At 39.4% G+C, this 144,179-nt stretch overlaps 1 protein-coding gene across 5 annotated transcripts; it reads right to left on the reverse strand.

Annotated features, from left to right (window-relative positions):
* Window positions 1-19,585: 19,585 nt before the first annotated feature.
* LOC133798513 (uncharacterized) lies at window positions 19,586-77,153 on the reverse strand. Of its 5 annotated transcripts, XR_009875913.1 has the most exons (6): window positions 76,810-77,153; window positions 76,633-76,709; window positions 72,836-72,945; window positions 72,373-72,496; window positions 53,279-53,709; window positions 52,433-53,167 (listed from the first exon to the last, which is right to left on the reverse strand). XR_009875913.1 is itself a non-coding variant. In XM_062236831.1 (5 exons), exons 1-5 carry the CDS (start codon window positions 77,009-77,011, stop codon window positions 19,601-19,603), a joined length of 585 nt encoding a protein of 194 aa, XP_062092815.1. In that variant the 5' UTR covers window positions 77,012-77,153; the 3' UTR covers window positions 19,586-19,600. The 5 variants fall into 5 exon arrangements, 3 of the variants coding, with proteins under 3 accessions (XP_062092815.1, XP_062092817.1, XP_062092816.1); XM_062236831.1 differs by lacking the exons at window positions 52,433-53,167; window positions 53,279-53,709 and adding an exon at window positions 19,586-19,672; XM_062236833.1 differs by lacking the exons at window positions 52,433-53,167; window positions 53,279-53,709 and adding an exon at window positions 71,720-71,830.
* Window positions 77,154-144,179: the final 67,026 nt, after the last annotated feature.

Raw genomic sequence — 144,179 nt, forward strand, 5'->3', positions numbered from 1 at the left:
TTTAAGCTCCTGCTCAAATTGAGCTTTTCACTGTTCAAGGAGCTCAAAGGCTGTCTTGTTTTCATCTTCAAGTTGTGAGCACTTCTTGGTAAGGTCGACCTTGGGGTGACAACATCCTTCAGAGTGGTCTCGAGATTGGCAACCTTTTCTTGGTTATCTTACAACTCCTTCTTGATTGTGTCTAGTGCCAACTCATATTTGAGCTGAGCCTCCTTAGCATCTGTCATATTTTTTAGTCACAACTATATGAGCAGTAATCTACTCGGAGTATCAGAGAAACCCAAGCATAGACTGCAAAGGAAAATGAGACATATAAGAGAATGCAAGTAGAACTGAAAGTGAATATATAAAGAGATACTTACATGAACAAGAAATCCAATGTTTTACCTTAAATTGCAGAAGAACTCTCATTTCTAAGAAAGTTCCAATCTCCTAAAGTCAATTCTCTCATGGATTGGCCAACTCGAGATAATAGCTTCGAGTCTCGCCCAGCTTTGAAGGATCCAAATAAATGGTTAAGGATAAACTCTTACTCGTGTGGAGTTGTTGTAAACTTCTAAGGAACCATAGCACTCGAGCCTTTAAGGACCAGAGTTGAGGATGGGCGTGTCTCTGGACCCTTATCCTTACCCAAGTTGGGTATATCCTTGTAACGACCCAAAATCACTAATAAGGCTTAAGGGTCTTGAGTAGGGTGCCGCGAGGGCATAATTGGTATATGTGTGATTTAATGGTTTAAATGCATGATTATGTGGCATGCATGATTAATATGATTATATGACTATGTGACATGCATGTTTGTGAGTATTAGATATGCATGTGAGCCCTTTATAACTTATAAGGGAATATTTTTAATTTTGGCCCATAGAGGGCATAAATGTGGTTATATGTGATAAACTGTTGAGACCACATTATCATGTGGATATATTTGCAGCGTATGGCTCGAGACGGTCCTAGTGAGTGGATTGGCGAAATAGTCATAACGGGGATTAATACCCAGTTCAGGAGGGGCCTAGGGGTATTTTTGGGAGTTTAGAGAATATATCAAGGATTATTAGGTATTGATTAAATAATTGGTAATTAACTGGATGACAGGATTAATTGGTAAATATTAGGAACATTTGAGGAATTAGCGGGAGCTGGGGGTAATGACTATTTTACCTTTCAATACCCTTAGATGATTTGTAGACTTGAGGGGCATAATGGTCATTTGGTTAGGCAGGGGACAAGTATAGTAATCCTTAGGATTGACTCAAAAAGTGGTAGAAACATCTCAATTTCCCTCATTTCTCTCTTGGTTTGCTCTCTCTCACTCTCTCTCAATTTGAACATTGAAGATAAGGAAACAAAGGGGCATAAGCTTAGGCTTGGGCTGAAGTTCTTTGAAGGAAAACATAAGAAAAGCTAGGGGGGATTCAAGCTGTGAATTTGGGCTGGAAAACAGAGAAGAATTCAGCCATAGTTGAGGTAAGTTTTGGTTTCTTAATTTGCTGAAAAATTTAGCGTAATTGGGTAGAGTTGAGCTGAGTAGTCTTGAAGTTTAGATTTTGTACAATACTGGGTTCTTGGGTATGTATTGAGTGATGAATTTTGGTTAAATTGGGATAGTGATTGAGGTATGATTGCTTAGGTTTTGGTGTCTAAAATGTATGATTTAACCTTGAATTCGTTGCTAGTTTGATGTTGAATTAAGGAGGTTTGTTTGGGTAAAATTTTGGGTTTAAGTCTGGAGGTACTTGGCTGGGAGAAGCATGTGAAAAACCCAGAATTTTCAAGGCTTAAAGGAGGCGCGCCGCGACCCAGCCCTGGGGCACTGCGGCTCATGTGGCCTGTTTGGCTTGGGTTGCTCTTTGACTTGGGGGCACGCTGCAACTCACTAGGCCAAGTCACGGCCGACCTCCCCCTTTGGCTTGGGTACTTGCTCTCTGACTTGGGGACAAGTCGCGACCCACTAAGCCAAGTTGTGACCCGCCTTGGGATAGCCATAGAGTTGTTTCTAGAATTGTTAAGGCTCGGGGGTTCGAACCTAGGTGCTCGGGACAATTTCTTCTACCCGGTTTAGTAGAAATTGAGGTCTGGAGGCTAGTTTCTGTCTCCTAAGTATTTGTTTGAGTTGGAAGTTAGAAATTACCCATTGGACACTATGACTAGGTTTATCACCAAGGCTCGAGGCTGAGGATCGTGATAGGAACCATTTCACTTTCTCCATTCAGAAATAAAGGTAAGAAAACTGCACCCCTGTGTGGCTGTGTTGGGACTGAGTTTCCCTATATTTGAATACATATGTTGTATGATTGTGATATGCCATGTGAGCATGAAATAAATGGCCTAAGAGAGCCGGGGCTAATAATTTGCGCACCTCACGCAACTCAGCCACTGAGAGATAGGGTTAGCTAGATAAACACTGGACTCGGCCTAAGCGAGCCAAAGTCAGTGGGTTAAACAGAGGGTGCGGCCTAAGGGCGTTGACCTTGAGTATTGTATGATGAGTGTGATAAACTGTTGAATATAAATATATTTTTTGTTGTTAAAATATGTTTATGACTTGTTGAATATCTGGGTGATCGTCTTGTGAATTATTTGACTATTATCATTGATTATGTTATGCTGTTATGGTTTTCTTACTAGGCCTTGGCTCACGGGTGCCATGTGGTGCAGGTAAAGGCAAAGGTAAGATGGATCAATCATGAGTTAGAGAGCTCTTAGGGGTAGGTGTACATTGTCAGCTGCTCGTCCGCCATGGTCGAGGGATTGTACAGGGACAAAAACATAAAATGTGTATTTTGCCGTTAGAATGGTCTTGATTGTATGTAACTTTTGGAAGTTTGTAAATTTTTCCTTTAAACCCTGCTTTTGGGATCCCACGTACTAAACATTTATTTTAATGAAAATTATCCGTTTATGACCAAAATCTTTTAACCCTAACTAGATTATGACTTTAGGATCACATCTTTTTTTAAATGACTTGATTAGCAATCCTGCACTATTTTACTTGCTTGTCAAGGGCGTTACAATCCTTATTTGCAAGAGGGACTTCAAAGGAACCCAAGCATAGACTCACAACTAAATGGTTAAGGATAAACTCTTACTCTTACCATACTAGCTAAATGGTAAATATCATAACAACTAAATTGTTTAGGTTAAACTCTTACTCGTGTGGAGCTGTGATGAGTGCATATTTATACACTAATTCTTATATTTTAAACTATGAATTATTGTATTTTTCTTATGTTTTATTTTAGTTTTGATGTATTCTCTTGAGTGTGCAGGAATAAGATTAATTGATGATTTTGTGGCCAACTTGGAACTTGTAGAACACACATTATTTTGATATAATATAGCCAATAATGACATGATTTCAATGCATTACATTACATATCATAAAATATGTATAATTTGATCATATGCATATTCTTATAAGTGTTTCCATGTATAAGTATAAAAGTTGTGTATATGATATCTATGTGTATGTTCAATATTATTAACCTTGTGGCGTTTGAGTTGTCTTTTATGGGTTTTTTATGTGCTCAAGATATAAGAAATTATGAAAAATATGGACAAGGCATGAAATCAAGTGAGAAAAGAGAGATATAGAGGGCAAAAGATGTTAAGCGGTGAAAAATAGAACAATGCCGATTACTAGTATTTCGGTGTAAAATTGAGTATTAGTAGATTTGCCAAATATAATTAAAGTATGATTAAGGTCTCATTTATGAAGTAAAAATAGTTTTAGAACCATTAGATCAAGTCTTGATGGGAGGTATACATAATCAGTGGTGTTGACGCAAAGTCAAAATGAGCTTAGCATAAGTTCGCTACGCTCAATCGGGTAAGCATAACTATTGGGTATGAACTCTTATGGACCTAAGGTTTGGTGTGAGTATTTCACACATAAGAGGAATAGTACTAGAAGATGATTAAGTCAAAATTATTAATGTGATAAGGATTTCATAAGTCAAAAAGTGAAATGATAAGGTGAAAGGTGTCAAATTTTTATACAATAAGGCCAAATCATTGGAAAAAAGGATTTTCATCAACCTTATCACTTTCCACGACCAAGACTCTGAAAAAAAGAGAGAAAAGAAAACTAAAAATATTTCTTGTCTGGCTTGAAGAGATTCTAAGGAGATCCAAGCTAAATCAAAGCCAAAGAAGTGGATTAAGCTTAGTTTTGGCCTTTTTATGGTAAGTTCTTGTACTTGGAAGTTAAACCACGTTTTTCAATTGTGATGAGAGATTATATATGTTGTTTTATTTTTTTTAAGATATTTCTTGGTGGTTTCCAAGTGGTATGAGGTTTAGAAAAGCTAGGAGATATTGTTTTCACCGAAAAGTTGCTCGGTAAGTGAAATTTTATGTTTTATGAGGTTTTTGTGGTTCTTGGAGTACAAATTGATTTTTGGTTATTTTATTGAGTTTATAAGAGTGTAGATATGTTTATAAATATTTGAATAGACATGGAGACTCATTGAATTTGGGTGATAATTTTGGAAATTAGAATTTTATCAAAATCGGTATATGATAACTTTGTGATGAATTATGTTGGTATTTGGGATATGTGATTATGGCAGGTTATTTGATGTTGATTACTCATTGATTTTGATAATTGAGGATAGCTAAAATTAAGGAGAAGCTCTGTCAAAATTTCTCCAAGTGTCTAAGATAAATCTAACGCTCGATCTAAGTGGTTTAAGACATTTTAGGCATGATTTGGATATGATGTTTTATGGATATTTTTAAATGATGATTGTAGAATCCCAGAATATTTACTTAGCTAGATAGATGGTAGTAATAGCAGTAGTTAGTAGTATGTTAGTTACCGTGGATTTTGGTTCAAACTAGGACTTAGTTGGAAACTCATAACAACAGTTATGGATTTTATAAGTTTAAGCATATTAATTATAACATAAGGTTTGATTAATATTGCTGGTCATAGATATATATTTATGATAACCTATGGTTTAGATAGAGCTAATAAGAGTGTGACACTTGTCATAATTATGATTATTAAGGAATTGAGTATTTTGATTGATAATTTTAATAAAAGAAAGATCTAGAAGCTCTAGAATCTTCCAGCAACTGTTAGGATCGTATTATGACTTAGTCAAAGATGTTTATCCAATTCAAATTATGCTGAAAAAATACAAATACATGTTTAATATTTCAACGTATGCCGATATATCGCAGCATAGGGGCCGATATATCGCCTACGGAAGATACTAAAAACACGTCGACTTTGCACGAGCAATCGAACAAGGCTCAGGAATATAGGGGGAGGTGATATATCACCAATAGGGGCGATATATCAGAACCATGAATGTATTTTTGAAAGTTTTATTTTTGAATTTTAAAAATACCCTTAACCACTTAGACCTTCCTTTGAACGATTTTGACCGAGTTTTGGGCGTCTGTTGAACAAAAATTCAAATCCTTTTCATTTTATAATCATTTATTTATTCAAATTAAAAGGGGTTGGTTTCACTCCTTGAACTCTATAAATAGGACCTAGTGCTCAACCATTTTCTTCATTCTACAAGCATTTGATCAGAGCCTCCAAGGTGCTAGTATTACTATAGAGAGATACACTTGGGTTTTGGGTTAAAGCTTTATCATTCTAAGGTTTTATAAACACTTGGGAAAGTGAGAAATAGTATGATTTCGGTATTGAGGTTTAGACCAAGCCATAAGATCATTCAAGGTATTTCTATTCCTTAAGTCCAGTTCTATAAGGTTCTTTAGTTTTCTTTATTCATATCCTAACTCTTGTTTATGATTCTTGATTGTGTATTTAAGTTCTTGAAACTTAAGGTTCTTCTTGGTAAGTTTCTTCTTGATGGTTTAGTTCTCATTTCATCTTTATTCTTTAGAGATTCTCACCATTTTACTGTTGGTTTATAGGAGTGTTCTAATCCCATTCTTGTTCCCAAATATCCTAAATTTTGGTAAGGAAAATAGGATAGATTTTATGTGCTTATATGTGATGTTATGATATGTTATGATATATTTTATGATATGTATATGTATAGTATGTTTTACAGTCTTTTGGCATATGACTTGTTTAGTTAGCAAGCCCTAATAATTTATGGGCATATGACTTGCTTAGATAGCAAGCCCCATAAATTTATGGGCATATGACTTGCTTAGCTAACAAGCCCCAAGAAGTATGATGGCCATTGTAGTCCTATATGATATAAGTTTTATAGTATATTTTTATGTTATAGTCTTATGATGTATGTTTTAATGGATTTTCCTTGCTGGGCATTAGGTTCATTCCTTTAGTTTTAGTGTGATGCAAGAAAATGATTATGGAGGCAGAAGGATTCTTGGCAGCTTGACTTGTGTGTTAAGGTTGAATGGATTCAATGGACTGCGTGTTGATCGAGGACAACGTTATTTATTTTATGTCTTTAAAATTATGTTTTGATGTAATTCCGCTATTAGTATTTAAAGTTATGTTTTATGTTTTAAAAACAATGGGTACCCATACCATATTTTATATCTTATTTTTTAATTTGCACAAATTTATTTTTGAGTTTTAATAAAGTTATGATTATTTCTTATGTATGTTTTCTCCAAAAGTAGTAGCTATGTCTAGTAGTTTTAATGGTCCAAGTTCTTAGAAATAGTTAGGTCATTACAGTTGGTATCAGAGAAATGGTTCATTTACATGAAGTTCTCCTTGATACACACGCTCAAGCTCCGAATCTAACCACCAGTGTAAGTGTTTATGTTATAGTTATTATGTTTATGTGTTTAGCTAACATTTTTAGCCTTATGTCTTCAGTTAAGAATGGATGGAGCCTTGACCTATGAGGATATCCGAGCCATTAAGGCCTTGAAAAGAATTAGAGAGCCAAGAAATACAGTAGGAGTGCTAGAAAGAATCACTCGGAGATTACTCTTATCCCATAGGGAGATAGTTCACCTCCAAACAACTAAGCAAATCATGATGAGAGCTATGGAGCAATATGTTTTAGTAATTAGACTTTTTAAAGATTATCCCACTGTAATTGCAGCTTTAGAAGAAATATGGGAGACTATAGATGATGAAGATGAATTACCGGTAGCTATGAGATGTTATTTTCTCATACTTAGGTTCACCTCTAAGATGGAATTCCAATTCACAAATGAGCAAAAACATAGAATCTTTACTAATCTTCCTAGAGGAAATTTTGAGGCTCAAGATAATGATGATATGTTAGATGAATGGTCAGATATAGAAGATCCTCCTTTTTAGATTAGTTTATTTTTTTATTTTATTATTATTATTTTTTGCATTTATGATTGTACATAGTGAAAGACTTTTTCCAAATAAATATCATTGTTATTTTTGTTGACATGTATGAGTTTGATTTTTTTTACAATCATAATAAATAATGACCAAGTTCAGTGAGGGTGGATACAAATCAATGAACCGGGTTCTATATTGAGAGTTAGGGGGCCCTAGTAGTGGGAACGATTTTACTGATCCCAGCCCTCCCTCAATATGGTTAACTTTGGAACAACGATGAGTTTCGAGCCTGAGAATTAAGTCATATAGGATGATTAGAAACAGACTTATAAAATAATAAAGATGGCTTATTTTTCTAAGTATAGAAACACACCCTAATTATAAAGAAGGTTTATATAATTCTTTTCATAAGAAGTCATAATTAATAGGTCCGAGTTATGTTTGCTTAGATTAAGTTTTGCCTTAGAGCCTATTAGGGTAAGTTCTAACATGTTTTTCTCGACTGTTAGAACTCTGCTGAAGATGTCGCTTAGAAGGTCTGCACACACCAATGCCAATTCCTCCAACGTCGCTCCTGAGACTAATGAAGCCCCTCCAGTTCACAGAAGGGTAGCGCGTGCACTGCTACTAGCCACTACTGCTACTAGCCAAAGTGCACTGCCGCCGCCAGTTGACAACACTGCAAAAATTGTTTGACTTTGACAACAAGTGGAGGAATTGCTGCAGCAACAACGACAACAGGCTCAGCCACAGACTCAGACTCAGCCTCCGCAAATGGCACCCCAACAAGTAGGTCCTTATGGGGGATGGAAAATGGCGAACTATGCACCCTACCCAGCTCAGTACGTGGAGCCATTCTCCAAGAGGTTTCGTAAGCAACACACTCCAAACTTTGAAGGGACAACAGACCCCTTCGAGGTGGAGGAATGGCTTAGAAATGTAGAGTTGATCCTAGCACACATGGATCTCGGCAATGCGGACCGCATATCCTGCATTTCGTCTCTGCTAAAGAAGGATGCTAGAATATGGTGGGGCTTAGTTCAGGAGACTCACGACATCGCCACCATGACATGGACCAGATTTATGGAGCTGTTCCACAAAAAGTACTACAACTCGGCGGTCATTGCCACAAAGGTCGAGGAGTTCACTAGTCTGAAGCAGGGCAACTTGACGGTAGCAGAGTATGCTCGGCAGTTCGACCGATTAGCCAAGTTTGCACAAAGTTGGTTCCATCTGACTTTCTGAGGGTTACCAAGTTCGTTAAAGGACTTAGACCAAAGATTGAGCTAGGGGTTAAACTAGCAAACCTTGGAAATACTACTTATGCCAATGTTCTAGAAACGGCTGTAGAAGTAGAAAGGCTTTAGGAAAATGCTAGTAAGAAGGAAGCCAGTAAGCCTGAGCCTAAACAATAGAGTCAACCTCAGAATAGTCGGAACAACCACCACAACAACCATCAGTCCAGCAAAAATAATGGTCAGAAGAGAAGGCATCCTGACAATAAGCAATCCGACAATGATAAAAGAGCACGGACAAACAATGGAGGCAATAAGTCGGGTTATGTAGAATACCCACAATGCTCTAAGTTCCAAAAGAAACATCCGGGTAAGTGTCAAGTAAACACCAAGGGATGCTACGATTGTGGTCAGGAAGGTCACCGGAAGAGAGAATGTCCCCAGCTCAAGCTAGAAGAGAAAAGGGACAGTAAAATGGTTCCTGCCAGAGTCTTTGCCTTGACCCAGGGAGAAGCTGAAGCTAGTAATAAAGTGGTCACAAGTCAGATTCCTATCCTCAATAATGTATGTTCAGTATTATTTGATTCGGGAGCCACTCACTCGCATATCTTGTTAGGAATGATAGAGAAATTAGACAAACCTTGTGAAAGATTTAGAACTAGGTTTTTTATAGAATTTCCTTCGGGTGAAATAGTTTTATCATCACGGATAGTACGAGGCGTATCAATCAAAATTGAGGATGCAAAAATAGAAGGAGACCTGGTAGAATTAGAGATCAAAGACTTCGACGTAATCTTGGGAATGGATTGGCTAGCAAGACATGGCACAACCATCGACTGCAGACGTAAGCAAGTAACGTTCGAGACTCCTGACAGTTAGAGACTATGCTATATGGGAAAAGTTTCAGGGCTACGTACACTGTTTATTTCATCTCTCAAAGCTCAGAGGATGATAGAAAAAGGATGTCACGCATTCTTAGCCAGCGTCACGGATGTGGTCAAGGAAACACCACTAAAGGTTGGAGACGTCCGCATTATAAATGAATTCCCAGAGGTATTTCCTGATGACTTACCAGGGTTGCCGCCAACTCAGGAAATTGACTTCACAATCAAACTAGTACTGGGCACCGAGCCGATCTCAAAGGCACCATATTGGATGGCACCTACCGAACTCAAGGAGTTAAAGACGCAGTTACAAGAACTCTTAGACTTGGGTTTCATTAGGCTGAGCCATTCGCCATGGGGAGCACTAGTTTTATTTGTGAAGAAGAAGGACAAAAGTATGTGGATGTGTATAGATTACCACGAGCTGAATAAGGTAACAATTAAGAATAAGTACCCGCTACCCCGGATTGACGACATGTTTGATTAACTCCGAGGAGCAACCATGTTTTCAAAGATTGATTTACGGTCCGAGTATCACCAGCTCAAGGTACGGGAAGAGGATATTCCCAAGACAACTTTCAGAACTCATTATGGGCATTACGAGTTTCTAGTTATGTCTTTCAGTCTTACCAACCCTCCAGCCGCATTTATGGATTTAATGAATATGGTCTTCAAGGATTATTTGGACAAATTCATCGTAGTGTTCATTGACGATATTGTGGTGTACTCAAAGGACGAATTCGAGCACGAGGAACATTTAAGGTTGACATTGTTACGACTGAAAGAGCATCAACTTTATGCCAAGTTCAAGAAGTGAAAATTTTGGCTTCCGCAAGTAGCGTTCCTCAGCCACATAGTATCCAAGGAAGGAGTTGTTGTAGACCCATCTAAGGTAGAGGCGGTGAATGATTGGCCAAGACCTAAGAACGCATCAGAGGTAAGAAGTTTTCTGGGACTAGCAGGTTATTATAGGAGGTTTGTAGAAGGCTTTTCTAAGATAGATACTCCATTTGCCAACCTGACCCAGAAACAACAAAGGTTCAACTGGATAGATAAGTATGAAGGAAGCTTCCAGTTGTTTAAGGATAAGCTATGCTCAGCACCCGTACTTTGTGTGCCGACACCCAACGACAAGTTTGTAGTCTACTGTGATGCGTCGAAGTAAGGGTTGGGTTGTGTGCTAATGCAGAATGACAAGGTGATAGCCTATGCCTCAAGGTAGCTAAAGGAGTACGAGCAGCACTATCCAACGCATGATATGGAGTTGGCAGCGGTGGTCTTTGCATTGAAAATCTGGCGCCATTATCTTTATGGAGAAAGGTGTGATATTTATACAGACCACAAAAGTTTAAAGTATTTATTCACACAAAAGGAGCTCAATATGAGGCAGCGCAGGTGGTTAGAATTAGTGAAGGATTATGACTGCGAAATCCTATACCACCCGGGAAAGGTAAACGTAGTTGCTGATGCGCTAAGTAGGAAGAGTTATGGAAGTCTAGCAGCGTTAGCTGGAATAGAAAAGCCGCTATAGCAGGAGGTGATCAATGTCGGAATGGAAGTAGTCATTGGTAAACTGGCTAACTTGTCCATCTAGTCAAGTCTGTTAGAAGATATACAGATCAGGCACGGGCATGATGACACATTAGTAGCACATATGGATGCAGTTAAAGAAGGAAAGGCCACAGAAGTCTCGATCTCATGATAGAGGTTTTTGAGGTACAAGGATCGGGTATGAGTGCCGAATGATCAAGAGATTAAGATAAATATTTTAGAAGAAGCTCACAATACCCCATACTCAGTTCACCCAAGGTCGACCAAGATGACTCACGACCTTAAAGCGTTATATTGGTGGTCAGGAATGAAGAAAGATGTAGCGGAGTACGTGTCTAAATGCTTAATATGCCAGCAAGTGAAAGCAGAACATCAGCGGCCTGCATGCTTATTGCAACCGCTTAGTATTCCAGAATGGAAATTGGAAGACATAGCCATGGATTTCGTGACAGGATTGCCACGAAGAAATAAGCAGCACAACTCGACTTGCGTAGTAATAGATAGACTAACCAAGTCAGCTCATTTCCTGCCTATTAATACTACGTACGCAGTAGATCAGTACGCAGACGTTTATGTCTGAGAAATAGTAAGACTGGATGGAATCCCTAAGACCATAGTGTCCGATAGAGGATCGATGTTTACATTGAGATTTTTGGGAATTCTCCTACAGCAATAGCTACCAGTCAACAATCAGGATGGCAACCTACGAGTTACTTTACGGAAGAAGGTGTCGATCGCCGTTACATTGGGACAAGGTAGGAGAAAGGAAACTTCTTGGACCCGAAGTTGTTAGAGAAGCTCAGGATGCAGTAGCGCTGATTAGAAAGCGTATGCTCGCTTCTCAGAGCTAGCAGAAAAGTTATGCGGATGCCAAGCGGTGTGATGTGGAATTCAAAGTCAGAGATAAAGTCTTCTTAAAGATATCTCCTATGAAAGGTGTGAAGAATATTGGGAAGAAAGGCAATCTTAGTCCCAGTATTATAGGTCCTTTCGAGATATTGGACAAAGTGGGAGCAATTGCATATAGATTAGCCCTACCGCCAGCTCTAGCAGATAGCCACAATGTGTTCCACATCTCGATGCTGCGTAGATATGTGTCTGACCCATCTCACGTCCTCAAGTATGATACAATAGAACTCCAGAAAGACTTGAGTTACGAGGAACAACCGGTTAGCATCCTAGATAGAGGGATGAAGGAATTACGGTCTAAGAGTATTTTGATAGTGAAGATTCTATGGAGTAATAGTTCTGAACGGGAGGCAACATGGGAGTTGGAGGAAGACATGTTAGCCTGGTTTTCGGAATTGTTTGGTAAGTAAATTTCGGGGACACAATTCTTTTAAGTAGGGGAGAATTGTAGAATCCCAAAATATTTACTTAGCTAGCTAGATAGTAGTAATAGCAGTAGTTAATATTAGTTAGTAGTATGTTAGTTACCGTGGATTTTGGTTCAAACCGGCACTTAGTTGGAAACTCATAACAACAGTTATGGATTTTATAAGTTTAAGAATATTAATTATAACATAAGGTTTGATTAATATTGCTGGTCATAGATATATATTTATTATAACGTATGGTTTAGATAGATCTAATAAGAGTGTGACACTTGTCATAATTATGATTATTATGGAATTAAGTATTTTGATGGATAGTTTTAATAAAAGAAAGATCTAGAAGCTCTAGAATCTTCCAGCAGTTGTTAGGATCGTTTTATGACTCAGTCAAAGATGTTTATCCAATTCAAATTATGCTGAAAAAATGCAAATATGTGTTTAATATTTCAACGTATGCCGATATATCGCAACATATGGGCCAATATATCGCCTACGGAAGATACGGAAAACACGTCGACTTTGCACGAGCGATTGAACGAGGCTCAGGAATACAGGAGGAGGCGATATATCGGATCCATGAATTTAGTTTTGAAAGTTTAATTTTTGAATTTTAAAAATACCCTTAACCACTGAAACCTGCCTTTGAACGATTTTGACCAAGTTCTGGGCGTCAGTTGAACAAAAATTCAAATCCTTTTCATTTTATAATCATTTATTTATTGAAATTTAAAGGGGTTAGTTTCACTCATTAAACTCTATAAATAGGACCTAGTGCTCAGCCATTTTCTTCATTCTACAAGCATTTGATCAGAGCCTCCAAGGTGCTAGTATTACTCTAGAGAGATACACTTGGGTTTTGGGTTAAAGCTTTATCATTCTAAGCTTTTATAAACACCTGGGAAAGTGAGAAATAGTGTGATTTTGGTATTGAGGTTTAGACCAAGCCATAAGATCATTCAAGGTATTTCTATTCCTTAAGTCTAGTTCTATATGGTTCTTTAGTTTTCTTTATTTAGATCCTAACTCTTGTTTACGATTCTTGATCAGGTATTTAAGTTCTTGAAACTTAAGGTTCTTCTTGGTAAGTTTCTTCTTGATGGTTTAGTTCTCATTTCATCTTTATTCTTTAGAGATTCTCACCATTTTACTGTTGGTTTATAGGAGTGTTCTAATTCCATTCTTGTTCCCAAATATCCTAGCTTTTGGTAAGGAAAATAGGATAGATTTTATGTGCTTATATGTGATGTTATGATATGTTTTATGATATGTATATGTATAGTATGTTTTATAGTCTTTGGGCATATGACTTGTTTTGTTAGCAAGCCCCAATAATTTATGGGCATATGACTTTCTTAGATAGCAAGCCCCACAAATTTATGGGCATATGACTTGCTTAGCTAACAAGCCCCAAGAAGTATGATGGCCATTGTAGTCCTATATGATATATGTTTTATAGTATATGTTTATGTTATAGTCTTATGATGTATGTTAGGGTTGAATGGATTCAATGGACTGCGTGTTGATCGAGGACGGCGTTATTTATTTTATGTCTTTAAAATTATGTTTTAATGTAATTCTGCTATTAGTATTTAAAGTTATGTTTTATGTTTTATAAACAATGAGTACCCATACCATATTTTATATCTTATTTTGTAATTTGCACAATATTTATTTTGGAGTTTTAATAAAGTTGTAATTATTTCTTATGTATGTTTTCTCCAAAAGTAGTAGCTATGTCTAGTAGTTTTAATGGTCCAAGGTCTTAGAAATAGTTGAGTCATTACAATAGTTCAATGCCTTACTGCCATCATTATGATGTGAAATTCATGCCATTGTAAGGATAAGCACATCAACACCTAAGATACCACTTGTTACACGGTGAAATATATTTTGGACACAAGGTAAGTAAAGTACTCAACAACAACACAAAAATTACTTGTTATGTGAAAGTATGCATTATTTGAATATGTTGTGAATAAGTGGTATTAACATACATTGGCACTTCATCATAAATTTGTATGCATGACATAATAGTGATATGGTGAATTATTGTATGATATAAGACCATGCATGATATTATGATGATTAATTAAGTGATGCCTTAGCAAGTTTTATGCAACATAAAAGTAAGTTGTAATAAGAAGTTTAAGTTCAGTGCCACTGTTTTGAAAAGGCAAATGAAAATATAAGTAAGTGTTAACGAAGGTCTATAGTTAGGCTCATAGTGGCAGCCCAATAATTTGGGCTAGGTTTTAGTGAACCAATTATATTGATTGCCATGTTCCCATTTTTATTTCTCCTCCATATGAGTTATTGTTATATGTATTGACACCACAGTGTGTGGCCACCTTAACTCGTGAGCCCGACGGGGCAACGATGGAATAAGGTTTTTAATGCGCCTTACTGTGGTGATGGCTAGCCGGAGGAAAACCCATGAGATTTTTTATTATATGTGTAACAAGCCGTGCAGGCATTGGCCTAATCAAACAACGTGGACAATATTAAGGGCAAAATTTTTTAAAAGTAGTTGTGTATGTCCATAGACATTCAGTAATCATTAGCATTATATGCATTACTTTGCATACTGAGCTTTAGGCTCACAATTGTCTTGTGTTGCAAGTAGAGAAAGAAATGAGTGAATGACAAAGGTAACTGAAGCATGGTCCTGACCCTGATTTGTACATATGAACATATCGACCTTTTGTGGGTTATTTCAGTTTATCAGTGTGTATGTTTGTAATAAAGTGTGAAGTTATGTTTTGAAAACAAATTGGGTTATTTAATACTTATGTATAATATGTTTGAGACACACTTTATGTTTAATGTAAATAATGTGAAATAAGTTTTCTTTTAAAAAAAATACAGACTTCTGCTGAAAGTAATTATGATATAGTTTTAAAACGTAACACCTCAGATATGGTTTTAACTAAAATAACTAAGGATGTTACAAGTTGGTAATAGATATATGGTTAAAATGTTCTTGTAGACCGTTCATATGTACACATTGAGGAAAGGATAATGGCCAGGTCACCTATAAGTTTTATGTGTGCATTTATTATGTGCTGGTTGCATGCCTCGTGTGCATTATTTTCTAAAGGACATAAGTTATGGGAATTTCATATTAAGATATATATAATAACACAGATGGATCGTGAACATGAAATGGGGATAACTGAAGGCTCTTGCAGTAATAAATATTAACAAGAAATGGCTGAACTTCGAGTGAGTGAATAGACAAGCTGAACAAATTGAGAAATTGTTAGCAGAACACGACAAAGACAAGAACCATCACAACCTACTGAAACTCCAACACCACCACCTCCACCTCCACAAGCCCCACCTGCAGTGCACCCCATGGAACCACTATATGAACGTTTCCAAAAACAACACCCACTAGTATTTGAAGGTAGCGCTAACCCACTTAACGCACAAGATTAGAAGAGTTCCATAGAAGACATCTTTGAGTTTATGCAAGTAAGTGATAGGGAAAAGGTTTCTTGTGCTGCACATACACTAAAAAAGGATGCTAAGATTTGGTGGAAATTGGTGAAGCAGACTAGATAAGTGAATCATATGACTTGGGCAGACTTTGAACTGGTCTTCAATGAAAAGTTTTATAATGAAGCTGTGTTGACTACTAAAGTAAGCGAGTTCACTAGATTACAACAAGGGAATCTTTCAGTGGTTGAGTACGCCAGAACATTTGATCGGTTAGGCAAGTTTGCACCTGACATGGTTAACACTGAAACTAGTAGAGTGAATCGCTTCCTAGAGGGTCTACAACTAGAATTGGCTAGAGATGTGGATATGGGACGTACAAGACCTATTTCTTATGCTCAGGCTGTGGAGAAAGCTTTAAGAGCTGAACACAGAGAAGAAAAGATAACAAAAGCTAAAGCTGCTACTAGCATGCCTCGTAGAGACACTCCATTCAATAAAGAACAAAGCCACTTTCCCAATGACAACAAAAGAGGGGCCCAAAATTTCCAATTTAGACAAGGACAGAATAAGAAGTTTAAAGGAGGTCAAAAAAATAGGCAATCAGGATTCCAACATCAGCCACGATGTCAAACTTGTGGAAAGAATCATTTCGGGGAGTGCAAGATTCTAAGTAAGAGTTGCTTCAAATGTGGCAAGGTCGATCATTTTATCAAAGATTGTCCATTGATGAAGAATCAACATAAGAAGGATGAACCTCAAAAGACTAATGCTAGGGTGTTTACGATTACTCAGGCTGATGCTGAAACCAACAACTCTGTGGTATCAGGTGATATTTTTGTATCTTTTATTCTCACTCATGCATTAATTGATTCAGGTGCCATGCATTCATTTTCATCCTTGACATATGTAAAAAGGTTGGGTAGTTTGTGTGAGAAATTATCAAATTTTTTTAATACAATGTTACCATCTGAAGAGATTTTGTATTCTACTCATTGGTTGAGGGGGGTTCCTATTTGCATTGATGGTAGGGAATTATATGTTGATCTAATAATGTTAGAGATGCATGATTATGAGGTGATTTTAGGTATGGATTGGCTTTCAAAGTATAATTCCACTATTGATTGTAGAAAGAAAACAATGATATTTAAGCCTTCGAAGGAAGATGAGTTTATGTTTGTTGGAGCGACATCAAAAAGTTGCATTCCTTTAATTTCTGTTATGAAGGCCATGCGATTGTTGGAAAGTGGATGTATGGGTTATCTCGATAGTGTGGTTGACACTTATAAGGAGCAAAAGTTAAAACCGAAAGATGTACCGTTAGTTAGAGATTTCTCAGAAGTGTTTCCAGAAGATTTACTGGGATTGCCTATAGACAAAGAAATTAAATTTGTGATCGAGCTACTTCCTGGTACAGCCCCTGTGTCCAAGGCACCTTATAGAATGGCACCAGCAGAACTAAAGGAATTAAAGATACAGTTGCAAGAATTCCTGCATAAAAAGTTTATCAGGCCTAGTTTTTTACCATGGGGAGCTTCGGTGCTATTTTTGAAGAAAAAGGATGGGACAATACGAATGTGTATTGATTATAGAGAACTGAACCAATTGATAGTCAAGAATAAGTATCCATTTCCTAGATTTGATGATCTTTTAGATCAATTACAAGGAGGAGGAGTATTTTCAAAGATTGATTTGAGATATGGGTATCACCAATTAAATATTAGAGAAGAAGATGTACCAAAAACCGCATTTCGAACTCAGTATGGCCATTATGAGTTCCTTGTGATACCATTTGGATTAACTAATGCTCCAGTTGCATTCATGGACTTAATGAATAGGGTGTTTAAGGACTACCTTGATAAGTTCGTAATAGTGTTTATTGATGATATTTTGGTGTATTCTCGATCCAAAGAAGAACATGAGGAACATTTGAGGTTGACGTTGGAGAAATTAAAAGAAAAATAACTCTATGCCAAATTTAAGAAATGTGAATTTTTCCTAGAGAAGGTGGCATTTTTGGGCCATATAGTCTCAAAAGATGGTATTTCGGTGGATCCATCAAAGATTGAAGCTGATAGTAAATGGAATAGACCAACAAATGTTTCAGAAGTAAGGAGTTTTCTGGGATTAACAAGCTATCACCAAAGATTTGTTGAAGGATTTTCCAAGATAACAATGCCATTGACACAACTGACGAGGAAGAATCATAATTTTGACTGGACTGAAGCTTGTGAGAAAAGTTTTCAAGAGTTGAAGCAAAGATTGGTTTCTGCTCCAAATACTTACTATTCAGTCTGGATCAGGAGGACTTGTGATTTATAGTGATGCTTCAAAGCAAGGATTAGGGTGTGTTGATGCAGAATGGCAAAGTCATAGCTTATGATTCTAGACAATTGAAGGACTATGAACAGAAGTATCCAACACATGATCTGGAGTTGGCAGCTGTTATTTTTGCACTAAAGATTTGGAGACATTATATGTATGGTGAGAAGTGTGATATATGTACCGATCATGAAAGTATCAAGTATTTCTTTACTCAGAAAGAACTAAATATGAGATAAAGGAGATCGTTGGAGCTAGTGAAAGATTATGATTGTCAAATACTTTATCATCCGGGAAAAGCAAATGTAGTTGCAGATGTATTGAGTAGAAAGTCTCATGGTAATGTGTCATTTTTGAGGAAATTGACAAGACCACTTTAGGAGGACATGTGTAGAGAGGAGAATGAGGTAATCACAGGAAGATTATCAGTAATGACTATTCACTCTACCTTGTTAGAAAGAATCACACAAGGTCAATGTGAGGATCCTTACTTGGTGGAACAAAAAGGTGAATTGGAAAATGGGAAGGTCAATGATTTTAGTGTCATGTAACAGGATGCTAAAGTTTAAGGAAAGAATTTGTGTCCCTAATGATGAGGAGTTGAAGAGAGAAATCCTTACAGAAGTTCACAATACTTTGTATTCAGTACATCCGGGGACGAAAAAAATGTATAATGTAGCATCCCAAATTTTCTAATAAGGCTTAGGGCCTTGATTAGTGTGCTTGGAGGGAAATAAGTGGTTTATTATATTAATGTGTGAATTTGATGAGTATGTGATTAGAAATTCATGTTTAGGTGAATTAAATATGCATGAGGGCCCCATTTGGTTATTAGGGGCATGTTTGTAATTTTAGCCCATTGAGGGCATAAATGCAATATTTGTGATTATTGTGATAGACACCACGTGTGAGTGGTGATATAATTGAGATGCACGATCCGAGATAGTCCTAGGGAGCGAGTTAGCTAGAAAGTCACAATGGGGTCAAATACCCGCCTCGGGAGGAGCTTAGGGGTATTTTGGGAATATTATAATGTGTTCGAGAATTATTGAGTAGCGGGTAGTAATTTAGTAATAGTTGGGATATGTTGGGATTAAACGGAGATTTATAGGAACACTCGAGGACTTAACATGATTTGGTAAATGACTAAATTTCCCTTGGGGTTACTTAAGGGTTAAGGATAGGTTTAAGGGGAAAATGGGTAATTTGGCTTTAAGGATGGAGAGACTTGGCTAAGGAGAAGTCATTCACGTTTTCTTCACATAGGCATATATCTGATTTTCTGTTGGAAATCTAGAGAAAACTAGAAGCTAGGAAAGGAAGGAGAATGTAATGACCCAACTAATTCTAAGACTTTTGACCATTAAAACTACTATACATAGACACTATTCTTAAGAAATCATACATACGAAACACTCATAACTTTATTAAAAACTATAAGGTAAATGTTGAAATTCATAAATTCGGGGTATGGGATCCCATTGTTTGAAAAATAAAACATATCTTAACTTAATTGAAATTGTTTACAAAACCAAGTGCGGAAAATACATAGAAACATAATAAAAAAAACTTAAAATAACTTCGTCCTCGAATCGTTCACGCAGTCTATCGCATCCATTCTTCCTCATTACACAACCCCAAGCTGCCATGAATCCTTCCACCGCCATAACTATTTTCCTGCATACATAAAAATAAAGGAATGAGCCTAATGCCCAGCAAGGAAAATCTACTAAAACATAAAACATACACATAAACTATATCATCAACATATACTATAAACATATATCATATACTACTACAATGGCCATTATACTACTTGGGGCTTGTAAACTAAACAAGTCATATGCCCAATAGATTGGTGGGGCTTGCTAGCTAAGCAAGTCGTATGCCCATAATTTATTGGGGCTTGTTAGCTATACAAGTCATATGCCTAAGGTCTATAAACATACTATACATAATGTAACATAAGATAACATGACATAACATAAAATAGCATAACATATCAAATAAACATATAAATTCTATCCTATTTTCCTTACCAATATCGGGATTTGAGAACAAGGACGAGATTTAGAACACTCCTAAAACCAATAATAAGAAGGTGAGTATTTCTAAAAGAAAGAGATGATCAAGAAATGAACTAAACCACCCAGATGAAACTTACTGAAAGAAACCTTAAGTTCAAAGAACTTAAATACCTAACCAAGAGTGGAAAACAACGAGTTAGGATTTGAGTAAAGAAAACTAATGGAAACTAAAGAGTCATACAGAAATGAACATAAGATTAGGAATACTTTTGAATGTACTAGAACCGAACTACACCTCGATATAGAAAAACACACTATTTATCTTACTTCCCAAGTGTTTATAAAGCTTAAATTGAGAAAGCTTATAACCCAACCCAAGTGTTTATCACTCAATAGTAAACCTAGCAGCTTGAAGGCTCTGAACACAGCTTGAAGAATGAGAGAAATGGCTGGGTACTAGGTCCTATTTATAGAGTTCAAGGAGTGTAAAGATCTTCTTTTAGCTTGAATAAAAATAATGAATATTAATTGAAAAACATTTGAATATTCGTTCAGCAGAGGCTTAAGACTCGGTCAAAACGTTCAGAGGCTTGCTAAGAGGTTAAGGAATAAAATGAACTTGGTTTTAAAACATTTGAAAAACTTGCCCAAGGGCCGATATATCGCCCATTGTAGGCGATATATCGCCTGGGATTATGCCCCGAGTGTTCATCGATGCGTTTGTGCAAAGTTCATGTGTTTTTGTATTCCCCGTGTGGCGATATATCGCCCCTATAGCTGCGATATATTGGCATACGCTGAAATATTATACATGTAATTGCACTTTTTCATCTTAATTTGAATTGGGTAAACAGCTTTGACTGAGTCATATAACGTTTTGAAAGCTGCTGGCAGGTTCTTGGGTTTTTAAATATTTCTTTTATAAAACTATTCATAAAAAATTTCTTAATGTCTCAATAAACATGCACACGACAAGTGTCATGATCTTATTAGTTCTATCTAAACCTTGTAGTATAATAAATGACATCTTTATAATCAGCTATATTACTCGAACCTTATGTTATAATTAATATTCTTAAACTATAGGCTAAACTTATAAAATCTATAAGTGTTGCTACGAGTGTTCAACTAAGTCCCGACTTGAACCAAAATCCACAGTAATAAACATACTATAACTACTACTAGCTATTACTACTATTACTATAATTTAACTAGCTAAGTAAAGTTCTGGAACTCCACAGAGAAGAAAGCTGATCTTCTTTGGGATCAAGGAAGGAATTCAAAGATGGAACTTTGGGGGCTAGAAGCTTGGAACTTAGGGGATTACTTCAGAGACTTATTCAGGTTCAAGGTAAGCTTTTGAACCTGTTGATCAACTGAAATCTGCTGGTTTTGATTACTAGAACTTAGGCATGCATGAATTGGTTTCCAAGAATGGTTTTGAATGTTTGATGGGTGTAAAAATTAGTTTATGAGCTTGTTGGGATGTTTAGGTTGTATGAGTATGAATTCTGGGCTTAATTTTGAGGTTGGGTGAAGTTTGGTGTGTGAAATATGGGTTTAAGCTCGAGGAAAAACTTGAGGAAAAGGTTGGTTTTCTGGGTGTGGGGGTCGAGCCACGGCTCGAGAAGGGGCATGCCGTGGCCCGTGTGTGCATGAGGCCTGGGGAGGCCTCTGTTCTTGAGACGTGGCGCGGTGTTGGGCTAAGCATGCCGCGGCCCGTGTCTCCTTCCAGGGAGGCATTTTGCCTCTGTTTTGAGGCATGTGGCGGCCCTTAAGGGGTTGGGCTGCGACCTTAGTTCGAAGATTTGGTTGTTTTTTAGGTTTTTGGCTTGGGAACCCAATTGTTAAGGCTCGGGATGGATTTTATCACCCAGATTGATAAAATCCAAGGTTCCGGAAACTAGAGCTGTGACCCAAAGTTTATTTAATGGTTTAGAACTTGATGGATGGATGTTGTTGATATGTTGTGACTAGGTTTTCAGCGAGGCTCGGACTAGGGGACTGTGCTCAGGACATCGGTGCTTGGAAAGCTCGGGACACAGGTAAGAAAACGGTTGTACCCATAGAGTAGGGCGAGGCCCTATAGTTTGTGCTGCAGGGCATGACCCTATATGATTGTGTTGCAGGGCGTATCCCCCCATTGATTATGTGTGTATGTGTTTAATTATTTGTTTAATTATGCTATGTGTGCATATATGTGAATGAACGGAAAGAGCTAGGAACGGCGAAGGTCGAGAATGGCGAAGGCTGAGAACGACAAGGCTGAATACGGGAAGGGGCTGGGAGCAGCGTTAAGCACACGGAGTGTGAGTTGCTAGGGTGAGACCCCTATAGGATACCTGAGATATCCTCACGGTGCAGACCACGAACCCATGGCCTGGTAAAGCGCCTGGGACGGCATGGCCGTTATGTGTTTAGCTTGTTGGCGGGTTTTGTTATGTGTTAATTGATGCTTATACATATGTTATTTGCTTGTGTGGAGTTTTTTTGCTGGGCTTCGGCTCACGAGTGCTCTATGGTGCAGGTAAGGACAAGGGGAAAGTCGACCAACCATTAGTACGGAGAGCATGAAGCAATGCGCGTACATGTTTGGCCTGCCTGGCTGCCACGACCAAGGGTATTTTTGGGAGATGTTTGTACTAAACTTGATTTTGTCGTTTAGTCGACTTTAATTATATTTTTGAGTTGTAAATATTTCTAAATAGTATTTTGGGATCCCAAATGTATATCGCTTTATAATTTTTAATGAATGATGATATTTTCAAATTGTTTGACTTATATTATGAATTAGCTACACTTTTAACCTAAAACCTTGATTAGCGAGTTGATTGCACATTTATAACTCACTTAGTAACGACTCTAAGGAAGTAGGGTTTACATATAATGACTTGAAAAGACACCACTGGTGGGCCAACATGAAAATGGATGTGGTCGAGTTTGTAGCCAAGTGTTTAACCTGTTAACAAGTGAAAGCTGAACATCTGAAACTTGCTGGTTTACTACAATCAATACAGGTACCAGAGTGGAAATGGGAAGAGATTACTATGGATTTTGTAGTTGGATTGCCAAAGAATTCTAAACAACATGATGCTATTTGGGTTATAGTAGACCGATATACCAAATCAACACACTTTCTTCCAATACGCATGACTTATACTATGGATCAGTGGGCTGAATTATATGTTCAGAATATTGTTAAATTACATGGAGTGCCAGTATCTATAATTTTAGATCAGGATGCTTGATTTACTTCATTGTTTTGGGAAAGTTTGCAAAGAGCATTGGGCACAAGATTGAAGTTTACTACGACATATCACCCCCAATCTAATGGACAATCTGAAAGGACCATTCAAACTCTTAAAGATATGCTTCGAGCTTGTGTCTTAGATTTTCAAGGATCATGGGAGAAGTATTTGTGTCTAATAGAGTTTTCTTATAACAATAGCTTTCGTGAAATGATTGGTGTAGCACCATATGAAATGTTATATGGTAGAAAATGAGGTCACCAATTCATTGGGATGAAATGGGAGAAAGAAAGTATCTTGGTCTAGATCTTGTCAGAAGGAGAACTGAAGCAGTAGAGAAAATAAGAAAGAGAATGTTAACTGCTCAGAGTAGACAAAAGAGTTATGTTGATCAAAAGCGAAGAGATGTGGAGTTCAATATTGGGGACAAGGTATTTCTGAAAATTGCCCCTTTGAAAGGAGGAATGAGGTTTGGAAAGAAAGGGAAGTTAAGCCCGAGATTTATTGGACCTTTTGACATATTAGAATAGGTGGGAAAGGTAGCCTATAAATTGATATTACCACCATCATTGTTGAATGTCCACGATGTTTTTCATGTATCATTTTAGAGAAAATACGTTCTAGATCCTTCACATGTGCTAAACTATGAGCCAATAGAAGTTGAACAAGACCTAACATATGAAGAAAAACTAGTGAAAATTCTTGACATAGAAGAGAAAGAGTTGAGAAATAAGAAAATTTCACTAGTTAAGGTCTTGTGGAGAAGTTCAAATATTGAGGAAATGACATGGGGATGAGAAGATGAAATGAGATCCAAATACCCAGAGTTATTTGGGTAAGAGAATTTCAAGGACGAAATTTTTATATGGTGTGAAAGATTGTGGCACCAACATTATTTTGATATAATATAGGCAATAATCACATGATTTCCTTGCATCACATTACATATCATACAATATGTATAATTTGAGCATATGCATATTCTTGTAAGTGTTTCCATGTATAAGTATAAAAGTTGTATATATGATGTCTATGTGTATGTTTAATATTATTAACCTTTTGGCATTTTAGTTGTCTTTTATGGGTGTATTATGTGCTCAAGATATAAGAAAGTATAAAAAATATGAACAAGGCAAGAAATCAAGTGAGAAAAGTGAGATATAGAAGGCAAAAGATGTTAAGCGGTGAAAAATAGTACAATGCCGATTACTAGTATTTCAGTGTAAAATTGAGCATTAGTGGATATACCAAATATAATTGATGTATGATTAAGGTCTCGTTGATGAATTAAAAATGGTTTTAGAACCATTAGATCAAGTCTTGATGGGAGGTATACATAATCAGTGGTGTTGACGCAAAGTCAAAACGAGCTTAGCATAAGTACGCTACACTCAATCGGGTAAGCATAACTATTGGGTATGGACTTAAGGTTTGGTGTGAGTATTTCACACATAAGGAAAATAGGCCTAGCAGATGATTAAGTCGAAATTATTGAAGTGATAAGGTTTTCATAAGTCAAAAAGTGAAATGATAAGGTGAAAGGTGTCAAATTTTGATACAATAAGGCCAAATCATTGAAAATAAAGGATTGTCATCAACCTTATCACTTTCTACGACCAAGCCTCTGAAAAACATAGAGAAAAGAAAATCAAAAACATTTCTTGGCTGGCTTAAAGAGATTATAAGGAGATCCAAGTTAAATCAAAGCCAAAGAAGTGGATTAAGCTTAGTTTTGGCCTTTTTATGGTAAGTTCTTGTACTTGGAAGTTAAACCATGTTTTTCAATTTTTCTGAGAGCTTATCTATAGTGTTTTAATTTTTTAAGACATTTCTTGGTGGTTTCCAAGTGGTTTGAGGTTTAGAAAAACTAGAAGAGATTGTTTTTGCCGAAAAGTTACTTCGTAAGTGAAATTTTGTGTTTTATGAGGTTTTTGTGGTTATTGGAGTACAAACTGATTTTTGGATATTTGATTGAGTTTATAAGAGGGTAGATATGTTTATAAATGTTTGAATAGACGTGGAGACTCATATAATTTGGGTGATGATCTTTGAAATTATAATTTTATCAAAATCGGTATATGATAACTTTGTGATGAATTATATTGGTATTTGGGATATGTGGTTATGGAAGATTATTTGGTGTTTATTACTGATTGATTTTGATATTTGGGGATAGCTAAAATTAAGGGGAAGCTCTGTTTAAATTTCTCCAAGTGTCTAAGATAAATCTAATGCTCGATCTAAGTGGTTTAAGGCATTTTAGGCATGATTTCGATATGAAATTTGATATGATGTTTTGTGGATATTTTTAAATGATAGTTCGATGCCTTACTGCCATCATTATACTGTGAAATTCATACCACTGCTAGGATAAGCACATCAACACCTAAGTCACCACTTGTTACACGGTGAAATATATTTTGAACACAAGGTAAGTGAAGTACTCAACTGCAACACAAGAATTACATGTTATGTGAAAGTATGCATTATATATAAGACCATGCATGATATTATGATGTTTAATTAAGTGATGGCTTATCAAGTTTTATGCAACATAAAAGTAAGTTGTAATAAGTAGTTTAAGTTCAGTGCCATTGTTTTGAAAAGGCAAATGAAAGTGTAAGTAAGTGTTAACGAAGGCCTATAGTTAGGCTCATAGTGGCAGCCCAATAATTTGGGCTAGGTTTTAGTGAACCAATTATATTGATTTCCATGTTCTCGTTTTTATTTCTCCTCCATATGAGTTATTGTTATATGTATTGACACCACAGTGTGTGGCCGCCTTAACTCTTGAGCCCGATGGGGCAATGATGGAATAAGGTTTTTAATGCGCCCTACTGTGGTGATGGTTAGCCGGAGGAGAACCCATGGGATTTTATATTATATGTGTAACAAGCCCTGCATGCATTGGCCTAATCAAACAATGTGCACAATATTAAGGGCCAATTTTTTTAAAAAGTAGTTGTGTATGTCCATTGACATTGGGTAGTCATTAGCATTGCATGCATTACTTTGCATACTGAGCTTTAGGCTCACAGTTGTCTTGTCATGCAGGTAGAGAAAGAAATGGGTGAATGACAAAGGACAACTGAAGCATGGTCCTGACCCTGATTAGTACATATGAACATATCGACCTTTTGTGGGTTATTTCAGTTTATCAGTGTGTATGTTTGTAATAAAGTGTGAAGTTATGTTTTGAAAATAAATTGGGTTATTTAATACATATGTATAAAATGTTTAAGACACACTTTATGTTTAATGTAAATAATGTGAAATAAGTTTTCTTTTTAAAAAAAAAATCCAAACTTCCATTGAAAGTAATTATGATATAGTTTTAAAATGTAACACCTCAGATATTGGTTTAACTAAAATAACTGAGGATGTTATAGAACTTCAAGCCAAATTTTGACCATTATTCATATATATTCTAGAACAACACCGATTAATAAAAGATGTAGATATTTTTCTTAGCTTTCCATAGCTTTTTGAATCGTTGCATTTGGAGTTTAGATGAAAAATTATGCAGTGTCAAAACCGAGAAATGAAACAAACTGAAATAATCAAGGCTACTAGAAATTGATCCGAGAGGCACCACTGCACCTGGACTGCTGCCAGAATTGAAATTTCATCTTGAGTCAGAGCTTCAGGAGCCATTGTGCCTGGACTTATGCGCAATTGCGCCTTTCGAGTAGATTTTCATTTTTTAATGAATTTTAATTGGAGTTTTTAGGGTAATTTCTTGTGAGCTATATATATATAAGCTTATGGTTTCATTAAAAGAACTTCTGGAACGTCTTGGAGGCACTTTTATAATGTCTTAGAGGTAGAGAATACATTGGAGAACAAGGAGAAGAAGGATTGAAGCCAAGTTAAATGTTACTGGTTTAATGTTTGTGATCAAGAACTAATCATATTTTCTAGAGTACTGATTGAACTATTTTAAGTTATTGAATTAAAGTTTTGATATTATTCCCATGAAGTTTCTCTAATATGTTCATGCATTCTTTTGTTTAAAGTTTTGATATGTTCATGCATTCTTTTGATATTAAAATGCTTGATCACCATTGAATTGAATTGAAATTTATGATTTTACACTTGCGAGAGGTAATCTTAAATTGGACCTAGAATTGCATGACATAGGAAAAGTGTGAGATTAAGAAATTCCATGATTTCAATGAGTTTCATTAAGAGAACCATATTTCTTAATGAATTCTTGTTTAATTAATATTGAATAGAGATATCTTGTTGATTAATCAAGAATAATTTCACTTACACTTGAGAAATGTAGATGGTTTAAATTAGGGTTCTTGAAATTAAAAATTAGGGGAATAGATTGTGATAATTGATAAACTAAGATTCATAATTTAAAATAGGAAAATCAATATTCTAGGTTTACATTCTCTAATTTTCAATTCGTTCATCGTTCTTATTTTATTCTTTTATTTATTTGATTCAAAATCCTTATTTTCAATTTCTCTAATTAAAATTAAAGACTTAAGATATTAGTAGTTGGCAAACTAATAAATCAATCCATGCGGGTTCAACATCCTTTTCAATTAAAACTATACTATAATAACATCGTACGCTTGCGGTAATAAAATGTGTTAAGTTTTTGGCGTCGTTGCTGGGGATTGAAATTTTTTATTTATTGCTAATATTATTTCTGTAAGTCTTTGTTTTACATTATACTTAATTTTTATTTTTTACTAACTTTATTGTTGCTCTTGAATTGTGCACAGTTCATGTGAAGAGTTAGAAGCTCTACTCCAATTGAAGCTTTTGATCCTAAAATTGAAGGTACACTCAGAAAGATAAGGGCAAGACAAAGGTTATTTTCAAATGGAGAATAACAATCAAGAAGACAAAAATGCAGGTGCTAATGTTGGTGGAGCTAACATCCAAGAAAATTCACCACCACAACCACAACAACAATGGACTGTTCTTGATTTCTATATGCCCGTTGTTAGGGAGAACCTCACTGGAATTGCTAATCCTGTCGTTGCTGCTAATAATTTTGAGTTGAAGACGACATTAGTAAATATGGTGCAACAAAATCAGTTTTGGGGTATGGCTACTGAAGATACTAATATTCATCTAGAAGTTTTCCTAGAGGTTTGTGCTACACTAAAGATGAATGGTGTTTTTGATGACGCCATTAGACTGTGTCTCTTTCCTTTCTCTATATGGGATAGAGCACGGAATTGGTTGTAATCTCCACCACCAGGCTCCATTACTACATGGGATGAAATGGCAAGAAAATTTCTAGTGATGTTTTGCCTTCCATCAAAATATACTCAATTAATAAGTGATATAGGTCAGTTCAAACAGCTTGAATCTCAACCATTCTATGAGTCTTGGGAGAGGTTCAAGGATTTACAATGTCGCTGCCCCCAACATGGTTTTGAAAAATAGATTCAAGTGCATTTCTTCTACAATGGGTTGAATGGTTCAACCAGGACTGTAATAGATGCTGCTGCTGGAGGTGCATTAATTGGAAAGACTGCTGACGAAGCGTTTAATTTTATGGAAGAGAAGACTATTAATAGTTGTCAATGGCACAATGAGCATTCAATGCCTCAAAAGGTTGCTGGGTTGTATGAAGTGGATCCAATGACATCTATAGCAGCTCAGTCGCTGCCTTATTCAATCAAGTGCTTGCCTTAGCAACCAAAAGTAGCTCATCTATCATTGAGAGTGTTGCAATTGCATCTCCATCACAAGGGACAGACTTAAATCTGGAGCAAGCACAATATGTGTCTAATGGAAATTACAACTAATGGAGTAATAATATGCCAAATTATTATCATCCAGGGTTGAGGAATCATGAGAACTTCTCTTATGCCAATAACAAGAATGTTTTGCAACCACTTCCTGGTTTTAATGCTCAAGTAGAGAAGAAGCAATCTTTGGAGGACATATTGGGTACTTTTATGATGGAGACCCGCAAGAGATGTAATAAGAATGAAGAAATGTTGGATAATATTGAAACTCATATGTCCAACATGGGCGCTACAATGAAGTCCATGGAGGTCCAAGTGGGAAAATTGGTGACTACTATTGGTTCTCTAAAGAAAGGGAGTTCTCCTAGTGACATAGAAGTGAATCCCAAGGAGAAATGTAAAGCCATATATCTGAGAACTGGTAAGGAGAAAAAGATTCTTCCAATGGTGGATAATAAGATAAAAAGTGAACCAGTAGTATGAGAAATTGAAAAAGAGGAAAAAGTAGTAAAGAACAATATTAATGAGACGTCAACTACAAAGAAAGACACCTTCCTAAGTATCAACCTCCATTACCATATCCTCAAAGATTCCTAAAGAAGAACCTTGATAAGCAATTTGTAATTTTTTTAGAGATATTCAAGAAGATGAACATCAATATTTCATTTGTTGATGCTCTTGAGCAAATTCCTAATTATGCACGTTTATGAAGGAGGTTATGTCAAAGAAAAGAAAGTTTAAGGATTATGAAACTGTGAAGCTTATAGAGGAATGTAGTGCCATATTTTAGAAAAAGCTGCCACAAAAGCTAAAGGATCTAGGGAACTTTACTATTCCTTGTAAGATTGGAGGACTGTCATTTGATAAGGCTTTGTATAACCTTGGTGCTAGTATTAATTTGATGCTGTTACCAATTTTTAAGAAGTTGGTTCTTAGGGAGGTAAAGCCTACAACCATTACTTTGCAACTTGTTGATCGTTCTTTTACATATCCATGTGGAGTTATAGAATATGTCTTAGTTAAAGTGGATAAGTTTGAATTTCTTGCGTATTTTGTGGTGTTGGATATGGAGGAGGACCATGAGATTCCATTGATTCTTGGTCACCCTTTCTTAGTAATTGGTGGAGCACTTATTACAAGCATGTCATTTAACCCTGCGAGTTAATGAAGAAGAGATTCGATTTGATATTTACAATGGTGCGAAGTGGCCAGTAATTGTAACGACCCTAATTCACTAATTAGGCTTAAGGGCCTTGATTAGTGTGCCTGGAGAGCATAATGGAGACTATGTGTGATTTTAATGATTAAGATGCATGATTATGATTTTAAGCATGTTGTATGTCTATGTGTATTATGTTATGTGATAATTATGCTATGTGATTTGTACCATGTGGGTGTGGTGATATCAATGTGATGCACGTGCCGAGACGGTCCTAGAAAGCTAGATAATGGTAACTGGTGATTTGGTAACCTGCGTAACTGTTAGTAACCATAGAGAGTAACAGGTTTTATTGGAAAAGTGGTAGAATTGTAATGTTAGTAAAAGGACAAGTGCGCCCTTGAGGTTTAGTTAGAAAGGGATATTTGAGGAGGGTTAAAGTGGTCTTTTGGCAGTGAATAGATGAGCTTCAGCTGAGAGGAAAAGTTAGTCACGTATAACATTTTGGAGATTGGTTTATGCTGAAATTAGAGGAAAGTCTAGAAGAAAAGAGAAGAAGAGGAAAGCTGGAGTTAGGAGACCTAAGAAGAGAGAGAGCTTTGATGGTTTAAGGTAACTAAGCTGAGCATAAGCCAAGAATACTTAGAGGTAAGAATTTGTCTATGATTTGCTTAAGTTTCAAGCCTGGTTTTTTTTAGAAGATAAGCATGAATTGAAACAAGTTATTAGCTGGTTTTGCATGAATTTAGAGTTGGGATAATCAAAAGGGAAGGTGATTTAAAGCTTGGATTGGAGGAGCTCAAGTTGAATTTCTGATTGAGGTAAGGGTATTAAACATGTTAGCAATCTCGTAGCTGTTATGGTTTAGGAATCTAGAGGTCTGGTTTGTACTTTTCTCAAGTTTTGGTTTAAATGTTTGAGTCTGAAATTTGAGTATGAAATCTGAGAGTGATTGTATAACTGAGCTAGATTATGATGTTTGTAGGTTGTTGAAAGGTTTTTTTGGGGTTTTGAGTTGGTTTTGGGGCTTAGGTATGAGTTTGGGGTGATTTGAAGTGATTTGGCTTCGGGAAAAATGTAAGGGAAAACACAGAAATCTGGGTTCGCGAAGGAGCGCCGCGGCCCTGTTCTTGGGCGCTGCGGCGCGAGGCTGTCTCTGGGCAGAGCAAGCTCTCTGACTTGCTGGGCGCTGCAGCCCTATAGGGCAGCGCCGCGGCGCTAGGCCAATTTCAGGACATGGAAATTTGTAATTTTGAGCCTTTGCTTCGGGGGTTCGGGGGATGTCTTCGATGCGTTGTTTTAGGGATTTGGGGTTCCGAGAGTGTGGGATTGGTTCCGGGGAGGTAGCTTTGGATTGATTAGTGACAAAGGATGTTTCATTTGTGTTGTGATTAGGTCTTTGGAGAGGCTCGGGGTAGAGGACCGTGCTCGCGGCTTTGAGGCATCGGAAACTAGTGAATTGAAAGGTAAGAAAACTGCACCCGATTGTATGATTGAGATGGGACTAATTGCTCCCGAGAATTGTGTCGTGTCAATGTTGGTATCACGCCAAGGGACATGTAAAAGCGGCCTAAGAGTGCCGTACTTGATATTAGTGCATAGGGCGCGAATTGGCCACTGGTAGCCAAGAACAACGGGATAACGGAGGGAGCAGTCTGAGGGCGCTAGCCCTAGTTATCGTTTGTGAACTGTGTATATTATGAATGGATATGCCTAGTATGTGGAGTACCTGAATATACTGACTGATGATATGTCTGAGTTTATGTGATGCAATGTGAGATATTGACTTGTCTGCTAATTGTTCATGCTCTGTTGTTGTTGTGTTTCTTGCTGGGCCTTGGCTCACAGGTGCTACGTGGTGCAGGTAAAGGCAAGGGCAAGCTGGACCAAGCCTGAGGTGGAGAGCTCCGAGGTGGAATGTACATAGCCAGCGGTTCGACCGCCACGGTCGAGGAGTGGACCAGGAAAGGGATCACCTAACTGCTTGTTTTTGCCTTAGTATGGCCGGTTGTTGTAGATAAACCTTGTGTCTTTTGTAAACGGTCTTTGGACTTAATATTTTTGAGATCCCATGTAACAGATGATACTTTTTAATGAGAATGTGGCTTTTGAGACCAAAACGCTTTTAACCCTAGTTCTTTTATAGTTTCAATGACACGATTTTATTTAAATATACTTGATTAGCAAGTCTGGAACTTTATAAACACACAGTGTAACGGTCTTGGCTATCCAGGGCATTACAGTAATTGTGAATACTTGTAAGAGAATAAAATCAATCTCTCCATTAGTGAATGAAGATAAAAAAGAGGAGATGTGTGTAGATCCTTTACAACATGGTAGCGAGAAAATTTCCTAAGAAGAGCATTTACCAACTGTCATGGTTCATTCCACTGTTTACAAGGAGAAGACTAAAAAATGTTTGATAAGAAGATGCCACAGAAAGAATATGTATCGGGACAACAAGTCTTGTGTGTCCACTCAAGTTTTCAGTCTTTAATAAGAAAGCTTAAATCAAGGTGGATGGAGCCTTTTACCATTACAAAAGTTTTTCCTTGTGGTCTCAGCACTTTAAAAGGAGAGAAATGGTCTATCTTCTGAGTTCAAAAGCATAAACTCAAGCATTATCATGAAGATGATGAAGACCATGTGAAAGCAACGCTGCATGGAAATCCAAGTTAAAGGAGAACGACAACATCTAGCTAAAGATGATAAAATGAGCACTTCTTGGGAGGCAACTCATGTTTTTTATCTAGTTTCTATTTTTATTTATTTTAAGGTTGAAGCACATGAACATAAAGCCAATTTGTCACAATACGCATCAATTCCTTCTGCCACATCTAATCAAGGAAGTCATCTATACTTTATTTATTTTTCATTTGTGTTACATTGAGGACATTGTTCAGTTTAAGTTGGGAGGGGGGGATAATATTTTTATGATTTTTGCTTTATGTTTTTTTTTTTTTGGGTAGTTAGATTATTAGATGACTGTATTAACTAAGATATTATTTGAGACCTATGAGCATTGATGATGATGATGCTAATGCTGATGCTAATACTTTGATAGTACTCAATATGTGCAAAAAATGTGTGGATTGTTTGCTTGATTTATCATGTTTACTTTTATATTGTCATCTTATATGTTTTGAATGCACACTATTTTACTTGTTCTATGCATAATGTTGTTCTGTGGGTATGAGGAGACTTGGATTGTTTGGTTGATATTGAGATAAATAGAACTTGCTTGATTTATGTGTTGAGGCAAAGTTCTAAATATTTGTTGTGTAGATATGAGGAAGGCATATCTTTGGAATGTTTGAGCCAAAAAGCTAACCTTTTATACACATTATCATTTGCTGTCCTCTTTTGAGCCTAATATTTCCTATTTTATTCTTTGATATTTGAAATAAACTTAAGCTTTTGACTTTGAGCCATGAACTTGAAAATTTTACCTTCATCCTATTTTCCACCATAAACGTAGGTTGAGTTGAATTGATTGGATAGATGATGTAAAGTGGGAATTTTGGGTATATTATGGAAAGGTTATTTTGGAAAAGTTTTGGCGTTTGTAAAAAATATTTATTGAGTTTTGATCCATTTGTGTTTTCTTGAAAAGTTCTCTTGTAAAAAAAGAAAAAAAAACAAAATAAAAAATATATTACCAAGAGACAAATGCTAGATGGATTATAACTCATTTAAGCAAAAAAAATTGAAGCATGAAATGTAAAATGTTGAAAGAGAGGAATGTAAAGGGGATTAGAGTATTATTTGAGTTTGTTGATTTGTAAGTTTATGGTGTGAAATTGACCTTACATGTCATTCTTATCCACCATTTACCTAAGCCTAACATTGTAAGCCTAATAAAGTCCTTACGACCTACATGATTTTTTATTTACATTAGTGGAGATGCATTGATTGAGCAAGCTTATGGTTATTTTCACTGTTTTGTGGTTTGATGGAGTCTTAATGCACATGAATCATATAATGTTTAGATTTTGTAAAATTGATATGTATGCACTTAAATGAGATGACAATGTTTAAGTTTAAATTTTGATGGATTGAAATTCCGATATCATGTTTGTTGCACATTTGAGTAGTTGAAAAAGTTTGAGCATAATGAGACAATACGCCATTGATCTAATTCTTGGTTATGTTCATTTGATAATTTTATTTTATTTTCTTTAGTATTACATTTTATTTACTTAAGTATTGAATTTTATTGCTTGAGGACAAGGAGTCGTTCAAGTTTGGGGGTGTGATGAGTGCGTTTTTATACACTCATTCTTATATTTTAAACTATGAATTGTTGTATTTTCCTTAAGATTTTGTTTAGTTTTGATGTATTCTCTTGAGTGTGTTGGAATAAGTTTAATTGATGATTTTGTGGCCAACGTGTAATTTCAAGCTGCATTTTGACCATTATTCCTTTATATTTTGGAAAAACTCTTACAAATAGAAGTTGTAGATCTTTTTCTCAGCTTTCCATAAATTTTTTAATCATGGCATTTGGAGTTTAGATGAAAAAGTTATGTATGTTTTACTGAGAAATGTCAAAAGCGAGAAGTGAAACGAGCTGAAAAAATTTAGGCTACTAGAAACTGTCCCGAGAGGCGCCATTGCGCCTAGACTACTGCCGGAACTTAAAATTTCATCTCGAGTCAGAGCTTTAGGCGCCATTGCACCTTGCACATAGATTTCAATTTTTAATTGGAATTTTTATGGTAATTTCTTGTGGGCTATAAATATATGCTTAGGGTTTCATTAAAGGGACTTTTGGAATGTCTTGGAGGCACTTTTGGAACGTCTTAGAGGCAGCGAATACATTGGAGTATAAGGAGAATAAGGATTGAAGCCAAATTGAACATCTAAACTAGTTTTTCTTCTCTTACTTTTCTTTTTAGTTCAATTAGTCATGAACATGAATGTTATTGGTTTAATATTTGTGATCATGAACTAAATATATTTTCTACAGTATTGATGAAACTATTTTATGTTATTGAATTAAAGTTTTGATATTATTCCCATGAAGTTTCTCTAACTTGTTCATGTATTCTTTTGTTTAATGTTATCTTTTTAATGCTTGATCATCATTGAATTTAATTGAGATTTATAATTTTACGCTTGAGAGAGATAATCTTAAATTGGACCTATAATTACATGACATAGGAAAAGTGTGAGAATGAGAGATTTCATAATTTCTATGAGTTTTAAAGCTCACCTTCCTTTTGTATTATGTTTCCACATTTGTGACAGACTCAATGTAGGCCATTGTCGCCTAAAATTGTCTTGAAAACAATGATGCAAAATTGTTCTACCATGACATTATAAATGCGGGCTGTAACTTCTTAAACCATATTTGAGCATTTTTTGTCAATGTAATAGCTAATCATCTACACTTCAGTGGTGTTGGTACCTGATCCATCTCCATCAGATTATTGAATTGAACGAGATATTTAAATGAAAAGGGCATACAAAAACCCTTTGGTAATTTTGTCTCACATATTTTTTTCAAAAAGGGCAATGGAGCATTCCATTTAAAGATTCCATTTTTCTATTCTTCTATAATTTTGAGAACTCTTCGAACATCTTCATAATTTATTTCCTACAAGTAGTTATTTAGTTACAAATTGAGCCCCTTGGCTATTGTTCTCACTCTTCTCTGGGCCTTTGTACTTGAATTTTTGAGGTAACTAAACTTTTTGGCAATCTCTTCCTTCTATTTAATTATTCCCTCATATCTCCCATTATTTTTAGCTCACCTCTCCCTGAGTCGAATAAACACAATGCTAGGATATCAAACACAAGCATCGAATTATTAATCCCTACGCGTTGAGGCAATTTTTTGTCAACCAAAAATAAAAGAGAATTAAACGATTATAAAAGAATAACACAAGAGTTTTTACGCGGTATAGTAGTTAAAATCTGTAATAACCCGATTTAATTTTTTTATATTTTAAATAATTGTGTTTAAATATTTAAAATATGTGGTTGAATGAAATTAAAATAATAATTGATATATATATTATTTTAATTTATGAGAATTATGGGTGGATCACTTTAGAATAAAGTTTGGGACTTAAGTGTAAAATAAATATATAAGAGAAATATTTATTTTACTAGATAGTTAAGGGTTAAATAAATTCTATAAAGAACCTAGAACAAGTTTATTAAATTATTGGGACACTTGGAAATTTATTTGAGAAGCCTGGAACATGAATGTGTTTGGACTCACACAAAATCATAGAATTATTTTTAGACCATAGTTTGGTTTTTAATCATTTTTATTATATAGTTTGTTATTTAATGGAAATGATTAGCATATAGTTTGGTCATGGAAAGTTTAGCATTGAATTACATTCCCTAGATTTGTGCAAGAGGTTGCATAAGATAATTTCAACACATTTTCTTTATGCTTGAGCACTATAGTTTCGCCAAGACTAAGTGAGAGTTAACCAAGGCTATTTCAAATTTCAAAAGTTAATGGGTGGTTATGGGAGGTTAAGGGCTGATGAGAACCTTCCTACTCATTTTTGCACAACCAATTTCAAAATCCACTAAGAGAGGAAAAGAGGAAAGTTGAGAGAAGGAAAGGAGAAGAAGAAAGCCTTGGCTCTCTAAGGTTTCGACCAAGTAGTGATTAACACAAGGTGAGTGCTGAATCCAATTCTGTAACACCCCAAGTTGATAATAAGGTTTAGGACCTTGATTAGCGTGCCTGGAGGGCAATAAGTGAATTAACATGATAATATACGAATTTAAATGAGTATGTGATTAGAATGCATGTGTTAGGTGGTATAAATATGCATGTGGACCTCGTTTGCATGATAGGGGTAAATTGGTAATTTTAGGCCGTTGAGGGCATAAATGTGATAATTGTATTATGTGATTTGTACCACGTAAGTGTGGTGATATTAATGTGATGCATGTGCCGAGAGAGTCCTAGAGAGCTAGTTAACTTAAAAGTCACAACGAGATTTTATAACCGGCTCGGGAGGAGCCTAGTGGTACTTTGGGGAATTTCGTAAATTGAGTTGAGAATTAGTGGTTAATGGTTATTGGTGATTGAGTAACCTGGGTAACCATTAGTAACTACTGAGAGTAACAAGGTTAGATGGAAAAAAATGGTAGAATTGTAAAATAGGAGAAAGGACAAGAGTGCCCTTGAGGTTTAGTTAGGAAGGAATTCTAATGGATGGGTAAAGTGGTCATTAGGCAAGGGTTAGATAAAGTTCAGCTGAGGGAAAAAGGAATCACGTTTTATACTTAGTCACAATTGGGTTTATGCTGGAATTTGAGGAAAAAGCTAGAAGAAGAAAGGAAGAAGAGGAAAGCTGAATTTGGGAACCTAGGAGGAAATTCAAGAGGGTTGAAGGCAACCAAAATCAAAGTTAAGCTAGGATTGTTCAAAGGTAAGAGTTATGCTCTATTTTTGCTTGAGTTTAAGGTTGATTTTCAGAGATTGAGTGTGGAAATTTAAAGATAGGATGGCTGGTTTTATTTGAAAATTCAGTTTGGGTAATCAAAAGGAAGGTGGCTTGAAGCTGGAGTTAAGGAGAATTCAAGCTGAGTTTTGATTGAGGTATGAATCTTTAACATGTTTAAACTTTGTATCTGGTGTGGTTTAAAGATTTTAGAAGCTATGGGTTAAGTTTATGAAATATTGAAACTCAAGAATGGATTTTGAGTGTGATTGTGTAATTGAGCTGGTTTTTGATGTTTATAGGTTGTTAAATGGTTCATTTGGGGTTTTAAATTGATTTTGGGGCTTAGGTACTTGTTTGGGTTGAATTGGAGTTGTTTTGGCTCGGGAAAAATGCAGGGGAAAAACCAAAAATCTGGGTTCGCGTAGGGGCGCCGCGGCCCTGTTCTTTGGTGCCGGGGCGCAGGCTTGCATCAGGATCAGGAAAAGTTTCTGGGCGCCTAGGCCCTTGATGGGAGTGCCGCGACCCTAGGCTATTTTTGACAGCCAAATATTGCATTTTTAGGGCTTTTGCCCGGGGGCTCGGGGGATGGTTCCAATACATTGTTTTAGGGAATTAGAGGTCTCGAGAGTACGGGATTGGTCCCGGGAAGTTGTTTTGGGATTGATTAGTATTAAAAGTGTTTTATATGTGTTGTGACTAGGATTTTGGAGAGGCTCGTGATAGAGGACCGTGCTTGTGACCTTGGTGCATCGCAAAGCTCGGGATACAGGTAAGAAAACTGTAACACCCGTAGAGCAGGGCATGGGCCCATAGTGTTGTTGCAGGGCACGACCCTAGATTGTATTATTGCTAGGATATAGCTTTAAATGAATTATTATATGTTTGATTGTTGTTTGAGAATGCTATATGTGGTTATAGCAGAATGAACGGCAAAGGAGCCGGGAACGGCGAAGGGTCGAGAACGGCGAAGGCCGAGAACGGCAGTGGGGCCGGGAATATCACTTAGCACATGGGGTTCTTGTGGTTAGGGTGAGACCTCAGTGGATACATGGGATATCCTTACGGTGTAGACCGAGATCCCAGGCTTTGGTAACGCTTCTGGGACGGCATGGCCGTATATGTGTTTAAATCTTATGGGTTGTCTGATTAACTATGAATTATCTGCTATAGTGATTGTATGATATGCATATGTTATGTGCTGTATGAGTTTTCTTGCTGGGCTTTGGCTCACGGGTGCTTTGTGTTGTAGGTAAAGGCAAGGAGAAAGTCAACCATCCATGAGTATGGAGAGCGTGGGGGCGGCACGTACATGTTTGGCCTGCTCGACTGCTTTGGTTGGGGGCATTTGAGAAATCGCTGTATTAAACTATGTTTTTGATAATTAGTCATCTGTAAACCTATTTTGAATTGTAAATATTTTACAAACCTCATTTTGGGATCCCGAATGTTAAACTCTTGAATTTTAATGAAATTGAGTACTTTTAAAGATTACAGCCTTGACTTCCTGTTTAATCACACTTTTGTTCTAAAAACCTCGCTTAGCGAGTTAATTGCACTTTATAAACTCACTTAGTAACGACTCTAAGGTAGTAGGGCGTTACAAATTCTTTGTCTTCTCTTTGAATATTTGGGTCATGATGATGATTCTAGAGACCTTTGTGTTGTTGTATAATTATGTGCTAGCAAGAAGAGGAGAACACACAAAGTTTCGGACTAGGCTACTATAGAATCAAGGGTGAGTTTTGTTTTGTCCTCCTCTTGGATTTCCAAGTTTTGGTATGTTCTTGAAGTTTTGTGCATGTTTATAGAGCCTTAGAAACTCTAGAAAAGGAGTAGAAAACTCTCTAAGGATTCGGCCAACAAAGGTAAGAATTCTACCATTTTTCTTGGTCATTTTCGAAATGGTTGAATATTTGGATTTGTATAAAAATTCTGGGCTGTTTTGGTTAGGTTTAGATCTGAGATTGAGGTTTAATATGAAGGAATATTGATATTCTGTTGGTTTATCAAGGTCCTAGAGGTGTAGATCTAAGTTTTGGTGAGATCTAAGGAGTGGTTATAAATTTTGAGGTGGTTTCCACTTAAATTTGAACACCACCACCACCAACTTCGGTGGGTGGCCGGCGGTGTGGTGCAAGGGAAAATGGCATAGGGTGGTTAGCACCCCAAAATGCTTGAGAATATGATAGTGGGGCAGCTAGAAAGGGAAGCACCAACCCTTGGGCTTTGGTGCTATGGCCGAGTGGTGTAACCATCCTTGAGTGGCGGTTATGGAAGATAACCACCACCAAGGGTGGTGGTAATGATGATGATGATGATGATGATGATGATGATGATGATGATGATAATGATGATGAGGTTTGGGAAGTTTATCATGAGGTTGTTGATGTGAAATGGACTTATGTGAGTCTAATGGGTGTAGGCCGAAAATCACTTAAGCCAACTTAGTGCTCGGGACATGTTGCATGAGCCATGAATTGCTATGTATGTGTTCCCAAGGGACCAAAATTGTAATTTGGTCCCAAGACTATGAAAGTTTGACTTAGGGTTTGAGTTTGTTAACCCCAAGGCCCCTGAGATTTTTTTTGGGAATTTAAATAATTTTTAAGAAGTCAAGTTATTGATTTAACGAGCACAAGGTTCGGGAAATTATTACTTGAGATTCGAGTTAAGGTTTAGACTTGGGATTTTATTTTTAAGTTCAAGTTTGTCAATTTAAGGTTCGGAAAAATATTTTCATGGAGTAGAAAATATTTTAAGTTTACAAAATTACCCTTTTGAGCGTAGGGCTCGGGAATTAGAATTTCGAGATATACTTGGAGTTAGAACAAGAAATTTCAAACATAGATTAAGATTAAATTATTATTGGGAATAATAATTTTCTAAGTTGAGTTTGGGTTTCCAAGAGGGGTATTTTGGTCATTTTACCCTGAGGGCTCGGGTTAGGGCCTATAAAAAGTATTCTCCAGGTCGCGGAGGCCGCATGGCTCATGACCTCTATGTTAAACCCGATGGCCAAGAAATTGTTTATGGTGAATGATTGTTATTTATGATGCAATACTTGACTTGTAAATGTCTGAGATGTATTCCTAGTTAATTTAAAGTTTACTTTGCGTTATGCTATGCTATGAATTGAGTCTTGTGTTCTCTAGTTTGAACTTAGCTTCCTTACTGTGCGTTATAGCTCATCATTAACTCTGTGTGTAGGTAAGGGAAAGGCTTAAGAAACCATGCTGGCAGCTGAAAGGGATTCTGTCTGAAGTATGCATATTGTGAATCAACCAACCTGCATGGTTGATAGGGTTTCATCAAGTCTTCTGCTAATTTTAAAGTTCATGTCTTTTATGTTTTATTTACAAGTTTGAATCAAGAAGGCCCTATGGCAAATACTCTCTTTTAAGATCATTTTCAACTGTGTTTTGTTTTAAACTACTGAGATCTCATACTCGTTTATATTTTCAAACTTGTTTTGTGATGTAAATGCTTATTGCAATTTATCAAAGTTATTTAAGACCTCTAACATCATCTTTTACAAAAGTTGACCGCAAAGGTCGGGTTGATCACTAGGATCTTGTTGTCGTTTTCTAGTGAGTCTAGTCTTAGAAAATTGGGTCATTACAAAATCTACCTACGTCGAGCGACTCTTATTAATGAATTATGTGTTAAAGCCAAGAAGCAATTTCACAGAGTTTCTCAGTAAATATTTTTTGCGTGAAAATATAAGAAAACAACCAGTCCATTTATAAGACTGAGATCTAATTCTCCTCCCACGATTTTTGGGGGAAACTACAAAATATCTCCTTTCAAATTTAAATTACAAAATTTCTTTCATCAACATAAATATCTAGTCAATTTCCTATAAAAATGGAACCATTTATTAAAATGTTTATATTCTTGTTATTTACAAACTTTTTAACGTGCTTTCAAGCTCACTCTCTTGACATTCAAGCTGAGTTTATCATTTTTTTTCCGAGTTGATTATATCATTCTGTGAGCATGCTCGAATCAATAAGAAGCAATGCTTATGTTTTTGCTGTCGTTTCTTATTGATTCTTGATCGTTGGATCATGTATTGTTCTAATCCTACAACTCAAATTAAATCCTTCTTTTCCTTATAAATACCCCCATTTTTTCTTTCCTTTCTTACTTTCCATTCTCTTCTTCATCCTCTTTCTATGTTCATCTGCTTTCTCAAGCACTAGAGTTAAAAAAAAATCTTCAATCATTTCCATAACTTGATTATTCTCGAAAATTTCTAGATTTCCAACCATCTTAATCTTCATCAGCACATTTTCGATCCCCAGCCACACCATTTTAGTGTAAGTTTACAATATCTAAACTTTTCGTATATATATATATATTTATCTATTCTTGATGTTTTTGATAAAAATATGTATTTGATTTGTTTTAGAGTAGAAGAAACACCCAAAAATTAGTTTATAGGTATTGTTTTTCTGTGTTTTTTCCTTACCATGAGGTTTTGTAATGAAGAAGTAATAGAGTAGGATACTTATGGGGAGTGTAACAGGCCACTTTTGGTAACCATATCCTTTTTTTTAGGAAAACACGCTACAATTAAAAAATAGGCTTAATAACTTTTCTCTTGGGTTATGATTAGAATGAGCCCATCCACCAAGCCCATCATTCTCCTCGACTTTCTCGATTACCTTTTCGAGCCATACTTATAATTTTCAAGCTATTGTTCCTACCTGAGAGGGTCATCATCTTTATCTTTCTCTCTTGGTAGATGTCGCAACAAGATCACGAGAAGGACCGGTGGGGGTTCTCAATTTTGGATTTTATGCCCTTAATAAAACCTTATTTCTCATGTAATATGTTTTTATTATCAATAATAGAAGTAAAAATCATTTTGTTTATTCAATCGCATTATTCACCCATTTTATTACATGTTTATTCAATTAATACAAACATTCATAAAATTCAGAACATATGGATGATTACAATTATAGTGACTAGGTCACATTGAATTATAGTTGTAATTATATGTTCAAAAGAACGGGTCCTAATATTAAATTAGAGCATCGATTTTGGTAATCTTCAATATAATCTACTTACAAATTTGGGGTGTGATGTCTTGTCCAAGGCATTTAGCAAGTATATAAGATCAGATGTATTTGGTTACATCGGCCTATGACCGATATTGATTATTGATAGATAAATAAGTCTCATTGTTATCGAATCTAATCAATGTCACAACGTTGACCATAGGTCAAGTCGATCTTAATTCTGAGTTATAATATTATGCTAATTATATTATTTAAATATTTTAACTTGTTCGTTACCAGCTTACCCTACGGTCTTGCCCATAGTTAGTGTTGGTATTGAATATGACAATCAGATTTCGCAGCAGAATGTGTTCTTTAAAAATTTACTAATACTAGCCAGAATCATACATATATAGATATATTAAATCAAACACAAATAGATTAGAGATTACCTCTTGTATCCTATCGAGAGTCCACAAATCTTTTTGTATAAATCAACAATCTTCCTATCCTTATTTTGAGAGCTCACACCTTGATCTTCTAGACCAATCCTCAAGCACACAAGGACGTGTGTGGGCACGTAGGATTCAAAATGTTGATTTAGAAATCAGTAGATGTACTCAACACATGATATCTAGTGAGGTTTGATAGAGAAAGGATGTTGTGAATAGACTTTTAGACATTGAAAAATTTAATGCATACTTTTCTAAGAGAGACACTGACAGTCAAAACTTTTTGGTAAAAAAATCTTATATGACAAGTATCGCTTCTTTTCAGGTTTATAAAGATAAGTAACTAATTTAATTAATCTTTATTTTATTTAAAATAAAACTTATCAATTATAACCTATTTAATTATTTAATCTAAATCTTATTTAAAAAGATAATTAAATAAAAAATTATTTGAAATTGAAAATTCAAATCTCAGGGATATGAAATATCCCTATGTGGCGCCACATTAGGGTTTTCCATAATTTTCTTATTTGTTTGTTTAATTAATATTTAAGAAAATATCATTTAATTCAAAATTAATTTATCTTAAAATATCAGTTTTAAATAAATAAATAAATATCTTATTATAAATAAGATAATTATTAATCTCTCTTTATATTAATCCAAACATGATTAATAGTTATTTTAACATATAGTTTTTCAAAATAAAAACTATATAGTTAAATAATTAATTAATTCATAATTAATCAATTGCCTATAACTATCACATAATTATTTTCTTGCCATGGAAAATTAATTCCTTTGCAATAAAGTCATTCTCTCTACAAATCTTTCTTTTGACATCCTTATCTGTTTACAAAAAAAAACGGCTACTGATGACGTGGCAAGGATTTTTCACACGTGGTCTACATTTGGCGGAAGTGTTGTTCGACTATCGACCAGAGGCACATCACTTCATCAAGCTTAACTATTAGATACGACCAGGTTGGTCGTATAATTTGATTTATTTACTTCTAAGATTGTAATCCTATAATAATTGCATTGAATATTTCTTCTTTATTACCTTGATATGCGGTTATTAAGGAAAGTTAAGGCCCATTGGCCCATGTAACCCTCATTGAGCCTATAAATATGCATGAAATAGCTCAAGGAAAGGACTTTTGATCGCTGAATCTTTTTTCTGAGTATTGTGAGAGAAAGCTATAGTGTGATTATCCATCGTTTTATTGTAATTATCCCAAGGTTTGTGAAACTCAAGAACCCTCGTTCTTTGATCATGGCTTTGAGATTCAATATTAATAATAGCACTAAGTGGACGTAGGTCATTACCATTCTTTGGGGCCGAACCACTATAAATCTTTGGTGTTTTCTTCTTTACCATTAGGTTAAACTCTTAATTGTCGTCTCATCTTCTATCGTATATTTGACTTCGTGTCATTGGCCAAATCGAGGGTCAACATTCTGGTGCTCTCGTTGAGAGCTTGATAAAAAACTGTAAGAAAATCTAATGGCGAAAACATCCAAGAAGATTGGACAAACCGTTGGCACTGCACCATCCCAACCTCCTCCCCCAAATGTGGCTGAGAATGAACCACATTTGGAGTTTGAAGAGGAGGAGTTAGATTCTGAAACACTGAGGGTGTTGCAGGATGAGTTGGCTAATCTGAGGGCCAATCAGGAGAATGTTGTGGAGACAATGGGGTTGCAACAAAGAGAAATGGAACGCCAGCACTAGGAGCTGAGTGAGCGGCAGGAGGACATGGATCGTCAGCAGAGGGATGCCATGGACGCTCTTGAAGCAACCATCCAATTGGCTCGGAGTCAGGCTGCACCAGCCTCCCATCCAGATCAGTCGCCGAATGCGCCACCTCAAAGAGGTCCCAATCCTAGCCCTCCGCTCCAGCCAACAAGCCCTCAAAGGCCGGAGCAGCCGCCTGTGGCTCAGGGTGATGTCCCACCTAGGGATCCTGAGCAACAACCTCCATCTCAGGCTGGTCGAGGCAATCCCTCGCGCCCAAGGCAGAATAGGGCCAGACAAATGCCCCGCACCCCTAGACACCTAGGGGATGAAGAGTCGAATCTATCGAGCAGGGGGCAACGTCCTTCTGCTAACAGAAGGAACATCGAGTCAGGCTCTGCGGTCAGGGGGCCCCCACGACATAGCAATGCACGGGGACCCAATGACCAGTGTAGGCCTCCCCCTAACGCTCGGGAGATGCCAGCCCGAGGAGGAAATAGCGTGAACAGCCGGTCACGCCGTAGTCAGCCACAATTTAGAGATGGCCATGACTATAATGAAGCTGATTCCGGTAGAGGAAATGCTGGTCGGAGAAATGAGGATAGAGGTGGAGGCAGAAGCCCCTCACCTAGAGAGAATAGGCCAGCTAGCCATAACGCTGGAGGGCAACCAAGGCAGCAGAACGTCTTTAATCGGCTAGGAGTTAGAGAGCAGAGACGATGATTTAAGGGACGTACTTAACGACCGCCATGAGAAGCACGACAAGTATGCTCCCCCGGCACCGGTTGCCCCAGCAGTCCCAGAAGCTGTTCAGGCTCAGATTGATGCTCTGAACCAGGCTGGTCGGGGGAAGAACGTCCCATATGGAGTACGATAGGAGGAGGGGCACTCCCTTTGTATAGAGGATTGCTACGGCTGAAACCCCCAGTAAGTTCAAGATGCCAACATTGCCAAACTTTGATGGGTACGGAGACCTAGTATCTCACGTTAATAAGTTTGAGATACAAATGGATATACAGAAAGTGTCAGAAGATGCCCGCTGCCGGATCTTCCAAGCGACACTGTCTGACACCGCCTAGAAGTGGTTCTTTAAGTTCCCTCCTGCTAGTATAGTATCTTGCGAGATGTTCGTAAAGGAATTTTACAGACAATTCTACGCGGTTTGCGTACACCCCACAGAGGCCAACCAACTAGTCGTGATATGCCAGAAGGAGGGAGAGCCCTTAAAAGAATATGTCCAACACTTCATGCGAGCAGCAGTTGGAGCCAAGACAGTGGGCGATGAAGGTAAGATGATGGCTCTAACTGCTGGGGTTAGGCGCCATTCACCCCTCTGGAGTAGCCTTAGAAAGAATGGGGTAAGAAGTACCCAGGAGTTTTTGGATCGGGCTGATCGATATATCAAGCTCAAGGACGCGATTTCCAATGAAGGGAAATCGCCAACAAAAGACAAGGGGTCGAAGGAAGAACCCACCAAAGCTGCCAACAGGTCAGAAAAACCCAATGGCAACGGCAAGGGAAACATGAATGGCAATGGTAGGAACGGTGGAAAACAGGCGAACAATGAACCCTCAACTTCTGAGAATAAATGCCCCAAAGGTAGTCGATAGGAGTCAAGATTCACCAACTACACGACCCTTGCCGAAAGCCGAGCGGAAGTCTACCAAGCTACCAGCTCCAGCGTGCCTTACAAACGGCCCGCACCTATAAGGAAAGATATCTCCAAGAGAGATATGATGAAGTTCTGTCATTTTCACAACGACTACGGGCACGACACCAATGAATGTAACCAGTTGAAAGACGAGATTGAGTTCCTGATTAGACAGAGACATCTAAGGAGATATGTACAAGACACAGGAGGATCCCAGTGAGAGGCTCAAAGTGGCAACGGTAGGCGCCTGCACGCCAACGCTCACCACCCCTACAGCCAGCTCCTATGGCAGGCACTTTACTCACCATCTGTGGAGGCCCACACCTTGCAGGGGACAGTGGGAAGGCAAGGGAACGATACGCTCGGACCCTATGCCATGACCAGGACATCGAGATGATGAGTGTGGAGGATCGAGCACCAAAGAAAGCTCGAACAAAGGAGGAATTAATAACCTTCTCTGAAGACGATGCCCAACACGTACGATTCCCGAACTCCGATCCGTTGGTCATGGATGTGCAAATTGCCAACATGATGGTGAAGAGGGTGTTAGTTAACACAGGATGCTCAGTCAACATCCTATACAAGTCTTCACTGGAGAGAATGAAGCTTTCCGTCAAGGACCTGGAGCCATGCAACCAAACAATCTATGTTTTTTCCAGCGAAGGGCTCGCCCCAACTGGGTCAATTAGGCTTCTAGTTATAGCAGGTACTGCACCTGCTAACAAGACATTACTCAATACTTTCATAGTAGTTGATTGTCCTTTGGCATACAATGCAGTAACTGGGAGGCCAATTCTGGTCGACCTACGAGCTGTCACTTCAATATTGCACCTTGCCATGAAATTCCCAACGGACGCAAGGGTAGGATGTGTATTGGGAAATCAGTGGGAGGCAAGGGAGTGATACAATGCCTCGATAACCAAGGCAAAGAAAGGTGCTTCGAGAGATTTTCCTGGAAAAGTGTTGCAAATGGAAATTGATGCTCAGGCCCAGTTAGGTGATAATGTCACCAAATAGGGCATTGCCCAAATTCAGGATAGAGACTTGGATCCTCGCTTTGGGGATTTTGAGGAAGAAATAGGGCCCATCGAGGACCTTGAAGAGGTCCAACTCGATGAAGAAAATTTGACCAGGGTTGTGAAAGTCGGTAAAAACTTAGAGATAACAACAAAACAAGCACTGGTGAAGTTTTTCAGGAGGAACCAGGAAGTCTTCACCTGGTCGCACAAAGATATGGTCGGAATAGACCCTGCAGTCATCAGCCATGTCCTGAACATCGACAAGAGTTATCCACCGGTGCAACAGAAAAGAAGGCTATTCGACAAAGATAGATCAAAGGCCTTAAAAGAAGAAGTCAAAAAGCTGAAGGAGAATGGGTTCATCAGGGTGGCGTTTTATCCATCGTGGGTCTCTAATCCCGTGCTAGTTCCCAAGCCGAATGGAAAATGGTGAACATGCATGGATTTCACAGACCTCAATAAAGCCTGCCCCAAGGATTGTTTCCCTCTCCCTAGGATCGACCAACTGGTCGATGCCACTGTAGGGCATGAGATGTTAGGAAAATTTGTTTTGCCTCAATGGAAATGATAATAATATGTTACAACTCTATGCAAAATATTACAATAGACAAGGATTGATTAAATTAAGTGTTACAACTCTATAACTGAAAATACAAATAAAAAAGGAAAAGAAGAAGATGATGAAGAAGAAGAGAATAGTAAAATACAACTCTAAGCAAAATGTTACAAATAAAGTAAGGTGTTTGAAACAAAAGTAAAGAAAAGATTACAACTCTTGAACAAGAAATACAAGTAAAAGAACAAGATAATAAGAAGAAAACAATACAATAGAAAGAAGAACATAAATGCAAGAAACTCTCACTTACACAACCTAAGTGAAGAGGGTTGGGGATCACCAACTTGAACAAGGTTTAAAACCTTTGTCCAAAAGCTTATTTTCCCCTAACTCAAGCACTAAGGGATCTCTCTCAGATATTGGAAAAGCTTTATGGAATTATCAAGCCTCAAGGTGTTTCTAGCCAAATGCTCTAATGGATAGAAATGTTGTTGTGTCTTTCAAGTGAGCTATAGGCTCCTATTTATAGAGTTTAGAGACACCCTTTGAATTTCAAATTCCACCAACCCCCATGGTTGTTACCAATGTTTAATTGGATTAATATGGAATTAAAAATGAGATTTGGGAGTTATTTGGGTTTTTTTAGCCGTTCAACAAAGATTGAAAAAACTGAAAAATTGGTCAGTTTTGGCCTGTGGCCGCGGCCAGAGACATTAGTGACCGTGGCCACTGGTCTCTGACCCACAGGGCACGGCCACTGAATGTTGGTGGCCGTGGCCACCGACCAATTTCAGCACAAAAAATGTGTTATTTTTCCAAACGGTTCCAAACCCTCCCAAATGATTTTGTAACTCCCAAAACACATTATTGGGGTTAAAATCATATCTCTAACAGCCATATCACATATGGCTTTATGAAATTCATCTCAATATTGTGTAACAATAAATTTACACAATAAAGGGTAATATTTGGAAGTTACAAATTTGTAACACCAAATATGTTACAATATTTGGATATATCTCATATATCTAAATATTGTAACTCTCTATTTTATGTTACAATATGTGACACACTTTGTCACATTTATTTAATCTAAAACATTATATTATAATATAATATAATATTACATTATATTATAAAATAATATAACATGAGATTCTCTCTTTTATGGATGCATACTTCGGATATAATCAGATTAGTATGCATCCACCTGATGAGGATCACACTAGCTTTCGAACTGATACTGGGCTTTACGGGTACAAAGTAATGCCCTTCGGTTTGAAAAACGCTGGTGCGACTTACCAGCGACTAGTCAACCACATGTTAAAGGTGCTAATTGGGACAAAAATGGAGGTCTATGTCGACGATATGCTGGTAAAGTAAAAGAAGGCAGAAGGGCATATAGAGGATTTGCAGGAGTGCTTCAACGTCTTGAACAAATATCAGATGAAGCTTAATCCCCTTAAATGCTCCTACGGAGTAGGATCAGGGAAGTTCTTGGGATTTATAGTTAACTCGAGAGGAATTGAAGCAAATCCCGAGAAAATCAACGCCCTGATCAATATGAAATCGCCAGTAAAGATTAAGGATGTTCAAAGTTTGACCGGAAGAGTTGCCACTCTCAGTAGATTTATTTCAAAATCAACGCACAAGTGCGTTCCATTTTTTAACCTACTTAGAGGCAACAAGAAATTTGAGTGGATGAAGGAGTGCGAGCAGGCATTCCAAGCATTGAAGACTCACATGGTGCCACCACCCATCTTATCAAAGCCAGTCAATGAGGAAACCTTGTTTGTCAACTTGGCGATTACAGAATATGCCGCTAGTGCTGTCTTAGTAAGGGAATAAGAAGGCATGCAAAAGGCCATTTATTATGTAAGAAAAAGGCTAATTGGAGCAGAGCTGCGATATCCACCAATTGAAAAGTTAGCCTATTGCTTAATTTTAGCCTCAAGGAAGTTGCGGCCTTACTTTCAAGCCCACTCGATCATAGTTTTGACCGACCAGCCTCTACGGCAAGTGCTGCAAAAGCCAGAGGCTGTGGGAAGATTGTTGAAATGGGCAGTCAAACTTGGGCAATTCGATATCTCTTATTTACCACGAGCAGCGGTGAAAGGACAAGCCCTGGCTGACTTCATTATAGAGTTCACTGAACTTACAGATAGTGAGCAGACCGAAAATCCTGATGAGCCTGAATCTCAAAACCAACCTCCCTCATGGAAGTTATTTACAGACGGCTCTTTTAATGAGAATCATGCAGGCGCGGGGGTGATCCTGATTACGCCTGAAGGGTTTCAATTTCACTGTGCAATCAGGTTCAACTTCATTGCTTCCACAACGAGGCTGAGTATGAAGCGTTGTTCGTTGGGTTACGATTAGCTAGGGACATGGATATAAAGATACTTGACATCTACAGTGACTCTTAGCTGGTAGTAAATCAAGTCATGGGAGAGTACCAAGCGTGAGGTTTAAAGATGGTTGCCTACTTAAACAAAACAAAGGATCTATTAGCACAGTTTGACAGATACACCCTTCAGCAATTACCTCGCGTCCAGAATTCAAACACTGATGCTTTGGCCAAGCTCACAAGTGCAAAAGATGTTGATACTCTGAACATAGTACCAGTTGAATGACTATCTGTACCAAGCATCAAAGCAGAGGAGACCACTCTGGTGATCCAGGTGGCGGATACATGGATGACACCATACGTAGAGTATCTGATGCAAGGCGTGTTACCAACGGACAGAAACAAAGCTAGGACCCTTCAGCGACAGGCTACTAGGTACATCCTAGTCGATGGAATCTTGTACCAAAGGGGATACTCAATGCCACTCCTCAGATGTGTTTCAAAAGAGAAAGCCAAAGGATTGATGAAAGAGGTACACGAAGGCTTTTGTGGGGACCACGCTAGGGGGCAAAGTTTGTCAAAGAAGATCTTGGGGCAAGGATATTTCTGGCCAACAATGAATGAATACTCGATGGAATTCATACGGAGGTGTGACAAGTGCCAGAGATTCTCAAAAATCCCGCGAGCAGCCCCTAATGAACTGAAACAGATGCAAAGTCCGTGGCTGTTTGCAGTATGGGGGATAAACTTAATCAGATCTTTACGCACAGGAAAGGGCGGCGTCAAATATGTTGTGGTTGCCATCGATTACTTCACTAAATGGGCTGAAGCTGAGCCACTCGCAACCATAATGATCAAGATGGTGCTGGATTTTGTGGTCAAAAACATCGTTTGCTGCTATGGATTGCCGAGGAAAATTGTCTCAGATAACGGCACACAGTTTGATAGTGATTTATTCACGGACTTTTGCGAAAGGCATAGGATTATCAATAACTTTTCTTCAGTCGCTCATCCCCAAGCAAATGGACAAGTCGAAGCAGTCAATAAAATGCTAAAGGATACCCTGAAGAAAAGACTGGAAGAAGCTAAGGGTGCATGGCCAGAGCAATTGCCTGAAGTCCTTTGGTCGTACAAAACTTCCCACCGAATAGCAACAGGCCATACTCCGTTCTCTTTGGCTTATGGGTATGAGGCTATGTTGCCTGTTGAGTTAGATCCATCCTCGCATCGCAGGATAACGTACGATCAAGGCTTTAACAGCCAACTATTCATGAAATCCCTGGACTTGATCGATGAGAAACGTGAACAAGCCCAACTCCGAGTAGCTATGTACCAGCAAAAAGTCGCCCGGTATTTCAACTCTAAAGTACGTGAAAGAAAGTTCAACGTAAGATATTTAGTACTTCGAAGAGTTTTCCTAAATACCTGTGACCAGGCTACTGGAGTACTCAGACCTAATTGGGAAGGACCATACCATATTGAAGAAGTCCTCCATCCAGGCACCTACAAACTTGCTCGCTTAAATGGAGATCTCATTCCTCGCTATTGGAATGGAGAACACATGCGCAAGTACTATCAATAAACAATTCTTATTAAAGATTTGGCTTGTATTAATTTTACTTTTTACAAGTTATGAAAAAGGGTTGGTCATTTTATGTGACTAATCGCTTATAAGTGTAAGATCTTATTGATCACTCGTACAGACACATTTTGTCCATTTATTACGAGAAATATAAGGGATTGTGCGCAACCAGTCATTCTTGCCAATTATTTTATTTATTACAAGTATTTGCTCATTACGTGTGTTGTTTTTCTGTATTATCGTTTTAATTATTTGCTTCGAGCAGTAATGTTCGAACAGGTTGTGGTCAAGGCAAGTGACTAAGGACCTAAAGCTCCTCAATCACTTAGGGGGCATATAAGGCATCTAGTAAGCAAGGTATATCGAAAGGTATGTAAACACATGAGCAAAATAAGGGTACCTAGGGTCTTTTTCAAAATTTTGTATTTTGTTAAATCAAACCAAAGTACTATGCTAAGTTCGGTAATGCGAACAGATGTTATAATAAAATGAAAATATTATAATATCTTAAGGAACCTTTTACACCACGAGCAGTTACTGCTCGGATGTAATTGTTTGATAAAAGGAAAAAGTAGCTGCCCACGCAGCAATCAAAAAATATATTGTCTCTACATTACGACCCGTAGGTTGGGTATTTAAAAGAATAAAAGAAAAATATCAAACTACGAGGCAGGAGGATCTTGAGGGGTGTCCTGGTCGACCACCATTGTAGCTTCATTGTCCGTCCCTTCCACGCCAGTGGCCAAAGAGATTTCAGGTGAGGCAGGTATCCTTGCTCTCTCTTCTTTTGCCAGGTGAGCAGCGCAGCGGGCTATCTCAGCATGCTTCGTGCGCTCGGGAAGATAGCAGAAGTTGGCCTCCTGGTTGTGTTTTCAGAAGTCATAGAAACACTTAACCATGGCATTCTTGTACCTCTCCAAATTGCTGGCGTTGGCTTTTTCAAGTTCCTCGATCCGGCCTTCCAGCTTTGTAGTCTCTTATCTACTCGCAATCAGGTCCTCCTCAAGTTTTTTAGCCTCGCGGTAGTTGATGCGGTTAGACTCCTGGAACTAGTCTCTTTGCTCGACGGCCTTGTCCAGAGTAGTCTGCTTCTCCCTTAACTACTCCGCCAGCTTGTTCTTCTCCTCGAGTAGTGCTGCATTTTTCTTCTGAGCCACCTCAAGTTGTTCCGCATATTTTGCTTCGGCAGCTTTGAGTTCTTCCGCGTGCCGTTGCTCGAAAGTCCATGACTATTCGATGATGGCTCCTGAGCAGAGACGACCGACAATCACAGTTAGCATTGCCTGCGATTAGCATGAAAGTGAAATTGACTATAATAAATAAAAGGATTTAGTCTCCATAGAAAAAGACAACTTACACTTGTGAGCTCGTTTAGAGCGCGGGTTAAGATCTGTTCGACGTCCATCGTCTCTGTCCCAACCATCACTTCTCGGCAACGTTCATGCTTCAAAAAAATTTCTATCCTGTCCTTGGCTGATCTTAGGGCACGGCTCAATATGTCACCCCCTGTGGAAGCTGGGGCAGCCTGCTGAGTCTGGTCAGCTGGAGCTGGTGGGGAAGGTGTTGACCCGACTGGAGCAGGCGGAGTTTGCCGCTTGAGGGGAGAACGAGGTGGTGTAACATTTGTTGAAGGTACGTCTGCTGGAGGGTTTGCAGTACGGGTTTTCTTGGCCTGAGGCGCTTTACTGCTTTCCCCATGATGTCGCCTGCTCACTTTCTTCTTGCTTGCAGGAGCCTCAGGAGCCTCGGGAGCACATTATATATCGAACACGTTTTCAGATTCCATGTCTACAAGAAAGAAAATGCACGAACAATGAGATAGCACAAATGACTGAGTATGTTATGTCAGGAAAAGAAATAAATAAAATCGTAAGTAAAATACCCAAGCTATCATTACTGGTCGCTACATTATATACTTTACTAGTGTTACACTCACTCACTGGCATGAAGAAGTCTGAATCTAAATTGGGAGCGTACTTAAAATTGCCGTCCCCGTCAAACAAGTGACAGGGAATTGGCAAACTATCTAAGAGCAAGAGATCAGTACCATTCTCATTCGTAGATTCGTCGAGAGGCTCGAGAGGTTCGGTAGCTTTCTTTTTTCCCTTTCCCAGTGGGGCGGGGGGAGCAGCAGCTCGCGGGGTGCTGGAAGGTTCCCTGATTGTCACTCCAGTTGTCCTCCTCCTTTGAGGTTGTGACACGTCTGGGTGTTGCTCGAGAATCTTCTCGCCAGTGGCACTTCCCGCTGTTGACTCCCTCACATCCTAGTGAGGGGCCAAAAGCCCGACCATCCTAAGGTTGGCCTCTGTAACCAGATGCTTGACGCTCTTTTCCATGTCAATCAGGCTGGCCAAGAGGGTTGGTCGGACCTCCATGTCTGGAGTAGGGTCTGGTCGCAACCATGGGCCTGAAAGGTGCTAAAAATCTAAGGGAAATGCAGTAAAAATTTATGAAAAATAAACGACCAGAGGTGCAAAGACTTTACCTCCTTGTGTGAAGGCCAAGTTGTTCGCGACCATGTCAGTAGTCAGAAAGTACTCCAGATGGTACTTCCCCACGTTCGAGATAAAAGTAGCGTCAGTTAGGAAAGTGCGACCTGTTTCCTAGTGACAGAAGTGGAAAAACCCCGTGTTTTCCTGGTTGGGGTTGGATTTTAGGTCGAACAGGTAGTTGACCTCATGTGGCATGGGGACAGGCCATTTCTTATGGCTATAGAGGATATAGAGTGCAGAAAACATTCTATATATGTTGGGGGTTATTTGAAAAGGAGCGACTCCGAAATAATTGGCCACTCCCTGGAAAAAAGGATGAAGAGGCAGGATCACTCTTGCCTCGATGTGGTACCTCGACCAGGCGCTGTACGCACCTCCAGGCAGATTCACCCTTTGGTCTCTGGTGGGTTGGACTAGGGTCACCCTAGGAAGTCCGTATTTTTTAATGCAATTGGCAATCATCCTAATCGTTATTCGTCTATGAGGAGCGACGTACCATTCAACATCTGGTTGAATAGCGTTTCGAGGATGCGTGCGAGTTTGAATGCTGGGGTCGGGGATATTTCTTTCTCGACCACTGGTCGAGGGAATTTCGGCCTGAGGACCAGGCTGATTTGAAGGGTTGGAAGGTTTCTTTTTCTGGGCTTTAGACTTAACTCGAACCATATTTTGGTACGGGGACGATGAAATGTTTTGGGTAGCTCGAGAAAAAGGAATTTCTGGTATCAACAGTGACTATTGCTCCTCGTCCTCGAGCAATTGAGCTAGCAAGTCATCATCGATGGGTCTCGCACCTCCCCACGGATCTTGCATGAAAAGCTGCGAACAGAGAAAGGGGGAGATGAGAACGTAAAGCCTAAAAATCTGTGTTGAGAGTTAGAATAACGTTTCTCGCGTATAAAAGTTAAGCTTTTATACGGCCAGTAGCATTCTAGCAAAAACACTATGTTTTATATGAGCATTTTGAGAAATAGATTGAAAGACGAAAGTAAAAAGTTTTTCAGAGAAAACTTTTTCAACTCCGAGAGGGTGGGAAAAACCCAGTTTTTCAACTAGCTTAAAAATCAAACTTTTGCTTCGATTTTACGCCCTAAATCTACGGTCTCAACTATCAAACTGTCTCCTAACTCCTATACAACACTATTTCACTTCCCTATCAAGCATCGATCAACATGCCCATTACCCCAAAACAGTTTCGGTCAAGAACAGTCAAGAACACAGATTTGAATACATAAAAAACAGTTTTGCATGGCATCTCAAACGTCCAAGGGGTTTGTAAAACTTACTTGGATAAAAAGAGGGGTCTGAAACACAAGCATTGAGCATCCGAATGGAGGATCCTTAGAACAACGATGGAGGCTCCTCAAAATTTTCTTTTGGGCTCTGAAAGTCAAGGTTCTTAGGAGTTGTTGACAAGAAAATGGCGAGTGAAAAGTAAAAAGTAAAAATATGAATTTGGGGTATTGTATATAGTGACAGCGACACGATAAAAGAGGTAATCATGAATTACTTTTTTCTGATATGGGGAAGTGTAATAGCCATCAGACAAGTTTTTGGGAAATAAAAAAGGCTTGATTAGACATGATTGATTGCTTTTTCCTAGAAGGCATGGGCGGTTCTAACAGGTTTGGTGGAGTAAGCGAAGGGTAAGTTTCCTAAGTTTACTTATTGCTGGTTGCAATAAATAAACTTGGGGGGCAAATGTTTACCCAAAAAACGGCTGCTGATGACATGGCAAGGATTTTTCTTACGTGGTCTACACATGGCGGAAATGTTGTACGACTATCTACCAGAGGCACATCACTTCGTCAAGCTTAACTATTAGATACGACCAGGCTAGTCGTATAATTTGATTTATTTACTTCTAAGATTGTAATCCTATAATAATTGCATTGAATATTTCCTTTTTATTACCTTGATACGCAGTTATTAAGGAAAGTTAAGGCCCATTGGCCCATGTAACCCTCCTTGAGCCTATAAATATGCATGAAATATCTCAAGGAAAGGACTTTTGATCGCTGAATCTTTTTCCTGAGTATTGTGAGAGAAAGCTATAGTGTGATTATCCATCATTTTATTGTAATTATCCCAAGGTTTGTGAAACTCAAGAACCCTCGTTCTTTGATCACGGCTTTGAGATTCAATATTAATAATAGCACTAAGTGGATGTAGGTCATTACCATTCTTTGGGGCCGAACCACTATAAATCTTTGGTGTTTTCTTCTTTACCATTAGGTTAAACTCTTAATTTTCGTCTCATCTTCTGTCCTATATTTGACTTCGTGTCGTTGGCCAAATCGAGGGTCAACATTATCCTTGACAGTGTAGGACAGAGGTGATCTGGGGACCATGAACCTATAATATGAAGCTTCAATAAACCATATTATTAATTAAACTATTTAATCTAGTAATCTTATTTATTAATTCTATGATAACACATTAGCTTACCATAGCTCATACTTTTCATAACACAATATCTCTTGCAACATATTAGCTCATAATTTTCAGAACATAATTCAAAGAAAATTCTAGCTAACTTCCTTACCTCAAGTCCAGGCAAAAATAAAGTGCAGGGTACTTCACAATGAGCCTAGAATCACAATCAAATGTTTTTCTTCAAATCATGTAAGATTACACATGCCCAACATACATACCCCACATGTGCATGGGTCATGCACACGTGGCACATGTTGCACCACACTATAAACATTCGACAATTTCACATAAAATTATAAAATAATAATCTTAACTCCACTAGTAAATTCTTAATGTTTGCAAAACAAGAATCATCCACTTAATCAAATGTCTTATAATTCAATGTAAAACTTGGCTTGCATGTAACATGCATACGTGAGACGATTCTTAAAACTTGATTTGAAGTTAGTAATATTTATTCATTTATTTTCTTTTCAATTTCACAAAAATTCAGCAAGCATAAAATAAATAGCCAATTGATTATTACAACTTTTATTACTAAAAAAATTTCTAGCTCAATAATCTCATTTATTATTTAATAACAATTAAAATGTGACAAAATTGTATAGTTGTTTAAAATAATTAATTTGGCGTAATTAGTTAATTTCATAAAAGTTCTCCTTTAATTTGGCAAATAAAATAAATAATACCAATAAAATGTGACATATTTAATTTCCTTTAGAAAAATAACATTTCTAGATCACAAAATTTGTATTAGTTTGTGATTATCTAAAATTGGTACAAGGATTAATATTACTCAAATTTCATTGATTAAATTCTTTTGTCATCTCAAAAATAATGTTCCTTAATTATTTGTCAATAAAAACTGCAAAAATATGTATGAAAAAAGTACCCATTAAAGATTGGAAAAATTACATTTATCATATAAAAAAATTAAGGCATAAATTACTAAGACATATATTTGATATCCTTTAATTAAAAGAGATGTTCATGAAACTAAATAAAAATCAGCTAGCACGTTATCACATTAATTTTAAGGCATGAGTTTTCAAACAATATTTCTATTATCCATGTAAAAAAAAAAAACAATTTTTCATAATACTAAACAAAATTTCAGCAAGCAATATATATTCATATCTCACAATTTTTCTATTAAACCATTTTAACAAATCAATCTAGTATGCTTGTATACCTTCATGGATTTAACAACACCATTAGCATGCAATACTAACGACACCAACATTAAGCTATTCTAAACCATATAAAACAACCAATGCTGAATTTCTATATTGCATAATACATAAACAATTACAAATTCGACATGCTCAATATCAATATTTTAAAAGAAAGAATAAAGAAACCAAAACACAATTTCACAACATTTGAATATACCCTAGGCCAAAACCCAATTACCATACTTCTAATGTCCAATTTACATTTTATTAACAAGACATCAAAACTTATTAAAACAATAATAACCCAATATAAATCTTTCAAGAATAAAAATCAAAACTCTTAAAGATTTTCATGAAACCCTAACATGCTCCTATTTCCAATAATAATGTTTCCACAACTCTTTCATGCCTTTAATTCAATATATCATATCAACATAGTAATATAAGAAAAAAAAACTAAAACTAGGCCTATATACATGTTGGGTGAAACCTATAAGCATCAACATCCAGGTTTTATCTTTAAAACAACAAAGACTCATAACAAACTTCCAGATAGAATCATAGTCCTCACAAGGATTTTCAAAAACAAATAAACAACATCGAAACCTAAATGGTCATGTCTATAACATCAAGATAAAATCAATAAACAAAATATTTAAACACAACATTTCTTGCCAAACACCAACCCATATTTCGAAACTACAACAAAATCAAGCATCCAAACAAACATAGATTGAGGGAGGGATCCATTACCTTCCTTGATTATGATCACAACACAAAAGCAAGAACACACTTTTGGCACCTACAATTTTTGAACCCCAACAAGACAAGAGAGAAGAAAGAAAATTAACACTTAGATTTGAGAAGAAGAACTACTCTTAGACAATCAAAACCAAAATAAATCAAAGAATTACCTAAGATTCTTGAACCCTAGCCTTCTTCTTCTCCTTCTTTTCTTCTCTTTCATTCTTTCTTTCTCCCTATATTTTTCGTGCTCTCTCTCTCTCTTTCCAAGCTGTAGGCGACCAGCTCTAGCAAATGAGTCTTCATGGATCTTTTCTTTTTATTTAACCTAAGAGGTCTAAACCTAGCCTAACGTGAATGGGAAAGTTTCCCTTGATTTCCTCTCCAAAATCAAGCCATTGACAACTATGAAAGGATTTGAATCCTCACCAAAAAGGAAACTCCCCTCCACTCTCAATCTATACCCTTGACCGACTCTGTAATATCCGCTTCTACTAGTAAGGATATTATGGTAATTTGGCTTGGGTCGGGTATTATGGTAAATTGTATGATATCATATTTTTAACTATATGAACTATGATATGCATGATTTTTGGTGTATGTTTAATTTATGTTTTCCGTTAGGCAATCCACGTACATTAGTTTCTTTAAGTATTAGGGGCCAAATTGCGATAGAAGTTGAATTATGGGGGTCAAAGTAGAATTATGGGTTTTGTTTTAGAAAATCTAATTATGAAAAGTTAAAACTATTAGTTTTGAATGGAAATTACCACAAAGGGCTTAAATAATTATTAAGGAAAAGTTAGAGGTTGAGGATTGTAGTGTAATTTGGTTTTACATGATTTAAATCAGATTAAATAATTAATTAATAAAAGAATAGGGTTAGATGTTGTATAATTTTTCAGACTCTGGTTTTGTGATAGAAGAAAGGGGAAACAGACTAAGAACAATCTTTTGTTCTTGATCTGCAACGACCCGAATCTACTAATAAGGCTTAAGGGCCTTGATTAGTGTGTTGGGAGGGCATAATTGGATTATATGTGATTTATGATTTAAAAGCATGTTATATGACTATTTGAATATTTGTGATGCATGACTACGTGTATAAGTATGCATGTAGCCCCTGATTAGATTAGAAGGGCATAATCGTAATTTTGCCCCGTGGAGGGCATAACTGTATATATATGTGATAACTGTCGAGACCACATTATTATGTGGATATATTTATAATCTGTGACTCAAGGCGATCCTAGTGAGCGAGTTAGCGAAAAGGTCACGACGGGGATTTATACTCGGCTCGGGGTGAGCTTGGGGGTATTTCTAGGAATTTAGAGAGTATATTGGGGTCAATTTTGACATTAAGGAATATAATTGGTGATTAGTTAGGTGTCATGAATTAAGCGATAAATATTAGAGACATTTGAGGAATTAGCGGGAATTTGGTGAAATGACCAAAATGCCCCTGGGTGGATAAAAGGCTTAGAAGTAAAGGGAGGGAAAATTGGTCATTTGGCTTATAAGGGATAAGAGTTAAGTTGCTTTATGCCTTAGTGGGAAAAGTCTAGAGTCTGAAGGAAAGAAAAGAAGAAGGAAAAAAAAAGAAAGAAGGAAAACTAGTAGTTCATTTTTCTCTCTGTCGGTTTAGGATTCTTCTCCATTCCTTGGGGTCTTTTGGAGCTAAATTCAGAGGAGGTCTTGGCTAAGGCCTTGTGCTTGAGACCTTGATCAAGTGTGAGAATTCAGCAGGGATTAGGCATCCAACTGAGGTAAGCTTCTAGGGTCTGCTCTTATGTTTCTGGTTTTGGCTGAGATGATTTTCTGAACTGAGTTTTTATGGGGAATTAAGGGAATTAAAGCTGAGGATTTGAGGAGGAGTAAACCAAGGAAGTGTAGAGGCTAGCTTAAGGTCGACTCTCCATTGAAGGTATGAAATTCGAGCTCTAAAATTATGAGGTTTTAGTTGTTTTGCTGAGTTTCTGAGTTTGAGGTCCAGCCATGGTGAATTTTGGGATTTGGAGTGCATGTGCTTAAGTTTTATGTGGTTGGGTCATTTGGGATGAGTTAGACATGTTGATAAGCTTGTTTTTAAGTTTGGTTGAAGTTTGGAAAAGTTTTGGTAAGGTTTGGCTAGGGAAGATCGAAGGAGGGAAAAATGCAGGGTTGCTGTTCTGTGACTAGCGCTACATCGCTAGCCTTTGGGTACTGTAGCGCTAGACCATGTTGTCTCAGATGTTTTTAGGTTCTGTTTGTAGCACTGTAGCACCCTCCAAAGAGCGCTGTAGCGCTACCCTGTTTCCAGACAAAGGTTTTTGGGTTATTTTCAAGGGTTTTTGCCAGGGGGTTCGGGGTTTGATTCCACCACCCCGTTTGGTGGAATTAGGGCCTCCCGAGGGCTCGGGATTGGTCCTGAGGTTAGGTTTTGAACTTGAGGTTTGGTGATGATTCTAATCTATGGTTGTGACTAGGTACGCGCTAGAGCTCAAGAGGGATCGTGCTTGAGGATCAATTGAACGAAGCTATAATATCTAAAGGTAAGCAAACTGCACCCGGTTATGTGTTTGTAATGGGACTAATTGCTCCTGATGTCTGAATAATGTCATAGATAATATTACACCATGGGACATGTGATGAACGACCTAAGGGTGTCGTAAATTATATTTGCGCACAAGGCGCGACTCGACCACTGGTAGCCGAGGACAGCTTAATATTCACTGAGCTCGGTTTAAGCGGGCCGGAGTCAGTGGGACAGATAGATGGTGCAGCCTGAGAGCGTTAACCCTAGTTGTCATATGCGGATTGATTATCGTTATGAAGTGTTATACTTGGTATGATGAATACTTGATTATCATGAATGCTTAAACTGATTGAGTACATGCTTATGCAGTATGAGATATCTGATTGTCTGTTGATTGATTGTGCTTTGTTATTGTGTTTTCTTGTTGGGCCTTGGCTCACGGGTGCTACGTGGTGCAGGTAAAGGAAAATGCAGGTTGGACCAATCCTGAGTTGGAGAGCTGCGGGGTCGAATGTACATAGTCAGCTGTTTGGCTGCCACGGCTGAGGAGTGGAACAGGACGAAAAATGCTTAACCGTCTATTTTTCTTTAGAATGGCTAATCATTGTATCTAGATCTTGAATCTTTTGTAAACACTCTAACTTCTTACTTTTGGGATCCCATGTAAATAGAAAATGTTTATTTATAAGAAATGCAGCTTTTGAGCCCAAAACCTTTTAACACTAGTTCAACTATAGTTTTGGTAACACGATTTGATTAAATTACTTGATTAGCAAGTCGTGTACCTTTATAAACACACAATGTAACAGTTTTGGCTATCTAGGGCGTTACAACTTGGTATCAGAGCGTCCTAGGTTTAAGGGTTCCTGAAGACTGGCTGGACATGTACATTCACCGTGAAAGACAAGCTCGACTCAAGGTTTGGTAAATTGTGTATATATGACTATGTGCTTAAATGATTTGAATGAGATATGATAGTTGATAACTGTTTGATTAATAGGGAGCATGAGATGATGATAGGGCCTAGCCCTTGACTATTGCATGATGATATTGAGGCATGCTTATCAGCAATGCTATGCATGTGAATGAATATATGGGTAAATATTTGGATAAATTGTTATATCTTGATTGTTTGTGAATGATTGGAGTTTCAGTGATGGGTAATGAAAGGATTATTACCCTGTCATCATAGTTTGATTGCCGAGTCATTGATTGCAGATTGACTTGGATAATTATGCATCCAAGAAAATCTACACGACTAGCCGCTAGGTCTGGGACTAGAGATGATGATCAGGGCTAGACCCCTCTGCCAGTCCCTGAGAACTGGCAACAGCTTATGGTAGACATACAGGCTCGACTACAGAGCCAAGATGAACAGATCTGAATTTTGCGGTAGCAGGCTCCATCAGGGAGTGTTGCCCCCATTGTGCCACCTGCAGTGGTACCTGTTGTACAGCCAGTTGAGGTTGGGAACAAGTGGGAACCATTGTATGAGCGGTTCAAGAAACAGCAGCCCCCGATTTTTGAAGGAGGACCTGATCCACTGAAAGCTGAACAGTGGATGACTATGATTACTACTATTCTATACTTTATGAGGGTAGAGGGACATGATAGAGTGGCCTGTGCCACATATATGCTGATAGAGGATGCTCGAATCTAGTGGGAGGTGGCATCACAAACCAGAGATGTTACTGCTTTAACTTGGGAAGGATTTAAGGACTTATTTAGTCAGAAGTACTATAATGTTGTCATCAGGGCAGCGAAAGTGAACGAGTTCGTGGGGCTGGTTCAGGGCAGCATGACAGTTACAGAAATGCCCTGAAGTTTGATAGACTTGTGAAGTTTGCACCCGACCTTATGCCTACTGATGTAGCTAGGCAGGACAGGTTTATTAAGGGGCTTAATGCTATGATAGCTCGAGATGTGAGAATTACAACAGTACTATGAGGGAGAACTTATGCCCAGGCTGTAGAGAAGGCTCTTACCGCTGAGGAAGCAGAAAATAAGATATGGAGGGAGAGTGTAGTGAGACGGGACGGTCGCAGGGTGGTGCCTCCATACTCTGGTTTTGGTAGGGGCGGAGGCCCCAGTGATTTGAAGAGGAAGACCCCTGATGCTTCGACCGCTCCTGGTTCTGATAGGAGAGGTCGGGGTACTCAGGGTGGCCGTCAGGGAGGCGGTGATTCATGGAGAACTTATCCTGAGTGCGTGAGGTACAGAAGATGCCATCCGGGTGAATGTTGGGCTAAGGCCTGTTTTGTGTGCGGGGTGGTAGGATACCTCAAGAAAGATTGCTCGACAATGAAGAAAGGAGATGCGGGGAAGGTGGACAGCTTGATTCCAACTCAAGTGTTCACCCTCACGCAGGCGGAGGCCAAGGCTAGCCCCTCGGTAGTGATAGGTCGGCTTTCTAGCGATGGAAATCCTTTCACTGTATTGATTGACTCTAGTGCTACACTTTCGTTTGTTTCTAGTAGGGTGATTGATAGACTGTGTAGACCTAGTGAGTATTGTACTTCAGGGTTTGGGACTATTTTGCCTACAGGGGAACTGGTAGTATCTAGGAGATGGGTTAGAGCACTGCCAGTGATAGTTGATGGTAGAGAATTTTTAGTAGATTTGATTGAGCTGAGTATGGATGACTTTGATATGATTTTAGGTATGGATTGACTGGTTAGATATGGAGCTACCATTGACTGCAGGAAGAAGATGGTGACTTTTGAGCCAGAGGGTGCGGATCCTTTCGTTTTTGTGGGAGCGGTGCATGGACCTCGCATACCCAGGATATCGGCGTTAAGAGCCACAGAAATGTTACAAGGAGGGTGTATAGGTTTTCTGGCTAGTGTGGTGGATACCACCAGGGTTTCGCCAGCAGGACCGGAAGAGACCAGGTTGGTTTGCGAGTTCTTGGATGTGTTCCCTGAGGACTTGCCGGGGTTGCCACCGCGTAGAGAGATTCAGTTTGTCATTGAGTTGGCATCGGGGACAGATGCAGTGTCGAGGGCACCATATAGGATGGCACGAGCAGAATTGAAAGAATTGAAGATACAGCTGCAAGAGCTTCTAGATTTGGGGTTTATCAGGCCTAGTTACTCACTATGGTGTGCTCCAGTTTTGTTTGTGAAGAAGAAGGACGGGACTCTGAGGATGTGCATAGACTATAGGGAATTAAACAAGTTGACTATCAAGAATAAGTACCCCTACCAAGGATTGACGACTTGTTCGATCAGCTGCAGGGTAAGACGGTGTTCTCAAAGATTGATCATCGATCTGGTTATCACTAGCTGAGGATCAAGGACGAGGACATACCAAAGATGGCCTTTCAAACGAGGTACGGGCACTATGAGTTTCTGTTCATGTCGTTTGGTTTGACCAATGCCCCAGCAGCGTTCATGGACCTAATGAACAGGGTGTTCAAGGACTTTCCGGATCAGTTCGTTATTGTCTTCATTGGCGATATCTTAGTGTACTATAGTTCAGAAGCAAAACACGAGATTCATCTTTGACAGGTTCTTCAGAGGTTGAGGGAGCATCAGTTGTACACTAAGTTTAAGAAATGTGAATTTTGGTTACCAGAAGTGACATTCCTTGGACATATCGTGGGCACAGGTGGGATTAAGGTGGATCTATCTAAGGTAGAGGCAGTTAGGGATTAGCCGAGGCTAAGGAACGCCTCAGAGGAGCAGAGTTTTCTTGGTCCAGCGGGTTATTATAGACGGATTGTGGAAGGTTTCTCAAAGATAGCGGCACCGATGACAGAATTGACACGGAAGAATTTGAAGTTTATCTGGTCAGAAAAATGTGAAGATAGTTTCCAAGAGCTGAAGCGATGACTTATTTCTTCACCGGTGTTGAGTCTTCCTTCAGGGGAAGAGAAGTTTGTGGTCTATTGCGATGCATCGAGGTTGGGTTTAGGCTGTGTGTTGATGCAGAATGAAAAGGTCATAGCTTATGCATCACGGTAGCTGAAGGAGTATGAGCAGCGATACCCTACCAATGATTTAGAGTTAGCAGCGGTGGTATTTGCACTGAAGATTTGGCGACATTATTTGTATGGGGAGAAGTGCAAGGTATACACTGACCACAAGAGTCTGAAGTATTTCTTTACACAGAAGGACCTGAACATGAGACAGAGGCGTTGGCTAGAGCTGGTGAAAGATTATGATTGTGATATTCTTTACCATCCGGGGAAAGCCAATGTAGTGGTAGATGCATTGAGCCGGAGAGGCCCAGGTCAGTTGTATAGTTCCACCCAGATCTCGAGAGAGTTAGCTGATGAGATGGTCAGAGCAGGGATAGAACTGGTGGTAGGGCGGTTGGCCAATATTACTCTGCAGTCGACCCTGCTAGAGCGGATTAAAGAGGGGTAGTTGATAGACGTTCAGTTACAGGAGGTCAGAGAGAATGTCTTAGCAAGAGTAGCTAAGGACTATTCTATTTCTGAGGCTGGTTTGCTTCGGTATCAGGGACGGATTTGTGTTCCAGCTGAAGAGGGGATTAGACGAGAGATACTGGATGAGTCTCATATGACGCGCGTACTCACTTAATCCGGGTACCACGAAGATGTACCAGGATCTACGGGTGTTATATTGGTGGCCCGAGATGAAGAAGGATGTGGTGGAGTACGTAGTCAGATGCTTAACCTGTCAGTAGGTGAAAGCTGAGCATCAACGACCAGCAGGGTTGCTTCAGCCTTTGGGTATTCCCGAGTGGAAATGGGAGGATATTACGATGGATTTTGTGGGAGGTTTACCCAGGGCGGTAGGACTTCATGACTTGGTGTGGGTGATAGTGGACAGGTACACCAAGTCAGCCCATTTTCTTTTAGTGAAGTCAACATATACTGTGGATCGGTATGTTGAGTTGTACATGAGAGAGATCGTACGTCTCCATGGGGTTCCTAAGTCTATAGTGTCAGACCGGGATCCTATCTTTACTTCTAAGTTTTGGGGTAGTTTGTAGAAGGCTATGGGGACTTAGTTGAAGTTCAGCATAGCCTTCCATCCTTAGACTGATGAAAAGTCTAAGAGGACGATTCAGGTGTTGGAGGATATGCTCAGAGCGTGCGTGATCAGCTTTGAAGGGTCATGGAGTAAGTATCTTTCGTTGATTGAATTTTCGTATAACAATAGTTACCAATCAACGATTGGAGTGGCTCCCTACGGGATGTTATATGGGAGGAAGTGCAGATCACCCATTCATTGGGATGAGATGGGTGAGAGGAAGTATTTGGGGCCAGATATGCCAATGACTTGGCAGATATCAAACAAGGAAAAGATGAGTCTCTAAAGAACTATATACAGAGATTCATGAGAGAAGCCAATAGAGCAACTGTTATAGGAGACGAGGGGAAGATGGTTGCCATATCTGCTGGGATAATTTATCGGAGTCCTCTATGGGACAGCATCCATCGCCATCCAATTTCAACACTTCAACAATTTCTTGACCGGGCGGACAAATATATGAAATTGGATGATGCAATAGAGAAAGGGGAGAATGACATAAACAATCCGGGCAGATCAACTGACTCTCCTAGTGATGGTGGAAAGAAACGTGGAAATAATGGGTCTGACCACCATGAGGAAAAGAAAGCAAAGTTGGATTCAAGTGAAAAACCAACCAAGTATGAGCCTCAATTCACTAACTACACCACTCTCTCGACCAGCCGAGCAGAGATATATCTTGCTAGTCAAGAAGAGGTTCCCTACAAGAAGCCTCCACCCATCAGGAGAGAGATGAGGAAGAGAGACATGAACAAGTTTTGTCGCTTCCATGAAGATTATGGTCACGACACGAATGAATGCAACCACCTCAAGGATGAGATAGAATTTCTTCTCCGGTCGGGCAAGTTGAGGAAGTACCGGTCAGAGACACCCCAAGGAGAAGGAGGCAGCAGCAACTCTAGTCTCAAGCGACAAAGATCTCCACCCTTGCAGCCTGGACCTGTGGACTTTATCTTAGACACTATATGTGGACGTCCACACTTGGCTGAGGAGAGCAACTAAGCAAAGGAGAAGTATGCTGAGCAGGAGTGCTAGGATTAGGAACCACTGGAGTGGCGAGCACCAAAGGATATATTATTTTTAAATACCGCTTTCAGAGTGGTAGCTTAATTTCGAGATTTTAGACTTGTTATTTAAGTTTGGTGTATGAGTTGGTTATTTGCTAACCAGTCATTTTATTTTTGAACAATTTTGGTTGTTTAAGACTCGTTATTAGACATGTTTTGTCCATTTTAATTTACGAGTAATAAAAGAGACTACGCGCAGCGTGGTCGATTCTTGCTACAAATGTGCATGTGTGTTAGTTATCCGAGCAGTGTTCAACTGGTCGATATGTTCAAGCAGTGTTCAACTGCTAGAATATTTTCCATATATTCTATGTGTTTCACGAGTAATTAACTACTCGAACAGATTCGGTCAGGTAGCAAGTGACTAAGGATCTTTCAACCCTCAATCACCTAAGGGGCACATGGGGTATACTGGTATATAATTTAACATAGGCAATAAGAGCATGATTTAATATATCTATTTTTAGGCTGACTTGTAAATTTTTGAAGTCCAAAAAGGCCATTAAGCTAACTTGTTTGACAAAGCTTAAGTAACTTGGAATTTATTTCTAAAAAAATTTCAAGTTAGGAGTAGATATCCGTGTGACAATAAGCATGCTCATAAAATGTTAGAGCAATAAGAGTGTGAGAAAGCATACTTAGTATGGACTTATGAAATGTCTAGAATTTCTAAGTAAGAAAACTAAGTACTCATGCGAAAATAGAAGGCATACACCAGAGTGACTTTACTATTCACAAAAAACTTATAACTTTTTAAGTCTAGAGGAGACTTAGAATGTTTTAAGTTAACGAAGAAAATTAAAGTATAAATTCCAACAGCACAGCTACACAACAAGAAAGAGTAAACTACTGACAAGGTGCAAAGTCTAGCTGATCAGGTGCAACGTTTTCCTGGTCGGGAGAGATACAACTTCCCTGGTCAGCTGAGCATGTACCACTGGTCAAGTAGGGAACTCTATTGTTGAGCATGACTAACATCGATAAGTCCCTGGAGTGAATCAAACAAATGCATGCAAAATAAATACTACATAGTGAAAAGTTGTCTTTGAGATGAGAAGTCAAGTTTTCACCAAGATTGATTGAGAGAAATCAATCTCCCAAAATACTTATGGGAGATTCGAACAAGGTGCTTTGGTGGTTTTTTGTAGGGAAGGACTTAAATGGCTATGCCATGTGCCCAAACAAAAGCCTAAGAGTGCCTAAGGGTGCTTAAAGTATTTGAAAAATGTGGTGTCCAAGCATACCTTGAGATGGCCGATCGGATGCATGTTGGTCCGAGGGGCATCTCGCCTATGTCAAAGGATCTAGGCCCAGAAATTTGGTGCCTAAGGTGCTGCATCCGAGGCGGAGATACACGCCTGAGTGGATTAAGTGGTCGGTCGGACATTAGTCCGAGGAGCAGTCCGAGTGTCCGATCAGACATTGGTCCGAGGAGCAATCCAAGTGTGGTCGGACATTAGCTCGAGGAGAAGGATCAAGAGGGTGCATGCCTTATGTCTGCGATGAGGCATGGGTTGGTCCGAGCGGACCATGCCTGGTCGGATGCAAGTCCGAGGAGAGTACTTGGGCTAGGACCATGCCTAGTCCGATGCATGTCCGAGGAGACTACTTGGGCTAGGAGTATGCCTGGTCGGACGCACGTCCGAGGAGAGGCCTGAGGCGTAGTCGGATGTATGACCGAGGAGAGTACTTGGGCTAGGGTGTGCCTGGTCGGACACCGAAATTGTAATCCTAGCGCAACCAAATCGAGGATACTCAACAACCAGTCTCCATACCATGATGATTTCGCAAAATAGACAAAGGGAGAATTGAGAGAGAATCAAAAGGGAGCCTATGTTTTCGTTACATCAAGAAAATAGAGTTTGAAGAAATCACAAGACAAGTTTAGTCGTGGGAGTTTACGTGAAAGTTATCAACCGGGTAGGAGCTTTTGGATGACCTCGAGAATATTTTGCTAGAAGAAAAGTTTATCATACGAGAAAAATCGTATAATAAACTTGGGGGGCAAATGTTATCCCCAAAAAATAGAGATCGATGACGTGGAAATAGAGGTGACAAGTGGCAGTACATGCTCCGTAAAAGACACATTAAATAGTCAATATATACATTGACTCCTCAGAGTTGTGATAAAGTGTCCCGATAGACTGATGAAGAGTTTTGACTGCTTGAGAAGTGTCATGACCGACCAGGCATGACCTTGTCCGACCAGTCACGTGTTTTTCTGCCCAGGAGTGACATTGTTGCCCAGGAGTGACATTGTCCTACCAGCATGCACATGTCATACCAGCACTGGCATGCTAGAGGAGAGTGTCATGTTAGATGAGAGACATGGCATGCTAGAGGAGAGTGCCATGTTAGACGAGAGACATGGCATGCTAGAGGAGATTTCCATGTTAGACGAGAAACATGGCATGCTAGAGGAGATTTCCATGTTAGAGGAGAGACATGGCATGCTAGACCAGAGAACGTGCCATGTTAGAGGAGAGGAGTGCATGTCCTACCACCATGCACATGTCCTACCAGCAAGTGCATGTCCTACCAGCAAGTGCATGTCCTACCAGCACTTGCATATGTCCAGCATGCATGTGTCCGACCAGCACTTGCATGAATGGTCAGTAGGAGATATGGGTCGACCAGATGGAGGAGGACTAAGTCAAGATTCCCAGAAACGGCTTCAGCAAGAACCGGTCTTGACACACGCGGGAATATCTCATTTTTCCCCACAAATTGGGTGTTCTGTTAAATTTTGAATATTTTTGTAATTTATATATAATAAATATAATGAAATATCCCGATTCTAGGGGATATCAGATGTATGATCCTAAGCCTATAAATATATGGCTTATGAGATCAGAAAAGGGGCTTCTTCTTCTTTTGAGACTTTTTGAGAAATTTTGGGTCTGAGTTTTCTAGAGAGAGAAAGTGCTTGTATCTGAAAGAACTCTTGTAATCTGTACTGAAGAAACTCAGTTGGCTCAGTTCATCTGATCTTGAGTACAGATCTATAATCACAAATCTAAGTGGATTAGGCTATTACCAACATATTGGGGCTGAACCACTGTAAAAATTGCGTGTGTTGTTTATTTTCTTTATTAAACTGTCTGTGTCGTTTGAATTCTCTTGAAGGTTTGTCGTTTTTGACGTTCTCATGTCGTTGGCCAAAAACACGATCAACAAAACCTTTTTCGGAGCTTTATGCAGTAGAGCTTTAAGGCATTTTCAAGAATAATGTGGGGGATGAATTAGCCTTAAAAATATTATTAATGGGTCTAATTATGGTTTTTTTGGTTGAGATTTTTTGAAAATTTAATGTTATATGCTACGATTAGGCTCATTGTTGATACATGAAGAGATACGTTAGGGTGTGTAGATCGCTGCTGCTTTCGAGGTAAGAAGAGTAGACACTTGCACACAGGTTGTATGCTTGACATACTTTATGGTGGATTTTGTATTTTGTACGATATGTTCTTTTAACATATGATTATGCTAGTGAATGATTATGCTTAATGAGCTTATATGTAGTTGTGGTTATGTGTTGTGTATGTGTATGTTATAACTGCCTGACATACTTACGTTTTAAAATGCATGTCTATGTTACAAAACTGCATGCTTATGAGATGTTGAAATTGCATGCTTACGTTATACGATACTTGTCCACACTACTACAAAAATGAGATTTTCCGACAGTTTTTAACTGTCGCTATTGAGCAACAACGACAGACGACTAACTGTCGTATTTGCCTATGCCGGCATAGGGGTAGCTACGCCGAAAATTATTAGGTGTCGCCGTTGGTGGCTACGCCAACAGTTATTAGGTGTCGCTGTTGCTGTCTACGTCGACAGTTATTAGGTATCGTCGTTGCTGGCAACGCCGACAGTTATTAGGTGTCGCCATTGCTGGCTACGCCGACAGTTAATAGGTGTCACTATTGCTGGCAACGCCGACAGTTATTAGGTGTCGCCATTGCTGGCAACTTTGACAGTTTTTAGGTGTTGTGATTGGCTATCTATAGTGATAGTTTTTAACTGTCGCAAAATTTCCACACCAGAGCACCACTACTACAAAAAAAAGGCTTTTTAAGAACGTTTTTAGGACTCGCGGGGTACGAGTCCTCTATTTGAGAGCCTTAAAAAGCGAGTCTTTTTAGAGTCTTAAAAATCATGATTTAAATGAAACATTTATTTTTATAAAAATCTAAAAACTTATAGATTAAAATAGGAAAACTTATAAATTTAATGAGATAGTTACAAAACTTATACTCAATGAGATGTCAAATAGTATCTAAGATTTATTATACATTTAATCAATACCAAGAAAGAAACAAATATTCCTAAATTAATGAACAATATAGCCCAAAGTATGATCAATCCAAACAAATGTGTCCTTATCTTCCTTGCAAATAAAAAAGATGAATACATTGAGGCGTGGCGTGGACACCACAACAATATTAGTTCATTGAGGCATTTTCACTAACACCTTATTTGCATTACAAGAAAAGAACCCAATAAATACCTGAAAAATAATTAAATCTACCAAGCAAGCTTAAGAACAGTAAGATCAAAGACTTCTTAAAATATTAATTACGACAACCAAACCCTGTACAGAATTAAAATACACACATTCAAAACCTAGCAATGCATAAAAGAAACCATAAATTAAAAAGAAAACAAAAATCTTCCAATAAAACTCATATTTATAGTATATACTCAAGAGCCCATAAATCAAAACTAAGGAGAAAATACACTATAGAAATATTCATTCTTTTGTAATTATTACATAGAGCAAAGTAGAACAGAGAGTGCTCCTAGAAACTTTTATACTTTCAGTACATGCAAAAAAATCACAAAATGAAAAAAAAAATTATATATATATATATATATATCCATATCATATGCCTTATGCATGATCTAAGAGAGTATTGTGGCAGAGGTTTAATTGATAACTTAGCAAAAGAAGAGAATCATTTGTGAGTTACAAAGAAACAATGTATATACTAAAATCAGATCTTTTAAAAGTACCTTCTTAGTTGCACAATTCTTTGGGAAATTTAGAAGCTCTCGGTCAAGGCAATGACTCAAGATGAGCACTCTCGATAATGACTTCAGGAGCCATCCAATAGAGTACCCTTGATAGACTTGGCACCTGAAATTGTTGTTTACAATAATCAAAATCTACTCTGTTTAAGTACATATATGGAGATGAATAGCAGATTAATAATTGAGGGCTTTCTGTAACGCCCTACTTCCTTAGAGCCGTTACTAAGTGATTTTTAAGACAAAACAGTGTGCAATGAACTCGCTAACCGAAGTTTTGAGACAAAAGTGTGACTAATTAAAATTTAAGGCTGTAATCTTAGAAAATGCGTCGTTTCATTTAAAACTGCTAGTATTAAACATTTGGGATCCCAAAATAAGGTTTGAAAACTATTTACATCTTGAAATAAGTTTACAGTTGATAAATCATAAAATCATAGATTATTACAGCCATTTTTCAAATAAACCCCCAACCAAAGCAGTCGGGCAGGCCAACCATGTACGCGTCGCTTCACGCTCTCCGTACTCATGGTTGGTTGACTCAGCCATTGCCCTTACCTACAACACAGAGCACCCGTGAGCCGAAGCCCAGCAAGAAAACTCATGCAGAACATAACATATGCAAATAATAATATCACTGGCATAATTCACTGATAAATAGGAAAACCATCATAATAAGCAAGTACGGCCGTGCCGCCCCCGAGGCCTTACCAAAGCCTGGGGTTTCGGTTCTCACCGCGAGGATAACTCATGTATCCCTTGGGTCCCACCCTGAATATAAACATCCCATGTGCTGTGTGTTACTTTCGGCCCCACGGCCGTACCCGGCCTACGCCGCACTCAGCCCTTGCCGTTCATTTCATCATAACCACACATAGCATAAATCAAGAAACATTCAAACAAATGCTAATTCAATTAAATCTGCACCCTAACATGTAATGCATTATAGGGCCACGCCCGGCAATCATCTCATCATGCAACATGCAATATAGGGTCGTGCCCCGCAATCACACTATGGGCCCACGCCCCATCCTACGGGTGTTATAGTTTTCTTACCTGACAATTCGATAGTTAAAATCACTGACTCCTTGAGCACGATCCCACACGAGCCTTAGCGCACACCTAGGCACAAACATAGGTCAAAGTCAACACCGAACCCTAAGTCCGAAAACCTAGCCTCGGGACCAATCCCGAGCCCCCCCCCCCAGGAAGTCCTAGATCCACAAAACAAGGTGGCGGAGTCGAACCCCGAACCCTAGGTCAAAATCCCTCACAAATAGCCCAAAAACCCCATTCTGGGCGCAGGGTAGCGCTACAGCGCTCAAAAGAGAGCGCTATAGCGCTACAAGCAGAATCAGCACCTCCCCAGAAAGAAGGCCTAGCGCTACAGCGCCCAAAGACTAGCGCTGTAGCGCTAGTTGCAGGCAACCAAAACCAAAAATCGCTTCTTGCGATTTTCTTCTCTCATTTCAACTCCAAACTTGTCCAAGTCTTTCCCAAGCCCAAAAAAAAACTTATACACACCTCACACTCATCCCAAGCATCCCAAGAACTCAATCCCAAGCTCAAGCAACCCAACAACTCAAAATCTACCATGAACAACCCTAAACCAGAAATTCATGTAAACCACAAAGATAGAGTCTTAGAAATCATACCATTAATGCAATTTCGACCTTGATTCAACCCTAGGCCTCCTTAGCTTGATCATCATCAAAGCTTGACCTGCTTTTCCCCAAAAGTCTCATCCATTTAGCTCAAAAACACAGCTCAAAACCAGTAAAGCCCTAAAACTGAAATCTTCAAGAACTTACCTCAAGTTTCAGATGTTCTTGCTAATCCTTGCCAAGTCTTCAAGTGTAACCTTAAGATTCTTGATGCTCAGCCTATCCTAGCTCCCCACTGAACTTGACCTCAAGAAAAATGAAGAGAAGAGGTGCTAGAACCCCCAAACCGATCCCTTAGAAAACCCATCAGTTTTCTCTCTTTTCTTTCTTTCCTTTTTCCTTTCTTTTTCAGCCCCTTTACTCTATTCTACAAAATCCACTAAGTGTATAAAGCCTCATTTATTCTATCTTCAAAAGCCAATTGACCAAAATGCCCTCCCTATTAATTCTAAACCCTTTTACCCAAGTAGGGCCATTTTAGTCATTTACCCAATTCCCGATAATCCTCAAGTGTCTCTAATATTTTCCCGTTGCTTCCCAATACCTGATAAATCACCAAATAATTATCCCCCATCATCAAAATAAATCTCAATCTATTTCTCTGAATTCCTGTTCATACCCCCAGGCTCGCCCCGAGCCGGGTATAAATTCCCGCTAAGACTTTCCGCTAGCCTGCTCACTGGGATCACCTCGAGTCACAAATCACTGATACACCCACATACCACTGTGGTCTCAACAATCATCACATATCGATGCAGTTATTCCCAACATGGCCAAAATTACAATTATGCCCTTCTAACACGATCCGGGCCTACATCCATACTAACATACATAGTCATGCATCTCAGATAAACAAATGGTCATATAACATGCTTTAAATCATAACCACGCATTTAAATCATTAAAATCACACATAAATCTCATCATGCCCTCCTGGCACGCTAATCAAGGCCCTCAAGCCTTATTAGCGGATTTGGGTCGTTACACTTTCCATTTTCAACTGTAATTTTAAATGAGTGCTAAAACATTTGATTATCTAACTCAATGCAATATAAATGTCTCTCCTCTTAGCCATCTCAGACAAAATTAAACTAAAAAAAGATTCTCTAGCCATCTTAGACAAAAATAAACTAAAAAACAATTCTCCACAAAATAATGATATGATCCATAATTTTTATTTAATCTAGAATCCAAAGAAAACATTCATTGCTTGTCTAAAATCTGCTCTAAACAATATACAAAAAAAGTGTCACAAAGGCACAATTGAACACTAATTCAATTGAACATCAATGGTTATAGGTAACTAAAACACACATCATATATAATAATTTCTCAGCAGATAGTAGCAAGACAAAACAAATGCTCTTGAACACAATCCAGGAATGAAGAAGCATGCGGCTTACTACTAGTGCATACAACACAGGGTAAGTACATATATGGATAGAATGATAATGCCATTTATAAATTTACTCTTAAGTAATTGAAATGGTGTGGCTGCAGGACTCTTGCTGCAAACAATTTCACTGGAGAGTTCTCTGATCTCACTAGTCTCACCAAGTTAAAAGAACTGTAAGTGTCAATCTGTGATGTAACTCCTTGACCAAAATGAACCAAGTTTTATGTCACTTGAATCTTGACTCATGTTTTCTCATTGCAGAAGGATCAGTAGTAACTACTTCACAGGAAGGATGCCTGAGTTTGGCAAATTTGAAACAGCTTCAGTAAACTAGAAGGGGAAATTCCAAATTTTGTGAATTTAAGAAACTTAAGAAATTGTAAGTGATGCAAAAATAATTTAAGAAACAGCTCAATTGCCTACCAGTAAATAATTAAATAGACTTAGCTATCTTCATATTTTTAGAGAAGACAATGAATTATAAAATTATCTCTGTTTTGAATCTTTTGTTTCTCTCTCTCTAGTTCTTACTTTTTTTGTCTCTTGTTCTATGTCTCTCTAAATTCCTCCATTTTCTATTTCTTTCTCTCTTAGTTCTACATCACACATTCCACTAATTTAACATAAAAAGTTTAAAGGATCTTAAAAACATTTCATACACCAGTGGAAATTAGATAATATAGAATGAAAGTTGTGAGCATATAACTACAACAAATAAAATACAAAATTCGAAATCGAGCAACAATATTAACTAGCAAGACAATAAGCCAAAACTATAGTAGCTAATATAATTCATTCCCCCAACAACGCTATAGCTCTTCAAGTACTCAACAGCGTATGTGTAAACCTTATCTAGCATAACATTCAAAAGAAAGTGACACTGATCCCAAATCACAACAACTGTAACTATGACAATCCAAATCTTAATCCTAAAGATCAACCATGTACAACCTTTTAGAAAGTTATAATGTCTCACATGTCTTCCCTAAAGGTTTTCCCCACACATCAAAAATGTTATTGTACAAAAACCCAAAAAAAATTATAATTCTAAAAAATGCTACCCAAACCCTCATGTCCGTCAGTCTATAACAAAATTTCCACACGAGGCAATACTGAAACACCATAAATATATGTATATGTATATTCATATAATACAAAGAACAAAGAAGTTTTCAAAAGCAATACCTTGGCTGAGCCCATGTCATTTCTCTTGGCACTCTTTTTAATGGCTTTCTCCACACCCTTCTCCTCTCTCTGAACATCTAGAAACAATCAAGCAAACAAACCCATATCAGAAAACAATAACCTCAACCACCAAAAAAGAAATTTACCTTAGAGAGAGAGAGAGAGAGAGAGCATTACCTCTATAATCAGGCGTTCGATGTTGCGACATTCTTGGCGGAGACGCCTCTGCCAATCTCTCAATTGATGTTGAGGGTTGGCAAGCCCCGTTGCACCACCAACCATGCCACGCACCACCACCACTCTGCTTTTGGCTCCATCGGAAAGGAAGAGCACCGTTGCCGAGAGAGAAGAAGGGGAGAGTCAAGTGGAGAGGAGGCATCTGTGGTTGAGGCTAAGAGAAAAGAGAGAGAGCGGGGCTGAGAGAAGACAGCGATGGAGAGGGTAAGGGGGAGGCGGCTGATAGAAGTAGAACTAACAAGAGGGAGAGAGAGAGAGAGAGAGAGAGAGAGAGATAAGGTTAATGTTTTAGGGCTTTTAATTTCAAAAAACTAAAGTTTTAGCTTTCTTTAAAAAAAAAAAAACTTAATTGAATAAAAAAATTATAACTAATAAATTTATATATTAAATTTTTTTACAATATTTTTCCAATAAAAAAACAACATTTTTTTAACTAACATAAATTTTATAAATGTGTTAAAGAATTATATAGTTAATAATATATTTAATTTTATAAATATGTTAAAGAATCATAAATTTAAATTTTGATATAAATATTATTATAAATACAAAAGTTAATAATATGAAAATTTTAAGAAAAAAAAAATAGTTTTAAAAGTTTTTAATAAATACATAATTTTTATAAATATATATTTACATAATTTATTTTATTTTTAAAACTATACTATTCATTAATTTTTTACAATATTTTTCCAATTCATAAAACAACTCTTTTTTTAACTATTACAAATTTTATAAATATGTTAAAGAATAATATAGTTAATTTTATAAATATGTTAAAGAATAATAAATTTAAATTTTGATACAAATATTATTATAAATACAAAAGTTAATAATATGAAAAATTTAGAAACAAAACAAAATCTAGTTTTAAAAGTTTTTAATAAATACATAATTTTTATAAATATATATACATAATTTAGTTTATTTTTAAAATTATACTTGTTTATCCATAAATCAGCTGTTGATGACGTGGCAAGGATTCTCGACACATGGCGGACACGTAGCAGAGATACGGCTTGTCTATCGACCAGCATTATTTCTACACGAAGAGATCAAGTTCTATATACGAGCAGCTTGGTCATATATTTCGTTTATTTATGTAAAGATCTATACAGTTGTGATGATATCCGAGAATATCTCTTCACTATGACCTGTAGATCTGATCATTAAGGATAGATATTATTTCCTAATTCATGTAACTCTTCCTGAGCCTATAAATATACAAGAGATAGCTCACAGAAGGGGATGGGCTTTTTTCTTTGAAAATTATATTACTATTATCCATCATTGTATTGTTTTCTTCTTCTAAGGCTCGTGAAACTCAGGAACCCTAGTTCTTTGATCACACCTTGGGAGCTCAATATTAATAATAGTACCAAGTGGACGCAGGTCATTACCAATCATTGGGGTCGAACCACTATAAATATTTGTGTTCTTTATCTTTCCATTAGATTATTTTCAAGCTCTATATCATTTTCCTGTCGTTTTCTAGATACCGTGTCGTTGAACAAAATCAGGGTCAACATTCTGGTGCTTTCATTGAGCGACTTGAATCCAAGAAAATATAATGGCAAAGACTACCAAGAAAACTAGACAGGCTGCTGCCGCACCATCCCAGCCTCCTCCCCAAAATATGGTTGGAGACGAACTTCATTTGGAGTTCGATGAGGAGGTAGTGGACTCTAAGGTCCTGAAGACAACACTAGGGGTGTTTCAAGATGAATTGGCCGCTCTGAGGGCCAATCAAGAGAGTGCAGCCGAGATAATGGCGTCACAGGATAGGGAGAAAGAGCGCCAGCCCCAAGAGCTGAGCGAGAGACAGGCAAAGATGGACCGTCGTCTGAGGGACGCCATGGCAGCCCTTGAAGCAGCCCTCCAGTTGGCTAGGAATCAGGCTGCACCTGCCTCGCAGCCTAATCAACCCAAAAGTGGGCCACCTCAAAGAGGTGCCAATCCTAGCCCTCCGCTCCAGTCAACAAGCCCTCAAAGGTCGGAGCAGCCACCGATGCCTCAGGATGATATCCCACCTAGGGACCCTGAGACGTAGCCTCCGTCCTAGGCTGGTCGAGGAAATCCCCCACGCCCAAGGCAGAATAGGATCGGGCAACAGCCCCGCAGCCCTAGACGCCCAGGGGGTGAAGAGCCGCACCCACCGAGCAGTGGGCAGCGTCCATCTGCCAACAAAAGGAACTCAGAGACAGGCTCTGCGGTCAGGGGCCCTCCATGGCATGACAATGCATGGGGACCCACCGACCAGCGCAGGCCTCCCCCTAACGCTCGGGAAGTTCCAGCCCAAGGAGGCAATAGAGGAAACAGTCAGTCCCACCATAGCTAGTCAAGGTTCAAAGATGGCCACGGCTACAATGAGGCCAACTCAGGATGAGGGAATGCTGGTCGGAGAAACGAGGAGAGAGGTGGAGGCAGAAGCCCCCCACCTAGAGAAGACCGACAAGCAGAACATAATGTTGGGGAGCAGCCTAGACAATACAACGTCTTTAGCCGGCTCGGATCTAGCGAGTAGCAGCGAAGAGACGATGACTTGAGGGATGTACTCAACGACCGTCGAGAAAGGCACGACGAATACATCCCCCCAGTGCCAGAGGCCCCGGCAATTCCTGAATCTTTTCAGGCTCAAATCGATGCTCTGAACTAAGCTGTACAACAGCTGGTCTGGGCGGACATAGCATATCAAGTACAATCGGAGGAGAGGCACCCCTTTCGTACAAAGGATTGTTGTGGCAGAAACCCCCAGCAAGTTCAAGATGCCGACCCTGCCAAACTTTGACGGGTATGGAGACCCAGTGTCTCATGTAAAAAAAATTGAGATACAAATGGACATTCAAAAAGTCTCTGAAGACACTCGCTGCAGGATCTTCCCAGCGACCCTTTCTGATGCCGCTCAGGAGTGGTTCTTTAAGTTCCCTCCTGCAAGTATAGTATCCTGGGAAATGTTCGTGAAGGAGTTTTACGGACAGTTCTATGCGGGTCGAGTGCACCCCACCGAGGCAAACCAATTGGTAGAGATATGCCAGAAAGAAGGGGAGCCTTTGAAGGAGTATGTTTAGCGCTTCATGCGAGCCGTAGCAGGAGCCAAGACTGTGGACGATGAAGGCAAGATGATGGCCCTAACCACTGGGGTTAGGGGCCATTCTCCTCTCTGGAGTAGCCTTAGGAAGCATGGGGTTAACACTACCCAAGAGTTTTTAGATCGAGCTAATCGGTACATCAAGCTCGAGGACGCGATTGCCAACGAAGGCAAATCACCTGCAAAAGACAAGGGGTCCAAAGAAGAACCCCCCAAAGCCGCCAACGGGTCTAAGCCCAATGGCAACGGCAAAGGCAAAGGGAATGGCAACAGTAAAAATGGTGGAAAAGGGACGAATGGCAAACCCTCGACCTCCGAGAGTAAGCGCCCCAAAAATAATCGGTATGAACCGAAATTCACCAATTACACCACCCTTGTCGAAAGCTAAGACGAGGTTTTCCAAGCGACCAGCTCGAGCGTGCCCTACAGACGACCCGTGCCTATAAGAAAAGATTTCTCCAAGAGAGATTCGACAAAGTTCTGTCGTTATCATAACGATTACGGGCACGACACCAATGAGTGTAACCAGCTAAAGGATGAGATCGAGTTCCTGATACGACAGGGACACTTAAGATGATATGTACGAGCCGCAGGAGGTTCTCAACGAGAAGCTCAAGGTGGCAACGAGTCGGCGCCTGCACGCCAGCGCTCGCCACCTTTACAGCCAGCTCGCGTAGCAGGTACCCTACTCACCATCTGCGAAGGCCCACATCTTGCAAGAGATAGTGGAAAAGCGAGGGAATGATACGCTCGAACCCTACGCCATGACCAGGACATCGAGATGATGAGTGTTGAGGATTGTGCACCCAAAAAATCTCGAACAGAGGAAGAACCGATCACCTTCTCTGACGACGATGCCCAGCATGTGCGATTCCCACACTTTGATCCGCTGGTCGTGGATGTCCAAATCGCAAATATGATGGTGAAGAGGGTGTTGGTTGATACAGGAAGTTCGGTCAACATCCTATATAAGTCCTTGCTGGAAAGGATGAAATTGTCCATCAAGGACCTAGAGCCATGCAACCAAACCATATATGGTTTTTCCAGAGAAGGGCTCGCCCCAGTAGGGTCGATTAGATTCCCAATCAGAGTAGGCACTGCACCTGCTAACAGGACATTACTCACTACTTTTATAGTGGTTGATTGTCCTTCGGCGTATAATGTTGTGATAGGGAGACCAATTCTGGTTGACCTTCGAGCCGTCACTTCTGTATGGCACCTCACCATGAAACTCCCAATAGACACAGGAGTAGGATGCGTGCTGGGAAACCAGCGGGAGGCAAGAGAATGCTACAACGCCTCGATCACCAAGGCCAAAAAGGGTGTATCGAGGGATTCCGCCGGAAAAGAGTTACAAATGGCATTTGATTTTCAAGCCCGCTTAGGTGATAATCTCACCAAATAGGGCGTTTCCCAAAGTGAGGATAGAGACTTAGATCCTCGCTTTGGGGATTTTGAAGAAGAAGTAGGCCCCATCGAGGACCTTGAAGAAGTCCAACTCGATGAGGGAAATCCAACCAGAGTTGTGAAAGTCGGTAAAAACTTAGAGACAACAACAAAACAAGCACTGGTGGAGTTCTTAAAGAAGAACCAGGACGTCTTTACCTAGTCGCATAAAGACATGGTTGGGATAGATCCTACAATCATCAGCCATGTCTTGAACATTGACAAAAGGTTTCCACCTCTGCAGCAGAAAAGAAGGCTGCTCGACAAGACCGATCGAAAGCTTTGAAGGAAGAAGTCGAGAAGCTGAAGGAGAATGGGTTCATCAGGGTGGCATTTTATCCATCGTGGGTCTCCAATCCCGTACTCGTGCCCAAGTCGAATGGCAAGTGGCATACGTGGGTGGATTTTACAGACCTCAATAAAGCCTGCCCCAAAGACTGTTTCCCACTCCCGAGGATCGACCAGCTGGTCGATGCCACTGCAGGATACGAGATCCTCTCATTCATGGATGCATACTCTGGGTATAATCAAATTAGTATATATCCCCCTGATGAGGATCACACTAGCTTTCGAACTGATACAAGGATCTACTGTTAAGGTGATACCCTTTGGTTTGAAATATGCTAGTGCGACTTACCAGAGACTCGTCAACCACATGTTTAAGGAGTTGATCGGGGCAAACAGGGAGGTTTACGTCAAAGAAGGCAGAAGGACATGTAAGTGATTTGCAGGAATGCTTCAACACCCTTAATAAATATAGGATGAAGCTGAATCCCCTTAAATGTTCCTTCGGAGTTGGATTAGGGAAGTTCTGGGATTCATAGTTAACTCAAGAGGAATTGAAGCTAATCTTGAGAAGATAAAAGCCCTGATCGAGATGAAGTCGCCAGTTAAGATTAAGGATGTCCAAAGTATAACTGGGAGAATTGCCGCTCTTAGTAGATTTATTTCAAAATCCACGGACAAGTGCGTCCCATTTTTCAATCTGCTCAGAGGCAACAAGAAATTTGAATGGACAGATGAGTGCATACAGGCCTTTCAAGCACTAAAAGCGCATATGGCGCAGCCACCCATTCTGTCAAAGCCGATTGATAAAGAGACTTTGTTCATCTACCTGGCAATCACGGATTACGCTGCTAGTGTTGTTCTGGTGAGAGAAGAAGAAGGTGTGCAAAAGGCTGCCTATTACGTAAGCAAAAGGCTGATCGGAGCATAATTGAGATATTCCCCCATTGAAAGGTTAGCCTACTGCTTAGTATTGGCCTCTAGAAAGTTGCGGCCTTACTTCCAAGCCCATCCGATTATGGTATTGACCGACCAGCCTCTTTGGCAAGTTCTGCAAAAGCCAAAGTCTTCCGGAAGATTACTAAAGTGGGCAGTCGAGCTCAGGCAGTTCGACATATCTTACTTGCTGTGAGCAGCGATAAAGGGACAAGCCTTAGCTGACTTCATCGCCGAGTTCACAGAGCCCGCAGGTGGCGAGCAGATCGAGGAGCCTAGCGAGCCTGAATGTCAAATCCAAGCACCCTCGTGAAAATTGTTCACCGATGAATCATCTAACGAATCCCACGCTGAAGTAGGAGTGATATTGATAACGCCGGAAGGGAATCAATTTCACTATGCAATAAGGTCTGACTTCACTACCTCTAACAATGAGGTTGAATATGAAGCACTACTCGCTGGACTGCGCTTAGCCAAGGATATGAACATAAAAGCGCTTGACATTTATAGTGATTCTCAGCTAGTCGTGAATCAGATCTTGGGAGAGTATCAAGCGTGAGGATTAAAGATGGTCGCCTATCTGAACAAAGTAAAGGATTTGTTAGCCCAGTTTGGCAGATACACTCTCCAGCAAGTGCCTCGTGATCAGAATTCCAATGCAGACGCTTTGGCAAAGTTGGCAAGTGCAAAAGATGTTGATACTCTGAACATAGTGCCAGTCGAGCGACTATCTGCACCCAGCATCCAAGCAACAGAAACCACTTTAGTCATTCAGATGATGGATACATGGATGGCGCCATATGTAGAGTATCTATCAAGTGGCGTGCTACCAGCGGACAGAAACAAAGCTAGGACCCTTCAGTGGCAAGCTGCTAGGTATATCCTGGTTGATGGAATCTTGTACCAAAGGGGATACTCACTGCCACTTCTCAGGTGTATTTCAAAGGAGAAAGCCAAAGAGTTAATGAAGGATGTACACGAAGGTTTTTGCGGGGACCATGCTGGGGGGCAAAGCCTGTCAAAAAAGATCCTAAGGCAGGGATATTTTTGGCCAACAATGAATGAAGACTCCATGGAGTTCGTGCAAAAATGTGACAAGAGTCAAAGGTTTTCTAAGATCCCGCGAACAGCTCCCAATGAGTTAAAGCAGATGCAGAGTCCATGGCCCTTTGCGGTTTGGGGAATAGATCTAATCGGATCTTTTCCTACGGGGAAAGATGGTGTAAAGTACGCAGTGGTTTTCGTCGACTACATCACCAAATGGGACGAAGCCGAGCCATTCGCGACCATAATGACGAAGAAAGCACTTGACTTCGTAGTCAAAAACATCATCTGTCGCTATGGATTGCCAAAGAAGATAGTCTCGGACAACAGTGCCCAGTTCGACAGTGATCTATTCACAGATTTCTACAAACGTCACGATATTATCAAAAGTTTTTCTTCAGTCGCTCATCCCCAGGCAAACGGGCAAGTCGAGGCAGTTAACAAAATGTTGAAGGATACACTAAAGAAAATACTTGAAGAAGCTAAAGGGGCATGGCCAGAACAGTTGCCTGAAGTCCTCTGGTCCTATAGAACTTCCCACCGCACAGCAACATGTCATACCCCGTTTTCCTTAGCATACGGGTATGAGGCCATGTTTCCTGTTGAGTTGGATCCACCCTCTCACCGCAGAATAACATACGACCAGGGTTCTAACAGCCAGCTACTGATGGAATCCTTGGACTCAATTGATGAAAGGCGTGAACAAGCCCAGCTCCGAGTAGCTGCATACCAGCAGAAGGTTGCCCGGTATTTCAACTCCAAAGTTCTAGAAACAAAATTCAATGTTGGAGACCTTGTGCTCCGAAGAGTTTTTCTTAACACCCACGACCAAGGTGCTGGAGTACTCGGGCCAAATTGGGAAGGGCCTTACCAAATTGATGAAGTCCTTCACCCAGGCACTTATAAACTTGCACGCTTAAACGGAGATCTCGTTCCTTGATATTGGAATGGAGAACACCTGCGCAAGTATTATCAATGAACAATTCTTCTTAAAGAATTGGCTTGTATAAATTTTACTTTTTACAAGTTTTGTGTAAGATCTTATTGATCACTCGTAAAGACATGTTTAGTCCATTTACTACGAGAATAAAAGGGACTGTGCTCAGCCAGTCATTTCTTGCCAACTATTGTATTTATTACAAGTATTTGTTCATTACGTGTGTTGTTTTGCTGTATTATAATTCTAATCACATTGCTACGAGTAGTAACGTTCGGGCAGGTTCTAGTCAAGGAAAGTGACCGGGGACCTAAAGCTCCCCGATCACTTGGGGGCATACAAGGTACAAGTAAGCAAAGCATATCATTAAAAGGTATGTAAACACATGAGCAAAATAAGTGAAAGCATACTAGGGCACTTAGAGTATTTTTCAAAACTTTGATATTTTGTTAAATCAAACCAAAGTGCTAAGTTCGGTCATGCGAACAAATAGAAGTTATAATATGAAAATATATTATAATATCAAAGCGATCCTTTTACACCGCAAGCAGTAACTGCTTGGATGTAATTGTTCAAAATGAAAGTAAAAGCTGCCCGTGAAGCAAACCAAAAAATCATTGTCTTTACATCACGACCTGTGGGTCGTGTAGTTAAAAGAGAAAGAAATAAAAAGAAAAGACTAAGGAGCTTGAGGAGCTGGAGGATCCTGGGGAAGGTTCTGGTCAACAGCTTCATTATCTGCACCCTCCATCTCGGCGGCCAGCGAGATTTCGGGGGAAGCAGGGACCCTTGATCCTTCTTCTTCAGCCAGTTGAGCCGCACAGTGAGCCAGCTCAGCTTCCCTCATGTTCTCAAGAAGATAGTCAAAATTGGCACCCTGATTGTGCTTCCAGAAATTGTAAAAGCACCTCAGGGTGGCATTTTTGTACCTCTCTAAGTTGGCAGTGTTGGTCTTCTCCAAGTCCTTAACTCGACCCTCCAAATCTCTAATTTCTTGCCTGCTCGCGATCAAGTCTAGCTTGAGCTGCTTAGCCACTTTATAGTTAGAGTGGTTGGACTCCTTGTATTGGTCCCTCAGCTCGCGGGATTTTTCCAGAGACTTCAGCTTCTCCTCCAACTCCTTAGCCAGTTGGGCCTTTTCCGCAGTCATTGCCACTAACTGATCGGCATGTCTGGCCTCAACAGCTTTGAGTTCGTCCTAGTGCCGTTGATCCGAGGTCCTGGCCTACTCGGTGACAGCACCCAGGCGGATGTGGCCAGCAGTAAGGTTTAGCATGGCCTGCATTCAGAACAAAAATTAGACAAACAGTAAACTAACGAAGACCTGATTTCATAAAAGGAGATAACTTACACTAGTGAACTCATTCAAGGAACGGTTCAGGATCGGGTCCACACCCATCGTCTCTGTAGTCACCATTGCCTCTCGGCAACGTTTGTGCTTCGCGATTTTGGTGACCCTTTCCTTGATCAGCTTAAAGGCGCAACCAACCATCAAGTTCCCAGTTAAGGCAGGATCCTCCTAGTGAGGTTGGTCAGATGGGGCATCGGGAGAAAGAGTCGACTCGGCCGCAGCAGATGGAGTCTGCTGCTCGCGAGGGGAAGGCGGAGTCGCGATGGCAGAGGGCCCATCCTCCGAAGGGCCTGCATTCCGGGCCTTCTTCACCTGAGGCTCTTTGCTGCTCTCCCCAGTATGTCTCTTACTGGTTTTCTTCTTGCTTGGAGGGGTAGCAGCAGCCTCTGGGGTGCTGTAAAGGTCGAACACGTTGGAAGAGTCCATGTCTGAAAAACAAGAACAAAGTCAAACAATGAGATAGCATGAATAGCCAAACACATTACATTAGAAAAAGAAACAAAAAAGGATTGCAAAGTCCAATACCCGAGCTATTATTACTGGTCACTACACTACAGACTCTACTAGGTATGGACACTATGAATTCCTGGTTATGTCCTTTGGATTAACCAATGCCCCAGCAGCCTTCATGGACATGATGAATAGGGTTTTCAAGGATTATCTGGACAAGTTTGTGATTGTATTCATCGATGACATCCTAGTGTACTCTCAGTTAGAGACAGAGCACGAGCAGCATCTACAGTTGGTTCTACAGCGGTTGAGGGAGCATAAGTTATATGCTAAGTTCAGTAAGTGTGAGTTCTGGTTGCCACAAGTTACATTTCTGGGCCATATTGTCAGTAAGGAGGGGATTTTGGTTGACCCAAGTAAGATTAAGGCGGTCAGAGATTGGCCTAGACTAAGCAACTTTCCTGAAGTGAGAAGCTTTCTGGGTTTAGCAGGGTATTATCGGCGGTTCGTTGAGGGATTCTCCAGAATAGCTACGCCATTGATAGAACTGACAAAGAAGAAGGCAAGGTATGTCTGGACGTATAGATGTGAGAACAGTTTTATGGAGTTGAAGCGGCGATTGATCACTGCGCCAGTGCTAAGTTTGCCGACAGAGAATGAAAAGTTTGTGGTTTACTGTGATGCATCCAGACTGGGTTTGGGGTGCGTGCTGATGCAAGCTGGTAATGTGATAGCCTATGCATCAAGACAGTTGAAGGAATATGAGCAGAGATATCCTAAGCATGATCTGGAGTTGGCAGCGGTGGTGTTTGCACTTAAGATTTGGAGACATTATCTTTATGGTGAGAAGTGCAAGATATACACCGACCATAAGAGCCTAAAGTATTTCTTTACTCAGAAGGATTTGTATATGCGCCAGAGACGGTGGCTGGAGTTGGTTAAGGATTACGATTGCGATATCCTATACGATCCTGGGAAGGCTAATTTAGTGGTTGATGCATTGAGTCAGAAAGGCCCAGGACAGTTGTTTAGTTCGAGGCAGATATCTGACAAGTTAGCTGAGGAGATGACCAGAGCAGGTATAGAGTTGGTGGTTGGACAGTTGGCCAACATCACTCTTCAGTCTACTCTCCTTGAGAGGATCAAGGAAGCGCAGGGGAAAGATTCCCAGTTGCGAGGTCATAGGGAGAGTGCCTTAGTCGGAGCGACAAAGGACTTTTCCGTTTCAAAGATGGGGTTACTGAAATACAAGGGCCGAATTTGTGTTCCGATGGATCTTGATATCCGGCGAAAGATCTTAGATGAATCACATACCACTCCCTATTCCTTGCACCCGGGTACAACGAAGATGTACCAGGACTTGAGAGCTCTATATTGGTGGTCGGGCATGAAGAGGGATGAGGTGGATTATGTGGCTAAGTGCTTAACTTGCCAGCATGTTAAGGCTGAGCACCAGAGGCCAGCAGGGTTGCTGCAGCCCCTGGGGATCCCAGAATGGAAATGGGAAGACATTACTATGGACTTTGTGGTTGGTTTACCGAGAACTGTGGGACAGCATGACTCGGTGTGGGTGATTGTGGATAGGTATACCAAGTCCGCCCACTTTTTTCCTGTTAAGACAACTTATACTGTGGAGCAGTATGCTGAGTTGTACGTGAAGGAGATTGTTCGAATTCATGGGGCTCCGAGGTCTATGGTATCCGACAAAGACCCCACTTTCACCTCCAAGTTTTGGGAGAGTCTGCAGAAGGCTATGGGCATGCAGATACAGTTTAGTACCGCTTATCATCCTCAGACGGATAGGCAATCTGAGAGGATGATTCAGATTTTGGAGGATATGTTGTGAGCTTGTGTGCTAGATTTTGGGGGATCTTGGAGTAGGTATCTCCCTTTGATTGAGTTCTCGTACAACAATAGTTATCAGGCGACCATTGGAGTGGCTCCGTACGAGATGCTTTATGGAAGGAAGTGTAGATCACCTATTCATTGGATGAGACAGGTGAGAGGAGATATCTGGGTCCAGAGATGGTTCAAAGGACCAATGAGGCGATTGAGAAGATTAGAGCTCGTATGCGCACCTCCCAGAGTCGACAGAAAAGTTATTCAGACTTGAAACGTAGGAGCGTGGAATTCCAGGTTGGTGATCATGTGTTTCTTAAGGTTTCACCCAAAAAGGGTGTGAAACGGTCTGGTGTTCGGGGCAAGTTGAACCCTAGGTTTGTTGGCCCCTTCGAGATTCTGGAATGAGTTGGAGAGGTAGCTTACAGACTAGCGATGCCTCCAACTTTATCAGGGGTTCATGATGTTTTCCATGTATCCATGCTTCGAAAGTATATGTCAGATTCAACGCATGTTCTAAGTTTTGAGAATCTGAAGCTTGATCAGGATTTGTCCTATGAGGAGAAGCCGGTTCAGATTCTTGACCAAAAAGATAAAGTCTTGAGGAGCAAGACCGTCGCCTTGGTGAAAGTGCTGTGGAGAAACAGCAAGGTTGAGGAGGCAACGTGGGAGCTTGAGTCAGAGATGAGGGAGCAGTACCCCGAGTTGTTCAGGTAATTTCGAGGATGAAATTTATGTAAGGAGGGGATAGTTGTAACGACCCGAATTTGCTAATAAGGCTTAGGGCCTTGATTAGTGTGCCTGGAGGGCAATAAATGATTTAATATGTTAATATGTGGATTTATGTGAATATATGGTAATGATGCATGTTTAGTTGAGTTAAATGTGCATGTGGGCCCCGTCTGGGTATTAGGGGTATAAATGTGATAAATGTTATATATATATATGTGATATGTCTGTGCAGCACGATCCGAGAATGTCTTGGGGAGCGGTTAGCTAGAAAGTCACAACAGGGTTGAGATTCCGACTCGGGGCGAGTCGAGGGGTAGTTCGGGTTTTAGATGTGTTATGGGGTTATCGGGTTGTGAAAATAAATATTTGGAGATATATTTGAGGATAGAATGTCTAGGAGGGAATATTGGGGAAATTTACCATTTTGCCCTCGAGGACGTTTTGGTACCCCGAGCCTTGAGGTAACCCTATAGACTTAAGTTAAGTAAAACAAAAAGGAAGAATTATTTAGAAGCTTTAGAAACTGACACTTACTTCCTCCCAACTGAAGATAGTTCTTATCTCTTTCTCTCTTTCACTCCCTAAGACAAACTCAAGGAAAATTTTGGTGGAAGCTAGTTAAAGCAAGGAATTGGGCTGATAAATCTTAGGAGCTAAAAGCTTGAGGATTAAGGATCAAACTCAGGGACTAAGCTTAGGAAAGGTAAGCTTTAATTATAAAGATTATGTTTAGAATTGTTGCTGGTTTGTTGGAGTTTGCATGTTAGTTAAGTTTGATATGTTCTTGAGTGTCTTAGTTGAGTTTTGGAGCTGATTGTGATGGGTTTCGATGTTGATACTGAGCTGGATGTTTGTGTTGATTATCTGGGACTGTTAGATAAGCTTTGGGTGAGTTGGTTTGAGGAAAAATGCAGGGAAGATGATGAAAATTCTGGGTTTGGAGGTGAGGGATGCGGCCCTAGGTGGGGCGCGTCGCAGCCCGTGTGCGCGCGCGGCCATGGGAAGCCGAGAAGTACATGCGCGCCGCGGCGCTTGGTGTGCGCGCCGCAGCCCATGTGGGTGTCAATGAGGTGCTAGCCTCTATTTCAAGGCTAGCCGTGGCGCTTGTGGGTAAGGCCGCGACTCTTAGTGCCAGTTTGTGTTTTTAAGGGTGTTTAGGCTTGGGAACTCAATGGTTAAGGCCCAGGATGGATTTTATCACCCGGATTGATAGAATTCAAGGTCCCGGAGGTTACGGTTATGGCTCAAAGTTATTTATTAGATTAGAACTTGATGGATGGATATTGTTAATGTGTTGTGACTAGGGTTTCGGCGAGGCTCAAGTTAGAGGACTGTGCTCGGGGCATCGATGCTCGGAAAGCTCGGGACTCAGGTAAGAAAACCCTTGTTCCCATAGAACTTGTATGCAGGGTTGAGCCCAATGTGTTTGAATAGAACCGGTATGCAGGGCTGAGCCCAATGTGTTTGAACTGTAGGGCGTAGCCCTTTGACTGAATTTGCTAGAATTATGCACTTGCTTATTATGCTATGAATGATATTATGTGAATGATCGGCAAGAGTCGGGAACGGTGTAGGCTGAGGTCGGCAGGGGGCCGGGAAAGGCAAAGGGCCGGGAACGGCATTAGGCATGTTGAGCGCAAGGCCGAGTATGGCAAGGGGCCGAGAGCAGCGTTGAGCACGTGGAGTGTGAGTTGCCAGGGAGAGCCCCTAAAAGGATACCTGGGATATCCTCACGGTGTGGACCGCGGACCCAGGGCTTGGTAAACGCCTGGGACGGCTAGGTCGTATGTGTTTAGCCCATTGGTGGCCTGTTTATATGCTTGAATTATGTGTTGCATATGTTATCTGTTTGTGGGTTTTCTTGCTGGGCTTCGGCTCACGGATGCTCTGTGGTGCAGGTAAGGGTAAGGAGAAAGCCAATCGACCATGAGTGTAGTAGGCATGAGGCGGCGTGTACATGTTGGGCCAGCCTGGCTGCCACAGCCAGAGGATTTTGGGAGATGTTTGTAAATAAACCTAGATTTTGTCGTTTAGTCGACTTGGTTTGGTTTATATGTTGTAAATATTTCTAAATTGTATTTTGGGATCCCAAGTGTTAAACTTTTATGATTTTCAATTAAATGAGTTTATTTCTAAAGTTTTCTTCTGTTTATGGCTTGATTACACTATTTGACCTAAAACCTCAATTAGCGAGTTGAATGCACGTTTTTAAACTCACTTAGTAATGGCTCTAAGGCAGTAGGGTGTTACATTAGCCCTTTGGTCCGGGTTAGGCTTGACTAGGGTCACCCCTGGCAGACTATATTTCCTTAAGTAGTTGGTGATCATTCTGACCGTCACCCTACTTTCAGAGACTACATGCCACTCGATATTCGGCTGAATAGCATGTTGAGGGCGAGCATGTCTTTGGATGTTTGGATCAGGAGCATTTTCGTCTCAACCACTGGTCGAGGGAGAATTAGCCGTAGCAGCAGGTTGATGGGAAGTGTCGTGGTTTTTTCTTATCTGGGCCCTGGTTTTGGTGCGAGCCATGTTTTGGGTCAAGACTGGGGAAGTGTTTGGATTAATACGAGAAAAGGGAATATCGGGTATCAATGTTGAGGGTTGTTCTTCGTCCTCAAGCAGTTGAGCTAGCAGATCATCGTCAATGGGTCTTTCTCCTCCCCACGGGTCTTGCATATAAACTGCAAACAGACAAAGGAGGAGATAAGACACACAGCCTGGGAGCTTATGTTGAAAGTTAGAATAACGTTGCTCGCGTCTATCGACCAGCAGCATTCTAACCGAAACACTAGGTTTTATGCGAGCAGTTTGAAAAACAGATCAAAAAGTGAAAGTAAAAAGTTTTTCTGAAAAAAGCTTTTTCAACTCCAAAGGGGCGAGAAAAACTCAGTTTTCCAGCTAGCCTAAAAATCGAATTTTTACTTCGATTTTATGCCCTAAACCCATGATCCCGACTATCAAACTGATTCCTAACTTATATAGAGCAAAAGTACACTACTCTATCAACCATCAAACGGTATATAGAAAATCTTCACAAATTTCTACCCAAGAACACAAAAAGTTTCAGAGCACAGAAGCATCATGCATGGTATCTCAAAGGGTTAAACGTCAAAGAAAATTTACCTGAATGAAGATTGGGGATCCTAAAAAGGAGAAGCTTTGGGTTTGCAGGCGAAAGATCCTCAGCAAAGCGTCTGAAAACTTTGAAGTTCTGGGATCTGGAATGTAGTTCTTGTAAAAAAGATAGCGTGTAAAGAGTTAAAAGAAGAATGTGAGGATTATTTATAGAAACTAAGGTGTGCTGAAAAGGGGTAATCATGAACCTTTTTCAAGGCCTGGGAGAGTGTAACAGCCGTTGGAATGGTTTCTTGAAAACTGAAGAGGCATGATTGGACGTGATTAGGTCACTATTTTCAAGAACGTACGAGAGCTCTGACAGATTTTGTGGGGCATACGAAAAGTTATTTTCCTAAGTTTACTTATTGCTGATCGCAATAAATAAACTTGGGGGCAAATGTTTATCCATAAATCAGCTGCTGATGACGTGGCAAGGATTCTCGACACGTGGCGGACACGTAGCAGAGATACGGCTCGCCTATTGACCAGCATTATTTCTACACGAAGAGATCAAGTTCTATATACGACCAGCTTGGTCGTATATTTCGTTTATTTATGTAAAGATCTATACAGTTGTGATGATATCCGAGAATATCTCTTCATTATGACATGCAGATCCGATCATTAAGGATAGATATTATTTCCTAATTCATGTAACTCTTCCTGAGCCTATAAATATACAAGAGATAGCTCATGGAAGGGGATGGGCTTTTTTCTTTGAAAATTATATTACTATTATCCATCATTGTATTGTTTTCTTTTTCTAAGGCTCGTGAAACTCAGGAACCCTAGTTCGTTGATCACACCTTGGGAGCTCAATATTAATAATAGTACCAAGTGGGCGTAGGTCATTACCAATCACTGGGGCCGAACCACTATAAATATTTGTGTTCTTTATCTTTCCATTAGATTATTCTCAAGCTCTATATCATTTTCCTGTCGTTTTCTAGACTCCATGTCGTTGACCAAAATCAGGGTCAATAATATTATTCATTAATTTTGTAACCATATTTTTCCAATTAATAAAACAACTCTTTTTTTAACTAATACAAATTTTATAAATATGTTAAAGAATAATATAGTTAATAATATAGTTAATTTTATAAATAGGTTAAAGAATAATAAATTTAAATTTTGATATAAATATTATTATAAATACAAAATTTAATAGTATGAAAAATTTAGAAACAAAAAAAATCTAGTTTTAAAAGATTTTAATAAATACATAATTTTTATAAATATATATATATTTACATAATTTAGTTTATTTTTAAAATTATACTATTCATTAATTTTTTTTACAATATATTTCTAATTAATAAAACAACTATTTTTTAACTAATACTAATTTTTTTAAATATTTTAAAGAATAATATAGTTAATAATATAGTTAATTTTATAAATATGTTAAAGAATAATAAATTTAAATTTTGATATAAAAATTATTATAAATACAAAAGTTAATAATATGAAAAATTTAGAAACAAAAAAAAATCTAGTTTTAAAAGTTTTAATAAATACATAATTTTTATAAATATATATTTACATAATTTAGTTTATTTTTAAAATTATATTATTCATTAATTTTTTTACAATATTTTTCCAATTAATAAAACAACTCATTTTTAACTAATACAAATATTATAAATATGTTAAAGAATAATATAGTTAATTTTATAAATATGTTAAAGAATAATAAATTTAAATTTTGATATAAATATTATTATAAATACAAAAGTTAATAATATGAAAAATTTAGAAAAAAAATCGGGATTTTTTCATAAATATGGCTTTTTAGCCATTAATATGCAAAAATATGGTAATAAAACTTTTTTTAGTTTGTATGGACAAATTTAATTAAAAAAAATCAGATTATGGAAAAAAAAAATATATGGCATAATAATGATTTTTTACAAAATTATGGCATAATAATGATTTTTTTACAAAAATATGGAAAAAGAAATCTCATAGAAGTGAATACAAGTTTTAAAAAGCCATAAAATAATACTTGTAAAAAAAAAGCCATATTTTTTAAAACTTTATTTAAAAACCCATATAAAATATAATTTTCACTAAAAAGTCTAGTTTTAAAAGTTTTTAATAAATACATTATTTTTATAAATATATGTTTACATAATTTAGTTAATTTTTAAAATTATACTATTTATTAATTTTTTTACAATATTTTTCCAATTAATAAAACAACTATTTTTTAACTAATACAAAAATTTTAAATATGTTAAAGAATAATATAGTTAATTTTATAAATATGTTAAAGAATAATAAACTTAAATTTTGATATAAAAATTATTATAAATACAAAAGTTAATAATATCAAAAAATTAGAAACGAAAAAAACACTAGTTCTAAAAGTTTTTAAGAAGTACATAATTTTTATAAATATATATTTACATAATTTAGTTTATTTTTAAAATTATACTATTCATTAATTGTAATTTTTTATTTAAATTTTGGCGACATTTTATAACTCTCGGCATTGGAATTTTATTAACTGTCAGTGTTGGGGTCAATAGCAACAATGCTTAACTGTCGGCATTGGTCTTGAATTAACTGTCGGCGTTGGGGTCAATAGCGACACCTTTTAACTGTCGGCATTGGTCTCGGATTGACTGTCGGCATTGGGGTCAAAAGAGACACATTTTAACTGTCGGCATTTGTCTATAATTAACTGTTAGCGTTGGGGTCAATAGCGACACATTTTAACTGTCAACATTGGTCTCGAATTAACAGTCGGTGTTGGGGTCAATAGCGACACATTTTAACTGTCGGCATTGGTCTCGAATCGACGTTGGGGTCAATAGCGACAATCAAAAGCAACAGTGATAGTCATTAGTTGTCGGCGTTGGTCTCTATGCGTACGGTTTTTAACTGTCGGCGTAGAGTCCCGCTAAGAAATTACGACAGTCAACAGAGTTGACTGTCGTGGTTGGGTGTTGGGAAAGCCTAGTTTTGTAGTAGTGTCAATTCAACTTGGGCTACGATATTCCATGATTTATGTTATATTTTTTCTTTCCCGTTATTGATTTAAATTCCTGGTTAATGTTATGGGGTTGTGTCCTACACAACTCTTCTTGCTGGGCCTTGGTCTATGGGTACTATGTACTGCAGGTAAAGACAAAGATGTGGTTTCTACACAATAAGTTGGAGAGCTTTAGCGGATGGCGTACATGTCAAGGATTTAGTGACCATAAGGGATCAGGCGTACATTGGGAATTTATTAAGTATTTTTAGAATCATGTTTCGATTTTATTGACTGGATTTAAACTTGTTTATTTTACCTTATTTATGATAACTACGAAACTTCAGAGTTTCATTCTTTTTAATGTTTGGTTTGTATTTAGAATGAACTTTCTATAAATAAAAGAGTAGTCTTATTTCAAAATCAATTATAGTAGTAGTCAGTTAACGTTTCAAGAAATTGCGGCATTATAGACCTCGTATCCTTCTCTCTTTCTCCCTATACTCGGCCATACAAGGCCTCATCACACACTCACATACATTTCTCCACATTTTAAAAATAGCTTAGATCAACCACTAAATCTCTTAACTCTTTCTACCTTTATTCTCTTTTAAATTTTTCTATCAAATTAAATTAAATAAAATAGAAAATACTTTCCCACTTACACTTTTGTGAACACAAGTGTTCTGGAAATATCTCATTTTTAAATAAATAATAGAAACTAAAATGTATGGTAGTCTATTGCATGCTCACAATGCTTACCATGCACATGCACACACACAAGTGCTAGGGTGCATTTCTGCTAACCATGCATCTTGGTGCACACAACCACAACTCAAGTAGTCACAAATTAAAACAATTAACAATTTTAATTCACATAATTTCTACCAAACAATTCAAACAATAAAAGTAGATAAATTCCTAACACTTAACAATTAATAATAAAATAATGCACACAAATTAATAAAATAAAATAAAAAATTGGTGCGCTACAAATTGAGTGGGAGTATTAATTATAGATATGAAATCTATAATTTTTGTATGAGAAGAGAAAAGATGAGTTCCTTAATTGTTTGTTTGAAAATGTTAAATGATTGAGATCTCATTTATGTGATTAAGTTCACGGAAATATCATTTATAAGAAACTTAGTGGGAGTTAAGGATAACATATTGATGAGGGATAAAGCGTTAATTTACACCCGGGTCCTTAGTAAGTCATCGATAGAGGAATGACTGATTGTATTGGTTATAACAATGGATAACATATTTGTGCTTTGGAAAATGCATTCTGTAAACTCAAGAGTTCAGTTCCGAGTCTATAGTGGAGTCACGAGAAATTAATAAGTTGTGAGACCATTTATTACTATAAATAAACTCATGAGAACTTATTGTAGCTTGGCTTCATTGATCCATGATCCCCATGCCATCTCTAGAAATTAATAGTTTCAAATAATTGATTTAATTATCAATTTCCAATATCAAGTTGATTGGGTTAACATAAATAAATAATGGTGAATTATTTATTGATATTGGGTGAGAATTAGATATAAGAGAACGTTTGAGGATTTAATTGGAAATTCTCAAAGGAGAGTTTTATAGACAATTAGGCAATTTTATTGATATTAATAAGTTAGTATTAATATTAGTAAATTAGATTAAATTAAGGTTCAAAATATAAATTGTTATTTTTAATAAGTATTTAATTAATTATTATTTAAAATAAATAAATAATGATTTAATTATGGGTAATTTTGGAAACGAAATTGAAAAATCAAAATGACATATTTGCCCTTAAGTGGTTGGCCATGTGGTAGACTTAGTGAGCAAGTAATTGCTCCAGATATACACTCATTTATTTTAGTTAAAAGGAAACAACCCAGGAACACTCATTTATACGAGATCATGGTAGAATCTTCGAATCGATCTTCCTCCTTAGTTAAAAGGAAACAACCCAGGAATAATCACCCAATCTTGAGTTTTGAACTATGGTTAATAAAACTTTCACCGTGCCTAAGTATAATTACTTCGAGAAAAATCTATACAAATCGTCAATTTGGTCTATGAATCAAGTAATTGATATATTGTTGAGCCATGGATTGAAGATTTCTTGAAAACTACTGTAACGACCCCAAATTCGCTAATGAGGCTTAAGGGCCTTGATTAGTGTGCCAGGAGGGCATTATTGGGTTTAATGTGATTTGAATGATTTTATAGATTTAAATGCATAATTATATAATTAATAATGCTTGTATGATTATATTGGTATTAATGTGATATATATAAATCGTATTGTGAGAACCACATTATTATGTGGGTAGGTCTCCAGAGCACGACTCGAGGCGATCCTAGGGCTAGTTAGCGGGGGAAAAGTCACAACAGGGCTTAACAGCTGACTTTGGATAAGTCAGGGGTATTTTAGGTATCGGGTAGTTATTTATACTATCGGGTTATGAAAATAAATATATGGATATATATATTTGAGGTTAGGAATTCTAGGCGGGAATATTGGGGGATTTTACCGTTTTGCCCTCGGGGACGTTTCTGGCACCCCGAGCCTTAGGATTGACTTAACGGGATAAGATAAACTTAAGGAAAACAATAGAACTAAAAATAGACCGACCTTTCTCTTTTCCTTCTCAGCTCTTTTCTCTCTCAAGGAAACTAGGCAAACCACAAGGGGGAAAACTGGGAATTTCGCTGGACTTTGAGTTGGGAATTGCTGGGAATTCAGTGGGGGATTTTGAAGCTTAGCTTAGAGATTATTCAGGGAACACTTAACCAAGGCTAAGGTTGAATTTGAGCTGATAAACTTGAGACTTAGCTAGGAGTTTGCTTAGAGAAGGAGTTCAACTGGAGAGGTAAGCTCTAATTCATGATTAGAGGTGTAAATTCGAGTTTTGCATGGCTGGTTGGGTGTTTTGAGGTTCTTGAGTTTCAGAGATTGAAACATGGATTTCTATGAGTTTTAGGCTGAGTTTTCTGTTGAATTATGTTGCTAAAGTCATCCTAAAAGTGTTGGGAATGTTTGTTTTTGAATTAGGAAGCTTTGGGGTGATTTTGGGTAAGGTTTTAAGAATTGAAATGGTGAAATTTTTGGGCTCGAAAGGAAGGGTCGCAGCTCTGTTCTAGAGCACTGCGGCCCTAGGATGAAGATGAGCCAATGAGGCTCGGCCAAGGGTGAGCGCCGCAGCGCCCAATGCAAGGGTCGCGGTGCGTGTCTCCTTCCAGGCAAGCCCTTGGTTCTGTTTTGAGGGCAGGGCCGTAGCCCTTGGGTGCACACTTGAACTTTTGGGGATTTTATGCATGGGAATGTGGTCTAGAATGCTCGAGATCGATTTCACCACCGTGCTTGGTGGAATTTGAATATCTGGAAGTTAGTTTTGTAATCGGAAACCCTAATTTGAATATTAATGGAACCCTATACCTTGGTTGTGACTAGGTGATAAAAGCTTAGGCTCGGGAACGGATCGTGCCGTAAAGATTAAAGGTAAGAAAACTGCACCTGGTTGAATATCTGTGATGGGACTAAGGGTTCCCTATTATGTATGCTTGAAAAGATGGTATTATGTCATGCAAGCTAATTAGTGAACCAATGGCCTAAGGGTGCCAAGGGTTACACTAGCGCACAGGGCGCGGCTTGGCCACTGGTAGCCAAGGACAGCTTAATATGCACTGAGCTCGGTTTAAGCGGGCCGGAGTCAGTGGGGTAAACAGAGGGTGCGGCCTAAGTTGTCGGCCCTGACTATTACGTGATATGAATGTTATAAGTGTTTGATTGCATCCATGATTCTGAATATATGTTGAATGATTAAAGTGGATTATTTGATGAGAGTTCATGCTTAGTGAATTTTCTATCTGCTATTACTGTTTGTGTTGCACATGTTTTCTTGCTGGGCTTTGGCTCACGGGTGCTATGTGGTGCAGGTAAAGGCAAGGGCAAGCTTGATCAGCCTTGATGGGAGAGCTCTGCAAGCGGAATGTACATGGCCAGTTGCTCAGCCGCCACGGTTGAGGTTTAGGCAGGGACGCGAGACCCAGAGATTGTCTATTTTGCCTTAGTATGGCTAACAGTTGTTTATGTATTTTTGGAAGTCTGTAAACCAACATTTAACTCTATTTCTTTTGGGATCCCGTGTATATAACTACTTAATTAAATTAAATGAAACTTTTGAGACCAGAACCTTTTTAACCCTAGCTCATACATGTTTAGTGACATGTTTTTAAACTAATGACTTGATTAGCAAGTCTTGCACTTTTATAAGTACACAGTGTAGCGGTCCTGGCTATCCAGGGTGTTACAACTACTATGTCGAGCTCCTTCATCTGATGAGTGGAGCAATTATGCTTCTGGCGAGAATGATCTGAACCAGTTAGTTAGGTTTAGTGCCTAGAGTGACGAGCACGTGAAGGCTAGAGCTTTCCTCCCCGTTAACCAGTATTTGAAAAGTTTTACCAATTGGATCGAGATTGCTCCATTCCAACTCCAATTCTACTTGAACCGCATATTTGTAGCCCTCAAATCTCTTTATCATGAGCTTAGTTAGGTGGAGCCTCCCCCCCCCCCCCCCCCCCCCCCCACCCAAAGAAATTTTGTATCTTTACTGTATCTAGATTAGTTCTTCTTGGAAGAATGGAGGTGGTGGATTTTACTACCTTTCGAGCTATCTGAAAGACAGAAATTTTCTAGAGGACAGTCTTAATAATCCTCCAAACTTCAAATCCCAATTTTTATTGACAAGTGGATTTGAAACGTCCTAGCATTATTCATTCCAAAGAATTTGTAAGTTCTTTCATCTTCAGTTCGACGTAAAGAATTTTCTCTTCTCTTTTCTTTTTTATAACAATCCTTACTTTTTCTTATAGTCGTATTCGATCGGCCTGAGGCATCTCCCTCAATGCAACAATGTCAAGAGGAGCTAGCTAAATTCCCTTATGGGCAGAGGTCTTTAAGTTACCTCTTAAATGAAAAGAAACTCTGATATTGTGGTCTCCTCGATGACAAGGAGACCACTGTTGAAAATCTATTCACGAAGTACAATTCGTGGATGGATGTCCCAATTCCTCATTCCGAAAACTTAAAGAAAAGGCCTTTATCACAGATGGCTGCAAGTTCGAAGAAACAAAAGCCCAACTCAGAAGAAGATAAGACCCCTTAAGCTGAATCGATAATCGAAACCATTGACGAAACCTGTAACGTCCTGGAGAGCCAAGACCGTTACACTGTGTGTTTATAAAGGTGCAAGACTTGCAAATCAATTCATTTAGTTGGAAACGTGTTACTGAAACCATAATTGAACTAGGGTTAACAGATTTTGGTTATAAAAGACGAATTTCATTTAAATGAACATTTTATACATGGGATCCCAAAAGAAATGGAGTTTATAACACAGTTTACGAAATTCCAGGATATGTGTACAGCTACTAGCCACTCTAAGGGCAAAACATACATTTCGGCTTATCCCGTCCTGTACCACTCCTCGACTGTGGAGGCCAATCAGCGGACTATGTACATTCAGCCTCAAAGCTCTCCAACTCAGGACTGGTCCACCTTTCCCTTGCCTTTACCTGCACCATGTAGCACCCGTGAGCCAAGGCCCAGCAAGAAAACTATAATACAAAGTATAAACGATAAACAACAGTTAGATATTCCATGAATCTTCAATCAAATACAAATAGTTTATATTGATCACATAAACAATGATATCAATTTACAAGCCAACAATCAGTTTAACATCAATAAAAATTTCACATAATATCTAGGGTCGACGCCCTTAGGCCGCACCCTCTAAATAAGTCACTGTCTTCAGCTCACTTATGCTGAGCCCAGTGTTCAACCCACTGACACTAGCTCGCTTAGGCCAAGCTAAGTGATTATTTGATTAACCTCAGCTACCAGTGGCCGAGCCGTGTCCTGTGCGCAAATATTGATTACGGCACTCTTAGTTCGTTTATCACATGTCCCCATGGCATAATACCATCTATGACATCACACAAATATAGGGAGCTCTTAGTCCCAACATATTCACATAACCGGGTGCAGTTTCTTACCTTTGATTCTGATAGCTTTGATTAGTGAAATCGACCTTCAAGCGCGATCCCGACCGAGCCCTAGCGTACACCTAGTCACAGCCATAAATTAGAACCATCACTAAACTTTAGTTCCGTAACCTAACCTCAGGACCAATCCCGAGCTCTCGGGAAGCTTTAATTCCACCAAACGAGGTGGTGGAATCAAACTCCGAGCCTCCGGGAAAAAACCCTAAGAAAACACCCAAAAAGGTAGCGCTACAGCGCCAAAAAGTGGGCACTACAGCGCTACAAGCAAAGCCAAAATCCCCCAGGAAACCCAAACCTAGCGTTGTAGCGCCCTAAGACTAGTGCTACAGTGCTACTTACAGCAAACTCAGCACACTGAGTTTTCTCCTTCGAATTTCCTCAAGCCAAACCTCCCTAAAATTCCTCCAAACTTCAACCACACTTCAAAATACACCTACCATCCTCTACACCTCCACCCACATGACCCAACAACACCAAATTCGGCCACATGCACCATCAATTACAAAAAAAAAACCATGTTTGAGCTTGAAGCTCAAAAACTCAACAGAAAAACCAGAACAGCCTAGAAACTCAAGTGACCAAACCCAGAATTGTTACCTTTAGTGTAGAATTCGACTCTAGGTTGCCTTTAGTATCCTTCTAGCCTTAAGCTCTTCAATTCCTCAAGCTTAATTCCCTTAATTCCATCCAAAGTTCAAGTTTAGAAATCCATCTCAACAAAGTTCAGAAAAACTCATCAGAAATCTTTAAACCTTACCTTAATTGAACTTAGTTCCAGCTGAACTTCCTAGCTTCACCAAGGACCAAAGTTCTAAGCCTTAGCCTAAGCCTCCTCTGAATTACAGCTCCAAAACTCCTCAAGAAATGGTGAAGAATGGCCTAAACCGTGAGAGAGAAAGAGCCCTTGTTTTCCTTCTTTATTTCCTTCCTTCTGATTCCACTATCTTCTACAATTTCCACTAAAGCCAAAACAGAATAACACTTGTCTTTTTAAACCATCAAAAAGACCATTTTGCCCTCCCATTAAAACCTAAGTCTTAAATCATCCTAGGGGCATTTGGGTCATTCTTCCCAATTCCCGCTAATTCCTCGAGTGTCTCTTATAATTACCGCTTAAACCCCGACACCTAACTAATCACAAATTATTTTCCACAATGCCAAATAGTCTCCAATATATTTCCCAGATTACCATAAATACCCCTGGGCTCCCCCGAGCCGGGTATAAATCCCCACCGTGACTTTTCTGCTAAACCGCTCACCAGGATCGCCTCGAGTCACAAGCTACAAATATATCCACATAATAATGTGGTCTTAATAATTTATCACAAATATGCCATTTTAATCTAATCAGGGCCTACATGCTTACTAATACACATAATAATGCATCTCAGATATCCAAATAATCATATAAGCATGCTTATCACATAATCATGCATTTAATCATTTAAATCACACATAATCCAGTTATGACCTCCCGGCACACTAATCAAGGCCCTTAAGCCCTATTAGTAATTTTGGGTCGTTACAAAACCCCTTCCACTTTTTACGACAAAGGTAATTTTAGTAGACGAGCTAGATGATCTCCAACCCTACTCGAGCATTCCCCTAATCTCTTAGTATCCTTCAAAGACTTTAACTATTATTTTCTTATTTGGTATGGGGTAGATCGCTTAGTCCATAGGTTTGATAGTGGACTTACCGAGAACTAAGTTAAGTATAGCTCCTAGGATATATAATAATGGATGGGTACCAATCAAGTCTAATGATTGGAGAGATATCTCTATGCTATCTCCTTTTCATCTCGAGGAAGAATCAAGTTATTGTGATATTACCCTGTTAGTTCAAAAACCAAAACCCTCACATCTTTTAACTTCTAACATTCAGCCAGATCGTAGAATTCAGGGTAGGTTTCTTATTTGTTTAATCATCTTGAGGGAACTTTATTTTGCAATACATTACTTGTTTTTTTTTCTACGATATTTTTACTTGTATTTTTTCTGTATACAAGTAATACCATGGAGACAGACATGGCTAATCTTCTCAAGACCCCCCCCCCCCCCCTCACCCCAATGTAAAGAGTGGAAAAAGAGGTCGAAGTAAAGACGCGAACAAAATTCCCCCTCCTCCACCATTGAACCTTCGAATAATGAGCTCAGTGGAACTCGAGGAAACCCCTCTTTCAAAAGAGGATATACCCAACTAGGGTAAGGATAAGGGTCCAGAGACATGTCCAGCCTTAACTCCGGCCCTTAAAAGCTCGGGCGTGTAGTGCCCCAACTAATTTTAGACATCGGACCATTAAAAACTACTAAACATAGCTACTATTTTGGAATGCATACATAAGATATAACATAACTTTATTTAAAACCCGAAATATCGTACGAAATACAAAATATGGTATGGCTACCCATTGTTTAGTACATAAAACATAAACACATAACTTTAATAAATTGTTAAAAAAAACTAAGTGCGGAAATACATAAGAACATAAATCAAAAGACTTAAAAAAAACATCATTCTCGATCTTCCAGCAGTCCATTCAATCCATTCATCCTCAACACACATGCCAAGCTGCCACAAATCCTTCCCGCCTTCCATGCTCATTTTCCTGCATCATCTAAAATAAAAAGGAATGAGCCTAATGCCCAGCAAGGAAAATCTACTAACAACATATATGTCATAAATCATAAAACATATGACTATAAAAACGTATATCATATAGGACTACAATATTAATGGTCATTAACTCATTAACGTGGTGTGTATTAAAGCCATCTAGGTCCTCGGTCTACTAATCAAGGTAGATTAGATCATAAATATAGTATATGATAACCCATCTAGGTCCTTTGTCTACTAATTGAGGTAGGGTAAATCATAACTCTAAACCACGAAAATGATAAAAATTCTTGGGGCTTACTATCTAAGCAAGTCATATGCCCAAGCAACTACAAAACATATATCATATCACATATTATATCATATCATAAAACACATCATAACGTAAACATATAAACACATATAATCTAACCTATTTTCCTTACCAAAAACTGGGATATGGTTGCAAGAACGGGATTGAAACACTCCTAAAACCTATAGTAAAAACCATGAGTTTTCTAAAGAAATGAAGATGAAAAAGAGAACTAAACCATCAAGATAGAAACTTACCAAAATACCTTAACTTTCAAAGAACTTAAACACCTTGGATGAACTATGACTTTGATCTACACCTCAATACCGAAATAAAACTCTATCTTACTTCCCAAGTGTTTAGAAAAGCTTAGATTGGAAAAGCTTTTAACCCAAAACCCAAGTGTTTCTCTCTATAGTAACCTTAGCAGCTTGGGGGCTCTGAACAATGTTTGAATGATGAGTGAAATGGCTAAGTACTAGGTCCTATTTATAGAGTTCAAGGAGTGAAACTAACCCCTTTTAAAATGAATAAATAAATGAATATAAAATGAAAAGGATTTGAATTTTCGTTCAACAGATGCCCAAAACTCAGTCAAAATCATTCAAGAGCAAGTCCAAGTGGTTAAGGCTGTTTTTAAATTTAAATCCTCAAGTTTCAAAAAAAAAAAATCTCCCAGGGGTGCTATATCGCCTACCATGGGCGATATATCGCATGGACCTTTACCCCGAGCCTTCGTGCTTTTGTTCATGCGAAGTTGACGTGTTTTTCGTATCTCCCGTAGGCGATATATTGGCCCCTATAGCTGCGATATATCGGCATACGTTGATATATCAAACACGTATTTGTACTTTTTTAGCATATTTTGAATTGATTAAACAACTTTGACTGAATAAAAAATGTGATCCTAACAGCTGCTGGAAGGTTCTAGAGCTTCTAGATCTTTCTTTTAATTAGCTATTCATAAAAAATACTTAAATCCTTAAATAAGCATGCTTGTGACAAGTGTCAAGCTCTTATTAATTCTATCTAAACCTAAGGTTATAATAAACAATATTTCTAGGACCAGCAATATTAATCAAACCTTATGTTATAAGTAATGATTCTAAATTATAGGTTAAACTTATAAAATCCATAATTGTTGCTATGAGCAACTAAGTCCCGACTTGAACCAAAATCCACTGAAACTAACATACTACAAACTACTACTAGCTACTTATACTAGTGTTGGAGGTAGGGCTAATCTATGTGCAACTGTTCCCACCTTGTTCAATATCTCAAAAGGACTTATAAACCAGGGACTAAGTTTGCCACTCTTCCCAAACCGCTTCACACCTTTCATAGGAGATATCTTTAAGAAGACTTGATCTCCGACTTTCAATTCCATATCTCGCCGCTTGGCATCCGAATAACTTTTCTATCCGCTCTGAGCAGCGTGCATACACTTTCTAATCAGCGCCACTTCATCCTAAGCCTCTCTAACAGCTTCAGGTCCAAGAAGTTGTTTTTCTCCTACCTCGTCCCAATGTAGCGGAGATCGACACTTCCTTCCATAAAGTAACTCATAGGGTGCCATACCGAACGTTGACTGGTAGCTATTGTTGTAGGAGAACTCTATTAGTGGAAAATACTTACTCCATGATCCTCCAAAGTCTAGTACTCAAGCGCGCAACATATCTTCTAAAATCTGTATGGTACGATCCGACTGACCGTCGATTTGAGGATGTAATGTCGTACTAAGACATAACTTGGTACCCATGGCTTGCTGCAAGCTTCCCCAAAATCTCGATGTAAACACTGATCCTCTATCTAATACTATAGTCTTAGTAATTCCATGCAGTCTTACTATTTCTCGGACATAGATGTTTGTGTACTGGTCTGTTGTGTACGTAGTCTTGACAGGTAGGATGTGAGCTGACTTGGTTAGTCTATCTACTACTGCCCAAGCCAAGTCGTGCTGCCTATTTGTTCGTGGTAATCTTGTCACAAAGTCTATGGCTATGTCTTCCCACTTCCATTCTGGAATACTAAGCGGTCGCAATAAGCCTGCAAGTCGCTGATGTTCCGCTTTTACTTGCTGGCATACTAAGCATTTGGACACATATTTTGCTGCGTCTTTCTCCATTCCCGGCCACCAATATAGTGCCTTAAGGTCGTGAGTCATCTTGGTCGACCCTGAGTGAACTGAGTGTAGGGTAGTGTGTGCCTCTTCTAAATCCTTCTTCTTAATCCCATGGTCTTTGGCACGCATACCCATCCCTTATATCTCAAGAACCCCTGTCCTGATATAGATAAATATGTTCCCTTTCCTTCTTTGACTGCAGCCATATGTGTTACTAATGTGTCATCATGGCCTTGCTCGATCCATATATCTTCTAACAGATTTGAATGGATGGACAAGTTAGCGAGTTTACCAATAACTACTTCTATTCTGGCATTAATCAGCTCTTGCCAGAGCGGCTTTTCTATTCTGTATAACACTGCTAGATTTCTGTAACTCTTCCTGCTTAGCTCATCAGCAACTATGTTTGCTTTTCCTAGGTGGTATAGGATTTCGCAGTCATAATCCTTTACTAGTTCTAACCACCTGCGCTGCCTCATGTTGAGCTCTTTCTGTGTGAAGAAATACTTTAAGCTCTTGTGGTTCGTATAAATCTCACACCATTCTCTATAAAGGTAGTGGCACCAGATTTTCAATGCGAAGACCATTCTGCTAACTCCATATCGTACGTTGGATAGCGTTGCTCATATTCCTCCAGCTGCCTTGAGGCGTAGGCTATCACTTTGTCATTTTTCCTCAGCACACAACCCAAACCTTACTTCGATGCATCACAAAATACTACAAACTTGTCATTGGATGTCGATACACAAATTACTGGTGCTGAGCATAGCTTATCCTTGAGCAATTGAAAGCTCTTTTCACATTTATCCGTCTATTTGAACCTTTGTTGTTTTCGGGTCAGGTTGGTAAGTGGAGTGGCTATCTTAGAAAAGCCTTCTACAAATCTCTGATAATAGCTTGCTAGCCCAATAAAACTTCTAAATTTTGATGCATTCTTAGGTCTTGGCCAATCCTTCACAGCCTCTACCTTACCTAGGTCTAGAACAACTCCATCATTGGATGCTATATGGACGAGGAACGCTACTTGTGAAAGCCAAAATTCACATTTCTTGAACTTGGCATAAAAGTTGATGCTTCTTCAATCGCAGCATGGTCATTCTTAAATGTTCCTTGTGCTCTACTTCATCCTTGGAGTACACCAAAATATCGTCAATGAACACTACGACGAATTTGTACAAGTAATCCTTAAAGACCCAATTCATTAAATCCATGAATGCAGTTGGAGCGTTGGTAAGACCAAAAGACATAACTAGAAACTCGTAATGTCCATATCGAGTTCTAAAAGCTGTCTTTGGAATATCTTCTTCTCGTACCTTGAGCTGGTATACTCGGACCGTAGATCAATCTTAGAAAACACGGTCGCTCGTTTGAGTTGATCAAACAATTCATCGATCCGGGGTAGCGGGTACATATTCTTAATTGTCACCTTATTCAGCTCGCGATAATCTATACACATCTGCATGCTTCCATCCTTCTTCTTCACAAATAGAACTGGTGCTCCCCAAGACAAATGGCTTGGTCTAATGAAACCCAAGTCTAAGAGTTCTTGCAACTGCATCTTCAACTCCTTGAGTTCAGTAGGTGCCATCCGGTATGGTTCCTTTGAGATAGGTTCGGTTCCTGGTACTAGTTCGATTGTGAAGTCAATTTCTCGAGTAGGCAGCAACCCTGGTAAGTCGTCAAGAAATATTTATGGAAATTCCTTTATAATGTGGACGTCTCCAACCTTTAGCGGTGTTTCCTTTTCCACATCTGTGACGCTTGCTAAGAATGCATGACATCTTTTCTCTATCATCCTCTAAGCTTTGACAGATGTGATAAGAGGTGTTCGTAGTCCTGAAAAATATCCTATAAAACATAGTCTCTGACTATCAGGAGTTTCGAATATCACTTTCTTACGTCTTCAGTCGATGGTTGCGCCATGCCTTGCTAGCCAATCCTTTCCTAGTATTACATCAAAATATTTGATTTCTAGTTCTATCAGGTCTCCTTCTAGTTCTATGTCCTCAATTTTGATCGGTACACCTCGTACTATTCGTGATGATAGGACTACTTCGCCCAAAGGCAATTCTATCACAAACCTAGTTCTAAATCTTTCACAAGGTTTGTCTAATTTATCTATCATTCCTAACAAGATATACGAGTGTCTTGCTCCAAAATCAAATAATACTGAACATATATTATCGAGGATAGGAATCTAACCTGTGACCACTTTGTGACTAACTTCAGCTTCTCCCTAGGTCAAGTCAAAGACTCTGGCTGGAACCATCTTGTTGTCCCTTTTCTCTTCTTGCTTGAGCTATGGACATTCCCTCTTTCGATGACCTTCCTGGCCACAATTGTAACATCCTTTGGTGTTTGCATGACACTCCCCAGGATGTTTCTTTTGGCATTTGGAGCACTGCGGGTATTCTACATAACCTAACCTATTGTTTCCATTGTTAGTCCATGCTCTTTTGTCATTTCCAGCCTGCTTACTATCAGGATGCCTTCTCTTCTGGCCATTATTGTTGCTATGCTGATGGTTGTTGTGGTGGTTTTGACCATTCTGAGGTTGCTTTGTTGCTTAGGTTCAGACTTGTTGGCCTCTTCCTACTAACATTTGCCTGAAGCCTCTCTACCTCTATAGTTGTTTCTAGAGCATCGATGTAAGAAGTGGTTCCAGGGTTTTCTAGCTTGACTCCTAGCTCAATTTTGGGTCTGAGTCCCCTAACGAACTTGGTGACCCTCAAAAAGTCAGTTGGGACCAACTCTGGTGTGAACTTGGCTGGTCGGTCGAACTGTCGTGCATACTCTACTACCATCAGATTGCCCTGCTTGAGACTGGAGAATTCTTCGACCCTTGTGGCGATGACTGCCGAGTTATAGTACTTCTTGTGGAAGAGCTCCACAAATCTAGTCCACGTCATGGTGGCGACGTCGTGAGTCTGCTGTACTAAATCCCACCAGATTCTAGCATCCTTCTTCAGAAGAGATGAAACGTAGGATATGCAATCCACATTGCCGAGGTTCATGTGTGCAAGTATTGGCTCTACATTCCTGAGCCATTCTTCTGCCTCGAAGGGGTCGATTGTCCCTTCAAATTTTGGAGTGTGTTGCTTATGAAACCGCTCATAGACTGGCTCTATGTACTGAGCTGGGTAAGGTGCCTAGTTCGCCATTGGCCATCCCCCATACGGACCTAGTTGCTGGGGTGCCTAAACTGCTGGCTGAGGCTGCGGTAGTGGTTGTGGCTGAGGCTGGGGCTGAGTCTGTTGTCATTGTTGCTGCAAAATTCTTCCACATGTTGATGTAGTCTGACAATTTCAGCAGTTTTGTCAACCGGAGGCGGTGCACCTCTATTAGCAGCAGCATTGGTAGCACATGTTCCCCTTCTTCGGACTAGAGGGGCTTCGCTAGTCTCGTTGGCGGTGCTGAAGGCATTACCAGCTGTGTGTGCAGACCTTCTGAGCAACATCTTCCGCAAAGTTCTAACAGTCAAGAAAAACATGTTAGAACTTACCCTAATAGGCTCTAAGGCAAAACTTAGTCTAAGCAAACATAACTCGGACCTATCAGTTATGATTTCTTATGAAAAATTATGTAAGCCTTCTTTATAATTAAGGTGTGATCTATACTTAGAAAATTAGCTAACTTTACTATTTTCTAAGCCTGTTTCTAATCATCTGTATGTCTTAATTCTCGGCTCGAAACTCGTCGTTGTTCCAAAGTTAACCATATTGAGGGAGGGCTAGGATCAGTAAAATCGTTTCCACTACTATGGCCCCCTAAACTCTTAATACAGAACACGGTCCATTGATCTGTATCCACCCTCACCGAACTTGGTCATTATTTATTGAATTTATTATTTATTATGATTGTAAAATAAATCAAACTCATACATGTCATCAAAAAATAACAATAATATTCATTTGGAAAAATGTTTTCACTAAGTACAATCATAAATTCAATAAAAATAAATAAATAAATAAACTAAAAAAACAACTAGGGTAAATCTAAAAATCAGGATCTTCTACTTCTGACCCTTCATCTAACATGTCATCATCTATTTCTTCATAATCATCATTATCTTGAGCCTCAAAACTACCTCGGTGAAGATTCATGAAGATGCTATGCTTTTGTTCATTAGTGAATTGAAATTCCAACTCAGAGGTGAACCTAAGTATGAGAAAATAATATCTCATGGCTACCAGTAAATCATCATCTATAGTCTCTCATATTTCTTCTAATGTTGAAATTACAGAAGGAAAATCTTTACTAGGACATATTGTTCCGTAGCTCTTATCATAATTTGCTTAGTAGTCTGAAGGTGAACTATCTCCTTGTGGAATAAGATCAGTCTCTGAGTGATTCTTTTTAACACTCCTATTGTATTCCTCGACTCTCTAATCCTTTTTAATGCTTTAATTACTCGGATATCCTGATAGGTCAGGCTCCATCCAATTTTAACTAAAAACATAATGACTAAAACATTAGCTATTAACATAAACACTTACATTGGTGGTTGGATCTGGAGCTTGTGCGTGTGTATCAAGGAGAACTTCATGCATATGAACTGTGGCTCTGATACCAACTATAATACCCCGACTAATTCTAGACCTCGGAAAATTAAAAACTACTAACCATAGCTATTATTTTGGAATACATACATAAGAAATAACATAACTTTATTTAAAACCCGAAATATCGTACGAAATACAAAATACGGTATGGGTACCCATTGTTTAGTACATAAAACATAAACACATAACTTTAATAAATTGTTAAAAAAAACTAAGTGCGGAAATACATTAAAACATAATTCAAAAGACTTAGAAAACAACGTCATCCTCGATCTTCCAGTAGTCCATTCAATCCATTTATCCTCAACACACATGCCAAGCTGCCACGAATCCTTCCCGCCTTCCATGCTCATTTTCCTGCATCATCTAAAATAAAAAGGAATGAGCCTAATGCCCAGCAAGGAAAATCTACTAACAACATATATGTCATAAATCATAAAACATAAGATTATATCATAATGCATATACTATAAAACATATGACTATAAAAGCGTATATCATATAGGACTACAATATTAATGGCCATTAACTTATTAACGTGGTATGTGATAAAACCATCTAGGTCCTCGGTCCACAAATCGAGGTAGGTTAGATCACAACTATAGTATATGATAACCCATCTAGGTCCTCTGTCTACTAATCGAGGTAGGGTAAATCATTACTCTAAACCACGAAAATGATAAAAATTATTGGGGCTTGCTATCTAAGCAAGTCATATGCCCAAGCGACTAAAAAACATATATCATATCACATATCATGTCATATCATAACATAAACATATAAACACATATAATCTAACCTATCTTCCTTACCAAAAACTGTGATATGGAGACAAGAACGGGATTGGAACACTCCTAAAACCTACAGTAAAAACCATGAGTTTTCTAAAGAAATGGAGATGAAAAAGAGAACTAAACCATCAAGATAGAAACTTACCGAAAAACCTTAACTTTCAAAGAACTTAAACACCTTGGATGAACTATGACTTTGATCTACACCTCAATACCGAAATTGTAATGCCCCGAACTCTCCGATATGGTTTAATGGCGAGATTGGTAGGCCGGGAGGGCCATACTTGTTTAATTATGCCATTAGTCGAATATATGCATGTCTATGTGAATTATGTTATGATATGATGTTAAATGCATGCATGTGGGTCCACATTTCTTGACAAGGGTATGTTGGTAATTTGGCCCTTGAGGGCGTAATTGTATATTTGTATGCATGTCGATGATATATTGTTGAGGCCACATTATAATGTGGATTTGTTCGAGCTATTCGGCATGAGACGATCTTTGCATATTAAGTAGCGGTTTAGTCATAACGGGATTAAGTTCGAGGCTCGGGGTGAGTCTCTGGATGTTTTAATGATTAGAACGTTGCCAGGAGTAAAAGGGTAATGGGATATGAATTATTGGTGTTTGGGAATATTGAGAATAGCAGGGGTTGGAGAGCGTTAATTATGATTAACGAAATAGGTGAAAGATGACGATTTTACCCTTGGGGAGACTTTAGAAGCTTTAAATGACCTAGGGGCATTAAGGTCATTTGGCTTGGGTTATATATGTTTTAAGTTGGCTATAGAAGCATATAGAAAAAAAAAAACAGAGGAAGCTTCTCTTTCCCATACATCATTTTCTCCTTATCTCCCTTTGAGGTTTTTGGTCCCAAATTGAAGTTTCAAGCTAGGAAATCAAAGCTTGAAGGTTATAGACTTAGTTCATCTACTAAGGAGGATTCAAAACCAGCTGGAGGTAAGGAATTGTCCATGAATTTCAGGCGGTACTCTATTTTTCCTTTAGTTTTCAGCCTATAGATTTTGGTGTGGAAAGTTGGAATCAAGGGGAGTTTTTGTGTATGTTTGATTGGGTTTTGGTGAGGGGGTGATGTAAGTGGGGTTTAGGGGTTGAATTGGGTGTTTTGGTAAGGTTTGGGATTGGTTTGGAAGGTTGGTTTCAAGAGGAATCGCAAGGAGGGAAAATCAGTGTAGCTGCTGGTCTGAAGCTGGCGCCCCAGCGCCAGTCCTAGCGCCCCAGCGCTATGCAGGGCAAAGTGAAACCCCTCTGTTTCTGGGGCAGCGCCCCAGCGCTGGTGGGTAGCGCCTAGGCGCTAGGTCAGTTTCAAGGAAAGTTATTTTCAGGGCTCGGGATGGTTTCTAAGGCTCGGGGGTTGGTTCCTTTGCCCCTTTTGAGTAGTTTGAGAGTCCCGAGAGTGAGGGATTGGTCCCAGGAGTGTGGTTTAGAATGTGAACCATTCATTGATTTACTTTATTGATGGTTTCTAATTGGTTATGATTAGGTAACATCTAAGGAATCTAAAGGTTGATCATTCTCAAGGGTCGTTCTTATATTATTTCTCGCTCGAACCCGAGGTAAGAAAACTGCACCATGTGTATATGTGACATGCGTGATTGTGTTGAAGCATGTTGATTGATAAATGTGGACATGGATTGCCTATTAAATGCTAGCGAATGTTGTATACTTGTATATGTACTAACTAGTCAGGGATACTGACCTAAGAGTCAGAAATGGCATAGCGTCATGAACGCCGAGCCAAATGAAGGTTAGATCTAATCGATATCAGCGTTGAATGGCTCTAAGGCATTAACGTTGGACCGACCCTAAGGTCAATGAACTTATAAGCGCTTGTCTAGTCTAAGACTAGTTACTAGAGCCAGGGCTTAAGGCCCCGGTGACTGCTTGTCACATGGCTAGGGAATGCTATTCCAGGGTTATGACTTTAAGATCATGAGGAGGGTTATGTTGGTGACTAGTCACCATGCACCTATCCTGTTCGAATTAATAAAAGTTCACTTATCTATTCAGCCCCGGTGACCCTATCGTCACAAGGCTAAAGGGAGCTGGACCCAATTTAGTGACTTTTGCGACTGTCACCTATTTGTTTGGACTGATCTTGAATGATTATTACGATCATTGTTGATATTATATCATGCTTTATTGTGTTTTCTTGCTGGGCCTTGGCTCATGGGTGCTATGTGGTGCAGGTAAAGGGAAAGAAAAGCTCACCCAGCCTTGAGTGGAGAGCTTAGGTGGTGATTTGTACATATGCGGCCGCTTGACCACCACGGCCAAGGAGTTCTCAGAGGAGCTAGGGGGTTTACCCTATTTTTGCCGCTTAGGTCGGCGGGATTGTAATTTTGAAACAGTAATGACCTCTTTGAGTTGTAAATAACTTGTAAATGTTCTTGTGGGCCCATGAATAGTTTTATGTATTCAATAAAACATATCCTTTCCTTTTTATTTGTTATCCAAAAAATTGGCATTGATGACGTGGCAAGTGATCCCTGGACACGTGGCTGACACCTGGAAGAGCTCTGCTAGTGTATCGACCAGAAGGCACATTATAAGCAGGAGGCGGCCCAATCTTACCTACGACCAGTCTGGTCGATGGTTCCTCATGCAATGTAATATTACTATAAAGATCTTTGTAAATCCCAAATTTAACTGACACAATCTCCTGGATATCCGATTATTTAGGAGAGAATATCAGCAACAAAATCATGTAATCCCCCTTGAGCCTATAAATAGAGAAAGATAGCTCAAGGGGGGGACTTTTGGCTTTCGAATTACTTGATACTAGTGTAATTCTATCTGAAATATTGTATTGTTCTTCAGAGGTTGGTGAAACTCATTGAACCCTTGTTCTTTGATCACTCCTTTGATTCTCATATCAATAACAATCTAAGTGGACGTAGGACATTACCAGATCCTGGGGCCAAACCACTATAAAATATCGTGTTCTTATTACTTTTTGTCATTCGGTTCTTTTCAACGCATTCATTCACATTAAGCATATTCTGACTCAGTGTCAGTTGACCAAAATCTGGGTCAACATTCTGGTGCTTTCATTGAGAGCTTGATTTATCATTGTTGAGAAAATCAATGGCGAAAACTGCAAGGAAAACTGGACAGGCGGCCGCCGCTGCACCGTCAAACCCGCCACCTCCTCCTCCTCCTGCAAGCGTGGCAGAGGATGAGCCACATTTAGATTTTGAGGAGGAAGAAATGGATGATGCGACGCTGAAGAGTACTCTGGGAGCGCTGCAAGAAGAGCTGGCTAATCTGAGAGCCAGTCAAGAGACAGCTGCCGAGGTTATGGCACAGCAACAGCAGGAGATTGAACGACAGCACGTGGAGTTAAGCGAAAGGCAGGCGGAGATGGACCGCCGCCAGAGCGAAGCCATGGCAGCCCTCGAGGCAGCCTTGCAACTGGTTAGGAATCAGGCCGTACCTATCTCGCAGCCTGACCAACCTGTCAATGGGCCACCCCAGAGGGGTCCTAATCCTAGCCCACCAATCCAGCCCTCGAGTCCGCAAAGGCCCGAGCAGCCTCAGGTACCTCATGACGATGTCCCGCTGGACCCTGAGGCACAGCCTCCATCCCAAGTTGGTCGCGACTATCCCCCGCAATAGAGGCAGAATAGGGCCGAGCATCAGCCTCGTTGTCCTAGAAGCCGTAGGGGCGATGAGCCAAACCTACCGAACAGAAGTCAGTATCCTCCTGGTAACAGGAGGAACTCAGAGTTAGGCTCTGCGGTCCGGGGTCCCCCACGACATGATAATGCCCGGGGACATAACGACCAGCGTAGGCCACCCTCTAACGCTCGAGACGTTTCAGCCAGGGATGGAAATCGAGGGAACAATCGGTCCCACCACAGCTAATCGAGGATCAGAGATGTCCATGGGTATAATGAGGCCGACTCAGGCAAAGGAAATGCTGGTAGGAGGAATGAAGAAAGGGGTAGAGGTGGCAGCCAAATACCCCAAGATGACCAACCCAATGGACGGGATGCTGAGGGGCAGCCCAGGCAGAATAATGTCTTCAACCGGCTCGGGGGTAGCGAGCAACGGAGAAGAGACGAGGATTTGCGAGACGTACTCAACGATCATCGCGAGCGGCATGGCGAGAACGTCCCCCCAGCAACAGAGGCCAAAGCGATTCCTGTCGCTGTACAGGCCCAGATAGATGCCCTCAACCAGGCAGTGCAACAGCTGGTCGGGGGAAGGACATCTTATATCGACCACGATAGGAGGAAAGATACTCCTTTCGTCCAGAGGATAGCTATGGAAGAAACTCCAAGCAAGTTCAAAATGCCTACGCTTCCAAACTTTGACGGGTACGGAGACCCAGTATCTCATGTCAATAAATTTGAGATACAAATGGACATTCAGAAAGTGTCCGAAGACGCTCGGTGCAGGATCTTCCCTGCAACACTTTCTGATGCCGCGCAGGAGTGGTTTTTTAAGTTCCCTCCCGCAAGCATAGTTTCCTGGGAAATGTTTGTAAGGGATTTCTACGGACAGTTCTATGCAGGTCGTGTGCATCCGACCGAAGCAAACCAACTGGTTGAAATTCGCCAGCAGGATGGAGAGTCACTGAAGGATTACATGCAGCGTTTTATGCGAGCAATGGCTGGAGCAAAAATAGTGGGGGACGAAGGCAAAATGATGGCCATAACCGCAGGAGTTAAGCATCGCTCCCCCCTCTGGAAGAGCCTCCGCAAGGAAGGAGTTAGAACTACCCAGGAATTCCTGGACCGGGCTGATCGTTACATCAAGCTCGAAGAAGCCATTGCCGATGATGGAAAGCCCTCAGACAAGGGTAAGAAGGCTACCGAGCCCGCCAAAGCCACCAATGGGTCTAAACCTAATGGCAACGGCAAAGGCAACGGGAACGGCAATGGCAATGGCAAGAATGGTGGAAAGCGGCCGCACAATGAGCCTTCCACCTCCGACAATAAACGAGCCAAGGGTAACCGTTATGAACCTTGGTTCGCTAACTACACTGCCCTCGTTGAGTCTCGGGGAGAGGTTTATCAGTCCACAAGTTCTAGTGTGCCTTATAAGAAACCTGGCCCCATTCGAAAGGATATTTCAAAAAGAGACACTACAAAGTTCTGTTGTTATCATGACGACTACGGACATGACACCAATGAATGCAACCAGCTGAAAGATGATATTGAGTTCCTTATTAGACAAGGACACTTGAGAAGATACGTACGGGCCTCGGGAAATTCCCAACGAGAAGCTCTGGGTAGCAACAAGCAGGCGCCCACGCGCCAACGCTCGCCACCCTTACAGCCTGCCCCCGTCACTTGCACCTTATTGACCATTTGTGGAGGCCCGCACCTCGCGGGAAATAGCGGAAAGGCCAGGGAACGATATGCTCGGACTCTGCGCCACAACTAGGACATCGAGATGATGACTGTGGAAGACCGTGTACCAAAAAAGGCTCGATCAGACAAAGGCGAAATAACCTTCTCTGATGGCGATGCCCAACATGTCCGTTTCCCACATTCCGATCCGCTGGTCGTGGATATCCAGATGGCTAACATGATGGTAAAAAGAGTGTTGGTCGATACAGGAAGCTCGATGAATATCCTGTATAAGTCTTCGCTGGAATGCATGAAGCTGTCCGTTAAGGACCTGGAGCCCTGCAACCAAACGATATACGGCTTCTCTGGAGAAGGACTCGCCCCCGCCGGATTGATCAGACTCCCGGTGACGATAGGTACAGCGCCTGCTACCAGGACATTACTCACTACTTTTGTAGTAGTCGATTGTCCTTTGGCGTACAATGCCGTCATTGGAAGGCCTATATTGGTTGATCTACGGGCCGTCATCTCTATGTGGCACTTAGCCATGAAGTTCCCGACGGACGCAAGGGTAGGACGCGTGTTGGGGAACCAGAGGGAAGCCAGAGAGTGCTACAACGCCTCAATCTTAAAGGCGAAATATGGAACACCGAAGGGAACTACCTCGGATAGGTTGCAGATGGCAGTTGATGCACAAGCCCAATCCGGTGATGAAGTCACCAAATAGGGTGTTGCCCAAAGTGAGGATAGAGACTTAGATCCTCGCTTTGGGGATTTTGAAGAAAACGTTGGACCCGTCGAGGACCTGGAAGAGGTCCAACTCGACGAAAAAGACCCGACCAGATTTATAAAGGTCGGGAAAAACCTAGAGCCCATCACGAAGCACGCACTGGTGGAATTTTTACGGAAGAACCAAGAGGTTTTTGCCTGGTCACACAAAGACATGGCTGGGATAGACCCTACAGTTATCAGCCATGTCCTGAATATAGACAAGACTTTTCCACCCGTACAACAAAAGAGAAGGCTGCTCGATAAGGATAGATCGAGAGCCTTAAAAGAAGAAGTTGAAAAATCAAAGGAGAATGGGTTCATCAGGGTGGCATTTTATCCAACGTGGGTCTCCAATCCAGTACTGGTTCCCAAGCCTAACGGCAAATGGCGAACCTGCGTGGATTTTACAGACCTCAATAAAACCTGCCCAAAGGACTGCTTCCCACTCCAAAGAATCGACCAGCTGGTCGATGCAACTACAAGGCACGAGATCCTCACGTTCATGGATGCATATTCGGGCTACAACCAGATTAGCATGCATCCCCCCAACGAGGATCACACCAGCTTTCAGACCGATACGGGCTTATACTGTTACAAAGTAATGCCCTTCGGACTGAAAAACGCAGGTGCGACTTACCAACGGCTAGTCAACCACATGTTTAAAGAGCTGATCGGAGTAAACATGGAGGTATACGTGGACGACATGCTGGTAAAGTCTAAAAAGGCAGAAGGACATGTAAAGGATTTACAAGAGTGCTTTGATGTTTTGAACAAATACCAGATGAAGTTAAATGCCCTCAAATGTTCCTTCGGAGTCGGATCGGGGAAATTCTTGGGGTTCATTGTAAATTCAAGAGGAATCAAGGCCAACCCCGACAAGATAAAAGCCCTGATCGACATGAAGTCGCTAGAAAGGATCAAAGATGCACAAAGTTTAACCGGGAGAATCGCAGCCCTAAGTAGATTTATTTCGAAATCAACAGACAAGTGCGTCCCTTTTTTCAATCTACTTAGGGGAAATAAGAAGTTTGAATGGACAGGAGACTGCGAGCAAGCATTCCAAGCCTTGAAAGCTCATATGGCACAGCCTCCCATCTTATCAAAGCCAATAGAAGGAGAAACTTTGTTTATTTACCTGGCGATTACAGAAGTTGCTGCGAGCGCGGTGCTAGTACGAGAAGAAGAAGGCGTACAGAAAGCGGTCTACTATGTAAGCAAAAGGCTGATCAGAGCAGAACTGAGATATCCACCAATCGAGAGGTTAGCATATTGCTTAATCCTGGCCTCTAGGAAGCTGCGCCCTTACTTCCAAGCCCATCCTATCACGGTTTTAACTAACCAGCCCCTGCGGCAAGTCCTCCAAAAACCAGAGGCAGCTGGGCGATTATGAAAATGGGCAGTCGAACTAGGGTAGTTCAATATAACTTATTCACCGCGAGCAGCAGTAAAGGGACAAGTCTTAGCTGATCTTATTGCAGAATTCACCGAACTCCCAGACAGCGAACAGTGCGAACAGCCTAAAGCGCCTGAGCCTCAAGACAAAGCTCCTTCGTGGAAGTTATTCACGGATGGATCGTTCAACGAATCCCACGCTGGAGCGGGAGTGATATTGATAACGCCGGAAGGGCATCGATTTCACTGCTCCATCAGGTTTGACTTCACTGCGTCAAATAATGAAGCCGAATACGAAGCGCTCCTCACTGGATTGAGAATGGCAAAAGATATGAGCATAAAGATGCTTGATATTTACAGTGACTCACAGCTGGTCGTGAATCAAGTTCTAGGGGAATATCAAGCGCGAGGCTTAAACATGGTGGCCTACTTAAATAAAACAAAGGACCTGCTAGCCCAGTTCACAGAGTATACCCTCCAACAAATACCGCGGGATCAGAATTCAAATGCAGATGCCTTAGCAAAACTTGCGAGCGCAAAAGATGCTGACACTTTGAACATTGTGCCAGTGAAAAGACTGAGTAAGCCAAGCATACAAGCGGTTGAGACCAATATGGAGATTCGTGTGAAGGATACATGGATGGCACCTTTCTTGGAATATCTGACAAAAGGTACGCTACCAACAGATAGAAACAAAGCCAGAACTCTACAAAGACAGGCCGCTAGGTACATACTGGTCGATGGTGTTATGTACCGAAGAGGATATTCAATGCCACTACTCAGATGCGTTACACCAGAAAAAGCTAAGGAACTCATGAAAGAGGTGCATGAAGGCTTCTGTGGGGATCACGCTGGGGGGCAGAGTTTGGCAAAAAAGATTCTAAGGCAAGGCTACTTCTGGCTAACTATGAACGAGGATTCGATGGAGTTTGTATGAAGATGCAATAAATGTCAAAGGTTTTCCAAGATTCCACAAGCAGCTCTGAACGAATTGAAACATATGCAAAGCTCGTGGCCTTTTGCGGTCTGGGGGATAGATTTGATTGGATCCCTACCTACATGGAAAGGAGGAGTAAAGTACGCAGTCGTGGCAGTTGATTACTTCACCAAATGGGCCGAAGCTGAACCGCTCGCTACCATCACGACCAAGAAAGTCCTTGACTTTGTCATCAAGAACATTATTTGCCGGTATGGTTTGCCACGAAAGATCATTTTAGACAACGGAACCCAATTTGACAGTGACTTATTCACCGACTTCTGTGAAAGGCATGGAATTATTAAAAGCTTTTCTTCAGTTGTGCATCCCCAAGCAAACGGGCAAGTCGAAGCCGTGAATAAAACTCTTAAAGATACCCTGAAGAAGAGGCTTGAAGATGCTAAAGGAGCATGGCCAGAACAGCTGCCTGAAGTCCTTTGGTCGCATTAAACGTCTCACCGAACAGCGACAGGTCATACCCCGTTCTCCTTAGCCTACGAATATGAGGCGATGTTGCCTGTCGAATTAGACCCCCCCTCACATCAACGCCTAACATACGACCAGGACCAAAACAGCCACTTGATGATGGAGTCCCTAGACTCAATTGATGAGATACAGGAGAAAGCCCAACTCCGAGTTGCTGCGTACCAGCAAAAAGTCGTCCGGTACTTTAACTCCAAAGTTAAAGAAAGAAAATTCAACGTCAGTGACTTGGTGCTACGACGAGTTTTCTTGAATACCCGCGACCCCACTGCTGGAGTACTCGGACCTAATTGGGAAGGACCTTACCAGATTGAAGAAGTCCTTCATCCGGGCACCTACAAACTTGCACGCCTAAATGGAGATCTCGTTCCACATTATTGGAATGGAGAACACCTGCGCAAGTATTATCAGTGAACAGTCCTTTTTAAAGGACTGGCTTGTATTAAATTTTTCTTTTTACAAGTTTAGCAAAGAGGGTTAACCACGCTGTATGGCTAATCGCTCGTATATGTAAGATTCTATTTTAGAATCACTCGTAAAGACATGTTTAGTCCATTTTTAATACGAGATTATAAGGGACTGTGCGCAGCCAGTCATTCTTGCCAACCTTTGTAAATTTATATTTACAAGTATTTGTTCATTACGTGTGTTGTTTTGCTGTATTACAAGTATTACTTTTTCACCCAAGCAGAAATGTTCGAACAGGTCATGGTCAAGGCAAGTGACCAAGGACCTAAAGCTCCTCGATCACTTGGGGGGCATATAAGGCACATCGATAGCAAAGCGTACCATGAGGTATGTAAACACATGAACAAAATGAGTAAAAGCATGCTAAGGTACTTAGAGTATTTTTCAAAATTTATATTTTGTTAAATCAAGCCAAAGTACTATGCTAAGTTCGGTCATACGGACAAATGTTATAATAAATGAAAATGTTATAGCATCATGATGCAATCTTTTACACCGCAAGCATCACTGCTTGGATGTAACTGTTCAAATAAAAGGAAAAGTTTGCTGCCCATGCAGCAAAGTTCAAAAAAGATATTGTCTTTACATCACGACGCGTGGGTCGTGTAATCAAAAGAAAGAAAAAAATAATAATAATAAAGGCTCAAGAGGCATTAGGAGCAGGAGTATCTTTATCAGCATTCTGGTTGGTCGCATCCTCGGCGACTCTTTCTTCCTCTGCGCCAGCAATGCTTGGAGAAGCAGGGATCCTTGCTTTTGCCTCCTCTTCAGCCAGTTGAGCAGTACAGCGAGCCAGCTCAGCAGTCCTAACATCTCCTGAAAGATAACCGAAGTTGGAGCCCTGATTGTTTTTCCAGAAGTTGTAAAAACACCAGAGCATCGCGTTCTTATACCTTTCTAGATTCTTGGAGTTGTCAAGCTTCAGCTGCTCCACTTGGCTCTCAAGAGTGGCGATGGCCTTGTCCTTGGACTTGAGCTCCTCACCCAGTCTCTTGCATTCTCAAAATTGGACTCGGCTGGCCTCCTGATACTCCTCTCTCTGCTTTATTATAGCTGCCTTTGAAGCTTCAACCTCCGATAGCTTTGTCACCGCAGCATCCCTCTGCTGAGCGATCGCCTCCAACTCCTTCGCATGCCTGGCCTCTGCAGCCGAGAGCTCCTCGGCTGCTTTCACTTGGTACCTCTCGATGGCCTTTGCCCGAGCCTGGTCGATAGAGGCTTGGGCACGGGTACGAGCAGTAGTTGCAGACAGCAAAGCCTGTGAACAAAGGAAAAAGTTAGAGCCTGTTGCAAGGAAGGAAAGACAAAGGCTAGAGAGATGAAAAATGCTTACGCTGGAAATTTCGTTCAGGGTCCTGTTCAGAATTTGGTCGACCCCCATACTCTCTGCCTCAACCATTTCATCCTTGACGCGGTCGTTTTTTACGATGTGTGCAAGGAGGTCTTTGGCTGCTCGTAAGGCGCGGCTCGAGAGTTTGGCCCCAAGAGTTTCTTCCCGCTTGTTTTGTTCCTTGGTGGGTGCAGCCGGAGGGTTTGTCAGAGCAGGAGGAGTCTCCTTCTCAGCCTAAGCCGAAGGATGAGCAGAAGTTTGCCCAGTTGGCACATCCTTGGAAGGATCTTCTGTTCGACTCTTTTTGGCAGGTCCTTGGCTTGTTTCGCCGTTGTGTCTCCTTGACAACTTCCGCCGGAGCTGAGGAACTTCCTCTTCCTCCTCAGCCTGGTATAGGTCGAAGACGTTGGGAGTGGCCATATCTGCATACAAGTAAACACATGCAAAGGGTAAGATAAAGGTAGATGAAAACTCTTTATCAAACGAAAAAGAAGGTCACAAAGTTAATACCCGAGCTACAACTACTGGTCGCTATACTATTGACTCTATTAGTCACACACTCACTATCTGGCACGAAGAAGTCTGGCCCTAGATTTGGAGTATATGTAAAGTTGCCCTCCCTGTCAAACAAGTGACAGGGAATTGGCAAGCTATTTAAAAGTGAAATTACTGTACCGTTTTCATCGGAGGATTCCCCCAAGTCCACAACCGGCTCTTTTGCCTTTTGTTTCCCCTTGCCTTGGGGAGCAGAAGGCCCTTCTGCGGAAGGATTTACCGTGGGATCCCTGATTGTAACCCTCATCGGCCTCCTTCGGGGAGGGGACGCACGAGGTTGCTGCTCGGGAACCCCCTCGGCAGTGGCATCGGCTACCACGGGTCCTCTTGTTTCATGGCGAGGAGCCAGGAGGCCAAACATCCTCAGGTTTTTATCAGTAACCAGGGACTTGACGCTTTTTTCTGCGTCTGTCATCCTGGCCAATGCATTGGACCTCAACACCATGTCTGGTGTTGGGGTCGGACGTAACCATGGGCCTGAAAGACAAAGTATACTTTAAGAAAGATGAAGGAAATTTCGATGATTGAAAAGTATCGACCAGTAAAACAGCACTTACCTCCTCGAGCGAAGGCCAGGTTGTTGCTGGTCAGGTCCGGCGTAAGGAAGTACTCCTTGCTGTACTGCCCCACATTGGATATGTGCGTGGTGTTAGTCAGGAAGGTCCGGTTGGTTTCCTGGTGACAAAGATGGAAGAAGCCCGTCCCATACTGTTGAGGGTTGGACTTGAGGTCGAAGAGATAATTGACCTCGTGGGGGGTAGGCTCTGGCCACTTTTTAAGTTTGTACAAGACATAGAGTGCGGCCAGCATTCTATATCCATTTGGAGTAATTTGGAAGGGGGCGACATCAAAATAATCGGCCACCCCCTGATAAAAAGGATGTAGAGGGAGGCTAGCCCCCGCCTCTATGTGATACCGAGACCAAGCACTATATACACCTCCGGGGAGGTTAGCCCTTTGGTCTGCAGAAGGAATTTTGAGGTTGACCCCTGTGAGAGGATACTTCCTGAGATAGTTGGCAAGCATCCTGGGAGTCACAAGGCAGGTCAGGGAAAAATACCACTCGACATCAGGCAGATTCTAATGGCGAGGGCGGGCTCTAGTTTGGATGTTAGGGTCAGGAGCAGGATTGTTTCGGCCACTGGTCGAAGGAACCCTAGCCTGTGAATCAGGCTGGGCAGGAGGGTTTGGACTATCGTCGGATTCAGGTCTTTTCTTGCCTAAAGATTTGGAACGAGCCATTTGAGGAGGAGAAGGACGAGGTCTGGAGGAAGATCGTGAAAAGGGAATCTCATGAATTCGGTCGGTCGGTCGTTCTTCGCCTTCGAGCAGCTGGGCGAGAAGATCGTCATCGATGGGCCGTTCACCTCCCCACAAATCTGGCATCAAAGTCTGCAAACAAAAGAATGGGGAGGTGAGGATAGAGAATTTTTAAAGGCTTTTTAGAATAGCACTGGTCGAGTATAAAAGTCAAGCTTTAATACAACAGCATTCTAACAAAAAGATAAATCTTTCCACACGAACAATTTGAGAAACAGATCAAAGGGTGAAAGTAAAAAGTTTTTCAAAAAAGCTTTTTCAACTCCCCTTAGGGCGGGAAAAACCTATTTTCCAACTAGCCTAAAGATCGAATTTTTACTTCGATTTTACATCCTAAAAGTATGATCCCAACTATTAAACTAACTCGTAACTTTTTTCGCCTACAAGACATTCTACTCACAAGCATCTCAAACCAGAAGCAAATGAACTCAAACAGTCAACATACAGAAGCATGCATTATGAAAATTTGAAGCATAAGGATTCGAAAACTTACCAAAAAGATGATCATGGAGATTGGTAAATCAAGGAACTCTCGGGCTGAGTCTTGAAAACGCAGAAGAACTGTCTCCGGGAGAAGATTGAAGCTCTGGTTTTTAGGGTTTCTTGAAAAGGCAATGGCGTGCGTAAAAAGAAAAAGGGAAGTTTGGAGATGTTATATAAGTTTGTCTGTGGCATAAAAAAGGTGTAATCATCAGTTTCCCTTTTTCGAAGTATGGGGAAGCGGAATAGCCGTCGAATTATTACTGGGGAACCGAAAAGTCATGAATAGACAGGAGTAGGTTGCTTTTTCCAAGAACACACGAAGGGTTCTGACACGTATCGCGGGGTTACCGAAGGGTCGTTCGCTCAAAAGTTTATTTATTGCTCGTAATAAATAAACTTGGGGGGAAAATGTTATCCAAAAAATTGGCATTGATGATGTGGCAAGTGATCTCTGGACACGTGGCTGACACCTGGAAGAGCTCTGCTAATGTATCGACCAAAAGGAACATTATAAGCAGGAGGCGGCCCAATCTTACCTACGACCAGTCTGGTCGATGGTTCCGCATGCAATGTAATATTACTATAAAGATCTTTGTAAATCCCAAATTTAACTGACACAATCTCCTGGATATCCGGTTATTTAGGAGAGAATATCGGCAACAAAATCATGTAATCCCCCTTGAGTCTATAAATAGAGAAAGATAGCTCAAGGGGGGGGGGGGGACTTTTGGCTTTCGAATTACTTGATACTAGTGTAATTCTATCTAAAATATTGTATTGTTCTTCAGAGGTTGGTGAAACTCATTGAACCCTTGTTCTTTGATCACTCCTTTGATTCTCATATCAATAACAATCTAAGTGGACGTAGGTCATTACCAGATCCTGGGGCCGAACCACTATAAAATATCGTGTTCTTATTACTTTTTGTCATTCGGTTCTTTTCAACACATTCATTCACATTAAGCATATTCTGACTCAGTGTCCGTTGACCAAAATCTGGGTCAACATTTTTTATTTTCCACCTTAACCTATTAATAACACTTAGATCACGTTTTTAACCAAAGGACTCGGGTAGCGGGTTAAATTTCCGGTTCGTCGTTCACCGTAACTGTTCTGGGGTAACCAGGGCGTTACAGAAATAAAACTCTATCTTACTTCCCAAGTGTTTAGAAAAGCTTAGATTGGAAAAGATTTTAACCCAAAACCCAAGTGTTTCTCTCTATAGTAACCTTAGCAGCTTGGGGGCTCTGAACAATGCTTGAATGATGAGTGAAATGGTTGAGTACTAGGTCCTATTTATAGAGTTCAAGGAGTGAAACTAACCCTTTTTAAAATGAATATAAAATGAAAAAGATTTGAATTTTCATTCAAAAGATGCCCAGAACTTGGTCAAAATCATTCAAGAGCAAGTCCAAGTGGTTAAGGCTGTTTTTAAATTTAAATCCTCAAGTTTAAAAAAAAATATCTCCTAGAGGTGCTATATCGCCTACCATGGGCGATATATCGCCTACCATGAGCGATATATCGCATGGAACTTTACCCCGAGCCTTCGTACTTTCGACGTGCGAAGTTGACGTGTTTTTCGTATCTCCCGTAGGCGATATATTGGCCCCTATAGCTGTGATATATCGGCATACGTTGATATATCAAACACGTATTTGTACTTTTTTAGCATATTTTGAATTGATTAAACAACTTTGAATGAGTAAAAAATGTGATCCTAACACCTGCTGGAAGGTTCTAGATCTTTCTTTTAATTAGCTATTCATCAAAAATACGTAAATCCTTAAATAAACATGCATGTGACAAGTTTCATGCTCTTATTAATTCTATCTAATCCTTAGGTTATAATAAACAATATTTCTAGGACCAGCAATATTAATCAAACCTTATGTTATAATTAATATTTCTAAATTATAGGTTAAACTTATAAAATCCATAACTGTTGCTATGAGTTTCCAACTAATTCACGGCTTGAACCAAAATCCACAGAAACTAACATACTAAAAACTACTACAAGCTACTTCTATTACTACTATCTAGCTAAGTTATATTCCAAGACACTACAGGGCGCCTTGGTTCCTTAGAGGTTTACAATTGATCCACCCGAGTAAGAGTTTATCCTTAACCATTTAGCTTGTGCCTTTGATGCTGGGTAAGGCTAAGAGCTATTGTCTCGAGTTGGATAGTCCCTGAGCGGATTGACTTTTGGAGATTAGAAGTTTCTTAGAAATGAGAGTTCTTCTGTAATTTAAGGAAAAACATTATATTTCATGTTCCTTGGACCCGACGCCAAAAAGTTGACACATATTTTATTACCACAAGCCTACGAGGTTATTATAGTATATTTTTAATTGAAAAGGATGTCGAACCCACATGGATTTCTTTATTAATTTGCTAATTGCTAAAAGAATAAAAAAGAGCAATGAACGAATTGAAAATCAGAGAATGTATGCCTAGAATATTGATTTTCCTATTTTAAATTATGAATCCTAGTTTATCAATTATCGCAATCTATTCCCCTAATCTGTAATTTCAAGAACCCTAATTTAAATCATCTATCTTTCTCAAGCGTAAATGAAATTATTCTTAATTAATCAACAAGATATCTCTATTCCATATTAATTAAACAAGAATTCATTAAGAAATATGGTTCCCTTAAATGGTTTAATGCAACGATGTAATATACAAGCTAGAGGAGGGATTAAATATTTTGTCACTTTTATTGACGATTATTCAAGATATGGTTACCTATTATTAATGCAAAGTAAATTTGAGACTTTTGGAAAGTTTAAGGAACTCCAAGTAACAGATGAAAATCAGTTAGGTAAATCACTAAAACTTATTTAATCAAATCAAGGAGGTGAATACCTTGATGCATAATTCAAGGATCATTTGCTGGAGTGTGGAATTCAATCCCAACTCACAACAATTGGAACACCACAACAAAATAGTATTTTAGAAAGAAGGATTAGGAAGTGAATGTACATGATTAGATCAATGATTAGTCATTCATCATTACCACTATCATTTTGGGGTTATGCGATTCAAACTTCTTTGTACATATTCAATATAGTTCCATCTAAGTCTATCCAAAAGACACCTTTAGAGTTATGGAGTGGTACAAAATCTAGTTTGCACCATTTTCATAAATGGGGGTGTCCAGCACATGTGCTAAAAGGAAAGACTGGGAAGTTGTAATCACATTATGAAGTGTACATGTTTGTAGGGTATTCCAAAGAGACGAGAAGAGACATATTTTATAGTCCAAAAGAAAATAAAATATTTGTATGTAGAAATGCAACTTTTCTTAAAAATGACTATATAAATGACCATAAGCCTCACAGTAAAGTTGTACTAGAGGGAATACTCTTTCATCAAATCAGTAAATCACCAATAGAGGACAATGAACAATGACAAGAAGACACCGCTAGTTTTAGTCAGAACAACAGAGAGATTCATCGTAGTGGGAGGATTGTCAAACAACCGACCCGCTATGAACATGAAGTGCAAATGCTTCTGTCTAACACAAACAAAGATGACTCATTGACATATTGAGATGCAATGAATGATTCCAACAATGAATAATGGCAAGATTCCATGAACCTAGAAATGGAATCAATGTATTCCAATTCTGTCTAGGCTCTTAAAGAACCACCTGAAGAAGTCAGGCTCATTGGTTGTAAATGGGTATTCAAGAAGATAAGAGGAGCGGATGGGAAAGTAGAGAGTTCCAAAGCAAGGATTATAGCCAAGGCTATACCCAAAGCAAGGATTTATTTTGTAGCCATGCTAAACTCTATTCGCATACTCTTGTCCATTGCTGCGTGCATGGATTATGAGATATGACAAATGGATGTTAAGACATTTTTTTCCGAATGGCTATCTTGACGAAACTATTTATATGTCTCAACCAGAACTATTCAAGGTAAAATGTAAAGAATAAAAGGTTTCTAAGATTTTAAGATCCATTTATGGATTCAAACAAACTTCTAGATCTTGGAACCTCAAGTTTGATGAAACAATTAAGACATATGTTTTCGAAAAAAATGTCAACGAGCCTTGTATCTATAAACAAGTCAAAGATAGAAACATGATCTTCTTAGTTCTTTACTTTAATGATAGTCTACTCATTGGGAATGATGTAAAAATAACAACAAAAAGTAAAGAAATTGCTTGTCGAATAATTCCAAATGAAATATTTGGGAGAAGCAAGCTATGTTCTAGGCATACAAATCCTTAGAGATTGATTAAACAAAGTTTTGGCACTATCTCAAGAAACTTATATAGATAAGGTGCTAGAACGCTTTAATATGCAAATTCCAAGAAAGGTCACATGCTAACTCGTCACGGAATTGTCCTTTCCATGGAACATTGTCCTAAGACACCTAGGAAGAAGAGGACATGAGGCAGTACCCCTATGCCTAAACCATAGGCAGCCTGATGTATGTCATGTTGTGTAGAACAGTGATTGGATAATAGTAAACAATGTTACCAAGTATCTTAGGAAAACTAGAGAATAAGTGCTTGTATATTAAGGTGGTGACTTGAACCCCACTAAATACACTAATTCTGATTTCAATTAGACAGAGATAGTGACTTGAACCCCACTAAATATTCTTGTATATTCAAGTGGTGACTTGAACCCCAGTAAATATGCTTCACATTTGGTGGAGGAGCTGTAGTCTGGAGAAGTATTAAACAAACAAGTATTACAGATTCTACCATGGAAGATGAATACATAGCGGCCTGTGAAGCAGCTATGGAGGCAGTGTAGCTCAAAAAGTTCTATTCAGATCTGGAAGTTGTTCCAGATGTGGATAAGCCACTAATCCTATATTGTGATAACAGTGGGACAATAGCTAACTTGAAGTAACCAAGGAGTCAAAAGAGGGGAGAGCATATTGAAGGGAAGTATCACTTGATCAGAGAGATAGTTTATAGATGTAATGTCCTAATTTATCATAGTGTTATCAAGAATACAATGTTGGTTCATAAACATAAACATTCCTCCTTTATTTAAGAAAATCATAATAAGCGAAGGGATCACATATCTTTACAAAAATAAAATAATAGTCTTTAACAAAAACAAAAATGAGCAACATTGTAAATGTAAGAAAAACTTAAAAGGAAATGCTTTGGAAAATAAAGTCATATGCCTGTTGGTCAATCCTCGACTATATGGTCCTCACGAATATATTGCTAAGTTCTTAGGTCCCACTCGCCACCGACCTTTCTATCCTATATGTCTACACAAGAACATCATAAGGAGTGAGCTTCTAAGTCCAGTAAGGAAAATACAAACAAGAAAACATATAATCATATAGTCATAACAAACATACCATAAGTTCATACAAGTTTTCATAACAACTCTAATTTACTAATCATACAAGATCATAATATATTCTAGGTCATAACAGAGATCATAATCATAAGTCATGATATGTCATAATCATAGGTCATAATAGGTCATAATAGGTCATAATAACAAGATAGGTATAAGAAAAAGACAAGTGCTTATACAGGGGTAGCAATTAAGCCCCAGACATAAGTTTGTCATACAATTTTGGGAACCGAGCCTACCGGACATCAACTTAGGTCCGTCATACATTTCTGAACACCTTAGGTCTAGCCACACTTATCTTCTTAATGTACCTAGAATGTTAGGATCATACATATCAAAACTAGGTCATAAACTAAACTACCCAATTTTCCTTACCTTGAGTGTGGAAATGAGAGGAAAAAGAGAGATTGCTTTTGTTATAGAGAATCGCCGAAAACTTTATATATGTGACATAAGAATATTTAAGATTAGAGATTTATAATAATAACTATACTTCCAAAATCTCTAAACCTTATAAAAGTCATAGCTTTAACTTAGAACCAAAAGATCAAAATCCTGAGCCTTCTATAATGCCTCTCTCCAATGCAACACCAAGAGCTTCAATACTTGAAATATTTCAGCTATAAAGTGTTTTAAAAGGGATTAGAGTGTAATGCCCTGGATAGCCAAGACGGCTACACTGTGTACTTATAAAGGTGCAAGACTTGCTAATCAAGTCATTTAGTGAAAAAATGTGATGCAGAAACCACTAATGAACTAGGGTTAAAAGGTTTTGGTTTCAAAAGGGTACATTTCATATAACTAAACATTTTTACACATGGGATCCCAAAAAGGAACAGCGTTCAAAAGTCAGTTTACAAAATTTCCAGAGTTCAAACAACCATTATGTAATGCCCTGAAATCCCTAATGCGGTTTAATGGCTAGATTAGAAGGCCGGGAGGGCCATAATTGTTTAATTATGCCATTAAATTATTATATGCATGTTTATGTGAATTATATTATAATATGATGTTAAATGCATGCATGTGGGTCCACATTTCATTACAGGGGTGTTTTGGTAATTTGGCCCATTGAGGACATAATTGTATATTTGTATGGATGTTGGTGACCTATTGTTGAGACCACATTATAATGTGGGTTTGTTCGAGCTATTCGGCATGAGACGATCTTGGAATATTAATTAGCGGTTTAGTCATAACAGGTTTAAGTTCGAGGCTCGGGATGAGTCTCGGGGTGATTGTAATAATTAGAGCATTGTTAGGAATTAAAGGGTAATGAGATATGAATTATTGGTGTTTGAGAATATCGAGAATAGCGGGAATTGGAGAGCGTTAATTATGATTAACGAGATAGGTGGGAAATACCAATTTTGCCCTTGGGAGCCTTTAGAAATCCTTAATTGACCTAGTGGTATTTTGGTCTTTTCACCCCTATGATAGATATAAGCCATTGAAGGCTGTAGAAAGAAGAGAAAACAAAGCAACTTCAAGAGCTTCTCCCGTACCTGTTTTCTTCCCTTTTTCTTTGTGATTTTTTAGCCTAATTTGAGGATTTAAGCTTGGGAAGCAAGTCTTGAGAGCTTGGGAGTGTGTTCCACCATTGAAGAGCATCATAATCTGAGCTTGAGGTAAGTTTCTAGCCATTAAAATCCCTAGTTTTCTCTGGTTTAGCTTTGGTTTTCAACTGAGATTTCTAGGTTGGATGATGGGTTTTGTTGGGAGTTTTGGCTAGGGTTCTTGTGGTTGTGATGCTTGGGGCATGTGAGGATGGTTTTTGGGTTCATTTGGCATCAAAAATGGAGTTTGGAAGCATTGGAATCGAGTTGGAATTGAAGGAGTCGAAGGAAGAGGTTTCAGGGGAGTTTCTGGCTGGGTGTAGCGCTACAACGCCCACCAGAGGGCGCTATAGCGCTACACAGGGTTTTTGATGGGCGGTTTGGGGTTCTGAGTATAGCGCTAGGGTGCTAGTGAGCAGCACTGTAGCACTACTCTGTTTCTCGAAAATTCCATTTTGAGTGTATTTAAGGGTTTTTGGCTCGGGGCTTCAATCCTTAAGGCCCGGGATCGAATCTACTCACCGTGTGGGCATGTTTCGAGGTCCCGGGAGTGGGGTTTAGGTCAAGACCCTTTCATTGTTGATTTTCATTAATGGAGGTTATAATTGGTTATGATTAGGTAACCGCTAAGGAATCTAAAGGTCGATCGTTCTCAGGAGTCGTTCTTGTTTCATTTCTCGCTCGAACCAGAGGTAAGAAAACTGCACCCTGTGTAAATGACATGCATGATTTTTTATGAGGCATGTTGGTTGATAAATGTGGACATTGATTGCATATTAAATGCTAGCAGATGTTGTTTACTTGTGTATGGCACTGATTAGTAAGGGACGACACTGGTCGCATATTACTGACCTGAGAGTTAGAAACGGCATAAGCGTTCTGAACGCAGGGCCGATTGAAGATTAGATCTAATCGATATCAGCGTTGAATGACTCTAAAGGATTAATGTTGGACCGACCCTAAGGTCGATGAATATTATAAGTGCTTGACTAGTGTAAGCTTGTTACTCTGAGCCAGGGCCTAAGGCCTAGGTGACAGCGTCTCACATGGCTAGGGAGCGGAAGCCCATGGTTATGGCTCTATGGTCATGAGGTAGGTTATGTTGGTGACTAGTCATCATGCACCTATCCTGTTTAAGCTAGTGAAAGGTTCACTTATTTGTTAAGCCCCGGTGACCCTATCGTCACATGGCTAAAGGGAGCTAAACCCACCTTAGTGACTTTTCAACTGTCACTCATCTATTTTGGACTGAAAGTCCTGAATGATTATTATGATCATTGTTGATATTATATTTATGCTATATTGTGTTTTCTTGTTAGGCTTTGGCTTATGGGTGCTATGTGGTGCAGGTAAAGGGAAAAAGAAGCTCTCCCAGCCTTGAGTGGAGAGCTTAGGTGGTGTTGTGTACATATGCGGCCGCTTGACCACCATGGCCAAGGAGTTCTCAGAGGAACTAGGGGGCTTACCCTATTTTTGCCGCTTAGGTCGGCGAGTTGTAAATTTGAAACTGTAATGACCATTTTGAGTTGTAAATAACTTATAAATGTTTTTATGGGCCCATGAACAGTTTTATGTATTAAATAAAATATATTCTTTCCTTTTGATTGGTTTTCCACCTTAGCCTGCTAATAACACTTAGAAGCACATTTTTAACCAAAGGACTCGGGTAGCGAGTTAAATTTCTAGTTCACCATTCACCGTAACTGTTATGGGGTAACCAGGGCATTACACATTAGCCACTATAAGGGCAAAACAGACGTTTCTGGTTCTCCTATTCCTGTCTCCCTCTCAACCGTGGCGGCTGAGCAGCTGATCATGTACATTCTGCTCTCAAAGCTCTCCAAATCAAGGCTAATCAAGCTTGCCCTTGCCCTTACCTGCACCACGAAGCACCCGTGAGCCAAGGCCCAACAAGAAAACATATCATATTATATAACAAGCAACAATAACATTTGGATAACCCCTGAAGCATGTTTATACACTTAACATACCACAATAATCACAAAGCATGAAGATTCAACCGAAGATTCAGCTAATCAACACCCAGCTATATAGCATAACAATCCACCAATCAATAATAACAATCAAATCACACGGTAATCAGAGTCGACACCTTAGGTCGCACCTTCTATTTATCCCACTGACTCCGGCCCGCTTAAACCGAGCTCAGTGCATAATAAGCTATCCTCAGCTACCAATGGCCGAGCTGTGCCTGGTGCGCTAGTGTAAACTTTGGCACTCTTAGGTCTTTTGTTTACTATTTACATGGCATAATACCACCCTTCACAAAGCATACAAAATAGGGAACCCTTAGTCCCATTATAAATCCACAACCGGGTGCAGTTTCCTTACCTTTAGTTTCCAAGTGCACTGATCACGAGCGATGCTTCTTGAGCACGATCCGATTCCCGAGCCCTATCTTAGTACCTAGTCACAACCAAATCAATAATTGTAAAGAAGGGCTTCTAGACAAAGTTCTAATCTCCGGAACATCGAATTCCACCAAGCACGGTAGTAGATTTGATCCCGAGCACCCTAGGTTAAATTCCCATGCTTAAAATCCTAAATTCCCTTAAGGGTCGCGGCTCAAGCCTTCCATGTCGCAGCATAGCCCCCAAACAGAGCCCATCTAGGCTCAGAACCAGACACGGGCCACGACCCTACACAGACCATGCCGCGGCCCGCCCTCCATCTCCAGCATCCATCAGCTTTAGAGGGCCGTGGCTCACCAAGAACTATGCCGCGGCCTAGAGCTGTAAATGTGGGCCGCCCGGCCCGGCTCACATTTTTCGTGCCTCCGATAAATTCGAGCCGGGCCGGGCCCGGCCCATATTCAATTCGTGTCGGGCCGGGCTCGGCCCATTTTTGAAAGAGTAGGCCCAGCACGGCCCATGGGCCCGGCCCATGTCGTGTCGTGTCGGGCCGACCCACTTTCCTTATTCGGGCCGGCCCACTTTCTATATCCGGGCCCACTTTTAGGCCCACTTTTTTTTTGCTAAAAAATGTGAGGATAGAGAATTGAACCCTCTACCTCCTCTTTAACCATCAATGGGCTTACCACCAAACCAAATACATTTCTTTGTTTAAATTATAATTTTAGATATGTTTATATACTTTTTAACAATATTTTACACAAAATTATATCAAAGATAATTATTAGAATTTTAATACCTACTAATAAATGTTCAAAATTTAACTAACAAATCTTAAAATAAATTAATATAATTATAAAAATATAAACATTGAAAAAAATAAGACATATATTATCATTTTAATTTATTAATTATTGACAAATAAAAATTTATTATGATTATTAATGTCAAAATATCGGGTTTTTTATCGTGTCGTGCTTTCGGGTTAGTTTGTTCGTGCTTTCGTGTCGTGCCTTCGGGCTTGTCGTGCCGTGCCGTGCTAAGCTCGTGTCGTGTCGTGCCTGGCCCAAGCCCATATTTTTTCGTGCCGTGTCATGCTCGTGCCGATTTTGTGCCGTGCTCAAAAGCCCGGCCCGTATTTACAGCTCTACCGCGGCCCGTCTCCTTCAAACCCTGAAAAACCTCCATTTTTTACTCTCAAACCTCACTCGAAACCATCCAAAACTATCCCAATTCCACAACTCAATTATCACAAAGCTTCCAACACAATTCCAGCAACTCAGCCCAACAAAAACTTAGCCTAGAGTCTCACCAAAATCTCACTTCAATCTCTTAAACTTAAAAGCTTAAAACATCAAAACTAGTCAAGGAAACACTAAAGTTCAGCCATTAAACCATAAATTCGAGCTTACCTTCTTTGATGAACCAGCTTTCTAAAAGGTTTCTGAGCTAACTCCTAGATTCCAAGCTTCAATTCTGTCCTTCAATGTCAAAATCCATGAACACCTCAAAACTCAGCCATGAACACAGAATTTAACCACCATGCATAAAGCTTTAAGCTTACCTTAATTTTGGTTGAACTCCTTAGCTGAACACTAGATTAATCCTCCAAGATCTCAGCTTAATTCACTGAATTCTAGCTGAGTTTTCCTTAAGTTTTAGTGGTTTTCCTTGAGAGTGAATTCCACCGAGTTCTGAGTTTTTACTTATTCTATCCTTAGGTAATTAAGTTAATCCTGAGGCTCGGGGTGCCGAAAACGTCCTTGAGGGAAATATGATAAAATTCCCCAGTATTCCCACCTAGACTTCCTAACCTCAAATATATCTCCAATTATGTATTTCCATAATCCAATAACCTAAATAACCATCCAATACCTGAAATACCCCTTGACTTGCCCAAAGTCAAGTATTAAGCCCCGTTGTGACTTTCCTGCTAGCTAGCTCCCTAGGATCGCCTCAAGTTGCATGTTGCAGATTTACCCACTTAATAATGTGGTTCTCACAATTATAGCATATAATCACATTTACATTCATATAAACATACTAGCATGCTTATCATATAATCATGCATTAAGTTATTAAATTCACACGTAAACCAATCATGCCCTCCCGGCACACTAATCAAGGCCCTTAAGTCACATTAGTGATTTTGGGTCGTTACATAGAGTCTCATCTATGTAGGGTTTATATTGGCTTAAGTGTTTGAGGTTTAATAAGAAAAGAGAAGAAAATAAATTTCCCGAGCACTTATAAAGGCTATAAGTTTTTGACTATGAGGTGTTTGTGGGCAAAAGAAGAGAGCTTTTGGGGACTATAGGATTTCGAAAATGAGAGAGGCTTGAGAGATTTTTTGTGTGAAAAAGTGAAATGACAATAGCTTTATTTATAGGCTCTACACCTTAACCTTTTTTCTTGATTGTCTCCAACTAGTTCAACCATTTTTCAAAATTCAAACTCCTTTCTCTCTTAGATAGTTTTGGCCAGCCCATAAATGGCTCATTAAAAGTGCTCCAAACTCTCTCAACATGCCACATAGCCTCTAATTGATTCAAAAAAGATTCAAAGTCTCAACTTACCTACCTTTATAGCCTACACGCCCATAACCATTCAAACAACTTCAAAATGGTTCAACCAATTTTCAACTTGGTAACTTGACTTAAGCTTAGTGTGAAACCTATGTAAAAATCAAAATTTAATCTAAATCCTCGCCTAAATATGCTCCACACGCCTATGACTAAGCTAGGTCTTCAATTTAGCTGTAACACGTAATTTAATTAATTCATGAAAAATCCACCTAATAATATTATAGGTAAATTTCGGTCATACACTATATTTTAAATAATTGAGACTTAATTTAATGCCACATGTATAATCCTTAGACCACCAAAAATATGTGAATTAAAACTATATTCTAATTTAATTAAAAGCTTAAAACTATACACTAATTTAAATCATAAGTTAAAATCTTATAAATACTAACTAAAATAATTATAACTATCAAAATTATAATTATTTTCTAATTCATAAAATCATATCCTTAAAATAATTAATTCTAGCTTAAAGCAATCTTTTTAATTTCACCACTCAAACTAAACTATAAGTTATAAAAACTAACATATAGTCAAAATTTCAGGAGAAAATAATAACCTTGGTTATTACAACAGAGGATATGTAGTAGTTATAAAGATAGCTTCTGAACATAATGTAACGCCCTGGATAGCCAAGACCGTTACACTGTGTGTTTATAAAGTGCCAGACTTGCTAATCAAGTCATTTAAGTAAAAGCGTGTTACTGAAATAGTAGCGGAACTAGGGTTAAAAGTGTTTTGGTCTCAAAAGTACGTTTTCATTACCAAACATTGTTTACGAACATGGGATCCCAAAATTGACAGTTTAAAAGCCATTTACAAAAGTTACAACGTTTAGATACATCGACTGGCCATACTAAGGCAAAAGCGAGCTATTAGGTAATCTCTGTCCTGACACACTCCTCGACCTTGGTGATCGAACGGTTGGCTATGTACATTTCACCTCGGAGCTCTCCACCTCAGGCCTGGTCCAACTTACCCTTGCCCTTACCTGCACCACGAAGCACCCGTGAGCCAAGGCCCAGCAAGAAAACACAGAAACAATAGAGCATGAACAACTAGCAACAAATCAATTACACATATAGCATCTCATCAACTCAAGTATATCATCAATCAAGTATTTCGTATACTAAGCATCTCAGCTCAAGCACATAATGCATAGACGATAACCAGGGCTAGCGCTCACAGGCAGCTCCCTCTGTTATCCTGTTATTTCCGGCACTCAATAGCCAATTCGCGCCCCGTGCGCTAAACTCATGAACGGTACTCTTAGACCGCTTACACGTGTCCCTTGGCATAATACCAAGGATGACACAATACAACTTTCGGGAGCACTTAGTCCCGTTCACAACCATACATTCGGGTGCAGTTTTCTTACCTTTCAATTCAATAGCTTTAATCCCTCGACACCTTGAGCACGATCCCACTCGAGCCCTAGCGCTCACCTAAACACAATCATGGCCAAAGTCAACATCAACCCTCAAGTTCAAAACCTAGCCCCGGGGCCAAACCCGAGCCCCCCGGGATGTCCTAGTTCCACCAAACAAGGTGGTGGAACCAAACCCCAAACCTTAGGTCAAAAACCCTTGCAAATTACCCTAAAATCCCCTTCAGAAGGCAGGGTAGCGCTACAGCGCTCTTGGGAGGGCGCTATAGCGCTACAGACAAAACCCAAAAACCCTTCAGCAAGATAGCCTAGCGCTACAGCGCCCAAAGGCTAGCGCTGTAGCGCTAGTCACAGACAGCCCAACACCAAATTTTCCCCTTGTGCGATTTTCTCGAGCCAACCTCAACCAAACCTCTTCCAACTCTTACCCAAACCTAAAAACAACCTCATGACCACACTCCACTCATCCCAAGCACCCTAAACATCTAAAACCCAAGCACATGCATTCACAAACCCAAAATTCACCATAGCCACCTCCAAACTCTAAAACCCAACATAAACCAGCTGAACATCAGAATTAGAACTTAGAATTCATACCTTTGATAGAATTTCGCCCACAAGCTATCCCTAGGCTCCCTTGGCTTGCTACTCCTCAGCCTTAAGCCTGAATTCCCCAAAGTTCCATTCAATTCAGCTCAAGTACCACAACTTAAAAACCAGAAACAGAAATGGATGAACTCTAGAATCTTACCTCAAGTGTTAGTGAAACCCTGCTAAACCTCTGCCAATTCCTTAATCTTAGGTCAAGATCCTTGATGTTTAGTTATCCCAGCTCTCCTCTAAGCTTTACTCCAGAAATTCTCAAGAAACAGGTGAAGGAAAGTGTAAACCGACTTAGAGAAACTCTCTCTGTTTTCCCTTTTTCCTTTTCCCTTCTTTTTCAGACTTCCTTGATATTCTATAAATTCCACTAACTTAAAACCTCAGTAATACCCATCCTTAAGAGTCCAATGACCTTTATGCCCTCCCAATTAACTCTAATCCTTTAGTCCACTTAAGGGCATTTTAGTCATTTTACCTAATTCCCGCCACTTCCTCGAATGTCTCTATTATTTCCCGCTTAATTCCCGATACCTAATTAATCACCAATAGCATTCCTCAATGTTACAATAATCTCCAGCTCATCCACTAAATTCCCATTTACACCCGTGAGCTCACCCCGAGCCGGGTACAAATACTCTACTTAGCTCACTAGGATCGTCTCGAGTCACAAATCGCAGATATATCCACATAATAATGTGGTCTCAACAATTATCACATATATCAAAGCAGTTATGCCCTTAATGGCCAAAATTACGATTATGCCCTTCTACCCTATTCTGGGCCTACATGCATACAAACACGCATAGTCATGCATCTCAAGTACTCAAGTATTCATATAACATGCTTTAAATCATAATTATACATCTTAATCACTAAAATCACACGTAATCTCCATTATGCCCTCCAGGCATGCTAATCAGGGCCCTTAAGCCTTATTAGCGAATTTGGGTCGTTACACATAAAGTTGCAAATCCATTCACAAATACTCTAACCATTAAGTCTTTTAAGGATCATGTGAGGAACATGGGTTTGAAAGAAATGCTTCATTTGTTTTAGGGCAAATGATAGATTGTTAGGAATAGTGCCCGTAAAGCATATGTAATGGACATTGTTTTTATGAAATTAAAAAAAAAAAATTTGTATATATTGATTGTTGTATATTATTATGTAAATATCATAAAATTCCTAAATTCATTAATGTGGCTACAATCTTGTATTTGTACAAGATGATTAAGATTGTAGGGAATGAATCAAAATAGTTCTTAGTAAAATAAAGTAAAGGAATCTTTAGATTAAGTACTGTTATTACGGTCCACTAGTATTACAAATACATGTGATCTAGATATGGATCACTGATGTAGTAGCACATCTCAGTAGATGTGCTTAATATAATGAGATTATACAGAACTGGACTCAACATGTCATTAATAATTTTTTAAATGCTGTTTTGTCCTAAAGAATCAATAAAACATGTCAATCAATGATCATATACATATTGATCTAAATATTGAAGTTATTATAAACTCTTGTTTATGTTATATGAGTCAATTGATTCACTCGTTAGGGTCTATCAGAATGATCAGACTAAAAAGTTTGTGTTTGGGGGCTCATTAATGGAAATGGCTGGGGACATGATATACAAATATGGAATCTATGCCTTCTTCTTAAAGAATTGAATAATGGTTCCCTTAAGGGTTAATCTTTGGAAGTGAATAGTTATTGAGCTCAAATTCATAAGTGTAACGTCCTGCGTTTTCGGGTACCTTGAAACGACTCGGGTCAGGATTGTTTTCCCCGAGTTAAGAATATTATTTTAAATAATATTATATTTTATTTGGAATTTATTTCCATGAGTTATTGCTAGCCAAGTTTAAAAGTCGAGATAATACTTTCGTTCTTGGACCAACACAAAAACCCTGATAGGGTAAAAATCTCGGAAAATAAAATGAAAAACTATGGAAAATATATTTTGGGCATAAAATACATTCATAAAAATTAAATTTTGGTCAAAAATAATAAACCTAAGAGAAAATGAAAATTTTAGGACATTTTGTGTTAAATGCTTAATTTTTCCGAATTGGGGAACTTTATTCCATAAATGGACCTTAGGTTAAATTTTTTTGTGATTAATTAAATTAAATGTGAGAGACATTTAATTTAATTATTATGTGTTAAGTTTTGTGTTTAAAACTTAATAAGGGTGAAAATGGTTATAGGAAGTCAATTTGGATTTTTCTTGATAGGAAATATTTATTAACCTTTATATATAAAAAAAAATATGATTACATATATAAAAAAAAAAGGGTGGCCGACCATGTGATATAGTTTAATTGCAAGGACCAAATTTATTAAGTTTAATCTCATTTTAAATTTAGGGTAAATAGTCAAGTGGGTAGTAAAACACTTGAGTGTTTTAGGATATTTTTAGAGTTGTATAAACTCTTCTAACCCAAAAAAAAAAAAAACAAAAAAAAACCGACCCTATACTCTCACAAACACTCTCATCTTTTTTTTGAAAACTCTCTCAAGTTTTCTCTCCATCTTCAACCTCAATAACACTGAGGAGGCTTGGAAGCATTAAGCTTTGGTCTAGGAAGGGTTTTTCCCTAAGGTAAAGTTTCAATAAACTAGACTTTTGTAAAGTTTTAACCATAGATTGTTCATGTAATGCCCCAAATTTCCTAATAAGGTTTAGGACCTTGATTAGGAGGTCGGGAGGGCCATAATTGATTTATTATGATATTTAATGATTATGTGCATGTTTATGTGAATTATATTATTATATGATGGTGAATGCATGCATAAGGGTTCATATTTTAATTGCAAAGGGCATTTTGGTAATTTGGCCGTTGGGGGCATGATTGTGTATTTTTATGCATATGGGTGAATTATAAATATTACCACATGATATGTGGATTTTCTCGAGCCATTCGGCATGAGATGATCATGGAAATGCAAGTTTTCGGTCTAGTCATAACGGGATTAAGTTCGGGGCTCGGAGTAAGTCTCGGGGTAATTTGGTGATTAGAACGTTACCGATAATTAAAGGGTAACGGGATGTGAATTATTGGTATTTGAGAATATTGAGAATAATGGGAATTGGAGGGTGTTAATTATAATTAACGAGATAGGTGGGAAGGGACGATTTTACCCTTGGGAGTGTTTAGAAGCCTTTATTTGACCTAGGGGCAAAATAGTCTTTTCACCCCTAAGATATGTATCAGCCTTTGAGTTTAGAAGGCTATGGAATTGTTAAAAAAACAGAGCATCATTATCCTCATCTCTCTCCCTCACCGTGCATCATTTTCCCTCTTTCTCTCTTTGGAGTTTTGAAGCCAATTTGAAGGAATAAGCTTGGAGATCAAAGGTGGGAGCTTAGGAACATGATTCAGCCATTAAAGGGGATTCAAAATCAAGTTTGAGGTAAGTTCCAGCCATTAGTTCTATGGTATACTCTGTTTTGGTTTTAAACTTTCAGCTTGTGATTTCTTGGTGGTTAGTTGGAATTAATGGAAGTTTGGTTGGTGTTTAACTTGGATTTTGATGAGGGTGAGTTGTAGATGAAGTTTAGGGGTTGAATTGGGTATTTTAATGATGTTTGGGATTGGTTTGAAGGGCTGGTTTTGAGGAGAACGCAGGGGAAGAAAATCTGGTTTTTGCTGTTTTGCTTAATGTGCTGCGGCCTAGCTATGGTGAGCCGCGGCCTGCGTGTGCTTCTGGGGAAGTTTCGCCTCTGTCTGAGGGTGAGCCGCGGCATGGCTAGGGAGGGTCGCGGCCCATAGAGGTAGTTTTGGCCAAAAATGGGTTTTTGACTTGGGGATTCTAGCTTTAGGCCTCGGGGTCGATCCTACTGCCCGGTTAAGTGTGGATTGATGTCCCGGAGGCTAGATATTGGTTTGGGAACCTTTGTTTTCATTTTCATTGATGAATCCTATATTTTTTGGTTATGACTAGGTGACCGCTAAAGGACTAAAAGTTAATCGTTCTCAAGGGTCGTTCTTTTACTAATTCTTGCTCGAACCCGAGGTAAGAAAACTGCACCCCATATGTGACATGCATGGTTATGTTTGATGCATGTTGGATGTTTAAATGTAAACATTGATAGCATAATGAATGCTTGGCAGTCTTGCCCATTTGCATATGATTATTATTGAGGCATGCTGGATGGTTAAATGTGATGCATGTGTTGCACAAGAAACATGTGAATAAGGCATGCCATGAACGGTGAATATGGGATTGGTTAGAGCTTGAGTCTCTGTGTTTGTGCTTGATCACTATTATGCTCACAACTGTTAGGTAAGCATGCTGAATGTTCTACTCTTGGATAAATGACATATTGATAGCATTGCTTACTTGTGCATGGCTCTGACTAACTAGTCAGAATTGGCAAAGGTGTCAATATCAACTGTGAAGCTGTGACTCACTAGTCAGGTTCGGCAGTGGTACTGGGCACTGGTCACGTTGTGCTGGCTCACTAGTCAGGACGGCCTTAGCGTGTTCCACGCAAGCCAACAAATATTAGATCTAATCGACATCTGCATTGAATGACTCTAAGAGCATTAATACAGGACCGACCTCAAGTTCGATGAATAATATAAGCGCTTGAAGGCTAGTGGCTTACCTAGCAGCCACTCTTCCATTTGAATTAGTGACTTGGTTGTTAGTCACTCAGTATGGTTTAACAGAACCTCAAGTGATATTCACTCATCTGATCAGAGCTATGAGCTCTGTATGATCATTTTGATAATCATATGCATGGCTATGGGCACCGGCCCCGTAGTGACTTGCTTGTCAGTCACTCAGCATGGTTTACCAGAACCTTAAGTGTTGAGACACTTATCTAATTAGGATTGACTTGATAGTCCTCCAATCAGATGGGTAGGATTTTTGATCCTGGATACCCCAGCATTGTTTGAATTCATTTGCATGCTTGATTAAGCTATGATTGCTAGGCATGCCAGATATGATTTGATATCATGATATGACTGTTTATGAGCATATGAGTTTTCTTGCTGGGCTTCGGCTCATGGGTGCTATGTGGTGCAGGTAAAGGAAAAACAAAGCTGGACCATCCTTGAGTTGGAGAGCTTAGGTGATGATGTGTACATATGCAGCTGCTCGACCAATACTTGGGCGAGGTTTGAAAGTGGAACTAGGGTTAAACCCTGTTTTGCCGCATAGAACGGCCTGTTGTAAATATTTTCTTGTAATAAACCTTTAAATTATATTTTTGGGATCCCAATGTATATGATAGACGTTCTAGTGAAACGTTATATCTTAACCAAAATTTTAATCCCTAAACTGCTAATCATACTTAGTTACACGTTTATGGCCAAACGACTCGATTAGCGAGTTTAGCACTGTTTGCAACGTGCACTGTAGCGGTCCCTGGAGTTGGGGTGTTACAGTTCATTAGCTAATTATCTATGTTGTTGGGGGGAGTTGGTTAAGGTTTTGAAAGGGTTTTGAAGGATCCAAAGCTATTAGGAAGATCCAAACCTTAAGCAAGAACAACAAGAGGTAAAAAGTTTATGGTTGTTATTGTATGGTTTTTATTTTTAAGCATTATTTTGTATATTTAATGCTTAAAGTTTCTTATTGGTGATGTAATAAGGTTATGGTAGTTGTTTTATAACTTTTATGATGCTTGTGTGCTGATTTTTTTAAAAAGGGACCAAAACCCTCAAGGGTTTTGTTGGAAACCCTATAA

The sequence above is a fragment of the Humulus lupulus genome, chromosome 8 (genome assembly GCF_963169125.1).
Source record: "Humulus lupulus chromosome 8, drHumLupu1.1, whole genome shotgun sequence".
Classification (NCBI taxonomy): domain Eukaryota; kingdom Viridiplantae; phylum Streptophyta; class Magnoliopsida; order Rosales; family Cannabaceae; genus Humulus; species Humulus lupulus.

Bases quoted from the DNA above. Each gene is read 5' to 3' on its own strand.
- LOC133798513 (XM_062236831.1), bottom strand. From the start codon at position 77,011: ATGCCTCCTCTCCACTTGACTCTCCCCTTCTTCTCTCTCGGCAACGGT. The intron at 76,710-76,809 runs GTAATGCTCTCT...GATTGTTTCTAG, and splicing joins TCGAACGCCTGATTATAGAG to ATGTTCAGAGAGAGGAGAAG. The intron at 72,497-72,835 runs GTAATAATCTAT...CAACAATTTCAG, and splicing joins GGTTTATTTGAAAAATGGCT to GTGCCAAGTCTATCAAGGGT.